We start from the raw sequence: 144179 nt of genomic DNA, 5'->3' as shown, positions 1-144179 counted from the left end.
CAGAATGAGTAAAGGGATTTTCCCCCCTAGGGTCTTATAAACAATTAAGAATAGAGAATTCTTTATCTTGCTAGATTATTGGTACACTAAATGTAAGTTTAGACACACTGGCTGAGCCTCAAAAAATGTACCTCCTGCACACTCTATGCTCCACCACAGAAGAGGAAACCAAGAAGGAAGAATCTAGGCTACAGAATATATTCTCTGGATAGGGACAAGAAATACCTAGGTAATAACTGAGGAATATACCTGGCAGAAAATGTTTCCACATGGGAGGTCAGAGAGCTGGCTCCAGAAGTATCACCAGGGGAAAGACATTACCTGATATTATGGTTTTTCCAGTAGTCATATATACACATTAGAGTTGGACCATAAAGAAGCTGAGCACCAAAGAACTACACCCATGGCGGATTCATGTTTATGTATGGCAAAACCAATACAATACTGTACTTAGCCTCTAACTTAAATAAATACATTTATATATTTTTTTAAAAGATACTTTCTAATCATGGTGCCGGAAAAGACTCTTCAGAGTCTGTTGGACTGCAAGGAGATCAAACCAGTCAATCCTAAAGGAAATCAACTCTGAATATTCATTGGAAGGACTGATGCTGAAGTTGAAGCTCCAATACTTTGGCCACCTGATGAGAAGAGCCAATTCACTGGAAAAGACCCTGACGCTGGGAAAGATCAAAGGCAAAAGGAGGGGGAGGCAGAGTGTGAGATGATCAGATAGCATCACGGACTCAATGGACACCAATTTGAGCAAATTCCAGGACATAGTGAAGGGCAGAAGAGCCTGGTGTACTGCAGTCCATGGGGTTGCAAAGAGTCAGACATGACTTAGCAACTGAACAACAACAATCATATAGAAAATTATGAGCTCCTTTCCAGAATTACTGAATATGGCAAGATCAAGTCAGATGCTAGAAGAAAATGAGCCCATTATTAACTTCTGAAACAACAAAAAAAGTAATATAAGAAATAAAGTCAACCACAGCATGCTACTTGGTTCAGTAGTAAATTAATTTGATAGGCTTCATAATGAAAATACTGAATTTGGGATGTAAAAATACTAAAATATTAATATATTAGAAAAATGGTGAAGTAAAATAAGCAAAATTTTCACTCTTTCCAGTAGAAAGTTAATAAATAATCAGCAGATCAAAAGATAGCAACATATTCATATTATTTGGAAACATAAAGGTAAACTCTACAACCACTATATAAGTTGCAAGAGTAAGTTTCTTCTGTGAACATGAAAGAAGGATGAGAAGGATTACCTCTTTTTTAGTCACAAGCATTTTGGTACTATAAGATATTTTTAAACCATCTCCACATAATGTTGGAGGGTGGGGGATAGCACTAAGACAGAAAAAGATTAACAGTTTTACATTAAAAAAAAAAAAAACCCTCTAAGGTCTGTAAGAAAAGTAAACATGATTACATCTAAATACATCCACTGGTTTTTAAAAAATAATTTTATAAAGGCTCAATATTCATTTATAAAAATAAGTACTTTCAGTTTCTAAAAGAAATTTATTTTCATATTTGAAAGTCTTTAAAAGTAACCAAAGGACTTATTACCCTTCTGCATTCTGCTTTTCAGAAAGTACTTTTGAGGTAGATCTGTTTCGGATTCTTTTTCTTTTCCTTTTCTTTTCCGAGGCAGATGAGTTCGTATCCTGTGTTTTTTTCTTTTTCTTCAAACAGCTAAGAGGATTGGGGCCACTTACTTTCTTGCGCTTTTTTCTTCTTCTCTGTTCTGGGTCTTTTACTAAACCCTGTTCCTCTTTGAGTTGCTTGATACTCTGTTTCTCATGCACTGAGACAAGCTGACCAGACTCTACTGCTTTAACAAATGCAATCGTTTTGGGAGAAGGTTTGTCCAAGACTATAGTGTTCTGAATAATAAACATGAGAGGAATTCCAGGCTTTTTCTTTACTTTCATAGACAAATTCTGATCCTATTAAAGAGAAAAATAGAATTATTTAGTTCAAATATAATAATTAGATACCTTAAATAGATTTCTAAGAACTTAAAGAAGACTATACTAAAAATAAAAGATCATTGGTTTTACTTTCCAAATCAGTATGCTTTACTAATGGTAGTATATTTTATGAGCAAGGAAGAAAAACATAAAAAGTGAGCACAGTTAAGCATCAACAATGTGAACTGGAATTATCAATGTTCTATACTGATCAATATTCTAAGACCACTAATTTTCTAGGACCTCAAAAAAAAAACTAATGGAAAGGTAAATATGTTAGGTGATATCCATTATTCCTACTCTGATACATGTTTCAAGAATGCTCACAGAGATTGCAAAAATAGAAATAAAGTAGGAGCTAGCTGACTCAGATTCTTCACTCAGCTCTGCTTCTGTGTAATTTTAATATTCCACAAGCATATTTAAGGAAATCTGTACATATGTGAACTTATTAATATTCACCCAGAGAGTCTCTCCTCCCCTGCATCCCAGTCTTTAAAAGCCTGAAAGAGTTCCATGCTGGTGGTATGGTCTCAAATAATATGAAATACAACTTTCTGAATATATGTATTCATATGTAATACATATGAAACATGAAAAAACATGTATAAACATAAAACGTAAAATCTTTGCTCTACTTACTTTCAAGAGCCCTAAAACATATCATCACATCTCTATGTCAGCAATTTTTTATTTAAAAAAAGGATATTTCAGTAATGAAGAAGAAAATCATTATGTTTAATCCATCTAATTTTTTCTAATGACAAACAGCTCCACATAAACAGGGATGATTAAAATTGACTCTGGTTTTAAAACTGGTGTCACCTGTGTTGCCAGGAAATAATGGTGAGGATTTCCATCTTCCACCATGGAAAGCAGACATTCTGATCCACTCACTGCATTCTTGAAATGGGCACAATTTCGAACCTGGCATTTTTGGGCAATCAGCTTTGCCCCATATAAGTCCTTTCCCAATGTTTCCAACTCTTTTAACACACATCTGGAAAGTAAAATGTTATTAGCAGCTCACAATTTTAACAGCTGCATATCAGTTATTCACATAAAGCAAATATAAAACAATCTCAGTTCTTTTTCAAAAACTACAAGCCATACAGTAACCATTTCACTCGCAAAAGACCTGGAAAAATGCATACACCAAGTAGAACGAACTTAATGAATAGCTGAAATGTACTGAGCATTTATCATGTGCAGGCAGCATGCTAACTGCTCTTGACATAAATTCTCCCTTATCTCAAAACAGCCCTGCAAAGTTGGGCAGCTTACTTTAAAATTATCCTTATTTTAGAAAAAGCTCATTCTGGGAGATTTCAAGTAACATGCCCAAATTCAAACAACTAAAAGTGGTAGAGTGAAATGTGAATCTAAGTAGTTTGACAATAGATGCCCCAACCAGAGTGCTATAGGCTTCTGTTTCAAGTACAAATCGATACACCTTTAAAGTATTTTCAGCTCAGAAAAGTAAACATTCTCAACTCACCAGCTTGTTTCAAGGCAATCACAACTTTCTTTCACTTTGCATTTTCATATTAAGGTACAGTTTTTCAAAGTATTACCAATGTGTGTGTGCTCAGGTACTCACAGTCGTGTCCAACTCTTTGAAACCCCGTGGACTATAGCTCACCAAGCTCCTGTGTCCATGGAATTTTCCAGGCAAAAATACTAGAGTGGGTTGCCATTTCCTACTTCAGAGGATCTTCCTGACCCAGGGATTGAACCTGCATCTCCTGCATTGGCAGACGGATTCTTTACAACTTTACCACCTGAGAAGCCTAATTTCTCATCCACAAATCTGAACCTCTTACAGAGGAGTCAAATATTAGCATTTTAATCAGATCCCCAGATACTTCCTCTATCCCACTTAAAAATTATGACAAATACTGAGTCAAAAGGTTCTTCAACCTGAGCCAACCCTTGCCTGTTTCTACCTTGCCTCATCCCCTTTATCATCCCATCAGTTTATTTGTTTGAAAAGATTTTGCTTTCTACAGTTACCCATTTTGAATGCTATTCTGAATTTCAGGACTAAACTGCCAAACATTTACTGAATATTTCCCAAGGATGGCCTGCCATCAGCTCTTCATCAAATTCACTATGTCCAAAATCAAACTACTTTCCTGTCTCCAAACTTATCCAGGGCTTGCTAATGCTTTGAATTTATTATCTTCTCAGATACCTTGTTTAGAAATCCAAAGTCCTATTTGATCTTTGTTTTCTCATTCCCACCTCTACCCTGCCCCATAGATGGGTAGTTCTATCTCAGCTTGGTATTTACTTCTGTGACATCTCCTTGTAAAATCCTGGGGTTCCTGCCTTTCCTCTCTCTCATTATTTGACTAGACAACCAAAAAATGGGTTTACCTGTCTTCATTCTCTTGCTTCTCTAACTCACCCCTTACACAGCTGCAGTTATCTTTTCTAGAAGATACTTATCATGTCTGATAGCATTTACCTCTTGACACACACCAAGAATTAACAGAACAATATGCTTTAAAATAACCTATCAGTAAGGTTAAGGGTGGGTGGGGGAAATAAATGAGTAAGAATAGTCATGTCAATAACTGCAAAAGCTGAGTGATAGATATTTTGTGATGCTATTCTATTTTTGTGCATGAAATATTCCAAAAGTTCAGAAGCTAAATTCTTTATGGGGAAAAACGCAGCAAAATATAATTTCACCCACTACTTCTCAAACATATGTATATTACAGACTGTAATTAAAAATGTTAGTATTTATGACAGACAGAGCTAAATGGACAAGGCTTGCAGACAGAAGAAATCAACTCTGGAGCACAGGCCATCAGGATCTGGCAGTCCTGAAGGTAAAGGGGATCAAAAATTAAGGATATCTATGTCCCATCTGAAGCTCTCTAACTGGATGAAATCTATATGAAGTTCTGAATACAGAAAGCTGTTTATGGAGTACTATTAGGTGAGAAAGGCAGGCCATTAATATCATATAGAGTAAGAGCCTATTCTTATGTGTGTGTGTGCAAAGAACTGGATGAATGACAGTAGTAGGTCATTGGTGTGGTCTTACGGTCATTTAAATTTTCCTTTTTCACTTTTTAAAGGAAATATTCTACGAAGAAAAAAAAAACTACTAAGTTTATGAATAGTAGTTCTTTGTTATGCAGCCTCTATCTATCTTCTTCCCAGCTTCTTTCCTGAGTATACACTGTGCTCTAACCTCTTTCCCTTGCATTTCACAACTCCACTCCTTCCTTCAAGAGTTCTACAAGGGATCTTTCACTCAAAAAATGTCCTTCCCTTCAGAACTGAACTGTGACTGAGCTCAAGTCACTTCCTCTATGAAACCTTCCTTGATTCCATCCTCCCTCTAAACAACCCCACATGGTTTCATCTTACATATTCCCACACTTTGAGGAAATGGGGAAACTACACTTGGAATCAAACATATCAATTAGCGGTTGATTTATGCAACTCACTCCAGTATTCTTGCCTGGAGAACCTCACGGACAGAGGAGCCTGGGAGGATACAGTCCATAGCGTTGCACAGAGTCAGACAGGATTGAACGACTAACATTTTATGCACATTGCTGGCCATTCGGTTTGGGAGATCATCCTGCTCATCCAGTTATCCTCTGGCTAGAGCAGTGCCTGGCATATGGTTGGTGTTCAAAAAAGGCAGCTGAATAAACAGAGGACCTTGCACAAAGTTCTTAACATCGAGTCTGGCCTTATCTTTCTGGGAATCGACGATCTTACAGCATGAGGCAGCTGTGAAGCTTGAAAAATTCTTAAACTGGGAAAAGCTTTGCAAACAACCAGCAACCACTTCAAGAAGATAGGTTTTGAGATACCAATAAACGATCCCCAAATACTATATCTCGTCAGACTTCTATAGCAAATTTATAAGTAGTTACGAGCTTTTTTTTTTACCAGATGAGTAATTCTAGGCTCGAGAGAGATTAAATAACTTGACGGAAACTGGTAGCACTGGGGGCGGAAGCCAGGTTGGACTGCAAAGGACATGCCCTTGTCCTCCAGACTAACGACAAGAAAATACCACCACGATAGTACCATCTGTCTACCCGGTAGATACTCGCCTACCCTCCTCCGCGGCCCGGCTGAACGGTCAACTCCTACTTGGGAGCGGGGGGGCACTCTGCCCCTCCACGGCTCGCACTGGATGCCTGCGAGCTGCCGCCCCCGCTGCCACCGCACCCGTGGGTCCCCCGCGCCTCCACCCGGACCGGCCAGGCCCACCTGGTGGTGCACAGCTGAGTCTCCGCCATGAGGTAGCGGGGCAACTGCTCTCGCAGCTGGATGCGGCCCCGTAGCGCCGCCTGACAGAAAGTGCCGTCCAGCAGTATCTGGTATGGCTCGCGGACTCCAAAATTATTGCGGAAGAAGCCAAGATGCTTCTTGGCATGTTTCTGCCTGGTGATCTTCATGCCTTGCTTCCCGGACCCACGCCACCCGACTAGAAGGCAGCTTCGAACCAATAAATATCCCACTACCGGCAATGTCTGTTTCCCCGGAAACAAACAGCCTTGGCCCCGGAAGCAAACGCCCCCATCTGTCGCCCCGATTTACGTCACACCCAGTCGGGCGCGCGCTTCACCGTGGTGCCCGCGCTCTAAGGGGCACGCCCTTGGAGGCGGAGCTTGAGCTTAAGCGGGAAAACAACTAGGCGTGTGATTAGGAGCGTGCATGCGCAGTCAAGGATCAGACTAAAACTACTACACGCTGGTGGCGCTAGTGTTAAAGAACGTGCCTGCCATGTAGGTGAATGCTAAGGGTCGTCGGTTCAATCCCTGGGTCGGGAAGATCCCCTGGAAGAGAACATGGCAACCCACTTCAGATTCTCAAGAATTTGCCTTGAGAATCCCATGGACAGAGGAGCCTGATGGTGGGCTACAGTCCATAGGGTCGCAAAGAGTGGATCACGACTGAAGCGATTTGGCGCGCGCGTGAAATCACACACACACACACACACACACACACACAGCCTCTTGCGTGTTACCTGGCACAGCAGCTGAAAAATTGGCGTTATAATAATCAGTGAAAGTGTTGAGAAGTAATATGCCCTAGGCACTGTTCTAGATAAGTTATCTTATATTTCCTCCTTTAATGTTTAGTTCAGTTCAGTCGCTCAGTTGTGTCCGACTCTTTGCGACCCCATGAATAGCAGCATGCCAGTCCTCCCTTCCATCACCAACTCCCAGAGTTCACCCAAACTTCTGTGCATCCAGTCGGTGATGCCATCCAGCCATCTCATCCTCTGTCATCCCCTTCTCCTCCTGCCCTCAATCTTTCCCAGTATCAGGATCTTTTCCAATGAGTCAGCTCTTCACATGAGGTGGCCAAAGTATTGGAGTTTCAGCCTCAGCATCAGTCCTTCTAATGAACACCCAGGACTGATCTCCTTTAGGATGGACTGGTTGGATCTCCTTGCAGTCCAGGGCCTCTCAAGAGTCTTCTCCAATACCACAGTTCAAAAGCATCAATTCTTCGGCGCTCGGCCTTCTTCACAGTCCAACTCTCACATCCATACATGGCCACTGGAAAAACCATAGCCTTGACTAGATGGACCTTTGTTGGCAAAGTAATGTCTCTGCTTTTGAATATGCTATCTAGGTTGGTCATAACTTTCCTTCCCAGGAGTAAGCGTCTTTTAAGTTCATGGCTGAAATCACCATCTGCAGTGATTTTGGAGCCCAGAAAAATAAAGTCTGACACTGTTTCCACTGTTTCCCTTTCTGTTTCCCATGAAGTGATGGGACCAGATGCCATGATCTTCGTTTTCTGAATGTTGAGCTTTAAGCCAACTTTTTCACTCTCCTCTTTCACTTACATCAAGAGGCTTTTTAGTTCCTCTTCACTTTCTGCCATAAGGGTGGTGTCATCTGCATATCTGAGGTTATTGATATTTCTCCGGGCAATCTTGATTCCAGCTTGTGCTTCCTCCAGCTCAGCGTTTCTCATGATGTACTCTGCATATAAGTTAAATAAGCAGGGTGACAATATACATCCTTGATATACTCCTTTTCTAATTTGGAACCAGTCTGTTGTTCCATGTCCAGTTCTAACTGCTGCTTCCTGACCTGCATATAGGTTTCTCAAGAAGCTAATAATTCTCAAATGAGGGAAGAAATGGACAAAAGTATATTGGATGACTGTGATTGGGCTGGTTTGTAATGGTTGCCTTCCTATAAAGAAGTTGAGCCTGAGTATTAAGGACACCTTGTTCTTTAGTGTCAGAACTACCAGTGGAACCCAGGTCTCCTGCCTGAAGTTCAAGTCTTCTGGCACCCCTCCACATCTCCCCCATAGGACCACTGTCTCTAAAGAGCCAAATGTCAGGGCAAAAAGTACTACCATTTTGCATTTCTTCTGGAGACCATCCTAAATGACTCACAAGGAGCGTTTCAGGAGGACTTCTCAAGAGCTTCCTTTTCCAAGAGTCAGTGTCCCTAAACTAGAGTTCTCATTCTTTCCCTAACCCAAATCATTTGACCTTGAGCAACTCCCCACAAAAGCTGGGTTCAACTTCCTCACTGTCAAATAGGTCCGCAGGACTAGATGACTTTTAAGAACCTCTTTATGTCTATAGTCTCTAAGGTAGGAAGATTACCTACTGGGCTACTAACAGAGAGGTACAAAGCAGACCAAAAGTTTAGAAATTATTTGGTCAACTTGATTAACGAAGAGGGTGAATCTGAAAATTTTGAGTTCCCCGATGACTAACTGCTACATATCTACTTCAATTCTAGGCAAAATAATTAGAGAGTGGGAGTATGGGATTTTGCATTTTTTTCTTTTGACTTGGATCTGTCCCAGATCTAGTTCTAGCTGAAGATTGAAAGAACCAATGCAGAAGAATAACTTACAAAGTGATAGAGACATATTATTTGCATTTGGGGTTTTATTTGAAGACACAGGTTTATGAAACTGGAATTGAAATCCATAATGCAAACCCTGTCTTGATTCCCAGTACAACATCATTTAAATGGCTGCATCTTTTAACCAAAAATAAATCTAGGGGTTGGCAGCCATGAAGAGTTACTGTAGAACTGGAATCGCAGTTCTTGAGTAGAATTTCTCATGACCTTTCAATCTGAATACTCTCTTTATCCCTGTGTGCCAACACCCCACTCTGACTATAATCCCACCACAGACAGAGAAAATATACTATCCCAGTCCTACAAAACAGTTAGTTTTAAAAACAGACTCACAGATTTATCTACAATCCTGTTGGCCGCATTTCACTAGTAAGAAATGTGTGGCTCAGGACTAGGGTTGAGTCATATTCTTTTTTTTTTTTTTCAATTTAGTAAACTGTAGCAATTTTTTTCAAGGTCTATGTATGTGACAGTGCTATTTACACAACCATCCTTTATTGCACAAGCAAGAAGACAGTAGATACTGGTGATTATCAAGTTTAAAACGGAATTTTCTGTTACATCAGTGTTTCTCAAAACCTGATCCTGGAACATGCAGAAAGGTTGCAAGTATGCTTGTTTAATAAGCCCATTTGATTCAGAACAAGTATTGAGGGAGAAGGATACTATTCAGAGAGGAGGTGACATTTATTACAATCTCCTGCAAGTCATTTATTATGCCTATTAGTGTTCCAGAAGGACTATCTGCAGTAAAGTGTCACTGTTTACCCAATGGGATGTTTTCATTAAGTGGTCTACTGAGTATGCTGCTGCTGCTGCTGCTAAGTCGCTTCAGTCATGTCCGATTCTGTGTGACCTCATAGACGGCAGCTCACCAGGCTCCCCTGTCCCTGAGATTCTCTAGGCAAGAACACTGGAGTGGGTTGCCATTTCCTTCTCCAATGCATGAACATGAAAAGGGAAAATGAAGTCACTCAGTCGTGTCCTAGAGGCCCCATGGACCACAGCCTACCAGGCTCCTCCATCCCTGGGATTTTCCAGGCAAGAGTACTGGAGTGGGGTGCCATTGCCTTCTCTGGGTCTACTGAGTATATCTTTGCCTGATACTAAATGACCTAGTATTGAAAAATCAACATTTGGCCACAACAAAGGCAGGAACCAAATATTGCCACTATTGGACAAACTATTTGGATATAAGTTTGAACCTGAAATTTTACTTTGAAAATTATTATAATATTATTAACTTTTAAAAATAATCATTGAAAATTCTCTTGACCTTAGAGTGCAGGAACAGTAATGTCTCAGCATTTCTAGCTGCTGTTTTTTTTTCCCCCTCAGGTCAAACACTGGATATTTTCCAGGCCAAATAGACATTCAGTTGCAGTAGGGAATTAATTTATTTTTCTTTATTTTTTTCATAGTCTTCATATTCTTTATTACACCTGGATCAAATATAATTTATATGTTGTTGTACACAATTGTGAAGCTCTTTCTTCATGAAATTTTGATGAAGCCAAGTTGACATGAATATGATTTATTCTTGCAAGGTATGACTAATTCCCAAACAAGACTTTTCATGAAAGATTCATGTCCTAAATGGAATTAAATAGGTAAATATTAAGTTCATAAAGCTTATTTTGTTTAATTTCATAAATGCTCATATTCCAATAATTCAGCAAAGATATCTGTCATGATATTATTCTTCCTTATATTCATATTTAAATATTTACAAACATTTGTTAACATCCATTAGCTCCAAAGGAATGCAATGTTTCCCTACTGTTACCCAGCTAACATATTCCTTAAATAAGTAATTTCCAAAAATAAATAAAGCAACTTAGGTAAACTGGTTTGCATTGAGAGCCTATTAGTTCTTCACTAAGATCCTCTAAACTTCATCTGGGACTTGCTTACTGTGAATTTTTATATATAAAGGAAGGTGTTAAAAGGTTGGTTCTGCTGCCATATTTAAAAAAACCATTTTATGGTTTTCAAATTATAAAAATAACACAGGCCTACTATAACAAGAGGAACAATAGAACAACACAAGACAGTCATCTCCTCTTCCTTGCCAAAATAATACATAATAATCTACTGGGTACCCTTCTGTGACTTTTTTCATATTCACATACTCATTTGCATGTACATCTGCATACATATTTAGAGATTTTTGTCACTTTGTTATTCAAAAATGAAATCATATTTTATCACTTCTGTCTATTTTAGTTTTCTCACCCAATGATCTTTGTAAAAATCCTCTCAGTGCATATTCCAAGTTAATTGGCATAGTACTTTTTCATTATTTTTAATGACTGCATGAAATTTCCCACAAAATCCCACATGTAACATAACGGATGTGACACAAACTGTGAATTGACAATATCTCTTCTCTTCTCTTTAGTAATAGGATCCTAATTTCATTCTGGACAGTAGTGTGCCCAGAAAAGAGAATCCGTGTCCCAGACTCTGTGCAGTTAAGTATAGTCATAGGATTAAGTTTTAGCCAAAGATGTGTTAAGTACAAGTGTTACAAGGGACTTCTGGGAAAGCTGCTTAAAGGAAATTGGTTTCATTTGGTGGTGGGCACTTCTGATTTTTTATTTCCCCCATCATCTTTCTAACCACTCCCAGGATTTGGATGTGATAAAGGGGATTTTGTAGCCTATTTTAGAGGAAGAGGTAAATGTGAGGATGGAGGCCATGTGCTAAGCTAGCAAAGTAGAAAAGAGAAAGAGCCTGGGCCATCAGTGACTATGAAACTACCTTTCCAAATCTAGCCTTTTTACCTCTGAGCTTATTTTACATAAGAAGAAAAATAAACTTCTATTGTACTAAAAATATTATTTTTGATTTACTTTCATTTTTGAAACTGTATTTTTTTTAGAGCAGTATTAGGTTTATAGCAAAATTTAAAGGAAAGTGCAGAGATTCCCCATGTAGCCCTTGCCTCCACACATGCAGAGCCTCCCCCAGTATCAATACCACTCACCAGAATGGTACAGCTTTTTCACCCAAGAAGGACCCTATATCGAAACATTTTTCTTTTATATACAGCCATACCCAAACATTGACAGACTAAGTTAAAACTTAGTTAAACTAAGTTAAACTTAGTTAAACCAAGTTAAAACTGTGTGTGTGAACTCAGTCCCTCAGTCGGAATAGACTCTTTGCCACCCCCTAGACTGTAGCCCACCAAGCTCTTCTGTCCCTGGGATCCTCCAGTAAAGAACACTGGAGTAGATTGCCATTTCCTTCTCCAATGCATGAAAGTGAAAAGTGAAAGTGAAGTCGCTCAGTTGTGTCCTACTTTAAGCAACCCCATGGACTGAAGCCTGCCAGGTTCCTCCATCCATGGGATTTTCCAGGCAAAAGAGTGCTGGAGTGGGGTGCCATTGCCTGCTCCGGTTGTAAGGGCATGAAAGTATGCTGTTGTTTGTTGTAGCTGTTGTTTAGTCACTAAGTTGTGTTTGACTGCTATGATTCCATTGACTGTAGCCCACCAGGCTCCTCTGTCCATGATATATCCTAGGCAAGAATACTGGAGTGGGTTGCCATTTCCTTTTTCTGGGGATCAAACTCCCATCTCCTGCATCACAGGCTGGTTCTTTTACTGCTGAGCCATCACAGAAGCCCAAGTTAAAACTATTTGCCAGAATTAGAGAATTTTATCTTGGCAGATGTCTTTGATGAAACTTTGATGTTGGTTAGTTTTTGCCAATATAATTACGCTTTCTTTGAACAGTTTCAAAATCCTAGTAAAAAAGTTGTTATTTTTTTGAAACGTAAAATCACTTCAGTCCAGTTGCTAAGTCATTTTTGACTTTGTGATCCAATGGACTACAGCACACCAGGCTTCCCTGTCCATCACCAACTCCTGGAACTAGCTCAAACTCCCGTCCATCGAGTTGGTGATGCCATCCAACCATCTCATCCTCTGTCGTCCCCTTCTCCTCCTGCCTTCAATTTTTCCCAGCATCAGGGTCTTTTCTAGTGAGTCAGTTCTTTAAATCAGGTGGCCAAAGTCTTGGAGTTTCAGCTTCAGCATCAGTCCTTCCAGTGAATATTCAGGACTGATTTCCTTTAGGATGGACTGGCTGGATCTCCTCGCTGTCCAAGGGACTCTCAGGAGTCTTCTTCAACACCACAGTTCAAAAGCATCAACTCTTTGATGCTCAGCTTTCTTTATGGTCCAACTCTCACATCTGTACATGACTACCGGAAAAACCATAGCTCTGACTAGATGGAACTTTGTTGGCAAAGTTCTCTGCTTTTTAATAAGCTGTCTAGGTTGGTCATAACTTTTCTTCCCAGCAGCAAGCATCTTTTAATTTCATGGCTGCAGTCACCATCTACAGTGATTCTGGAGTCCTAAAAAATAAACTCTGTCACTGTTTTCACTGTTTTCCCATCTATTTGCCATGAAGTGATGGGACTGGATGCCGTGATCTTAGTTTTCTGAATGTTGAGTTTTAAGCCAACTTTTTCACTCTTCTCTTTCGTTTTCATTAAGAAGCTCTTTAGTTTCTCTTCACTTTCTGCCATAAGGGGGATGTCATCTGCATATCTGAAGTTATTGATATTTCTCCCAGCAGTCTTGATTCCAGCTTGTGCTTCATCCAGCCTGGCATTTTGTAGGATGTACCCTGCATATAAGTTAATAAGCAGGGTGACAGTATATAGCCTTAACATACTCCTTTTCCTATTTGGAACCAGTCTGTTGTTCCACATCCAGTTCTAACTGTTGCTTCTTGACCTGCATACAGATTTCTCAGGAAGCAGATAAGGTGGTCTGGTATTCCCATCTCTTTCAGAATTTTCCACAGTTTGTTGTGATCCACACAGTCAAAGACTTTGGCATAGTCAATAAAGCAGAAGTAGATGTAAACGTAAAATACTTTTTCAAATAAAATAAACTAAATCTTTTGACATTCTACAGAAGCTATCTTGACATTTGTTTATTTTGAAAGTATAAACAATTTGATTTGAACTAAGAGTGTCAGTGAGATGTATCTCCTGTTTGGAAAAGTTAGCTAAATATGAAGACCCTTAGCTGCTTGGGCAAGAAACATCAAGGAAATATTTGTGTCACCCAGCTGTCAATTAAAGGAAGCAAGCAAAATTTCTGTCTGTTGGCCTATCTAGTACCATGGCCTCTTCCTGAAATAATGAAGGAGAAACTGTGTCTTAGAAAAAAAATCACAAGGGATTGCTCTTTGTCAAGGATATTTCTAAACCAGACAGTGATTAGCAAATAATTTACCATTGATTATCAGATGGCTGTTGTCAGGTGGCTGTAAAATTAGACTAGCAAATTTGCTTGCTAAATAATTTATTTGAATGAAATTATACAGAGAAAAAAATACTGCCATCTGAGGTAAGTTAAAAGGAATTAAATATTTCACAATAGATCTGAATAATGCTCTCCACTGGAGTTTCACTATCAAAGTGTTCAGTGGTATTAATTAAAGTAGTAAAAATACACATTGGGAGAGAAAAGCAAAAAGTTGAAAAGTGGTAGCAATGTGCAAAATGTTTTACTTTGATATATGCATAATAAATAAACCATCATTTGAAATTTAATGAAATCATAACTGAAACTGCCAGAGAAGTTCATGCTGTATGGGGTCATTTTTTTTTAACCTATCAAAGCAGTTTTAGAAGATTAATGAATCCTTATAAAATTACTCTAGGTAAGCAAATATTATTACTATTACCTAAAGGAGTTTAATAATTGAGAATTATGTCAAATATGGCATTAAAGGATTTTCTAAAAACAGTATTGATTTATATTAAACAAAATTTTGAAGACAACCCTTTCACTCATGGTTTAGTATATATTTTTAAGCAGCAGGGAGACTTCAGGGCAGAAACTGAATTTCTAGTGGCAAGAAATTAAACAGGTTTTCAATAATTCAGTAGAATATTATTTCAAAGTCTTGTATTTATAACTGAATTACACCAACACAAGGTATTAATTACATGATATTATACCAAATAAAAGTCACTCTTAGAATCTGTGCTAATGTTTTCAATGGGACTCATTTTCTTTTAATATTAGTTGGTAGGTCATACATCAAAATACTGGGATGAGAAGATCAAATATCATTTAAAAAACTATTATTATTTTAACAAACATATAGAAAATACCTACATGCTGATTCATAGGTAATATAATTCATAGTATTATTTTCTTTCCATTGGCTCTCTCCTTACCCTCTCTATTGTGACTTTTCATAATACTGAACAAACAAATCATTTGGTTCTTCAAAGTATAACCTCCCTTAGTCTCATTCCACGTAAGTATACAGAAAAAGGCATATGATTTAAATTGATCTCAGATTAAAGAGAAAGACTTTCCCCCATAGTTGGGGAATAGGTTTTCTTTTTCTTACAAGAATTATAAAAATGAAGTGTATTGTGTTCTTTGATACTAGCAGCTATTTTGAGGTTATGGGGTAGCTAGCCAATTCGTGTTGTTCAGTCGCTAAGTTGTGTCTGACTCTTTGAGACCCCATGGACTGCAGCACGCCAGGCTTCTCTGTGCTCTACTATCTCCTGGAGTTTGCCCAAACTCATGTCCATTGAGTTGGTGATGTTATCCAAACAACTGACCCTCTGTCATCCCCTTCTCCTCTTGCCTTCAATCTTTCCTAGCATCAGGGTCTTTTCCAGTGAGTTGGCTCTTCCCATCAGGTGGCCAGAGTATTGGAGCTTCAGCCAGGGTGTGGACAGAACCAAAACATGACCGAAGACAGACAAGAGATTCATAAAAATGTAGAGCTGGAGTCTCCATGCTGGTTCATTTGCAGTGTGGATACCTCTAGACATTTAATTGTGTGACAGAATACATTTCCTCCTTTTTTAATTAATTTATTTTTTAATTGAAGGATAATTGCTTTACAGAATTTTGTTGCTTTCTGTCAAACATCAGCATGAACCAGCCATAGGTATACATATGTCCTTCTTGTTTAAAATAAACTGTTTTTTGTTTACTTATTTATTTTTAGTTGCTCATAACCCAAACTGATGGGCTATACTAACTGATGGACTCTTTGTTAAATCTAGACAACAAAATCTATTTTTAAAGGAAAAATAATATTACCTGTATAATGCTTTACCTTAAAGACATTTAGGATGTTCTGTATATGTTCTTGTTTTATCCCAGATACCATCGTGAAGAGGCTGGAATGCAGAAGTAAGTGTTGCTACTAGCTGCTTTCAAGTATCTCCCAAAGGCATCTTTTTCCATTCCAGTTAAATATTAAGCAAAGTGTTTAGCATTTTAAGCCAAATGATTTTCTTTGATCAAGCAAATATTTGTGAACTTCTTAAGAGTGTGTGAATTTAATTCACAACTTCAGTTTTGCCTCACTTGTATGTTGTTTCTTCTGGCTTTGCTTATGTCTGATTTTTGTTCCCCAGGCTTTGGTCAATTGTGATGGCACTATATGTTCTTTTAGAGGGGAGGAGATGAGCCAACTCTTGCCCTTCCCTCTCATTTTCAGAGTAGCGTGTTTCCGATCCCTTCCTTATAACTGAGTAGTGTTAAAGTAGACTTCCTACTTCTCTCTATATCCTCTTACTGATGACACCCTAACAATGGAGTTAGGGGTAAAAAGCAGAGACATTACTCTGTCAACAAAGGTCCGTCTAGAGGCTTTGGTTTTTCCAATAGTCATGTATGGGTGTGAGAGTTGGACTATAAAGAAAATTGGGCACCGAAGAATTGATATTTTTGAACTGTGGTGTTGGAGAAGACTCTTGAGAGTCCCTTGGACTGCAAGGAGATCCAACCAGTCCATCCTAAAGGAGATCAGTCCTGGGTGTTCATTGGAAGGACTGATGTTGAAGCTGAAACTCCAATACTTTGGCCACCTGATGCAAGGAGCTGACTCATTTGAAAGACCCTGATGTTGGGAAAGATTGAGGGCAGGAGGAGAAAGGGACGACAGAGGATGAGATGGTTAGACGGCATCTCCGACTCAATGGACATGGGTTTGGGTGGACTCCAGGAGTTGGTGATGGACAGGGGGGCCTGGTGTGCTGCGGTTCATGGGGCCGCAAAGAGTCGGACACGACTGAGCGACTGAACTGAACTGAACAGTGGAGTGACTAATCTGATGTTTGGGGAGAACTTGTAACCATCCTGTAACAGTATCTCCTTTTCAAGAGAAAAGGACATTTTTTTTTCTGTTCCTTTCCTAGAAAATAATCTACACAGATGAGATAAAAGCATACACCCTTACAGCCTTCCACTGAAATTTTTATTAAAAATGGTGGTTTCTTTGTTCCAAATGGTTACCAAAGAAGAACCATCCTTCACTTGTATGTCATGAGCATATAGTTGCTTCCCAGAGGGACAGTAAATAGAAAGGTCAGAGGACTTTCTACCCTCTTCCTTCATACTGAGGCTGGAACCGATGCTAAGTTAGGCAACCCTATAGAGGTTGGCTAAAAGCCGTTGCTCAACTCAGACTGTCAAGATGTCCAAAGGAACCTTGCCTTCCATAGAGAGCTGGAAAAAGCCAACAACTTAACAGGAATAAATTGACATTCAAAAAAAAAAAAAAAAAACAAAAACCCTTGGCTCATCCTAATACTGAGTAGGAATAAAGTGACATTTTAAGAAATTCTTTGGCTCATCTTTGGCGTCTATTTTATTGCATTGAAGGGTATTTAGGTGAGTCTTAGCCAACTGAGAGGAAACAGCTCTAATACTGTGAGTATTAGAAACAGCTCTAATGCTGGGTCTAAGGCACGGACTGGTCACAGTCTGACATTCACTGGGCTGTGTTTTCTGAGTGGGTTGAGTTACCATGCCACAAAAGCAGACCCAGTCAGACTGTTTATTTTTTCATTTTTTCACTCAGGTATGGCAGGCTCTCCTTTGCTTCCTGTCCCCATGTGGTAATCAACCGTGGACAGGGCCCACAGCTTGCTTTGGAAGGTCCTTGCCATCCTCTCTCTGTACCTCTGACTAAATCTGAAATATTTCCAGCAAATATAGAACTTTGCTGAAAATTTTAGTTCCTTGGATAGCGAGAATGAAGAACATACTGTTGGAAATATAGGGTAAATTTGTCTTTTCCAGTATATGAATATCTATAGTGAAGTTAATAACCACAACATCAAAACTGCCTTTTGGAGGGCTGCTAAAGTACAACTGAATGGCTGTGAGCAACCTTCTTTGGATGATCACATTTGTTTAGGGTTGTTCAATTTCTTATGCATGTTGCAGGCTTGTTTTAGGATTTTGAAGAGGAAGATTAGGTTATTGATTTGGGATGTATCATCTTTTATAATGTATACATTTAGTTATAAACTTTCCTCTCAGTACCGTTGTAACCGTGTGCCATGAATTTTGACATTTTACATTTTTTCATATTCATTCAGCTTCCTCTGAATAAATTCAGTGTGTTTTAAAAGTTCCCTTAAGACTTCCTCTTTGATCCATGCGTTATTAAAAGCATGTTGTATACAATATTATAAAGCAGTTATCTTTCAATTAGAAATAAATTTTAAAAGAAGCATTTTGTATATTTTTTCAAGTATTTGGAAAATTTTCAGTTACCTTTGTATTTTGACTTCTAGTTTGAATCCATTCTGCTTGATGAACATGCTCTGAATGATTTTTTGAATAATTTTAATTTCTTTAAATTTGTTGAGGTTGGTTCCTCACTCAGGATATGATTTCTGTGTTCCATGGGGTTCTGACAAGAATGTGTATTCTGTTGCTGTTGAGTGGAATGTTTTATAAATGTTGATTGGATCCTTTGATTGATGATGTTGCTGAATTCCTTTATATCCTTGCTGATTTCCTCTGTAGTTGTTCTATCAATTGTTAAGAAAGGAGAGTTGACATCTCTAACTATGACTGTGAATGTGTCTATTCTTTGAGCTCTATGAGTTTTTTCTCAACACAGTAAGTTCAGCTTTGTTGCTAGAACATACACATTTAGAATTGCTGTGTTTTTGGTGATTGACCATTTTATCATTATATATTTTCCTCCATCTTTGCTGATTATCTTAGCTCAGAATTCTCTTTGTCTGATATTAATACAGCCAGTTCTGCTTTCTTTTGATAACTGATATATTTTTCCATCATTTTACTGTCAATGTGCTTATATCATTATATGAGTTTCTTTTAGACAGCCTATTAGGTTGTTTTTATCAAAGCAATTTTTCTTATTTATATTTGGCTGCTCTGGGTCTTTATTGCTTTGCAAGGGCTTTCTCTAGTTGTGGCGATCGGAGGCTACTCTTCATTGTGGTGCATGGGCTTCTCATTGCAGTAGCTTCTTTTGTTGGGGAGCATGAGCTCTAGGGCCCGCTGGCTTCAGCAGTTGTGGTGCACGGGCTTAGTTGTCCTGAGGCATATGGTATCTACCTGGACCAGGGATTGAACCAGTAGCTCCTGCACTGGTAGGTGGACTCCATCCACCGTGCCACCAGGGAAGTCCCATTCTATCAGTGTTTTTATCCATTCTTCCAATTCAGTTCAGTTCAGTTGCTCAGTTGAGTCCAACTCTTTGCGACCCCATGAACTGCAGCATGCCAGGCCTCCCTGTCCATCACCAACTCCTGGAGTTTACCCAAACTCATGTCCATTGAGTTTGTAATGCCATCTAACAATCTCATCCTCTGTTGTTTCCTTCTCTTCCTGCCTTCAATCTTTTGCCAACATCAGGGTCTTTCTGTTCAAATAAGTCAGCTCTTTGCAGCAGGTGGCCAAAGTATTGGTGTTTCAGCTTCAACATCAGTCCTTCCAATGAACACCCAGGACTGATCTCCTTTAGGATGGACTGGTTGGATCTCCTTGCAGTCCAAAGGACTCTCAAGAGTCTTCCCCAACACCACAGTTCAAAAGCATCAATTCTTCGGCGCTCAGCTTTCTTTATAGTCCAGCTCTCACATCCATACATGACCACTGGAAAAACCATAGCATTGACTAGATGGACCTTTGTGGACAAAGTAATGTCTCTGCTTTTTAATATGCTGTCTAGGTTGGTCATTACTTTCCTTCTAAGGAGTAGGCACCTTTTAATTTCATGGCTGTAATCACCATCTGCAGTGATTTTGGAGCCCAAGAAAATAAAGTCAGCCACTGTTTCCCTATCTATTTGCCAAAGCAGAGATATTACTTTGCCAACAAAGGTTCTTCTAGTCAAGGCAATGGTTTTTCCAATGGTTATTATGGATGTGAGAGTTGGACTTGTGAAGAAAGCTGAGCACCGAAGAATTGATGCTTTTGAACTGTGGTGTTGGAGAAGACTCTTGAGAGCCCCTTGGACTGCAAGGAGATCCAACCAGTCTATCCTAAAAGAGATCAGTCCTGGGTGTTCATTGGAAAGACTGATGCTGAAGCTGAAACTCTAATACTCTGGCCACCTGATGCAAAGAGTTGACTCATTGGAAAAGACTTTGATGCTGGGAGGGATTGAGGGCAGGAGGAGAAGGGGATGACAGAGGATGAGATGGCTGGATGGCATCACTGACTTGATGGATACAAGTTTGAGTGAAGTCCAGGAGTTGATGATGGACAGGAAGGCCTGGTGTGCTGTGATTCATGGGGTCGAAAAGAGTCGGAGATGACTCAGCGACTGAACTGAACTGAACTGAACTGATGGGACTGGATGCTATGATCTTAGTTTTCTGAATGTTGAGCTTTAAGCCAACTTTTTCACTCTCCTCTTTCACTTCCATCAAGAAGCTTTTAAGTTCTTCTTCACTTTCTGCCATAAGGGTGGTGTCATCTGCATACCGAGGCTATTGATATTTCTCTTGGCAATCTTGATTCCAGCTTGTGCTTCATCCAGCCCAGCATTTCTCTTGATGTACTCTGCATATAAATTAAATAAGCAGGGTGACAATATACAGCCTTGACGTTTTCCTTTTCCTATTTGGAACCAGTCTGTTGTTCCATGTCCAGTTCTAACTGTTGCTTCCTGACCTGCATATAGGTTTCTCAAGAGGCAGGTCAGGTGGTCTGGTATTCTCATCTCTTTCAGAATTTTCCACAGTTTATTGTGATCCACACAGTCAAAGGCTTTGGCATAGTCAATAAAGCAAAAATAGATGTTTTTTTGGAACTCTCTTGTTTTTTCGATGATCCAGTGAATGTTGGCAGTTTGATCTCTGGTTCCTCTGCCTTTTCTAAAACCAGCCTGAAATTCTTCCAATGGTTGTATTTTAATACAGAACATTTATATTAATCTAATTACCGATATGTTTAGGCTTAAGACTACTATTTCATTTAAAAAACAATTTGTTTATTAATTTTTGGTTGTGCTGAGTCTTCACTACTGCCTGGGCTTTCTATAGTTGCAGCGAGCAGAGGCTCCTCTCTAGTTGCCCTTTGAGGGCTTCTCATTGCGGTGGGTTCCCTTATCACGGAGCATGGGCTCTCGGGCACCTGGGCTTCAGTAGTTTCAACTCCCGGGCTCCAGAGCACAGGTTCAATAGTTGTGGCACACAGGCTTAGTTGTCCTGCAGCATGTGGGGTCTTCCTGGATCAGGGATGGAGCCAGCGTCCCTTGCATTGCAAGGTGGACTCTTAACCACTGGACCACCCAGGAAGCCCTTGAATATATTTTTAACATGGAGTTTACAGAAGCTTCCAATGAATCACTGGTTGAGTGTGAAGGATACAGAGGAGTCAACGATGCCCCAAAAGCTTTGTTCTTAAGAAAAGAACTGCCATCTAATGACTGGGGAAGATTGAGGAAAAACATTTTTTTCAAGAGGGGGAGGTATTTGGAGCTCAATTTTTGAAAGGTTAAGTTGGAGCAGGTGCTTGTGGGACATTTAAGTGAAGAGGTTGAATAGACAGACATGCCATTGTGGAGTTCAGTGGAGAGGTCTGGGTAAATATAAATTCAGGAATCATCGGCATTGCAGGAGGAGAATTGAGATACAGAGTAAAGATAAGGGAATGAAGATGTACAAGGGCTGAACATGCTCCTGTTCTTAAATTTAAAAATTTAATTAAAATTAGGCATTCAAGTGAAGGACATGTCATTCCTTCTGAAACCGTTAGGCGTCAGGGCTCCAGAAGAGCTCCAGTCTCACAGTCCTTTATGTCTCAACGCAGAAAGGAATTTATCAAGAAGCAATGTGATATATAAGAGGTGATTTATTTGAATAGGATGCTTGTAAGTTTCACAAGCATGCAGGCAAATGTTGCACTGCCCTGACTGCTCAGTGGGTTACATTTTTATAATCAGAGGAAGAAAGAGGAGGAGAATATCTTTGTTTTTCTTGAGTAGGCTTCATGTTTCGATATCAGTTCCTCCCCCGGTAGGGCAGGGAAGTTTATTTGTCCTTCCCCATACGGTCAAGCCAGGACTATCATAGCACTTTGGAAACATATTTTCAGGTTTCAGTACAATGGTGACTTTCATTTTAAGAAGTCATCTTCCCATAAATGATTTTGTGTGTGTGTGTGTGCAGATCCTGTTTTGGAAATCATTAACTTGATAGCACTGGGCAGATTGTAGTTATTTTCTACAATTGTTTTATTATTTGGGCGAAATGGCACAAAGAACATGTCTTCGGGGCCAAAGAGCATGTTTTGGGGGTTATTAATTCCCTTAGCTTACTGGGCAGGATGCAGGTCTCATGGCACCACTGTTTTATTGTTTTGGGGCATGTCTCCTGTTTTTGTTGCATGGCTTCGTTGCCATCAGGTTAGCTTGTTTTTATCGTTAAGCAAGCCAATCTGACTTTGATGCTAAGTGACTTGCTTTGCTTTATGATTCAAGTAGGCCCACATTGTTTCAGAAGTTTCCCATTATTTTCTTGAGCAATCATTAGTCTTACTGTGGTCTCCCAAATCCCCCTAAAGTTCCCTCTCTATCTACAACTCCTTAATGGGGTTTCTAAGCTAACTATTTGATCATCTTATTGGGCTTCCCTGGTAGGTCAGCTGGTAAAGAATCCACGTGAGATGTAGGAGACCCCAGTTCAATTCCTGGGTTCGGAAGATCTGCTGAAGAAGGGATAGGTTACCCACTCTAGTATTCTTGGGCTTCCCTGGTGACTTAACTGGTAGAGAATCCCCCTGCAGTGTGTAAGACCTGGGTTCGATCCCTGGGTTGGGGAGATCCCCTGGAGAAGGGAAAGGCTACCTACTCCAGTATCCTGGTCTGGAGAATTCCATGAACTATCTACTCCATGGGTTCACAAACAGTTGGACATGTCTGAGCGACTTTCACTTTCACATTCTGTCCCTGAGCTTCCCATGTGGCGCTAGCTATAAAGAACCTGCCTGCCAATGCAGGAGATATAAGAGATGTGGGTTGGATCCCTGGGTTAGGAAGATCCCCTGGAGGAGGGCATGGCAACCCACTCCAGTATTGCTACCTGGAGAATCTCATGGACAGAGGAGCCTGAGGCTACAGCCCACAAGGTTGCAGAGTTCAATAGGACTAAAGCAATTTAGAACACATGCACACATTCTGTCCCTATCACTTCTAGGTCATTTCCAGTTAGGGTTAGATTACAAGAACCCAGTGATAGGGACAGAATGACAGGATAAAATAGGTGACTAATTAGTTAATCCCACAAGGGATTTTCTATAAGTAGAAAACATGGGAGACCCCTGTAAGTTAATGATTACTTGAGAAAGCAGGTTTGCCTCACCACAAAACCAAGCAGGGTTGCTTAGCAACAAAACCGTGCAAGAGAAGCAAGGGACACACCAACAAACAATAAAACAATGGTAGCAAAAGACCCACATCCTGCCCGGTGATCCCTCCGAAATGCTCTCTGCATGCGTAAAAAACAGTAATTTGTGGACCTAGCTTGACCACACGGGGACAAGAAAACTCCCCTGCTCAGTCTGGAGGAGCTAATGATGAAAACATGATGTCTACTCAAGAAAGACAAAGGAGGTCTTCTCCTCTTTCCCCCTTTTCCTTTGATTATAAAGCTGTAGCCAACTAGTTCTTGGGGCATGGCATTTCTTGCCCACCTGCTTGTAAGTCTCACAAGCGTTCTATTCTAATGAATCACTGTTTATCTACCGCTTTGCTCTTGTTGAATTCTTCTGTGCACTGAGACATAAAGGACTATAGCACTGGAGCTCTTCAGAGTCCCCCTGAAATGACACCAATCAGTTTCACATGTAGTGTGATTAACATACATGACTGGAAAATCTTAGATATTGCCAAGGACAAAAATTGGAAAGAAATAAAAAAAAAAAAACCCTTCAATATAAGCTCGCCATTAATGAACAGAATGATGTTTGACAAATCATGTCTCAATTGCCAAATATGCTACTGAAGTAAGTACAGCTCTTCATATTTTGTCACATTGGGACTACCGATTAATTTAAAAAATTAGAAGTGAAAGCATTTTATACGAATGACGCGCTACATAAATGCTAGCTATAAAGCAATTCACTACCTAGTGCATATCGGTTAAACATAAAGGGAAAAACACTTTCAAAAATTTCTTTTTGCCTTTCTTAAAGCTTTCTATACGAAAGAAGCACCCCGCCCCCCCCCCCCCAAGCACAATGCACATGCGCAAGGCGTTTCCCTGCCGAAGGAACGCTGGAAAAGAGAAGGGAGGCGGAGCCTCCCCCGCCGGCCTTTCCTAACAGCTCCGCCCATCGAACGCCAGACTGCGCCTGACGTCAAGTGAAACTTTACTTCCGCTTCCGGCAACTCAGGTTTCTCTTTCCCTGTCCGGCTGGAAAGATGGCGTCCCGCAAGGAAGGCACCGGCTCATCGGCCACCTCTTCCAGCTCTACCACCGGCGCTGCAGGCAAAGGCAAAGGCAAAGGAGGATCCGGAGATTCAGCCGTGAAGCAAGTGCAGATAGATGGCTTGGTGAGTGGGGTTGCTTTTTTCCCAGCCCACGTGGGGAGCTCAGTTCCCAGCCGGGTCTTGCCAGGCGTGCTTTCCGGCAGTCTCCCCTCTGGGCTTGCTGAAGCTGGGCCAAGGTTTTCCCGTAAAACCTTCTTCCTTTATCTTCACTTTATGTTCGGAAGACGCGGCTACCTTCTCTGCCGTCTCATCAGGGAATTGAGGACTCAGAAAGTGGACCTGGGCTCGGGTGTGTGTGTGTGACAGATTCTTGGGGGGCTTGTTTTGAGATGCTTGGGACAGGGTTTTTGGAGAATGACTATTGTGGGAGGCAAGTAGGTGACGGAGGTGTCGAGAAGGATATAGGGCTTTTGGAAGGGGAGAGTAAACTTTGTTTCCCTGTTGGGATCTGACATCTGTAACTTTCCAAGTGGAGATTAGTTTGTAGCCACTTTTGAGCCTGTGGTTCAGCGGTTACGTGAAACCGCATTATTGGAATAAATACCTTATGTTGACTTCTTTCCCTCTCTGTGAATGTTGGAGTGCCTTGGGATTTGGGTTTAGGCGTCCTTCCACCTGGTCTCTGCTTCACAAAGCAGATGAAAGCGTAGCTCTGCTGTCAGACGGCTTGGCTTGAAATCCAGCGCTAAAATGAGCTGAATGACGTCGGGCATATTGGTAATCTCTTTGTGCTTGGTATGTTAAATGGTAAGAGGTGTTAACATGTACTTTTAGCTGCTGTTGTTACATTTGCAAAAGTTATAGTAGTAGACTTTCTTTAAGGCCGTCTTTTCAAGACTTTAAATATTATGTGTATTCTGATAACTCGTAGGTTTATGTTTCTTGTCAGGCGTCGTTCTTGAATGCCACTCTTATGCATCTTGCTTGTCACTGTTAGGATATCTCATAGGAACTTCAAACTTAATGTGTCCAAAATAAAATTTTTGACCCTTGCCCTGCTTCTCTCCCATCCATCGATCTTACCTCACTCTTTCTTATCATAGTAAATAGAACTGCTATTTACCTGTTTGAAAAGTCAAAACCTGAGCATTAATGTATGCTTGTTCTTATTTTACTCTTGGCGTCCAGCCTCTGAGCAAATTCTGTTGGTTCTACGTCCAAAATACATCAGATTTCCTTTGCTTTTCTTCTAGATTCCACTGACCACATTCACTTAAAATAAAATGTAGAATTCTTACTCAGTCTTCAAGGCCCTGCTATTATTGTCTCTTTCTTCAGACTCACCTCATACTTTCTCCTAGGCCTCAGTCACAGCTTTCAGTGTTTTATTTTCTCAGCCTGAAATACTGTCTGAAATATATCTTCCTACTCCGTGGCTTTTTTTGAGCCTCTAAGGTATTGGCTTAAGTGTCAGCATCTCAAGAGAGGCCTTGCCTAACTACCGTGTAAAACATAGCTTCCTTCCCGTTACTCTCCCTTACATCACCTTCATTTCCTTCATAGCATTTTCCACTACTTGCAGTTGTCTGGTTTGTTTTCTTGTTTTTCTCTCCCAGTAGAATGCAAACTACTGAGGGCAGACAGGTATTATGACTTTTCATCTGTTACATTCCAAAACTGAATCAGTTAATTGAGATAGGATAAATTGACGAAGTATTTTAGTTTCCTTTTGTAGTACTTCCATTTCACGTTCTGATACCTTTTTCTGTAGATTATTTTCATAGCATCTTGAATTGTTCTCTTAGCCTGCTTCAGTCCATCCTTCATACTTTTATTAAAACATGCACTTTAATGTGAAAGTTCAGACATGGTTAACTTCTCTCTTGAAATGTTTTTAGTGCCTTTGCAATGAGTTCAAGGCTGACCAAGATGTCCTTGGCATTTGTGTTCAGGTTAACTTGCCACTGTTTCCATGCTTCGTAGGAATGGCTCATTCCAGCCACACAGGACTGATTTGCTTAGTCTGATGTTTAATCACATTTGTTTCTGGCACCTTGGTGATAGCCGGGGCCAGATTTCCTTTTCTTCTTGAGCCTCTCTTTTCGAACCTTTAGTTTTGTTTCATCAATCTTTAATTTTACCTTTCTCTTAACACATGGTGATTGTCAGACTTTTCCATATTAAAATGTCCAACCCTGTCTCTTTTTACTTGGCACTTGGCGTTCATTCTTGGGCTTCCCTGATAGGTCAGTTGATAAAGAATCCACTGCAATTCAGGAGACCCTGGTTCAATTCCTGGGTTGCGAAGATCCGCTGGAGAACAGATAGGCTACCCACTCCAGTATTTTTGGGCTTCCATTGTGGCTTAGCGGGTAAAGAATCTTCCTGCAATGTAGAAGACCTGGGTTCGATCCCTTGGTTGGGGAGATTGCCTGGAGAAGGGAAAGTATGCCCACTCCAGTATTCTGGCTTGGAGAATTCCATAGTCCATCAGGTTGCAAAGAGTTGGACACGACTGAACGACTTTCATTTGTGTTGGTTCTTAGTCCCCACTTCTTTCCTTTGATGTCAGTGGTTAAACAATTCATCTGTATTTGTGGTCTTCCATTCCTTCTTCAACTCAGTGCTACTAGAATCTGCCATCACCAGTTTCTTGATTTAGTTTTTAAAAAGATGATTGATAACATTAGCAAAGAACTGTAAAACAACAGGATATACGTGTAAAATAATGTCTTTAATACATAATTTAAGTAACCACAGAATAAATATCCATTTACCTGCCTTTTAACTTGAGAAATAGAATTTTTAGTCTCTTTGAAGTCCTTTCCATTTCATCCTTTTCTCCCATCCCTTTTTTGTACCTGTAATCACTCTTGTGAGCTTTGTTTCAATAATTTCTTGGTTTTCTTTATAGCTGTACCACACAGAGTATTCCCAAACGATTTGTTTACTTTGGCGTGTTTATATTAATAAAAAGTAGGAAGTGTTAGTTAAATCATAGTGCATGTTCACCTGTGTCTTGAATCACATATATATGTATCTCATACCATGATCTTGAGATTATTCTGTTCTAGAGTGAGGAGCTCTAATTCATTCATTATCATTACTACTTAGCATTTCATTGCATGAGTAGAACATAATTTTCCTCTTCTACATGTTAATGGACAGTGAGATGACTTGCTTTCCTTGTGTGAAATGGTATCTCTTAATGAGGTTAACTGTCCATTCCAGTAGACTTGACAGCCAGTTTTTTATTGTATGTTGTGCAGTCGGTACTCAGTATATCCTTATAGAATGGATGAGTGAATTGTCATTGTAGTCAGGTGATCTCCTAATTCCTAGGTAAGATCAAGCTAATTCTTCCTATTGGACTTTTCACGTAAAAACCCTCTTTGATCCCCCTAAACCAGTCTGAATCTTAACCTTTCTTATGTATATTACACTTTTTATGCTCCAGGTCTGGTCCAAGGACCAGCAAGACAAGCAGAATTGGCCTTGCCTGGTAGCTTGTTAGAAAGACAGAAACACTGTATCTCAGAATTTCTCTTGATCTGTTGTTTCAGGTGATTTATAACATTTTAATGTTTGAGCAGTGCTGCTCTAGGCCACATCAATCTCTTCTTTTCTCTGAACTTTTTATTTTTATGGTGACAACTGTGTTACTCATCTTGGCATGTGATCATATGCTGTTAATGAATGGTCTACGTATATTAAGGAGAGTCAGGAAGAGTACTAGTTCAGCTTTCGTGTCCAACTCTTTGCGACCCCGTGGACTACATGGAGCACGTCAGGATTCCCTGTCCATCACCAACTCCCAGAGTCCACCCAAATCCATGTCCATTGAGTTGGTGATGCCATCCAACCATCTTAACCTCTGTTGTCCCCTTCTCCTCCTGCCTTCAGTCTTTCCCAGCATCAGGGTCTTTTCCTGTGAGTCAGTTCTTCACATCAGGTGGCCAAAGTATTGGAGTTTCAGCTTCAGCATCAGTCCTTGTAATGAATATTCAGAACTGATTTCCTTTATGTACTGGTTCGATCTCCTTGTAGTCAAAGGGACTCTCAAGAGTCTTCTCCAACACTGTTGTTCAAAAGCATCAATTCTTCAGTGCTCAGCTTTCTTTATAATTCAATGCTTGCATCCATACATGACTACTGGAAAAACCACAGCTTTGACTAGACTAACCTTTGTTGTCAATGTAACGTCTCTGCTTGTTAATATGCTGTCTAGGTGGGTCATAGCTTTTCTTCCAAGCGTCTTTTAATTTCATGGCTGCAATCACCATTTTGGAGCCCCCCCAAAATAAAGTCTGTCATTGTTTCCGCTTTCCCCATCTATTTGCCATGAAGTGATTGGACCAGATGCCAAGATTTTAGTTTTCTGAATGTTGAATTTTAAGCCAACTTTTTCACTCTCCTCTTTCACGTTCATCAAGAGGCACTTTAGTTCTTCTTCACTTTCTTTCTTTTTTTTTTTTTTTTAAATTGACATGAATCCGCCACGGGTGTACATGAGTTCCCAATCCTGAACCCCCTCCCACCACCCTCCCCATATCATCTCTCTGGGTCATCCCAGTGCACTAGCCCCAAGCATCCTGTATCCTGTATTGAACCTAGACTGGCAATTCATTTCTTACATGATAGTATACATGTTTCAATGCCATTCTCCCAAATCATCCCACCCTCTCCCTCTCCCACAGAATCCAAAAGTCTGTTCTATACATTTGTATCTCTCCATATGGGTGGTGTCATCTGCATACTGAGGTTATTGATATTTCTCCCGGCAGTCCTGATTCCAGTTTGTACTTCATCCTGCCCAGCATTTTGTGTGATGTACTCTGCATCTAAGTTAGATAAGCAGGGTGCCAATATGCAGCCTTGACGTACTCCTTTCCCAATTTGGAACCAGTCGGTTCTTCCATGTTGTTCCATGTTGCTTCTTAACCTGCATACAGATTTCTCAAGAGGCAGGTTAGGTGGTCTGGTATTCCCATCTCTTTAAGAATTTCCCACAGTTTGTTGTGATCCACACAGTCAAAGGCTTTGGCATAGTCAATAAAGCAGAAATAAATGTTTTTCTGGAACTCTCTTGCTTTTTCGATGATCCAGTGGATGTTGGCAATTACATCTCTGATTCCTTTGCCTTTTGTAAATCCAGCTTGAACATCTGAAAGTTCTTGGTTCGTGTACTGTTGAAGCTTGGCTTGGAGAATTTTGAGCATTACTTTGCTTGTGTAAGAGATGAGTACAGTTGTGTGGTTGTTTGAACTTTCTTTGGTATTGCTTTTCTTTGGGATTGGAATGAAAACTGACCTTTTCCAGTCCTGTGGCCACTGCTGAGTTTTCCAAATTTGCTGGCATATTGAGTGCAGCACTTTCACAGCATCATCTTTTACGATTTGAAATTGCTCAACTGGAATTCCATCACCTCCACTAGCTTTGTTCATAGTGATGCTTTCTAAGGCCCACTTGGCTTCGCATTCCAGGATGTCTGGCTCTAGGTGAGTGATCACACCATCGTGTTTACCTGGGTTGTGAAGATCTTTTTTGTACAGTTCTTCTGTGTATTCTTGCCTCTTCCTCTTAATATCTTCTGTTTCTGTTAGGTCCATACCATTTCTGTCCTTTATTGTTCTCATCTTTGCATGAAATGTTCCCTTGGTATCTCTAATTTTCTTGAAGAGATCTCTAGTTTTTCACATTCTATTGTTTTCCTCTGTTTCTTTTCACTGACCATCGAGGAAGGCTTTCTTACCTCTCTTTGTTATTCTTTGGAACTCTGCATTCAAATGGGTATGTCTTTCCTTTGCCTTTAGCTTCTCTTTACTCAGCTATTTGTAAGGCCTCGTGAGACAACCATTTTGCCTTTTTGCAGTCCTTTTCCATGGGGGTGGTCTTGATCCCTGCCTCCTGTACAGTGTTATGAACCTCCATCCATAGTTCTTCGTGCACTCTATCAGATCTAATCCCTTGAATCTATTTGTCATTCCCACTGTATAATGGTAAGGGATTTTATGTAGGTCATATCTGAATGGTCTAGCGGTTTTCCCTACTTTCTTCAATTTAAGTCTGAATTTGGCAATAAGGAGTTCATGATCTGAGCCACAGTCAGCTCCTGGTCTTGTTTTTGCTGACTGTATAGAGCTTCTCCCTCTGGCTGCAAAGAATATAGTCAATCTTGTTTTTGGTATCTACCATCTGGTGATGTCCATGTGTAGAGTCTTCTCTTGTGTTGTTGGAAGAGTGTTTGCTATGACCAGTGCATTCTCTTTGCAAAACTCAGTTAACCTTTGACCTGCTTCATTCTGTACTCCAAGGCCAAATTTGCCCATTACTCCAGGTGTTTCTTGACTTCCTACTTTTGCATTCCAGTCCCCTATAATGAAAAGGACACCTTTTTTGGGTGTTAGTTCTAAAAGGTCTTGTAGGTCTTCATAGAACCGTTCAACTTCAGCTTCTTCAGTATTACTGGTCAGGGCATAGACTTCGATCACTGTGATATTGAATGGTTTGCCTTGGAAATGAACAGAGAGCATTCTGTTGTTTTTGAGGTTGCATCCAAGTACTGCATTTTGGACTCTTCTTTTGACTGTGATGGCTACTCCATTTCTTCTAAGGGATTCTGGCCCACAGTAGTAGATATAATGGTCATCTGAGTTGAATTCACCCATTCCAGTCCATTTTAGTTCACTGATTCCTAAAATGTCAACATTCACTCTTGCCATCTCCTGTTTGACCACTTCCAATTTGCCTTGATTCATGGACCTAACATTCCAGGTTCCGGTGCAATATTGCTCTTTACGGCGTCGGATCTTGCTTCTATCACCAGTCACATCCACAACTAGGTGTTGATTTTGCTTTGGCTCCGTCTCTTCTCTCTTTCTGGAGTTATTTCTCCACTGATCTCCAGCAGCATATTGGGCACCTACCGTCTTGGGGAGTTCCTCTTTCAGTACTAGCAGGTATCCCTAAGTGAAGTTACCTGCCTCATGTAGGCAAACCTAAGTGCATCTGACTTTTTCATCTCAGGTTGCTTTCAAGACTTGGATGATCTGCAGACATCCTGGCCATAGTTTCTTGCCCTTGAGGTCAGAGAGCTTGTGAAATCCATTGCCTTTTTAAAAGGTTGCTTCTCTGTCTTGGCTGTTGTCAGTAGTGCTGCAGTGGATTTTTTTTTTTTTTTGGAGTATAGTTGCTTTACACCACTGTGTCAGTTTCTCCTGTATTGCATAGAATCAGCCATATGTATACATACACGTGTCCCCTCTTTTTTAGATTTCTTTTCCATTTAGGTCATCATGGAGCCCTAGTAGAGTTCCCTGTGCTATTCAGTGGATTCTCATTGGCTGTCTCTTTTATATATTCTAGTGTATATATGGGCTTCTCAGGTGGTGCTAGTGGTTAAGAATCCCACCTCAGTCTCTGGGTTGGGAAGATCCCCTGGAATAGGAAATGGCATGCCACTGCAGTATTCTTGGCTGGAAAACTCCTTGGTGCAGAGCACCCTGGTGGGCTGTAGCCCGTGGGATTGTAAAGAGTTGGACATAACTGAGGAACTAAACACAAAGCGCAAGTGTATATATGTCAGTCCTGATCTCCCAATTCATCCCACCCCCTCTTCTCCTTTGTTATTAATAAGTTTTTTCTCTACATCTGTATGTCTGTGTCTGCTTTGCAACTAAGATCATCTATACTACTTTTCTAGGTCCCACATATATGTGTTAATATATAATATTTGTTTTTTTCTCTCTGACTCTGCTCGTATGACAGTCTCTAGGTTCATCTGCTTCTTGGCAAGTGACCCAGTTTCGTTTCTTTTTATCACTGACATTCCACTGCATTTATGTGCCGCATTTTCTTTATCCATTCCTCTTGATGGATGTTTAGGTTGCTTCTGTGTCCTGACTGTTGTAAACAGTGCTGCAATAGACAGTGGGGTGCTTGTATTTTTTTTTTTAATAATTTTTTAAAAATTAGTTTTAATTGTAGGATAATTGCTTTAAGTGTTGTATTGGTTTTTGCCATACAACACTGTGAATCAGCCAGAAGTATACATACGTCCTCTCCCTCTTGAACCTCTCTCCCAGCACCTACCAGCCCCCAGCCATCTGACCCCCTAGGTTGTCACAGAGCATCAGGTTGAACTTACTGTGTTACACAGCAGTTTTTTCCAGTAGCTATTTGTTTTACATATTGTAATATGAAGCATTCTGTATAACAGACTTTAGGTTCATCCACCTCAGTTCAGCTGAGTCACATCCATTCCTTTTTATGGCTGAGTAATATTTCATTGTATATATCTACCATAGCATCTTTATCCATCTGTCAGTGGACAGCTATGTTGCATTTGTCCTGGTTGTTGGAAATAGTGCTGCAGTGAACGTTGGGGTTTATGTGTCGTCTTCTTAAATGTCTGTTCTGAATTATTATTTTCTCTGGGTATAATATGCCCAGTAGTGGGATTGCTGGGTTATGTGATAGTTCTGTTTTTAGTTCTCCATAGTGGCTGTATCAGTTTACATTGCCACCAACAGTGTAAGAAGGTTCACTTTTCTCCACACCCTTGATGGCATTTATTGTTCATAGAGTTTTTGATTGTGGCCATTCTGATTGGAGTGAGGTGATAGCTCATTATATTTTTGATTTGCATTTCACCTGTGATTAGTGATATTGAACACCTTTTCATGTGTTTGTTGCCATCTCTGTGTCTTTGGTGAAATCTCTGTTCAGATCTAAACATTTGATTGGGTTATTTGTTTTCTTTTGTATTGAGCTGCATGAGCTGTTTGTGTATTTTGGAGATTAATCCTTTGTTTGCAATGTTTTTTTTCCCGTTTTGAGGGGTTTCTTTTTGTCTTGTTTATGGTTTCCTTTGCTTTTTTTTTTTTTCCTCTGTGCAGTTCCTTTGCTTTTAAGTGCAAAAACTTTTAAGTTTAATTAGGTCCCATTTGTGTATTTTTTTTTTTTTAATTTTCATAACTAGAAGGTGGGTCAAAAAAAGGTCTTACTGTGATGTATGTCAAACAGTGTTCTGCCTATTTTATCCTTAAAGAATTTTATAGTGTCTGGCCTTACATTTAGATCTTTAATCTATTATAAGTTTATTTTTGTGTATGGTGTTCGGAGTGTTCTAATTTCATTCTTTTACATGTAGCTGTCCAGTTTTCCAGCCACCACTTATTGAGACTGTCTTTTCTTCATTCTTCTATTCTTACCTCCTTTGTTACAGATTAAGTGACCATAGGTGTGTGGCTTTATGGCTGAGCTTTCTAGCCTGCTCCACTGATCTTTCTCTTTTTTTGTGCCAGTACCACTGTGATGATGACTGTAGCTTTGTAGTATAGGGAGCCTGATCCCTCCAGCTCCATTTCTTTCTCAGAATGATTTTGCTGTTTGGCGTCTTTTGTGTTTCCATAAAAATTGTAAAATTTTTTGTTCCAGTTCTGTGGAAAATCCATTGTGGTTTGATAGGGATTGCATTGAATCTGTAGATTGCTTTGGGTAGTATAATCGTTTTCAGAATATGGTTCTTCCAGTCCAAGAAGATGGTATATCTTTGTCTGTGTCATCTTTGATTTCTTTCATAAGTATCTTAATAGTTTTCTGCATAGAGATCTTTTGACTCTTTAAATAGGTTTTTCCTAGGTATTTTGTTCTTTTTGTTGCAATGACAAATGGAATTGTTTCCTTAATTTCTGTTTCCAATCTTTCATTGTTAGTATAGGAATGCAAGAGATTTCTGCTTATTAATTTTGTATCCTGCAACTTTACTGAATTCATTCATTAGCTACAGTAGTTTTGTGGTAGCATTTTAGAATTTTCCGTGTATACTATCATGTCATCTACAAACAGTGACAGTTTTACTTCTTTTCCGGTTTGGATTCCTTTGATTTCCCTTTCGTCTTTGATTGCTGTGGTTGAGATTTCCAAAACTACGTTGAATAGTAGTGAATTTGGCACCCTTGTCTTGTTCCTCATCTTAGAGGAATGCTTTGTTTTTCACCATTGAGGATGATGTTTGCTCTGGGTTTGTAATATAATATATAGCCTTTATTTATGTTGAGGTAGGTTCTCTCTATGCCTATCTTGTGGAGAGTTTTTTATTATCATTAAATGGGTGTTGAATTTTGTTGAAAGCTTTTTATGCATCAGCTGAAATGAACATATGGTTTTTGTTCTTCAGTTTGTTAATATGGTGAATCACATTGATTGATTTGTATATATTGAAGAATGCTCACATCCCTAGGATAAATTCCACTTGATTATGGTATATGATCCTTTTAATGTGTTGTTGGATTCTGTTTTCTAGTGTTTTGTTGAGAATTTTCATGTCTGTGTTTATCAATAATATTTGGCCTATAATTTTCTTTTTTTATGATATCTTTGTCTGGTTTTGGTATCAAGGTGATGGTGGCCTCCTAGAATGAGCTTGGGAATGTTCCTCCCCCTCTGCAGTTTTTTGGAAGAGTTTGAGAAGGATGGATGTTAGCTCTTCTCTAAATATTTGATAGACTTTGCCTGTGAAGTCTTCTGGTCCTGGACATTTGTTTGTTGGAAGATTTTAATCACAGTTTTAGTTTTATTACTTGTGATTGATCTGCTCATATTTTATATTTCTTCTTGGTTCGGTCTTGGAAGGTTGTACCTTTCTAAGAATTTGTCCATATTTTCCAGGTTGTTCACATGTATTAGTCTCTTATGATCCTTTGTATTTCAGCCGTAACTTTATCCTTTTCACTTCTAATTTTATTGATTTGAGTCCTCTCCCTTTTTTTCTTGATGAGTCTGACTAAAGGTTTATTAATTTTGGTCCTCTTCTCAAAGAACCAGCTTTTAGTTTCACTGATCTTTGCTGTTGTCTTCTTTGTTTCTATTTCATCTATTTCTGCTCTGATCTTTATGGTTTCTCTCATTCTCCTAACTTTAAGTTTTATTTGTTCTTTCTCTAGTTGCTTTAGGTGTCAGGTTAGATTGTTTATTTGAGACTTTTCTTGTTTCTTGAGGTAGAATTGTATTGCTATTATATAAACTTTCCTTTTGGAACTGCTTTAGCTGCATCCCATAGGTTTTGGTTTGTTGTGTTTTTTTGGTCATTTGTTTCTAGGCTTTTTCACATTTCCTGTTTGATTTCTTCAGTGATCTCTGGGTGTGTGTGTGTGTGTGTGTGTGTGTGTGTGTGTGTGTGTGTGTGTGTTAGTCGCTTCGTTGCATCTGACTCTTTGCGACCCCATGGACTATAGCTGGCCAGGCTCTTTTGTCCATGGGATTCTCCAGACAAGAATACTGGAGTGGATTTAGTAGCATATTGTTTAACCTCCATGTGTTTGTGTTTTTTATGGTCTTTTTTCCCCTGTAATTGGTTTCTAATCTCATAGCAGGGTGGTCAGAAAGGATGCCCGATATGATTTCAGTTTTCTTAAATTTACTGAGGCTTGATTTGTGACCCAAGATGGGATCTGTCCTGGGGAATGTTCCATGTGCCCTTGACAAGAAAGTGTGTTTTGCTACTTTCAGATGGAATGTCCTCTAAATATCAATTAAGTGTATCTGGTCTAATGTGTCTTTTAAAGCTTGTGTTTCCTTATTATTTCTTCCTGAAGAATCTATACATTGGTATCAGTTCAGTCACTCAGTCGTGTCCAACTCTTTGTGACCCCATGGACTGCAGCACGCCTGGCTTCCTGGTCCATCATTAACTCCGGGAGCTTACTCAAACTCATGTCCATTGAGTCGATGATGCCATCCAACCATCTCATCCTCTGTCATCCCCTTCTCCCTCCTTCAGTCTTTCCCAGCATCAGGGTCTTTTCTAGTGAGTCAGTTCTTCTCATCAGATGGCCAAACTGTTGAAGTTTCAGCTTCAGCATCAGTCCTTCCAATGAATATTCAGGACTGATTTCCTTTAGGATTGACTGGTTGGATCTCCTTGCAGTCCAGGGGACTCTCTAGAGTCTTTTCCAACACCACAGTTCAAAAACATCAATTCTTCGGCGCTCAGCTTTCTTTATAGTCCCAACCCTCACATCCATACTTGACTACAGGAAAAACCATATAGCTTTGACTAGACAGACCTTTGTTGGCAAAGTAATGTCTCTGCTTTTTAATATGCTGTCTAGGTTGGTCATAGCTTTTCTTCCAAGGAGCAAGCATCTTTTAATTTCATGGCTGCAGTCACCATCTGCAGTGATTTTGGAGCCCTAAAAAATAAAGTCTGTTACTGTTTTCACTGTCTCCCCATCTATTTGCCATGAAGTGATGGGACTGGATGCCATGATCTTCGTTTTCTGAATGTTGAGCTTTAAGCCAACTTTTTCACTCTCCTCTTTCACTTTCATCAAGAGGCTCTTTAGTTCTTCACTTTCTGCCACAAGGGTGGTGTCATCTGCATACTGAGGTTATTGATATTTCTCCCAGCAATCTTGATTCCAGCTTGTGCTTCATCCAGCCCAGTGCTTCTCATGATGTACTCTGCATATAAGCTAAATAAGCAGGGTGACCATATACAGCCTTGATGTACTTCTTTCCCAATTTGGAATCAGTCTGTTGTTCTATGTCCAGTTCTAACTGTTGCTTTTTTACTTGCATACAGATTTCTCAGGGGACAGGTCAGGTGATCTGGTATTCCCATCTCTTTAAGAATTTCCCCCAGTTTGTTGTGATCCACATAGTTAAAGGCTTTGGCATAGTCTGTAAAGCAGAAGTAGATGTTTTTCTGGGACTCTTGCTTTTTCGAAGGTCCAGCAAATGTTGGCAATTTGATCTCTGGTTCCTCTGCCTTTTCTAAATCTAGCTTGAATATCTGAAAGTTCACGGTTCATGTACTGTTGAAGCCTGGCTTGGAGGATTTTGAGCATTACTTTGCTAGTGTGTGAGATGAGTGCAGTTGTATCCTTTGGTGTAAGTGGAGTGTTAGAATCTCCCAGGGTTACGGTGTTACTGTTGATTTCCCCTTTTATGGCTCTTACTAGCATTTGTCTTTTGTATTGAGGTGCTCCTGTGTTGGGTGCATCAATATTTATAGTTGTTTTATCTTTTTGGATTGATCTTTTTATCATCATATAGAGTCTTTCCTTGTCTCTTATAATAGTCTTTGTTTTAAAGTCTGTTTTGTCTGACATGAGTGTTGCTATTCCAGCGTTCTTTTGATTTACATTTGCATGAATTATCTTTTCCCATCCCCCTACTTCCAGTCTGTATGTGTCTCTAGGCCTGAAGTGGGTCTCTTGTAGACAGCGTTTATATGAGTCTTGTTTTTGCATCCATTCATCCAGCCTGTGCCTTTTGGTTGGAACATTTAACCCATTTACACTTAAGGTAGTTATCATTATGTATATTCCTGTTGTTGGAGAAGGAAGTGGCAACCCACTCCAGTTCTGTTCCCTGGAGAATTCCAGGAGCCTGGTGGACAGAGGAGCCTGGTGGGCTGCTGTCCATAGGGTCACACAGAGTCGGACATGACTGAAGCGACTTAACATGCAGGCATGCATTGGAGGAGGAAATGGCAACCCACTCCAGTGTTCTTGCCTGGAGAATCCCAGGGACAGAGGAGCCTGGTGGGCTGCCGTCTACGGGGTCACACAGAGTTGGACACGACTGAAGTGACTTAGCAGCAGCAGCATATTCCTATTATGATTTTATTAATTGTTTTGGGCTTGTTTTTGTAGGTCTTTTTTTTTTTTCCCTAGTGTTTCCCACCTAAAGAAGTTCCTTTAGCATTTGTTGTAGACTACTGATTTCTTATCTTTTGCTCTCTTGTCACCTTTGGCTTCAGCCAACTCTGTTATGATTAGAAGTTCTGATCTTAATGTACAGGATTTCACAAGTTTATTCAGCTATTTTCAGCCTTGGCAACCCTTTTCTGGGCCTTTAGCCCCAGTGTTGGGAAGAAAAGCCTCTATAAAGCATTAGGCTTTGAAGACCGTGTTTGTCAGTTCTTATTTTTTGTGGTCAGATTCTCTTACCTTACCAAGCTGACTTCAGATAGTCTTTTAGATAAAACTTTCTGATTTTGGCACTTACATGAAAACTTGGTTGCATTTGCTTTTTTTCTGGGTAATTAGTTCATAATTTTGTTGTAAAATATCATATTGGAGATGGTAAAAGCATCTGCTTGCAATGCGGGAGACCCGGGTTCCATCCCTGGATTGGGAAGATCCCCTGGAGAAGGAAATGGCAACCCACTCCAGTACTCTTGCTTGGAAAATTCCATGGATGGAGGAACCTCGTAGGCTACAATCCACGGGGTCGCAAAGACTCAGACACGACTGAGTGACTTCACTTTCACTTATCATGTATACCTATAGATGGCCGATTCATGTTGATGGATGACAAAATCCATCACAATATTTTAAAGTAATGATACTCCAATTAAAATCAATGAATTAAACTGTGTAAAGTGAAAATAAAAGAGAAAAAATAAACTGTGGTACTTGAATATTATTTCATTTGGCTCGACATGGGAAAATAGAGAATAGCTTTATTTTTTCTCTGCAAACTACTGTTTGTACAAGATCATTCTATAAAATGATTATCTCCTGTAAAGATTAGACTTGATAGCAAAGTACAATATAATTTACAAAGCCATCTATTTGATGAAAACTACTTGTTTCATCAAAACTGAAAGGGCTAAAGTGGTACTGGTATATACAAGCATCATATTCTGGAGTTTATTGATTCTGGTACCAAGCCCAAGCATACAAGAAAAAAAAAAATGAATTCAGTGAAATAGTGGTAGCTGAGTATTAACTTAATAAAAGTATAAAGCTTTTTCACTCTTTGAGTCTGAATATTGACTGTACTTTGACATAAAAATTTAAGGATTTATTTTTCTCTCAAGTACTTGAATGCTATAGATATTCATTGTATCCTGATGATTAATATGAAACTTTTTTTTTCTCAATACTGTTGTCTTCTATCCTTGTCTCCAACTAGTTTTCATTTCATATAAGTAGCAGATGTTTGTTGTATATATGGGATAGCAATAATTACTAACATTAGATGTTTTAGAAAACAAAAACATACATTCATAAAAATCTGGAGAAATATAAAAAACACAAAGGTAGTTAGTTTATAAGCTCATGACTTGAGGGTTATTACACCATTAAGAGTTTGTAATTTAATATTTCTGTTTTTCCAATGCTTTAATAAATTGGATAAAATACCTATAAAAATAATATTTTTGAAGTTAATGAGTTAAAGAAGGTTGTGCATGTTTTTAAGCACATTAAGCATGTTGCCAAACTGCTCTCTCAAATAGTTGTGTAGTTCAGTGTGCTTTCCCACTTACACAGTATCAAGTGCTGTTGCTTGGTACCACTGCCAACTGAAAGTTATGATTTCTTAATCTTTCTTTTTAAAATTAAATATGCCCGTTAGTATGCTTGTTACAGTGTGATTCAGCAGTTTGGTAAATATTTCCTGTCTGATAATGATAACACTCACATGTATGCCCAGATCACCCAGTCTTCTGGTGTTATCTTTGTCCCTTAGAGTTTCCCTTGAATTCTGTTAAGATCACTTACTTAGTAGCAAAAGCCCTTTGGAAAAAAGTCATTACACAAAATAAAATCAAAACTTCATAGCTTGACTTTGAAGATACTCTTTATCTTCTGTTCACAGCCTTCAAACAAGGACTTGTAGGTATACTGCTTTCAAGTTTGGTTTAAGAGTAACCGTGCAGAGGTTAAAAGCGTCTGCCTGCAATGTGGGAGACCTGGGTTCGATCCCTGGGTCGGGAAGATCCCCTGGAGAGGGAAATGGCAACCCACTCCAGTATTCTTGCCTGGAGAATCCCATGAATGGAGGAGCTTGGTGGGCTATAGTCCACGGGTCGCAAAGAGTCGGACACGACTGAGCGACTTTCACTTTAAAACAAGACCAGCATCTTTTCCTTTGGGATAGAAGAAAACCTCTTTTACATTTTGTACAGAAATGCATCATCTTCAGTTTTGTTCTGAAGGACCTTTTGAGGATAAAAAGCATGAATAACCACCTCCTCCTGGGGTTATTGTGGTATACTTTTTATGCTGGAAAATTGAAGTGTTTTTAATATATTAAACCTATTTCATTAAATAGCCATTTTGCTGGGTATGCATGGTTCACAAATCAAAAGGCAAAAAAGAATAGGTGGTGAAAAAAATTGTCACTTTCATTTCTATTTTCAACCACCCTCTTCCTAAGGGAAATCCTATTTGCTCTTTTTTAATGTTTCTTTCTGGACCTAGTTTAGCAAATATTGCATCCTGTTAAGGAAGCAGAAATAAACTGTAATAGAAGCACCTAAAAATCACCTTAAGGCTTGCTGATTAAGCAGTTGTTCATGCTTCTGAATATAATAAAATTAAACTGTATTAGGAAGCAGACTGCTTATGAGAACTTTGAAATTTTTTTTGTTTTGTATGAGAGGAAATTTTGTTCCATCTAAGCCTTTTACCTTAGGAACATTATCTGTTAGCTATATGTGGGGAAATTGGCTGATTAGTTATATATATTGAGTTGGTAAAGTAAAAACTTACTGTTATAAGTTAAACATCCTTATCAGTTAACATTTAATTGAAATTATATATTTGTATGTTAGTTGCATCATTGTACTTTTCTCATGACTCGTTTTTATGATGAGAGCAGAGCTGTTCTGTTGACTTTCTTGAGGTTGCATTGTCTTTCTTCCCCTTTGCCCAATAGTAATTAGTTGATTTAACTTTAAAACTGTGGGCCATCAATGAACATTGATACAGGAGAATAATTACAAAATGTTTTTTCAACTCTAGTATTATAGAAATGATATTGATTAAGTGTATTGTAACGAATCCCATATGTCAGGAGCAAAATATCTTTTTTTTCCCTTACTGAAGTTACTTGAATTTCTTTCACATCAAAACTTAACAGCAGTGATTTAAATCCTATTTATTATTTGACTCAGCCCTTTATGAAATAAAACCCCATCCCACTTGAGCCATAAAATGTGTTAAATTTAAGACTAATGCTGCTTTCTGCTTTTTGAATTTACATTTTGGCAGTAACTACCTTCTTTGTTCAGTGCTAGAAAAAAATGATCCAGGCTTAACCAAATAAGAAATCTGCCAAGTTCACAGATCAGTCAGTGAGAGAAGCCAGAATTAAATGAAAGTCTAGATATTGACTTTACCGAATATGCTAAGGGGAGATTCTGTGGCATTACGATTTCTCTGAGACTTAAATTCTTTTACTGTAATAGTTGTTCTTTGACGGTGATTGATGTGAGAAATTCAGGCTGTGGACCTTACCTCCCAGAATCTATACAACTGGAATAAAGCCAGCTAAGAATCATGCATCCTGTCTGACCTCTTCTGTCTGGCCAGCAATTGGAACAGTTTGGACTTTTTTTGTTTCAGACTTTTAAGAAACTCTAGTAGTGGATCTAGTATGTATTTTTAGTGGGGATAATAATGTTTTTAAAGAAACTTAACATCTGTTCATACACATACGTGCAATATTTTAAATAAATCAGTTTAATCAGACCATTGACTTTTTAATGCAGATTTTTAAAAATCTTGTCCTGAAACCCTGTGGTATTGATTATTATAAGAGATGGTTCCAGGTACATTGGACAGAGGAGCTTTTTAGTCGACAGTCCTTGGGATCACAAAAGAGTTGGATATGACTAAATAACAACAAAAAATAAAGCTCTAGGTACAAGTGCGTTATAAGTCTTAACAGAAAATGGAAGTTTGGTGTCGGGTGGCTGATTTTTAATAAGTCATATTTGTTTCTTATAAGGCTGAAAAAGATCTCTAAGGAATAGACCAAACATTCTGAGGAGACAAGTGTAAGCACCATGGGGATATTTGTCATATTGGAAAATCCCATGGACAGGGACCTGGTGGGCTGCAGTCCATGGGGTCGCTGAGTCGGACACGACTGAGTGGCTTCACTTTCACTTTTCACTTTCACGCATTGGAGAAGGAAATGGCAATCCATTCCAGTGTTCTTGCCTGGAGAATCCCGGGGACGGGGAAGCCTGGTGGGCTGCCATCCATGGGGTCCCACAGAGTCGGACACAAATGAAGTGACTTAGCAGCAGTAGCAGCAGTCACTCACTAAGTATTTGTGGGATAGATGACTGGATGAATGAATGAGATTGGTTGAAACATTTATTGTAATAATAGTAGTTGTAATAGTAGCTAGCATTTATTGAGCTTTAGTAGGCACAGTGCAACCCACTCCAGTACTCTTGCCTGGCCAAGAACCCCACCATGGGGGATCGGACGGAGGAGCCTTTCTGGGAAGGGCCTGGCCAGTCCCATGGGCCGGTCCGCTAGCAGGCAGTTTGGACAGCGACCCGCAGCCCTGGATTGGCGGAGCGACTTCACTTTCACGTTTCACTTTCATGCACTGGAGAAGGAAATGGCAACCCACTCCAGTGTTCTTGCCTGGAGAATCCCAGGGTCGGGGGAGCCTGGTGGGCTGCCATCTATGGGGTTGCACAGAGTCGGACACGACTGAAGTGACTTAGCAGCAGCAGCAGCAGCAGGCACAGTGTGCTAGGTATTTTGGCTGAATGATTTTTTTGGTCCTCATAAAGATACAGGGAGACCAAACCAGTTAATCCTAATGGAAATCAACCCTGAATATTAACTGGAAGGACTGATGGTGGAGCTGAAGCTCCAGTACTTTGGTCACCTGATGCGAAGAGCCGACTCATTGGAAAAGACCCTGATGCTGGGAAAGACTTGAGTGTGGGAGTAGAAGGGGGCAACAGAGGATGAAATAATTGGATAGCATCACCAACTTAATGGACATGAGTTTGAACGAACTCTGGGAGATAGTGAAGGACAGGGAAGCCTGGCTGGCTGCAGTTCATGGGGTCTCAGAATCAGACACAACTTAGCAGCGGAACAAGGGATGCTCTGAGATAGGTACTGAATGACTCATTTATCTTCACAGGAGAGGTGATAAATGAAAGTGAAAGTCGCTCAGTTGTGTCCGACTTTTTGTGACCCCATACCATGTGATTCTTTAGGCCAGAATACTGGAGTGGGTAGCCTTTCCTTTCTCCAGGGGATCTTCCCAACCCAGGAATCAACCAAGGTCTCCTGCATTGCAGGCAGATTCTTTACCATCTGACTATCAGGGAAGCCCAGGTAATAAGATAAGTGATATGATAACCTGCCTACGGCCCAGATCTGGCACTCAAACTTAATTTTGAATTCTAGTGCTCAGGCTTAACTATGCTGTATGAGTTTCCAGTTTGTACAGACCAGAAACTGACATTTGTGTGTCCTTATAAGAATTAAGTTTTAAGCTTTTACTAAAGTTTTCTCTCTCACTTGAGCATTATTTTTTTTCCTGACAAAAATAAAGATTAGTTCTAGAGTTATTGTGTACTAGACAATAAGTGGAAGACAGCAGATCAAGGTTTCCACTTTGGGGCTTCAGCTGGGCTTACTCAATAATTCACTGTCTCAACTCTGTCTTACAGAGCATGTGATTCAAAGTCAGCTTCTGCTGCTGAAATGAGTTTTTTTTTTGTTTTTTTTTGCCTTTCTTAAAAAATGCAATGTTCGGAATAGAATCAAAACTAATAGTAGTGGTCAGAACCCCAGCGGGAGCCTGTCTGCTTTGGTAGCAACCAAGGGTTGGGGAAAGCTATGGATTTGATAGCTACACAGTTTAGAGCTCACATCTGTTGAGGTGCTGTTATATTTTGAGAGACTTCATTATCAGTGACATAAATTAGGAAGTGTTTGGTTAGAAACCCTGAATGCTCCACTCCTGACGTTGGGAGAGAACTGTACCTGCCTAATGTTACAGGGTCTGTAAACCAGTGCTGTTGGAAGGTGTGAGGTGTGGTCCCTGACCTGTCTGTCCCTGGTCTGCCTGAGATAAGCGTGGGATTGAGACTCCGTCTTTAGAAGCTTTGACAGCAGTTTAATATTGCTATGTAGCCAGGCTTGTGATCCCTGGGCTTGTATTCTCTCATGTCTGTTAAATTTTTTTTTGCTTTCTAGTAAGTAATTTTTATTCTTTGACTGAAATTTTGGTCTGTGGTGGACTGGAGGAAAATGAATTCTTCACTTGTAGTTTGAGAAGCACAGTTATAAATTAGCAACTTTTATACCTATTCTGTATAATAGCATCTTCCTATAACCAGCATCTCAATAATATTGTAATCACTAAATAACACTAGATTTACTTTTTATGATTAGGTTTCATGGTAAACCATTTTAATGTCAGCATTTCTTGGTCAGTGAACTCTTTTATCAAGCTGAACAAGTGGATTCACTGTTTAGGTGCACAACACAGGTTGCAACTTCTGAGCATTCTTTATGAGCTCAGCTTTGTACGGAAGGTTAAAAATGATCGATGGTGTAGTTCTAACAATTTGAAACTAGTTTGGTCCCAAATCGTTTAAACTGGGCTTTCAACAGATCCTTTTTATGTGTATTACAAAGACAGTGGGAAACCTGCTGCTTTTCCTAGGGAAGATTTATGACGATAAGTTTGTGCAAAGTTTGAATTGATATTTTACTGATTTATAATTGGCTTAGGTTAGACTTCTCTTAAACAGATCTCTCTGCTTGTTGAAAACTGGTCTATATATCTAGGAGTTACCTCTTTCGCCTTGATAGTATGTACATAGGGGTATTTTCTGGTAATTTGTATATGTGTGTGCAGCAACATCTGTGAATTGAGTTGAAGAGTAACTGTATCAGCAAGAGATTAGAATTTAAAGTCAGCAGGTGCTCAGGCTTATAGTGTGTGGATTTTTTCTTTTTCTCCCTTTTTCAAAGCCACTTAACCATGCTTCATTCAGTTCATATATTTTTTTAATATACCCTAAAGAACATACTAAAATCAAGACATACCTTATGTCCATAGCATTCCATCAACTCAGTAGCACTGTCAAAAAAGGAAATTAAATTAGTTTGTTCTTTGTGCAACTCCATGCAGTAAATTGCAATGATTTCTATACATTAAAATCTTTTCCCTTGATTTTTTTCTTTATTCAGTGTTTTCTGAATTAAAAACAAATACATGCTTAGTACTAGGTAAGTAATTAAAGAACTAAATAAATAATACCAAGGTTAATAAAAGGTATGTCTTTCCACACCATTCTTGTTCATATAAACATAAATGCATATATATAATACATTTTTAGTACTATGTAATTTAAAAAACTCTTTCTAACTTTTTGTGTGTCTTGGGCCTCTGGGAATCTAGCAAATGCCATGGGTCTTTTTTTCCAAGAATGTGCCCTTAAGTGCATACACACAAAATATTGCATAAGATTTTAAGAACTTCTTAGATCTCTTTTAGTTATTTGCAACCTTCAGGTTTGAATGTTTGCTTTTAGGGTTTATACACTTGGAGAAGTATACTTGTTAATGTAGAATTTTGGATAGTGTGGATTTTAGATGTCTTTTTTTTTTTTTTGATGGGGCATGTATGCATGTTTGTAAACATTTAAACATCCGATTTGTGGTGAATTAGTTTTTCCTAAACAGATATTTTTGGGTAACTGAAATTATGTATTAATTACCTAATTAATCTTATTAAATTCTAAAATACTTCAAAGGAAAATGTCTAAATATTATACTTGGCTTCTAAGATAATACAGATTTAGTTTGATTATTTAGACTTATTATAAACTTGAGCTTATATTTTATATGTGTATATAGGTCAGAATGTAGCAGTGGTTCTTAATCTAATTTCTTGGACCTTCTTTAGGATCTTTGAACTGTGAAATTAAGAATAAAATTTGGAGTGGATACATACGAATTGTTTCTTCATCAAGTAGACTTTGTAAAAGTATGTCCATTTTTTTAAAGTTAAGGTTTATTTATATATGATAAAACTCACTCATTTTAAATTAGTTATGTATGTATTTACTTATGGCTTTGCTGGGTCTTTGATGCTGTGTGCAGGCTTTCTCTGGTTGTGGTGAACAGGGGCTGCTCTTGTTTGTAGTGTGCGGGCTTCTCACTGTGGTGGCTTCTCTTGTTGTGGAGCACGGGCTCTAGGTGAGCAGGCTTCCCTGGTTGTGGCGCGTGGGCTCATTAGTTGTGGTACATGGGCTTAGTTGCTCCCTGGCATGTGAAATCCTCCTGGACCAGGGATTGAACCCATGTCCCCTGCATTGGCAGTCAGATTCCTGTCACTGTGTCACCAGGGAAGTCCAAACCCACTTATTTTAAATGTAAAGTTTGATGAACTTTACTATTATTAGTTGTAAATGGATTGTATTATGGGCATCACAGTTATACACTTATTAGTGCCCCTTTGCTCTCAGAATCTTCCCACTCACCTTGGCCCCAAGGCAACCACTTGTCAGCTGTGGTTTTACCTTTTCTAGAGTTCCATATATGGAGAAGGCAGTGGCACCCCACTCCAGTACTCTTGCCTGGAAAATCCCCTGGACAGAGAAGCCTGGTAGGCTGCACTCTGTGAGGCCACTAAGAGTCAGACACGACTGAGCAGCTTCACTTTCACTTTTCACTTTCATGCATTGGAGAAGGAAATGGCTACCCACTCCAGTGTTCTTGCCTGGAGAAGCCCAGGGACGGGGGAGCCTGGTGGGCTGCCGTCTCTGGGGTTGCACAGAGTCAGACACGAGTGAAGCAACTTAGCAGCAGCAGAGTTCCACATAAAGGAAGTCATATACTATTGGGTTGGCCAAAAATTCGTTTGAGTTTTTCTGTAAGATGTTAATGAACTTTTTGGCCAACCCAGTAGTAATGTTTTGTTGACTTCTTAACACTCATACAATGTTTTTTGAGATGACCTGTTGTTGTATTGATCCTTTGTTCCTTTTTTATTGCTGAGTAGTATTCCACAGAATGGATATGCTGCTGTAGTTGTTTATCCATCTATGTTTGGTGGACCTCTGGTTTGCCTCCAGGTTTTGGCTATTACAAATAGTGCTGCTGTGAACATTTGTGAGCATATCTTTATGTGAATATTTTTTATTCTTCTTGGGTAAATTCTGAGGAGTCAGAATTTGGGTCATGTAGTAAATATGTATTTAATGTTAAGATACCTCAATTACTGTTTTCTGTCTTTCCACCAGCAGTTTTCAGGGAGCTCTCAGTTCAGTTCAGTTCAGTCGCTCAGTCGTGTCCGACTCTTTGCGACCCTATGAATCGCAGCACGCCAGGCCTCCCTGTCCATCACCAACTCCCGGATTTCACTCAGACTCATGTCCATTGATTCAGTGATGCCATCCAGCCATCTCATCCTCTGTCGTCCCCTTCTCCTCCTGCCCCCAATCCCTCCCAGCATCAGAGTCTTTTCCAGTGAGTCAGCTCTTCGCATGAGGTGGCCAAAGTATTGGAGTTTCAGCTTTAGCATCATTCCTTCCAAAGAAATCCCAGGGCTGATCTCCTTCAGAATGGACGGGTTGGATCTCCTTGCAGTCCAAGGGACTCGCAAGAGTCTTCTCCAACACCACAGTTCAAACGCATCAATTCTTCGGTGCTCAGCCTTCTTCACAGTCCAACTCTCACATCCATACATGACCACAGGAAAAACCATAGCCTTGACTGGATGGACCTTAGTTGGCAAAGTAATGTCTCTGCTATGGAATATACTGTCTAGGTTGGTCATAACTTTTCTTCCAAGGAATAAGCGTCTTTAAATTTCATGGCTGCAATCACCATCTGCAGTGATTTTGGAGCCCCCCAAAATAAAGTCTGACACTGTTTCCACTGTTTCCCCATCTATTTCCCATGAAGTGGTGGGACCGGATGCCATGATCTTCGTTTTCTGAATGTTGAGCTTTAAGCCAACTTTTTCACTCTCCTCTTTCACTTTCATCAAGAGGGTTTTGAGTTCCTCTTCACTTTCTGCCATAAGGGTAGTGTCCTCTGCATATCTAAGGTTATTGATATTTCTCCTGGCAATCTTGATTCCAGCTTGTGTTTCTTCCAGTCCAGTGTTTCTCATGATGTTCTCTGCATAGAAGTTAAATAAGCAGGGTGACAATATACAGCCTTGACGTACTCCTTTTCCTATTTGGAACCAATCTGTTGTTCCATGTCCAGTTCTAACTGTTGCTTCCTGACCTGCATACAGATTTCTCAAGAGGCAGGTCAGGTGGTGTGGTATTCCCATCTCCTTCAGAATTTTCCACAGTTGACTGTGATCCACACAGTCAAAGGCTTTGCATAGTCAATAAAGCAGAAATAGATGTTTTCTGGAGCTCTCTTGCTTCTTCCATGTTCCAGCGGATGTTGGCAATTTGATCTCTGGTTCCTCTGCCTTTTCTAAAACCAGCTTGAACATCAGGAAGATCACGGTTCACATATTGCTGAAGCCTGGCTTGGAGAGTTTTGAGCATTACTTTACTAGCATGTGAGATGAGTGCAATTGTGCTGTAGTTTGAGCATTCTTTGGCATTGCCTTTCTTTGGGATTGGAATGAAAACTGACCTTTTCCAGTCCTGTGGCCATTGCTGAGTTTTCCAAATTTGCTGGCATATTGAGTGCAGCACTTTCACAGCATCATCTTTCAGGATTTGAAAGAGCTCACCTGGAATTCCATCACCTCCACTAGCTTTGTTCGTAATGATGCTTTCTAAGGCCCACTTGACTTGACATTCCAGGATGTCTGGTTCTAGATGAGTGATCACACCATTGTGATTATCTGGGTCGTGAAGATCTTTTTTGTACAGTTCTTCTGTGTATTCTTGCCACCTCTTCTTAATATCTTCTGCTTCTGTTAGGTCCAGACCATATCTGTCCTTTATCGAGCCCATCTTTGCATGAAATGTTCCCTTGGTATTTCTAATTTTCTCTAGTCTTTCCCATTCTGTTGTTTTCCTCCATTTCTTTGCACTGATTGCTGAAGAAGGCTTTCTTATCTCTTCTTGCTATTCTCTGGAACTCTGCATTCAGATGCTTATATCTTTCCTTTTCTCCTTGGCTTTTCGCTTCTCTTCTTTTCACTGCTATTTGTAAGGCCTCCCCAGACAGCCATTTTGCTTTTTTGCATTTCTTTCCCGTGGGGATGGTCTTGATCCCTGTCTACTGTACAGTGTCAGGAACCTCATTCCATAGTTCATCAGGCACTCTGTCTATCAGATCTTGGCCCTTCAATCTATTTCTCACTTCCACTGTATAATCATAAGGGATTTGATTGAAGTCATACCTGAATGGTCTAGCAGTTTTCCTTACTTTCTTCAATTTGAGTCTGATTTTGGCAATAAGCTTTTTGGAAAGATCTCAGTTTCCACTTTTCTGAGTCAAACAAGGCCAATACCCCATTTGCTGACCCAGGACTGAGACTGGGCTGCAGCCCAGCTCCTTGCTCTTGGGGATTGTATCTGTGATGTACCTATGGATATTGCTGTATTAACTCAGAGAGTTAATGCTCTGGTTTGTGAGTTCTCTCTTCTAGCTTAGTTGGCTAGTTAAGCTTTTCCGAAACGCAGTTTATTTAACATTTCTACCTGCACACAGAACAGAGAAGGTTGAGGTACTTTATAGGCCTGAAAGTTCCAGAGACAGTTCTTAAATTGCTTCTTACCTGTGAACTTCAAATTGCCACTTTCATTAGAGGAATCTTGGATGGTAACTTCATAGACATATATCTACCAAGTAAAATAACCTTGACACTGCTCTTAGAAATATTGCTGATTATAAAAGTTATGGCAAACCTTTTCTAAAAGGATTTATATCAGCAAAAACGATGTGAAATTATTAGTCTTGACTTACGCAGTAGTGTCTGTGTCTGCAGATTGGGTTTCTTACTGGTGTATCAGTGCTTTTAGTAGAAGCCTGGGGGTGTATTCCTGCTGCCCTGCGTTCATCCATCTTTAGGCCCTGTTGTACCCTTAAAATACAACTTGTATATTTTATGCGAAGCAAATATTAGTATTCTTTGAAACTAGTAATTTTTTTAAATCTCAGTTTTATTTATTTATTTTACTTTACAATATTGTATTGGTTCTGCCATACACTGACATGAATCTGCCGTAGGTGTACCTGTGTTCCCCATCCTGAACTTCCCTCCCACCTCCCTCCCCATCCCATCCCTCTGAGTCATCCCAGTGCACCAGCCCTGAACTCCCTGTATCATGCATTGAACCTGGACTGGTGATTTCATTTCATATGTGATAATTTACATGTTTCAGTGCCATTCTCCCATATCGTCCCGCCCTCACCCTCCCACAGAGTCCAAAAGACTGTTCTATACATCTGTGTCTCTTTTGCTAAACTAGTATTTAAAATCATAGTTGGCACATACTCTCTTCCTTCACTCAGGTCTTCACAGGGCTGGGTGCTTGTTCATCAGCCCTCGGCGGAGGTGTCATCTGAGAGAAGCCTTTACCAGATCGCCCCAGCTTAACAGCACATTTCTCTGTCTTTTTCTTGGTGCTTTAAACAGTCTATAAGCACATTAACTTTATTAATTTTCATTTTAAAATAGCGGTTCTTAAAGTGTGGACTCCCAGCACTCTCTGAGGTTTAAACTATTTTTGTAATAATAAGTAAACGTTATTCATCTTTTTTACTCTCATTCTTTCATGAACGTCTAATGGAGGTTTTCAGATGCTCCATTATGTGTTATAGAAAAGATTGAATGCAGAAGCAGATATGAGAATCCAGTTGTCTTTTATTAAAGTAGACATTAATAGAATTTACAAAACTATGAACACTGTCACTCTTTTATCCTGATTAAAATTTCTTTTTGAAAAGGTAAATAGTTTACAGAAGTGTGAAAAATGTCGTAATTTAAATTAGTGTCGTGATTTAAATTTAAAATTTAAATTTTAAGCGAATAAAGTATTTTGAACATTTTTTGGTTTGAATTTCTGTGTGAAATATCAATGTAAAAGTTCTTTGAGGTCCACAATAATTTTTGAGTGTTAAAAGGGCCCTTTGACCAAAAAATTTGAGAACTGGTGTTCTTAAAAATAAAAGTCCCATGAAAGTAAAGACCTTATGTATTTGATTTGGTTTCATATTCGTAGGGCCTGGCAGAGGTAAAACTGGCCTGTGGAAATCACTGAATTATCTGGGTGAACAGATTATGAATGAATGAAAGAAAATGACAATTGTAGAATTCTGGTAATTCTCTACAGGGCTTTCAAGTTTTCCTATAGTAACCGGTTTTTGTGGACATCATATTTGATAGAAAATTACTCCAGTTCATCAGAAAGCATAATCTTTATTATGGCCAGGTTTAATTGTTCCCTGATATGGAACTGAAAGTTTTTGATGTGATTTTGGTTAGAGATTCTGTTAAATATTCCTTTCTAGGAATATTTTCCATGCTTATTAACTAACTCAAAGTTTAAGTTGATTTCTAGTATAATTTATTTGTATATTTTAGATTGTTATTTATATTTTACTTATAAAATACTTTGTGTATTTTATAATAAATACCGAATACTTTATAATAAAAAATATTTTCTGTCATGGAAGTTAAATCCTCTGTTGCTTTTAGCCTTTGGACAAAGTTAGGTTTTCTTTTTCTTTTTTTTAATGCCAGACACTTAAATAGTATTTTGTTCATTGTAGATTACAGATAGTCTGTTTTGCTTTTTCAGATTGCCCACACTGAATAATAAATGATAGTAAGGAAAAAAAATTTATTCCTCTCAGTTATTTTCAGCAGACAGGAAATCCGTTTACTGTCCTGCAAGTTGGAATTCTTTACTAAGATTTGCCCATCCTGAGAAGGTGCAAACTTAAGAAAGCTAGGAGATGGTTCTAGAGACTGCTCACCTATTCCAAGAACAATACTGATTGTGTAGGTCACATCAGGGAAGTTTTTTATAAGCATTTAGACCCAGCAGCGATTTAAGCAGCAGCAGCAGACCCAGAATATGACAGTGTTAGGGAGGTGTAGAAGAATTTGGTAATTTCAGATTCTGCTGGTTAGTTTGTTTCTGTCCCTTAGGGCATAATTTATAGAAGACTTTTCATTTACCCACTGATATATAGGATAAAGTAACCTGGCCGGCACAAATTCATAAGTAGTTGTAAATTAGGGGGTCAAGCTATAAAGAATAAATCTTAACTCTGATAGGGCACTTGAATGCTTCTCAGTTGGACTGCTCACTTTATCTTTCCTCTCATTTCTTTACTGTGGAGATCCTTCCAATTAGGGCTTAAGTTTCTCTTTATACTTTTGTAAATAAAAGGTTCATTCTTGGATCTGTATTCCTCAGTGTACCCAGTTTTTAGCAACACAAGGAGTCTTAAAGAAGGAGACTTATGGTTTAATCAGTTGAGTTCATTGCAGTCACCTGAGGTGTTAGAGAAGAAACAAAGGCTGGTCCATGCTACGTCATTAAAAATTAGAATGAAGTAGGATGTTAGGCGGAGAAGGCAATGGCAACCCACCCTGGTACTCTTGCCTGGCAAATCCCATGGATGGAGGAGCCTGGTAGGCTGCAGTCCATGGGGTCGCTAGGAGTCGGACACGACTGAGCGACTTCACATTCACTTTTCACTTTCATGCATTGGAGAAGGAAATGGCAACCCACTCCAGTATTCTTGCCTGGAGAATCCCAGGGATGGAGGAGCCTGGTGGGCTGCCGTCTCTGGGGTCGCACAGAGTCAGATATGACTGAAGCGACTTAGCAGCAGCAGCAGCAGGATGTTAGAATCAACTGGAGAATATAAAAATGAAAATAGAAACCACCCCCCCTCCCCAAAAGAGAAGAAATCCCACATCCCCCCAAACCCTAAAATACAGGATAGGAACCCCAGGCCAGGTTAATTACCTCTGATTGGGTTTCAGGCATCTGTATTTTTTAAAATACTAATGGCTGTAATATGTCACCAGAGTAAAGACCTCTCTTCAGTTATTTAAAAAAACTCCCCTGGTCATTTTGATAAGCTAGGAACAAATGATGTAGAGCTCCTGAGCATGTGGGATCATTTGTGACACTTATAAACAAAATATAATAGAGGAGTGTGCTTTTGTTTGGAGACCTATTAAATTCCCCGTGTATCTTGTTTTCAAGAGTAAGAATAGGGAGCGTGACATTAATAAGCAGGGTTAATTAAGAGTCTGTCAGCACTGTTTTGTGGACAGAAGCATATGAGTGGTTCGGGGGAGTGACCATGGAAGGCCCGTGAGCAGGAGAACAGGACTTGTGTGGTGGAACATTCCCATCTTGTGGCTTAGTGAGGACAGTGCTGCTAAAGATACAGAGCTGCACCTCTTTATCTTAGTTATGTACGAATTTACACAACTAGGGGCAGTTGTTCATGCTATTAGACTTCCCGTGATTAGGGCACAAAAAATGTGACCACCAGCACCATTCCCTCAGTCTTTTTGCCGCCTGTCCCTGTAAACCCTTCTCTGAACTTTTTTACTCTATGTAGTAACCCTGTTCCTACAACTTTGTTATGGAGACTTCTGGAGCTGTTGCCACCACATTCCGTTTCAGTTCTGTTAAAAAAAAACCTATTTGGAGCCTCAAATTACTCAGTTATTGTGAAGTAATTAAATACACCTTGGTGTCGGAAGTCAGATCTCACCTCCCTGCTGTAGTAAATCTATGTCAGATTATCTGTTTCCTCCTCTGTAAAATGGGAAAATAATATTACTGACTCTATAGAGTGATTGTGAGGATTTAATGAGTAACTGCATTTGAGGCACTTAGTGGAGTGCTCTTGACAAAAGTAATTGACCGGTATTTACCATTAATTCCTTTAGCAAATACATTTTGAGTATATAGACCATGAGCAGTACATGGATTCTGTCTTACTCATAAATACCGATAATCTACAGAATGTTTTTCTAGATATAGTAAGTTCTTCATTATTTGTATAGAATAGCAGAAGCCTATGTGTCAGTGGGTTGCTTCTGCTCAGGAATTTCCTTCTGACATCTAAGTGTCCTCGGAAGTTTGTAATGCAATTCCACTACATTTTTTTTTAACTAAAGAATTGAGATGTTAGTGTGTATGCGGGAAATAGGAAAGCTATAAAATGTCAAAATGGAGAATGAGTTTGCTTAGTTTTGTTAAAAGGTTTTTGTTTTCTGAATGCGTTATTATATTTGACTTTATTAAATTGGCAAGATCATAAATGTTAGAGTTGGAAATTATTTTAATGATCACCAGGCCTTTCCTAAAGTTTTCTGTTTTGTCAACCAAAAATGCTAGAGAGAATTCATCCTTAAAATGGATACCCTCTTTCCTGAAACTGTCACCTGTGGTGCGTCCTTTGCTTTTCAAAGTAAGACACATTCTCTACTGCCTCACTATTTGGACAGTGCTCTTTGTGATTGTCCCTAGCCTGTAGAGAGGTTTTAATTCATTGAACTGGTTCTCATCACAGGGTTTTAAACTTTCTCTCTTATAATTAGTCCTTTAGGGGGTACACCTATTCATGTTCATTGTCTTTAGCCAGTGAAGTTAAACCACTGCTTTTTCCATTACTCAGGTGAATACTGTTACTGGTAACTTTTCTCTTGGTCATTGTAGAGAACTGGCTGTAGCAGGTCAGTGATGCAGAAAAGAGCGAGATAATAATTTCTCTTCCTTGGAGGACTGTGCTTCTGTGGATACTGTATAAATTGCACTGATTCTTGGGGCGGGCATATCAGGCTGCCATGCTGTTCTGTTATGTTGCTCCCAGCCCCTTCACAGTTTACTTTGTTTAAAGTAAGACAGTCTATGCTAATTTGTTTTTAAAGATAATAATTGTTTTTTCTCACTTCTATTTTCTTTGTAAAGGGAAATAAGGTTATTTTGGTCTGGCTTCTGGTGAAACTATGCTGAGTCATCAATACTCCATTTCCCACATGTAGGAATCAGCTGTTAGGAATCAGTTGGTGCAAAGATACACACTAAGCTCAGTTACCTTCTAGCATCTCTCATTTACTTTGATTTCAGCTGTGGTTCATTAATAGAGTTCAGGAAACTAGGTGACCTGGGCAAGCTGATAGGTGTGTTTGTAACAACTCTTTATCAGTTTTGTATATTCCTTCTTAGTCACCGATGTTTCTTTTATTTTTTAATTGGGAAAATGGTTGTTGTTGGCAGAGTTAAGTTGAATGGGAATTAAACAGTTCTGTTTTCTTTTTATCGATAAAGTCAATAATATTGATTATTAAGCATTATTTCAGGGCAGATCCTGTGTGAAATATTAACTGTACATTTTCCTCATTTTTAATAGTCTTAAGTAATGCTGTGGGAAACGGTTCCATTTTGCAAGTCAGAAATCTAGGACTTGGGAAGATTAAATAGCTTTCCCAAGGTCACAGCTGATAAATGCTAGAGCTGGAAACCATTCTTCCTCTTCCTGCATGACCCCTCGAGCCTGTTTTTGTGCCTTTCAAGAAATGGAGAGGTCTTTTATACAGAAATGTGTGCGGCTTATGCACGTTCTCCACTTCACAGTGTTGAAGGTCTGCCAGTCTGGTTGGTGTCCTGCAGTAAGCTCTTCCCTGCTGACTGCTTGCTGTTCTTAGAAGGTCTGGATCTTAAACTGGTGTAAAGTCTTTCTGAGTCCATTCATCACAGAGTCTTTGCTTCATGTCTGTTCCTAATTCATGGTTTTAATAATTAAGCTGCTGATACGAGAATAATCTTCTTGTTAAAATATGCGCATAAGCTTTGGAGTTTAAATCTTGGTTCTGTCATTTCCTGGATGTATGACCTTTAGCCATTTACTCAACTTTTCTCTGCTTCAGCTTTCTTATTTGTAAAATGAGTATAATATAATGCTTTTTCCTGAGGTACTTATGAGGATTCCGTGATTGATAATACAGGTATAATAATTAGAATACTGCCTGGCACATGATGTTCAATAATTGTAACCTGTATTATTAACTGGTTACTGATGATTTATTTCTATCAATAATATACTTGTTTTAAATTGAACACTAATCAGTAAAACTCTAATTCCCATTTTGTTCTTAGACTTATTTTTCCCTCTGATAGCTTTCCATTGTATTTTAGACTATATTGCCCTTTAGTCTTCGGGCCACGTCCTTGTACTGAATAATACAGACTACTACTGTTAATAATACTATGTGCCAAGCACTGTTCAAAGCCCATTAATTTATTAACAGTCTCATGTTGTAGGAATTATTATTAATCATGACTGTTACTGTGAACTTTTAAAGTAATTGCCTGTTCAGTCATGCAGTGTACCTCTTCATTTTAATGGGAATATTAAAGGAGTGAGTAAATAGAAGAGCTGGCTGTTCCATTAGAGGTTATTTGGTATATCCTTATTGTTGAGAAAAATTAGGTAGTGTTGGTGACTGGGCTGTCATGTTCTCTGTTACCAAGCAAGTTCTTGGATACGTGTTCCTGTTGTTGCTTCCTCTGATTAATGAGATGCTCTGTCCAGGAACCATCTTGAGGTGTTGAGAGTTTGTCAGAGGGTTCTGTGTTTAGATGTTCAGATAATTGAGATCTTTATCTCTGTGTCTTACTGATATTTTTATCTTTTGTGGCAGGATATTGCTATTAACAAAGGTTAACAGGGTCACTTTCTCTGTAATAGTCGCAGGTTGAAGTGGTAATGTTAGATTCAACTGAAGGAATTCTTGGGTGCCAGACCTTTAAGCATCTTTGACTTAAAGGTTGTGAGTGTTCTACATGGACATTTTTTAGAATGTAATTTTATTTACTTATTTTTAATCTATTTTTGGCTGTGCTGGGTCTTTGTTGCTGCGTGGACTTTGCTCTGGTTGCGGTGAGCGGGGGTTACTCTCGTGCTGTGGGAGCGTCTCATCGCAGTGGCTCCTTTTGTCGCAGGGTACAGGCTTTAGGGCACGCAGGCTTCAGTAGCTGTGGCTCTTCAGCTTAGTTGTTCTATGGCATGTGGGATCTTTCTGGATCAGGGATTGAACCTGGATCTCCTGCATTGGCAGGCAGATTCTTCACCACTGAACCACCAGGGAAGCCCACATGGACATTTCTGACACGTCTTCAGATTCCAAGAGTTTCAGGTGTACATTGAGACTATGTAAGGTTTTTTTTTTTAATGTAAGGGTAAAGGAAATGGTTTGTAAGAAATTTGGTCAGTTCTGTCATATAACTATGGGTTCATCAATATAGTTTTATTTTTTCTTTGAAATAAAGGAAGTGTAAACTATAAGAGTGATATTTAAACTTTTATTTTTTTCTTATAGGTGGTATTAAAGATTATCAAACATTACCAGGAAGAAGGACAAGGAACTGAGGTGGTTCAAGGAGTGCTTTTGGGCCTTGTTGTAGAAGATCGACTTGAGATTACCAACTGCTTTCCTTTCCCTCAGCACACTGAAGATGATGCTGACTTTGATGAAGGTAAGGGTATTCACACAAATGGTTATTGATCCAGTGTTCACTGTAACCTTTGATAATTGTTACCGGGAGTTCATCAGAGTAACCTAGTTCTCCGTCTCTTGAAAAAGATTCTACAGATTCTCTGAAATGAAGTTATATTATCAAAAACTTGATTAGTTTGGCCTTTAGTTATTCGGGATTTGTGATTCTGATAATTTGGGTAGGAGCTGTGCTGATGTTAACTTTCTCATTGTGAAAGCAGCTTACCAATTACAGTGTGAAGGACAGAAATCGTTGCTATGTCCCACAACCATTTCCTTCCGTAGTTTTTTGACTTACTGTTTTAGAAGAGATGAGTTGTCTACTTGAGAAAGAAGATACTCCTTAAGCATTTCAGAATCTTTGTGTTGCAGGGGTAATTGCTTTGTTAGCGAAGGCCAGTAGTAAGATCCTACCAAAGGCCAAGGTCAGCATCCTAAAGGATTTTTTAAAAAATCTAGTTGAAACAGGTTGTCCGAATTCTCACATTCTTGTCAGCACTTATTTGTTGTCTTGTTGATGATGGCCATTCCGACAGGTGTGAGGCAGTCTCTCATTGTGGTTTTGATGTACATTTTCCTAATATTGGTGATTGAGCACCTCTTCATATGCTTATTGGCTGCTTTTATGTCTTCTTTAGAAGGTGAAATGTCTTTTCAAGTCTTTTGCTAATTTCTTAGGGCTTTGTTGAAGGAGTTCTTTATATATTCTGCATATTTACTCCTTTTTGTATATATAGTTTGCAGGTATTATCTTTCACACTTTTGGTGCTTCTTTTGTTGCACAGAAGCTTTAATACAATCCAGCTTGTCTATTTTTGTTTTTGTTTTGTTTTGTTTCCCCAAGAAATCATTGCCAAGACCAGTATTATGAAGGTTCCAGTATTACGAAGTTTCTTCCATATATTTTCTTCTAGGAATTACATGCTGGTGCTGTACTCTTTTGATTATTGTTGCTTTTATAATATGTTTTGGAATCAAGAAGTGTGAGGTCTCCAACTTTGGTTTTCTTTCTCAACATTATTTTGGCTATTTAGGGTCCTTTGATATTCCATAAGAATTTAGATAGATTTTTTTCCTATTTCTGCAAGAAAAAAAAAAAGAAAGAAATGTCATTGGTATTTTGCTAGGGATTGCATTGAATCTGTAGATCACATTGGGTGTTATGGACAGTGTAACGGTATTCAGTCTTCCAGTTCAGGAATACGAGATGGATGTCTTTTCCTTTTGTTTTGTCTTTCAGCAGTGTTTTGTAATTTCCAGCATATAAGTGTTTTGCTGCATTGGTTAAGTTTGTTCCTAAGTATGTTATTCTTTTTGATGCTATTGTAAATGTGATTGTTTTTTAAATTCCTTTCATTCATTTTATTGATCACTTTTAACTTTGGTAAAATGTTATCTCATTTGACTTCATGTCCTCATAGTACCTTGAACGTATAGTAACACAAAGTATATTCTTACTGAGGTTGATACCTTGATATTGTAGTTTGATCTGCACATCTTTTTTTAATTGAAGTAGTACTTTTAGAAACTAACCAAGGCTGTTTTATTCTAGGCACTCAAGTATTTGAATTTTTAAAAAACTTATTAAAGTTTTGAAATTTTTTATCTTAAGCCAGCCAGAATCTCCCTGTTTCATTTGAACGGCTATAACATGCCTATTAAATGTGTGTAAAACACAAGTTTATGGTTGGGATTTCACTTCAGTCTATTCTGGCAGTATGTGGATATCTCTATTCCCAAAGAGTCGGACACGACTGAGCGACTGAACTGAACTGAACTGATACAAAATTAGGCTTCTTTAGTTTTGAGAGATAATTTTTAATCCTTTATTAATAGATTTCAGGAACTAAAAAGCCTCTTGATGAAAGTGAAAGAGGAGAATGAAAAAGTTGGCTTAAAGCTCAACATTCAGAAAACTAAGATCATGGCATCTGGTCCCATCACAGTGTCAGACTTTATTTTTTGGGCTCCAAAATCACTGCAGATGGTGATTGCAGCCATGAAATTAAAAGACGCTTACTCCTTGGAAGGAAAGTTATGACCAACCTAGATAGCATATTCAAAAACAGAGATATTATTTTGCTAACAAAGGTCCATCTAGTCAAGGCTATGGTTTTTCCAGTGGTCATTATGGATGTGAGAATTGGACTGTGAAGAAAGCTGAGCGCTGAAGAATTGATGCTTTTGAACTGTGGTGTTGGAGAAGACTCTTGAGAGTCCCTTGGACTGCAAGGAGATCCAACCCGTCCATCCTAAAGGAGATCAGTCCTGGGTGTTCATTGGAAGGACGGATGCTGAGGCTGAAACTCCAGTTACTTTGGCCACCTCATGCGAAGAGTTGACTCACTGGAAAAGACTCTGATGCTGGGAGGGATTTGGGGCAGGAGGAGAAGGGGATGACAGAGGATGAGATGGCTGGATGGCGTCACCGACTTGATGCACATGAGTTTGAGTGAACTCCGGGAGATGATGGACAGGGAGGCCTGGCGTGCTGCGATTCATGAACTGAACTGAACTGATTCCCATATTCACCACCCTACCTGGAGATTCACAATTATAATTCAGTAATAACTATTTTAGATTTGGAAGACCATGACTTGCCAGCATACTTTCTTTGATTTATAAGTGAGCCTAAGAGGTTCATTTGAAGTGACTTATTCAGTTTCCCTGTTAGTGGCATAGTTGGGAGCAGAATCCATTCCTGAAGAGTTTACATTGTCTCGTGGTTTTCTCAAGTAGTTAATTTTGTTTTATAAAATCCTCAGTTTATTTGTTAATGAATTCTTTTTGGCTGCACTGGCTCTTCATTGCTGTGTGTGAGCTTTCTCTAGTTACACAGAGCGGGGGAGTCTGTGGTTGCAGTGCGCAGGCTACTTATTGTGGTGGCTTCTCTTGTTGCAGAGCATGGGTTCCAGAGCACAGGCTCAGTGGCTGTGACCCCGCGGCATGTGGAATGGTACCAGACCAGGGATCGTACCTGTGTTCCCTGCATTGGCAGGCAAATTCTTAACCCCTGGACCACTAGGGAAGTCCTAAAATTCTTTTTGAAATATGAGAAGGAATAATGTTTAGTGCAATTATGGTAGATGAACCAACCAAAGATCTTGATCATTGGATGCTTAACTTCTCTTATGAACTTGAGATAATTGGCCTGTGTGCCTTTCATTAACATATGCTTTAAGAAGCTCATTTGAAAATAACACTGAGGTAACAACAGACTTCAATTTAGCATTAAATAATAAAAATATTACAGGACATTGTTTGCTGTGTATTAAATGTGCATTTTCTATAATCATTTACTGTGCATAGTTGAAGGTTTTATTCATTCCATTTTCCAGATGAGGAAAGCTAATTTGGAAACTAGTAGGACTTGCCATTTTTCTTGTATATGTGAAAAATCTAAGACAGTACCCAGTATTTCTTCTTGAGTTTTAGATTCTTTCATTTAATCTGTTTATTTATCTTAATGGATATTAGTATGCAGTCACCATTAGATTTTTATCAAACTTGATAAAAGTGAATTTTTTGTTATAGTTCTGCATGTTTATTATTTTAAATCATGCTAAAGGCCTGTTGTTTTGCTTACTGCTTTTCTGTTGTTTTATGCTTGCTAAAACTAATATTTGTTCAGGGAAGGATCTTTTGCTCTGACTTTCACCCTAAGGACGTAAAACACTCACCAAACATTTAATAATTTTAGTGATTACGTATTGCGTTGTGTTTGTTTGTTTGTTTGTTTCGGTTTGTTATTGTGCCCAGTGTAAACTAGAGATTCTGTGATCTGTGGGCCTGCTTTTGCATATGAAAAATTTTTTTGAACTTTTTATTTTGTACTGGACTATAGCTGATTAACAATGTTGTAATAGTTTCAAGGGGACAGTAAATGGACTCAGCCATGCATATACATGTATCCATTCTCCCCCAAACTCCCCTCCCATCCGGGTTGTAATGTTTCTTTGGAACACTGTCATGCCATTCACTTGTGTATTTTCTGTGGCTGTGTTCCTGCTACAGTGGCTTAGTTGAGTAGTTGTGCCAGAGATCATATGGGTACCTGGCCTGAAATTGTTTTTTTTACTGTCTGGTTCTTTAAGAAAAACGGACCATTTCTTTTTTATATATATCTTTTTCTTATTCTTTTCCCACTCATGAAGTTAGATAGTTCTTTTTATCATGAATTGATGGCTTTTTGTTTATTTCTTTTAGATTTTGCCCTTGACTCTGACTCTCAGTCTAGACTGTTCGTGGGCACAATAATGAAAATGCTGGTATTATCAAGTGTTTGTTTCACTGGTGCACCTGAAAATATCAGAATGGTAGTTTTTGCTTTAATTTTACTGCATTTTTCCTTTTTTTTTTTTTTTTTAAAAAACCCCACACATTGAATTACTGATGTTTGGGAGAACTGTTTGTAGATAATGGACTTCCCTGATGGCTCAATGGTGAAGAATTTGCATGCAGTGCAGGAGATGCAGGAAACGCTGTTCTGATCCCTGCATAGGGAAGATCCCCTGGAGCAGGAGGTGGGAACCCACTTCAGTGTTCTTGCCTAAAAAATCCCCTGGACAGAGGAGGCTGGCGGGTTACAGTCCGTGGGGTTGCAAAGAGTCAGGCACAACTGAGTTGACTGAGCTCACGACACGCATTTGTAGATAGTAGGAAAGGAAGGCTTTCGATTATGGTTGTAGGTTTGTGACCAGGTATTGTGGAAAGAGAGTGGTATGAGGCCAGAAAACTCAGGTGGAAATCTCAGCTCTATAGTTAGGATCTGTGTGACTCTGGATAACTCACTTCTGAACCAGTTTTTATCTGACTGGTTGATCAAGCACGTATTAGTTGCTCACTTACTGAATACTCGGAACATAGCTGAAGGAGAATTTCCTTACGAGGTTAACATTTTGAGTAGTGCTACAGTGGATTTATGTTACAATAAGGTGATTCAGAAAATAAGAAACTGTTGGCGTGAAGTTTCACTTTTTTTTTTTTTGGCATATGTGATAACTCATTTGAGTGGTTTAAATCTTGATACACTTTCATGTTACAGAATTTACTTTCTAGAGAGATAATGTGCTCCTATTAGAGAATATATGATTTTTTAAAAATTAAGTAGAAAAACTCATATTAAAATTCCCATTAGGGGGCACTATTATCAAGCTTAGGAGAACTAGAGACTAATTTGTTTTCTCAGACACGCAACCCGAGGCTTGCTAAAAGGGAAAAATATTTTCATCTGATAAGATTCAGATACTTTTTATACAATCAAATTCCTTAAATACGGTTATAAAGTGCAGTAAATTAAACACAGATCCAATAACTCACTGTCTTGTTTTTCAGTCAACTAAATCAATATAATATTGCAGGTGATATAAGAAGCTTACTTTATTCTGAATCAGAGCCAAATCCATAATTTTCCTATTTAGAATAGACAATTTTGAAAATTTTGCTCCTATTAAGTCAGTCACAAAGGATGATCCTTGGCCTTCAAATAAGTTTCTTAGAGAAATGAAGCATGAAGACTACTGTGCTACCAAAATGGAGTCGGGAATGAGATGATGCCTAACTGAGACTGTATTGACTGTAATTACTGAAGTAATTTCACACAGTGAAGCAGTACGCACACACCCATAGCTCTTAACCTTTCTGTTTATTTTCAGGTACTTGAAAATTATTTTCTTTTTTATTACTTAAGGTTAGTGTTAGAGCAAGAAACACTACTTAACACTGTGCCGTACGCTATCACTTTATCATCAAGCTTCCAAAAGAAAGGTAGCAGTGTAGCCTTCAACAGACTTTTTAAAGACTAAAGTATAGATTGGCCAAAATGTAATTAAAATGAAATGTAATCACAGTGATTTTTCATGGCATAGGTGTTATTTTGGTATCACTGGATTCAGAGAGAGTGGGTTTGTATGGTTACATTATTTTCCTTACTTTCTGCCTTGCTAAGCCACAGTTTACATTGGAGAAAGTCTCTGCTTAATTGCTTGCTTCCTGAAGTCTCACCTTCTCCTTTGCTTGCAGCCCACACGGTGAGGGCAAAATGGCTTTAAACCTGGCCGGTGGTTACTGCTTCAGCTGTGTGTTGCCTCTGAGTTCAGGGAAGCACCGAGTCAGAATAGAGAAAGCTTTTCATACTTTCTCAGGCCGATGGGGACATTCTGTGAAAAGACATGATGTTTAGTTATTATTTTGTATTATCTTCTATCTGTATGAACAGTCAGCGATCACTGTGATCTGTTAGACAAATTCAGTTTTTTTAAAAAAAACCATTTCTTTTCTTGCTTTATTTTTTCTCCCAAAGAACTTTTCTTGGTAGAAATATTGAAAGTTTATGTAGACCGTATTGGAGTGTGTTTTGAAACTTATTGGAGAAGTAGGAGCAAGTTTACTTTGTGCCGTCAAATTATTAAGTGGAGGAGGTATGATAAAAATGTTTCCGATATCTTAGGAAAAAATTTCTTTTCAGCTTTTATCCAGCAAATTACATTGAGTGGGTGGTGAAAAAGATACAGATACAAAATCTAGTTACTGCTTTGAAAGATTTTAGGTGGGAGAGATAAGTGTGTAAAGAATTGTGAAATAGAATTGATGTAAGTTTAGAGTGAGGAAAAAATGATGGCAACGCTCAGATAGGAGCTACTCATTCCTTTTGGGCGATGACTTTACAGCTACAGGGGAGGTAAAGTTGATTATCAGTTGCATTTTAAGTAATTTTTAAGAAAGTTATGTCTTGTGAGTCTGTTTAAATTATTCGCATTTTTGGGCCCTCATCCATAACACAAGCATCTCTAGAAACAAAGAACAAACTATTTAATATATATTCAATTTGGCATCTTTATTATTCAGAGCTGACTATGTCCCTTGATAGTATTTTTCAAATTTTGTTGCTGATTTTCTATCAGGTAGTGAAGTTGTCTTTGACATCTGGGTTCTTTTGATACATAAAACGATGCCCGATGGTAATTGAGTGCTTTGTTTATAGAAACTCAGGACCCTTGCTTCATTTAGCTCTATTTAAAATATTTAATAGGTATTTAAATAGAATGCTTAATAAATCTTAAATATTTGATAAACTATTTCATATATGTTTCTTTTTCAGTGAAATACTGTATGGTCAGATAACTAGAGAGAATCTGCACTCTGACTTACGCTGCAGTTCTCCAGGGTACTGATCCTTGGTGGTTATTCACGGTAGTGTTTTGAAAATGTTAAATCCTTCACACTGAGTGATTTATTGCTGAATATTCAGGGTAATGAACTTTAGATTATTGCTTACTTAAATTATTTTGATCACTCATAAAGCTATGGTTTGTGATTTGAAACGAACTTAATAACCTTAACCATATTTTATATGTTTAGTTTTTTGGCTTATTAAGGTGATTAGAATAAGAGAAGTAAAATCCAGATATAAAGCCTCAATCCTGATATTTGTATGCCTTTTTTGTTCTTCCAGTTTGGGTGTCTGAAGATTTTAAAATACAAGAGTAGGAGCAAAGTCTACTCCTTTTTAAAAGCTTGAAAAATACTTTTTGTGTTTACTTCATGTTTTAAAATTTAGGATTTTCCCCTCGCTTTTTAAGTGAATTGAGAGACTCCTGTGCATGGAAGGATATACTATTGAAAGTGTGGTCAAGGTAAAAGATTTTTCTGCTTTAAGAAATTAAAGCGCTTTACACTGTACCCTCCCTTGGTCCCTGAAGCGTAAGTGCTATGGTTTGGAAAGAAGCCAAGTAAAACCTGTTCAAATTTTGTGCAGACTTAAAGTAATACTTTAAGATTTGAAAATTACAGGTGGATACAATACTTAAATAGTATTTAAAATTCCTGTTTCCCAAGTCTAAAAATGTAATCCTTAAATTACTATTCCCAGTGGTTTAAATTTTAATTAAATAAAAATAGCCTTACTTTTGGACCACAGTGACATTAGGTATAGATATTTGAATTTATTACTGAACTTTAAGATAATAACCATTAAAAATGAACTGTTTGGGCACTAATTAAAATGTCAAAAAGTCACAGTTAGTGTGTAACCAAAGATCCTTGCTATTTCTGTTTTACTAAAAATTGTCCTAATCATCATAGTTAAAGCTAGCTTTCTATCTTACCCAGGAGGTGTTAACCTGGCTTCACCCCTCCCCCCCAATTCAATACATTATCTGACCTGAAAGTTTTATAGATTGATAGATTAATTATAGTTAGGTTTGATGTTTTGGTGCTAATAATTGTGTTTTGCAGACTGCCCTTTATATTAAGAGTGAAGTGTTCTGTTTGTTTTGTATTCGTCTCTCTAGGTGAAATTTTCGTAGCTCTTGAAACTTTTATCTGTTTGAGATTACTCTCCAAGACTTACCTATTATCAGTTTTAGACTGATCTTTTCATACCTTTATCCCGTTTCAACATGAGGATTATTTGCTGGCTTTTTTTTTAATCAGTAATTTTTACTCAGTACATTTTAGATGCTTTCTAATATTTCTGAAAACAAAGGCGATATTTATTTTGACTTAAGTAACAATATAATGGCATGAGTTTATAATGCAACCCTGCATCGCCCCTCTTTTCACCCTCTACACATTCACCCTTTGTTTTCTCTAATATTTAACCTACAGACTTTTTAATATACAATCTTTCTTTCCTCCTTGAATGGTGAGAGGATTACAGCTATTTCAGTGGTCTTTGCAGAAATATATCTGTCTTGTTTCTGTTTTGTAGAATTGGATGGGTAAGGACCTTGAGTGGGTGGCAGGCTACTTACTAGTCCCACAAGCAGCAGTAGTGGTTGTAAGAGTCCCGCAGCAGAGTCCTCATGGGGGCTTTGGACTTGGGGCACATGTTAATGACCCCAGCAAGCAGTAAAGGCGGCTGCAGCAGTCCCTCCACAAATAGCATTTGTCCTCAAGTGACTGTAGCTTCCAGGTAGCTCTGTTCTCACTTTACCTTCTCCTTTTCTTTTCTTTCTTTATCCCTGTGTTATTCACTCATCAAGTCAGTATTTCAGGGGGAACTATGTGCCAGGCATTTCCAGTGGCCATTTCGTGTCTATACCTGCTAAGGATGTTTTCTGAGGTGTTCATTATTTCAAGAACCTAGCTGTTCTGAGCAATGTTTGTGACTTGAAGCGTGGGGAGATTTGTTAGCACATTATGTTAGTGAAATCAGATTGTTAGTATACCAAGTGAAGATTATGTTGCTATTCAGGTGGAAGTCTCTGGAAAGTTTTTGTGTGGTTGAATGATTTAGGATTATAAATATGTGTCTGTAAATCTACACATCTGTGGATTTTCGATTCAGGATAATTCCATTATTTTGTAAAATAACATGGTTCCTCAAGATTTGTAAATTACCATGTTTTTCATTTTTGTCTTAGAAATATTTATATTTATTTTTTGATATCACTTGGGTGGGGTTCCCAAATCTTTAGGTAAAACTTCCTCTGTCAATAATTTAATCTGTAAACAAATATACTCAGTTTTAAAAGTCTGTGAGCAAGACTCTTGCTAAGGTGAATTATTTCTCCTTAATTTAGAAATTTCTTCTTTCCCTCCTCATACCACTCTTACCACCGTTCCTACTTTGAAACACAGAGAAACATTGCAAAGATTCATTATCAGAAGAGAGTGAAGCGTTATATGAAGAGTGGTGACGTAACACCTTTATGGGTACTAGCCATTTTTTCTGGTAAATGAATGAGGAATGGGATGGTATTAGACATACTGTGAAATGTTAAAATCACCGTAAGCATGTCTGGGTTACTTCCCGGCTCCTTCAGATGTTTGACATGATTAACCGTGAGACTGATGTGTTGCTAGAATCCAGATTTATATTTCTTTGTTTCTTGTCTCCTCATCCTACAGGCAGCTTGATAAAAAATAAGTTGCAGCCAGTTACACATGTGTGGAAATGGTGTGTACACATTTACCGTTATAGCTCTTGGTTGAGAAAAATTTTTGAATCATTTATATACAGATCTTGTAAACGTTCTGAAAGACATAAATTTAGATGGAGTTCTGGTAAGGTTCTGGTTTATTACTAATTGTAATCGTGAGTCTCTAAGTCTCAGCTTTCGCATTTGCAGAGTGGATCACAAGAGGAACTTTTGTAATTGTTTTTGTACACATGGGAAGCTGAAGCCTAGAGAGGCCCAAGTTTAAACTAAGTGGCTAATCCGGAACTAGAAATTCCACTCTGCTCATCTATTAATTCACCACAGTTTAGGAGGGTTTTCCATATTCCCAGTGTTTTGTTGAAATCGATGTGAGTGAGGGCTATAGATACATGTAGTTGTGACATGTAGGCATGATGTATTTACTTAAAGGCGACTTTTTGGTGTTATCATTGCCATCAGCACAGCTGGATTGTTGAATTTAACACTAGATTCACAAAGTTTCTTAAGTCTGTGCCGGTATATGAGGTATTAAGTCAAAATGAAGGGCAATTCTAACCTTCAGGTCAAAAGAAAATTAGTGATAGTTGAATATATACAGTCAGCTCAGGCACTCTTAAGCCCATTTCAATGCTAAAAGGACCTAATTGAAAGTATAAATTGATCTGGTTAAGTTAAGGGAGGAAAAATACGTTCTTATTAAATGCTGTCGAAAGAGGTTACAAACAATAGGTTGAATAGATGGTTTAATTTAACTCTGGAGATCAGTCTGGGACTGATGACACAGGAAGACTTTCTAGAATACATTGCTTTGCAGATGACTTAAACAGACAATACTGATAAAGCCTGTCATGTGAATTTCCTTCTTTACTGAGTACACAGTATGCTTAAGTGGTGTGCTGTGCAGTGCTTCCAGTCTGCTGTGCCTGCCATCTGCGCAAGCAGAGTGAAAGAGAAGAGAGTGTGGAAAGGAAATAGATGTGTTAGTTGTAAGGAATCTGTGTGAACACTGGGTGCCACTCATGACACACTGAGCGGTGAGTGGTTTTTCTTTGTACCCAGTTCAGCCAGCTGTCTGTAAACTGGAGGCTTGAAATGCATTCAGCTCTCAGCTTCACCTTGTGGATATTGTGGTACCTATGCTTGAGACCAAGTAGAAAATCCAAAGATAGTAACCATGATCTTGTCACCCTGTTATATTTTTCTCAAATTTTTTTTTTTGGGGGGTGGGGATAGAATCTTTATGCTGCTTTAGGGTTTGACACCATTGTTGAGGTAGATGTAATAATGCTGGCATTTTTACTTTGCCTAAATGGAATCTTTTTGGAAAGAAATTATACTATAAAACATGTTTCCTGAGAAACATTTAAATACTTTTTTAAAAGGTCAGTAAGACCTATAAATGAGAAAATTGCTTCAAAATCTTATAAGTTGTAACCATGTGAATGATGGAGAAGTTGTATATGGGTAAAAGGAATTGACTGGCAGAATCTAACCTATATAGCTTTGTCAGTAGGTAAACCTCTTGTTTGAATCTGAGGCTTATAACTTGTAAAGCCCTTCTTTGTGTATGCATATGGTTATCTTTTTGATGTAAACATAGGAGCCCTTATAAAACTGTGTTAATCATGAGTCATCTGGTACCTCCTTAGGAATTAACATAACCTTATATAGATGACTAATAATACAAAGCCACTGTGGTTTCTGTGGTTTTTACCAGCCATGGCTCTAGTTCTGAAACATTTAAAATGAGACTCGCTCCCTCTTTTAAAAATTTTTTTTGGACAAAGAGCTGTCTTATCAGAAAACTGCAGTAACTTAAGCAGATCCATAACTGGAGGGAATTAATAACAGAAAGTTTTTGTTGACACCAGGAAGTAGATTAAATAGTGCAATTGTGGTAATGAGTACCATATATGATAAGCTTGAGCCACCTGGGTTTTATTAGGCTGCTTGATACTTTGATCACAATATTATTTCAAGGCTTGTCTATTTAAATTGCTAAGGTTTCTTGTCATCTTTGTGATTTAGACCATAATTTCTTTCACTGCAGAGAGATTTTTGAAAAGAAAGGCCCTGGCCAAGCTGAAATTCTGGGGAGGTGCAAGTTCAACAGCTCAGCAATCCTTAGAACGAGAAAAGCTTTTAAACAAAATTAAAAGCTTGAAAGTACAGCAGTTGAGTATCGAGTTCATCTGACTTTGCTTCTCTTTAGATTTTTACTTGGATCGTAATTACACTTTTGTTGATCATATAGTAGTGGGGCACTATAATGCTATTTGGCATAATTCAATTAATTATTGTTTGATATAAATACATGCACTTAAAATATATATTCATGTTTTGAGAATGTGGTGCTGCTATTGGTTTCCCTTCAGCTGGTTTTAAGTGGTTTTGATGAGCATCTTTGAGAATTTATGGAAAGATTTTTTAACTACTTCACCCATAATGAATAAATTATACTAATCACAGAATTTGATAAATTGTCTTGCTTTTTGTCTTTGAACTTGAAATGCTAAACTTTAGTTAGCCTGTTGATATAGATGAATGAAATTTTTAGTCATTAAAATCAATAGATATTCCTTCTACTAATTTTAGAAATAGTCTTTCACAAGTACCTAATAGTATCTTTGTTAAGTATGATACTTGAGCAAATGTTTTGGCCTAGGGACAATGTTTTGGCCTAGGGACATAAATATTCATTTTGATTAGTAAAGAGAGGACAGGGAAGATTTAATAATTTAAGATGTTATTGTCCCTAGCATATTAAAAGTGCTGTTTTGAAAATTTACATGTAAAATGCTTTGTACATTTATTGATGTGCTTATTAATTTTCACTGTCTTGAGTTTTGAGTACTCTTACAACTGTTGTTAGTTTGGCTTGAAGTTTCCATGTCTCAGTATAACTTTTAAGCCTTAAGTGGTTAAAGGCACTTAAGACTATAATGGTCTTCTTTTAATATACCTGATTTGCCCTTGGTATTGAAAGAAGCATATGGAAGTGTTAGTCAATCAACAGCCTTTTTGTTTTCCATGATAAGACAAAGGAAAAACTATTAAAAATAGGAAAATATTTGATCATTGGAAAAATTGCTGAGCAAGAGCTTTGTAACATTCTTATTTTAGAAAGTAGGTAGTGCTTTTAAGTTTTAGAGGTTTGTAACCCATTGATTGAGGAAAGGTGAACTCATATAAAATGCAGAGGCATAGATTTAGGAACAAGCAGGTGATACAAGCAGAGAAAAATGAGGCCTGTCACTTAGTTTGGGGGAATGGTCTGAAATAATAATAGAGTCAGATTATGGAAGACAGAATGCTTGAAAACAAGAGGCTTAAACTTGAAGCAGTTGTGTGTCATTCATTCTAGGTGCCCCAGCAGAGGTATGAGGGTATAAAATTTATCTGTCTGACTTGGTCTAGAAGCAGGAAAAACAAAATGGATAATGGGGGTTTGAATGAAATGTGGGCAGTAGCAATAAGAGTGAAAAGGTGATACTAAAGAGTTGGAAGAAATGGCAAAAGGTTGAGTTCAGGTTTATACACACATTTTGAGGGCTTGACCTCATGTATCAAATAGCTTTAGTATCTGACATATTCCAGAAGAATTAAATCCTGTTTGTCATCCCTTTTCCTCTCGCATAATTTGTGAAAAGCATCTGTTCTGAGATACTGGTGTGTATGACAGAGCAGGTGGGTAAGGTAAATGTGAGCTATTGATAACCACCAGGGCACAATACAAGCTTTACTAAAATATTAAATATTTTTCAATTCAGGGAGCTTTGGGGGGCATTTTGAAAAGTACATGTGTTGTTTGGAAGAGTCAGTGTGATATAGCTATGGATTGATATTTTTAGGGCTGTCTTAAGAAGAGAGGATTAAAGCTCCAAAGGACAGAACTGAGATGTACTAAAAATAGAAATAAAGAGTAAAGAAGATTTACTTCACTCTTCTGACAGAACTGTCCATTCATGGGATGGAATTCTTTAGACAGTCATGTCCTGTCTTGAGAATAGTTTTTACAAGTTGGTAGATTCATCCATTCATTCAAAAGATATTTACTGAGTCCAGCTATTTCAGGAACTTTGCCAGATATTTAGAGACAATCTAGTGAACACCTAGAGGAGAGAAACATAAGATAGTTAACCAGGTGAAATAATTATAAATTGTGTTAAGTAGTGTGGAAGAAATAAACAGATACTGTAGCAGGTGGTACCCCACCTTAAATGGGTCCCTTCCGAGTCCCTGGTACTGAGGTGCATTCAGCTGTTCGAGAGCCAGGAGTAGAAGAAAACCAAGTGCAAAGGCCATCTCTGAGGTGGGAATGAGCTTGCCGTTTGTCTAGCAACTCTCGGAAAGCTTGGCTATCTGAATAAATCCTGCTGAGTGAGAAACAAGGGGCTCTGTCATTTAGAGCCTTATAGGAATTTGGGTTTTGTTTAGTAAGTAGCAAGAAGTTACTGAACTGAAGAGTCTTAAGTTAATGTAATTGAGTTAATGACTGTCGTGTTCTTTATAATACTGTGACTCAATCTCAGATTTTTCTTCTTGGTGGTGTATTTGAAATATTTATGAAACTTAGCTTGGTGATTGAATGCATTAGTGATAATGTTCATTTCAAGAAGGTTTATCTGTGGCTACTGGATAACTTTTTTTTTTTTTAACTTTTTGTTCTGTATAGGAGTATAACCAATTAACAAATGTTGTGATAGTTACAGGTGAACAGGGAAGGGGCTCAGCCATACATGCATGTATCTGTTCTCCGTCAGACTCCCCTCCTGTCCAGGCTGCCACATAACATTGAGCAGAGTTCCATATGCTATACAGGAGGTCCTTGTTGGTTATCCATTTAAATATAGCATTGTTTACATGCCCATCCACAATTCCTTAACTGTCCCTTCCCCCCCAGCCCCCACACCCCTGGCAGCCATAATTTTGTTCCTAGATAACTTTTATAAACAAGTTTTTCTGGAGTTTTTATTTTTTTATTACATTTTTTATTTTGAAATAATGTTGGGTGTACTGAAAACTTGCAGAGATAGTTTAGAGAGGTTTCTGTAGTCCTCAGCCAAGCTTCCTCTAATGTTATCATCTTAACATTCCTGTGGTACATAAGTCTAAGAAACCAACATTGGTACGTTACTGTTAACTAAACTCCAGACCTTATCCAGATTTCACCAGTTTTTCCATTAGTGTCCTTTGCTTTTCTGGGATGCAGTCCAGGATTCCACGTTACTTTTAGTCGCCGTGTCTCCCATAGTCCTCTCTGGTCTATTGCCATTCCTCGGTCTTCCCTTGTTTTCCTTCATCTTGGTAGTTTTGAGGAGTACCAATTAAGTGTTTTGTAAAATGTCCCTCAGTTTAGGTCTGTCAGATATTTTTTCATGATTAGAGTTTTGAGGAGAAAACCCACAATGGTGAGTGCTCTTTTTACTACGTCCTATTGGATGGTAGAGTGTAATCCACATGACATCACTGGTGATGTTAACTTTGGTCACTTGGATAAGGTGGTGTCTAGTATCCTTTTTGAATTATCACTCTATCTTGGAAATCTCTATAATTTACAGAAACATTAGAACATTGATATTTCAGTTGAAAAAGAGTTTCTCTCTTGGAAGAAACAACTCAGATAACTTTGCAACTTTACTGTTTACTTCTAATAGTTTAATATCTAAACAACATGGGCAGAGTTGTATATTAATGTGCTGTAACTTTTCACATAAGTTAGATTAATTTTTTTTTTTTTTTTTACTTTTACACTGTGCCATCTCAGACATACTATTGAGTATCTAAATTTATTCTGGCTGATTCAGGTTCATCTCTTACAGAATATGAACTGGATGTTGGAGAACATTCATTATAGCTCACCAGAACTTCAATATCAGGAATATTTGATGCAGGAATTAACATTTTCCCATGTGTGGTCCTACACAGTATTATTGGCAATAGTTTGTATACACTGCAAAATATCTTATGTACAAAGAACCTCTTCAAACTTTCACATTTGGTGTCAACACAACTTTGACTGCCAGCATAGCGTATACTACCACTGTGAGAGCATCACATGGACATACAGTTGGTGAAATTAAGAGATGAAGAAAAAATGCTTGAAATAATTGAAAACCAAATAGCTTGTTTTTTCCTTTGGGATGTTTGAAACATTTCAGATATTTAACTTCCCAGTTAAGAAAATAAGAAAGGATGTACGGCTGTCCCTTGGTACCCAAGGGGGATTGCTGCTAGGGCCCCTGCAGTCAGTGAAGACCAGAATCCACAGATGCTCGTGTTCCTATCTTTTATATTCTTATTTTGGAACTTTCTGGAAGTTTTGTTTTCCCTTCCTTGAATGCTATCAATCTGCAGTTGATCATATGTGAAACATGGGAGATTTGGAAGCTTGATTATTTTGAAATTTCAGGGACATCCCTTTGATTTCCCCGTTTTGCAATTCTTTAACTTCTATTTGATTGTTGACTCCAAGTATCTCTTCATATCTGTTGACTAACCTTATTATGGCTCTTTGTGTGGGGAAAAAAGCAAGTGTACATAAAAATTTTGCTATTATTAGTAAAATAGGTATTTTTCCTAGCTATTAGTAAGAACATAGCAAGAAGTTTTCATTTTTCTCTTTTTAACTGGGAAAGATCACTAAAAAGTAGAAGTCTTGAAAACTAGCCATGAGGAGGCAGTAATCTTTGAATATTGTCATTATCATCGTCATTGTCGTCATTATTATTGTATTGGTGATGATAACATTACAGCCTCAGTCGTAATGGTTAACATTTATTGAGCACTGAAATGGCAACCCAGTCCGGTATTCTTGCCTGGAGAATCCCATCGACGGAGGAGCCTGGTAGGCTGCAGTCCATGAGGTTGCAAAGAGTTGGACACAACGGAGCGACTTCACTTTCACTATTGTGTTGAGCACTTGGCATGCATTAAATATAATCCCCATGGCTACTTTATGAACTTAAGTTCTGTACTGTTCCCAGGTGGTACTTGGTTATGTACAGTTGACTGTATAGGAAGTGATTTCAGAAGAGGAAGCCACTTATGCACTAGTTTGGAACTAGTGGAATTTGAGCTAAATCTTGAGGATACGTGGTTCCTGCTTTTCTCTCTTGCAACATTACCCTCAATTCCCGCCTCTCCCCCGCTTTATGCCAGCTGTACTAAACCACTTGTTTTCTGCCCAAACCGAAATCTGCCTTGTTCCTGGATAGTGGATTATTCTGTTCTCTTAATTTGAAATAATTTTAGATTTATAGAAATTGCAAAGAGTCCTTGTATAACCTCCACCTAGGTTCCCTTATTATTAATATCTTTTATAACCACGGTGCCTTTGTCAAAACTAAGAATTGGCACACCACCATTAGGTAAACTACAGATTTCATCTGTATTTCTCTAGTTTTCCTGCTTACATTCTTTCTGTGTTCAGAGGTCAGGTCGGGATGCCTGTTGCATTTAGTTGTCACGTTTCTTTAGTCCCCTGCAGTCTGCCTTTCCTTGTTTCTCCTGACTGGCATTTTGGGAAGCACTGCCAGGTCTGTTCTCCACTGTCTGTTGGTTTGGTTTGTGTGTTGCTTTCTCATGGTTCGATTGACGTTATGGAATTTGGGGAAGGATACAGGAGAAATGCCTTTCTAATCACATCATACTGGGAAGGCCATCATCTCAGCATGTCTTAGTACTGGTGAGACTAACCTTGGCCACTCAGTTTAGGGGGTGACGGCCAGGTTTCTCCACCGAATAGTTACTATTTGTCCCTAGAAGTAAGTTACTGCTTAAGGGGAGAGTTAAGTTCCGCCTCCTGGTGGGAAAAGCAGCAAAGAATTTTTAGAGATAAATGAAAACGCTTCAGTAACTAGTAAATATTATGAGGACTGTCAGACTTAATCTTAATTACCTTTTTCTTTTATTCACTTTTATTAGACTGGATGTTTACTGAGCTCAGGAGCTAAGATGTATTGTTTCATATGTAGAACAGTGACATAGGGTAAATGTGCAATAAAATGTTGAATGGCTAGAACCAAAAAAGGGAGATTGTAAGTTACATACAAAGCTAAATTAGTTTAAGTTGATCCTTTAGGTAGTGGAATAGTATTAACAGTGTTTGACTAATGTAACAAAAATTTTTAGTGTTCTAGTTTTCTTAGTTTTAATTCTGTTTGTGATTAAAGAATATATTCTTCCCTGATTTGAGCATATTTAGAAAAAGTATTTTTTCCTGTTAGCTTTGAAGGACAACTGATTAGAATAAAGAAATTTAACAAAATAAATTTAGACCAGAAGTCTTATTATATGATTAAAGGTAGCTGGTTGAATGTTTTGAGCATACTCTGTATTTAGAAGGGTGGATTTAACTTGGGAAAGCATGTAATTTCTAAGTAAATTAGCAGTGATAGAAAAATCCCATCCCATTTCTCAAAAAAGGTGTTTAAAAGTACCAGTGTTAAGTTTAACCTAACTTTTCCTAACTTTTACCTTATAAATGGACTCTCTGAACTCCAAGCATGCTAAATTTAACTTCCATATTAGATTCCAGTTTTACTTATGGATGCTCTGCCTTCCCTTCAGACTGTATAAATCTTTTTTTTTTTTTTTAAGAATGTTGGTTGATTCACTAAAAACAGGAACAATGAACTATACTTGCTTTTGGCCATTGATGGCTTTGCTAAGTAGTGACTAAAAAGTGAAGAGGAGTTTTCTTTAAGGAGTTGAAGGCTTAAGGAAATTGATAGTTGGTTTTAGTCTTTTGTTTCCACTGCTGTTGCCACCATCCTACTGAGGATGAGTTTTGTTACCTTCTAGACAGTTAAGCAGTCTTGCACCAATGCCAAATAATCATTGTCTACTTGAGACTGTTAAAATGCTGTCTTCTCTTTCATTATTTTCATTAAGAAAACAAACTGCATTGTCATTTGCCATTGATCTTACTGGCCCTTGCTCTTAGAAGAAAATACTGATAGCACATATGTGCTCATTTAAATTAACCATTTTGGTGAAATATAAGGGAAAAGTTTGTTGAACTTAGAGGAGTCAAACGTCAAGTGTTTTACTGATGACAAAAATTGTTGGGAAGTAAAATTATGAAATGGATGGAAACGTAAACAAATGTTACCAAATCAATTTTAATTAGTAAAATGGAACGTATAGCTCAGTGACTTTAGACATACACACCCAAATAAATGTATGTATGTCTGTATGTAAAATATGTGTAAATTCTTAACAGCCCCACTGCTGTCCTTTGCTAAGATGAGCCACAGGTACTGACAATGTCTTGCATCTCTTGGTAGAAAAAAATTATAATGAAATTTAGGGATTGGCAGCATTAAAGAATTGGAGTTCACATGAGAGATTAGAATTTCTCAAAATGAGGAAGGAGGGTGATTGTGGGAAGAGGTTTTGAAATAGAGGCTGTTGCATGACCAGTGTACTGATAGATAGATGTGGAATATGGAAAAAAATTAGTCCTTCGGCTTTAGTTTCTGCCTCTGTAAAATGGAGACAATTGATATCTACAACATAGGGTATATTAGTTTTTGATCATTTTGTCGAAGTTTGACCTTTGTACCACTGACAGTGGGCAGCTGTATAAGCTTTTTGTATTTTAACAATGTTCAGATCTGGTTTAAGAAAAAATGTTAAACTGCAAGAAAACCAGTTTGAGCATTGGTGGTGGCAGTGACCAGAGGGGTAGAGATGAGAAATTTGATGTCTTCTGGGTAATTTGCATTAGTGAGTGACAACTAAGTCTAGACTTGTAGACTAGACTTACATGATCTAGAAAATTGCACCTTAAACTCAATTTTGAATTAAATGTGTAGGAAATGTATAGGTTTACTTTTTTGAATAACCAGCCATGTCAAATTTATTTTATATCACATCGATCAACATGTTAAAGCTATGGTAATAATAACTGTTCTTAGAATTATTTTGCATGTGAAACCTTAGATACCTAATAGCATGATCATACCTCTCTAGTATGGTGGTTCAGGGATAGGATCTTGCTACAGTCGAATGTGATCCGCTCTTGATAGATAGATACCATCTACCTTTAGGGTTGTTCTGGGGGTTAAGTAAGAATGCATGTAAAACATTAAGACAGTACCTGATTTATAGTAAACACTTAATGAGTGGTAGATACCGTATTTTTCACAAAAGCATAACTCTGGGTACATTTAGGGTACAGTTTTGAGTTCATTATAGCTTGGAAGCATATGAAATATGTAAAGTCTACCTTCTGTGGTAGCATAATTTAACTTAATCAGTTGCGATTATGTTTATTGCATTTTAAGATCAAGCCTTGTTGAGAGGTCTAATTTGCATTGTATAATTGAGACTAATCAGGGCAAGTTGAAATTTAGGAGATTTTTAAACAGTGTGATATTTAATAGGAACAAATAAAGATTTAGGCCCTGAGGGAAGAAACGTAAACCATTAGTACTAATTCAGTGTGAGGAGGATAGGCTCAGAAAGAGGTTCCTAATAAAGGGGGCAAAAAAATGTTTGTAACCTAATGCAGAAGAAGCCCCACCTGTTTGAAGTGTAAGGCGTAGGGAGAGTGGCTTGTGTATAGACAATAGAGGGCTGTGGGCATTCTTTGTACGTGCCTGTGCTGCGTGCTTAGTCAAGTCCAACTTTGTGATCCCATGGACTGTAGCCTGCCAGGCTCCTCTGTCTATGGAATTTCCAGGCAAGAATACTGGAGTAGATTGCCATTTCCTTCTCCAGGGGCTCTTCCCAGCCCCAGGGATCTAACCCATGTCTCTTGCATCTCCTGCATTAGCAGGCCAATTCTTTACCACTGCATCACCTAGGAACCATCCTAATTCCAGTTTAATTCATAAAGCTCACTGGTAGAGCGAAGCCCCATATTGTTCCCAGTTTGTAGCAAGGTATTTATTGGTTCTAGAACAAAGGAGGCGAGTGAGCAAATGTGCCAGCCTTAAGGTTGGTGAAGGCAGCAATCGATCTGCAGTACCCAGATGTCTTCAGTATCCACCAGGGCTCCCAGGTGGCTCAGTCGGTAGTCTGCCTGCAGTCCGGGAGACCTCGGTTCAATTCCTGGGTCAGAAAAATCCCCTGGAGAAGGGAGTGGCAACTCACCCCAGTATTCTTGCCTAGAGAATTCCATGGACAAAGAAACCTGGTGGGCTACAGGCCATCATGAGGTTACTAGAAGTCGGACACGACTAACACACACATCCAGATGTATATAAATAGGCATGCATTTTTAAAATGCTTTTCTAAAATCTTAAAATTCTATCCTTTTTTAATTATTTCTTATAAAAAATTTTCATCCAGGCGAAGTATTTCCCTAGGGATGATCTGGAACTCCTTGGAAAAGCCACAGTGAGACCACTGTGTCTGTGCCCTTATTGTAACACAGGCAGGCTTGGTGTCCTAGCCTGTTTTGTTTGACTGCATATGCTGCCTTAGCTGTCTCTGTTTTATTTCATTTGCTTTGTTTTCTTTAAAAAGGTTTTTTTTTGTTTGTTTGTTTTTGGCTTTTCATTCTAGTTTTGGATCAAGGGTGTTCTGCCTCACATATTTTATAGTCAGATTTATACTTCATTAATTTTACTCTTGAATTATATGGATTTTTTTTTGTCAAGAAGACTAAGCAAGATACAAGGATTAAGCATGTAGTAGAAATTTGATATCATGTTAATATCACCCCATCCCTCTCCATTGTAAGTATTCTGAAGCCCTAGTCATTGGACCCTATATTTCAGGCAGAAATAATAAACTATTTCAGAAACAGTTTGTGTAGTGCTTTGGGATCTCCTTGATGTATTTATGAAATATGCTGATCTTTTATCAAGTCTTAATTATTTATTATATTAAGTCTTTATTATTATTATTCATGACTGTTGCTTATTGGGCTTCACTGATAGCTCAGTTGGTAAAGAATTCGTCTGCAGTGCAGGAGACCCCGGTTGATTCCTGGGTCAGGAAGATCTGCTGGAGAAGGAATAGGGTACCCACACCAGTATTCTTTGGCTTGCCTTATGGCTCAGCTGGTAAAGAATCTGCTTGCAATGCGGGAAACCTGGGTTTGATCTCTGGCTTGAGAAGATCCCCTGGAGAAAGGAAAGTCTACCCACTCCAGTATTCTGGCCTGGAGAATTCCATATGCATATATGACATGTATATGCTATTCAATACATGAATATGGAATTCTGAGGAGAATTCCATGGACTGTATAGTCCATGCGGTAGTAAAGAGTCGGACATGGCTGAGCGACTTTCATTTTCAGAAACCAGGAAGAGTGGTGATGTCAGAGGTCATAGGAGTGAGAGGTACTCATTAAGGTCTCAGAGCTAGTATATAAGATATAGATTCAGTGAGGGTATCAGATAAAGGATTTTTGAAAAACAGATAGTACTTTTCCTGAGACTCCCTTAATTGTGGTGTGGTCTTGATTCTTAGTCATTTATTATACCAATACATTCTCTAAATGTTTTGCCTAAGTTCCACTTCGGTTAGATTTTAAAGCAATATTTACTTTTAGTACAAGATAATAAGTGAGGTGGTCTTTTCTGTAAATGAGAAATTTAATTGGTCCTTACTGCATTGATGCCCTATATATAATTGAGGCCCTGAAAAAGGACATAGTTTGTATGTTTGCACATCTAACAGTCTTTTCAAATGCACTGAGAATTTGCCATTAAGAGGAATCTTAGGTAAGTTTTATGAAGGGAATGGTTCTTTTCTCCAGTTTCTATTTGTTTGTTTCATATTATTGACATCATTGTAAACTTTTATTGGATTTTGAGAGCCTTTCAAAGTGCTTGCAAAATTATGTGTTTATCTTTCTGTGCTTTTATCCCTCTAGTCCTTTAGATTTAGTTCAGTCCTATAAGTAAAAAGGATGGTGTTAGAGTGGGATGCTAGGAGGATTTCTTCAGTTCAGTTCAGTCACTCAGTCGTATCCCACTCTTTGCGACCCCATGAATCACAGCACGCCAGGCCTCCCTGTTCATCACCAACTCCCGGAGTTCACCCAAACTCATGTCCATCGAGTCGATGACGCCATCAGCTATCTCATCCTGTCATCCCCTTCTCCTCCTGCTCCCAATCCCTCCCAGCATCAGAGTCTTTTCCAGTGAATCAACTCTTCGCATGAGGCGTCCAAAGTATTGGAGTTTCAGCTTTAGCATCAGTCCTTCCAATGAACACCCAGGACTGATCTCCTTTAGGATGGACTGGTTGGATCTCCTTGCAGTCCAAGGGACTCTCAAGAGTCTTCTCCAACACCACAGTTCAAAAGCATCAATTCTTCGGCACTCAGCTTTCTTCACAGTCCAACTCTCACATCCATACATGACCACTGGAAAAACCATAACCTTGACTAGATGGACCTTTGTTGGCAAAGTAATGTCTCTGCTTTTCAATGTCTCTGCTGTCTAGGTTGGTCCTAACTTTCCTTCCAAGGAGTAAGCATCTTTTAATTTCATGGCTGCAATCAACATCTGCAGTGATTATCGAGCCCCCCAAAATAAAGTCTGACACTGGTTCCACTGCTTCTCCATCTACTTCCCATGAAGTGATGGGACCAGATGCCATGATCTTAGTTTACTGAGTGTTGAGCTTTAAGCCAACTTTTTCACTCTCCTCTTTCACTTTCATCAAGAGGCTCTTTAGCTCCTCTTAACTTTCTTCCATAAGGGTTGTGTCATTTGCATATCTGAGGTTATTGATATTTCTCCCAGCAATCTTGATTCCAGCTTGTACTTCTTCCAGCTTAGCGTTTCTCATGATGTACTCTGCATAGAGGCAGGTTTTAGAAAGCGTTACTATGAACAAAGCTAGTAGAGGTGATGGAATTCTAGTGGAGGTACTTCACATCCTGAAAGATGATGCTGTGAAAGTGCTGCACTCAGTATGCCAGCAAATTTGGAAAACTCAGCAGTGGCTACAGGACTGGCAAAGGTCAGTTTTCATTCCAATCCCAAAGAAAGGCAATGCCAAAGAATGTTCAGACTACCGCACAGTTGTACTAATCTCACACGCTAGAAAAGTAATGCTCAAGATTCTCCAAGCCAGGCTTCAGCAATACGTGAACCGTGAACTTTCAGATGTTCAAGCTGGTTTTAGAAAAGGCAGGGGAACCAGAGATCAAATTACCAACATCCTCTGGATTATCAAAAAAGCAAGAGAGTTCCAGAAAAATATCTATTTCTGCTTTATTGACTGTGGAGGATTTCTTAGCAGGTTGTTAATTTAGAAAACAGGACCTTATCTGCTGTGTTAAGAAGTGAGCACTGAGAAAAGGGAATTTTCTATTGGTGATTTCACTAGCTGTGAGCAACCTCTGTTCCAAGAGGAATAATACAAAAAGTGAAGTCACTCAGATGTGTCTGACTCTTTGCGACCCCATGCACTGTAGCCTACCAGGCTTCTCCATTCATGGGATTCTCCAGGCAAGAATACTGGAGTGGGTTACCATTTCCTTCTCCAGGGAATCTTCCCGACCCAGGGATCAAACCTAGGTCTCTCGTATTCCAGGCAGACGCTTTAACCTCTGAGCCACCAGGGAAGCCGTTGTGTCTAATCTCCCAAACCTTAAAATTGAAAATAGAAACTTGTACATCCCCCTCCTCATTTTTTATTTTTAATGGAAGGGCATTTCTTTTGTAGCCTTTAAAATGTTTATTTCTTTTATTTAATAAAAGTTCCTGGTAGTAGTGTTCTGAAGCAAAATTAAAATTTAAATAACTGAAAGGTGCATAGAGTGTGGCAGGCAAGAAATGCAAGATGATTTAGTACATGTTAAACAACCAAAAGAAAGAACACTTGAATACATTATTCGGAGTGTCCTTGGGGCTTTTTAAGCATGTGTCTCCCTTCTCCCTCCCCCTGCCCTCCCCCACCGCCCCCCACCCCGCTGACTGCCCATGCCGGGTCTGCAGGGAGTGGAGGGGGAGTGATGGTCAAAACCAAAAGGTGGCATTTGGTCTGAACTGGAGTCTGCTCTGCGCACTGTTACCAGCATTTCCTTCAAAGTGTGGTATGTATGTGTATTGTGGATGCAATTGTTGTTTAAAATAGAAAATGAAAGTTTTTCTTATATCTCCTAACGTAAATGTTTGCTCTCATTAGAAGCTGCCATCAAGCTTATTATGTAATAAGTCATGCTTCCACTAAGATTGTTTATTAAATGCCTCTTGGGCATTACTTTTCCAACAAAGGTCCATCTAGTCAAGGCTGTGGTTTTTCCAGTAGTCATGTATGGATGTGAGAGTTGGACTGTGAAGAAAGCTGAGCGCCAAAGAATTGATGCTTTTGAACTGTGGTGTTGGAGAAGACTCTTGAGAGTCCCTTGGACTGCAAGGAGATCCAACCAGTCCATCCTAAAGGAAATCAATCCTGAATATTCATTGGAAGGACTGATGTTGAAGCTGAAACCTCAGTACTTTGGCCACCTGATGCGAAGAGCTGACTCATTTGAAAAGACCCCGATGCTGGGAAAGATTAAGGGCGGGAGGTGAAGGGGACTACAGAGGATGAGATGGTTGGGTGGCATCACCGACTGAATGGACATAAGTTTGGGTGAACTCCGGGAGTTGGTGATGGACAGGGAGGCCTGGCGTGCTGCAGTCCATGGGGTCCCAAAGAGTCGGACAAGACTGAACGATGATGGCACTGAACTGGATCTATGAATACTGGGAAACAGTGTTTACCTGAAGAGTGAGCCTTGGGGTTGAGGGTATTCTCAAAGATACAACACGGTCACTAATTTTGGTGTAAATGCTTTGCCTTAGATATGATACTTGTTCATATCATTCTCACATTTGTCAGAGCCGTTAATATGTTGAGAATAGTGGCTTTCTTCTTAGTCACTTGCTTAATTTAGCAGATATACTTAAAGCATTTTCTACCTGTATTTTAAATCTTCTTTAACGTGAATACATGCAACAGAACTAATCTTCGAATATTTGCTGTATCTATTATGTTAAGACATTTTTCTTTTACACGCTGAGAATGATAAGAAAAGTAGGTTATAATTAGACCCTAATGTAAGTTAACCTAGAAATGGTAGTCAGAATCAAAAGTAATGTTGTCAGCAGTCGAAATACACCCTTTCCTGGGCTTCAGTGTCTGCAATCTTAGTTCAGTGTCTGCAATACTTAGCAAGCAAAGTAAGTTGCCTCTGCTCAGTTAGAACTTCTTTTAAAATTTCTGGTCCCCCCCACCAACCATTTTATATTTTAAAGTGCTGTTGCGGTGGAGTTGAGGAATAAAGAAAGAGATGAGCTGTTTTTCTTTTTAGTTATATTGCCCTCCATCTGATTGTTTCAGGTTGCTGTGTATTCAGAAAATAGACAAGTGACTCAGTAGTTAGTGATGTGTCAGAGAATTGTCAGCTCCAGGTTTCTAAGCTGACTTTTTGCTTCTAGGAAACAACAACAGAAAGGAGTGGGGGCCAGTAAGAAGGGGTCCTGGGCTTAGTATTTTCTAAGAACTAGTAAGACTGACTTTTAGTAGTAATTGTGAAAATAGAAATGCTTTTCAACAGTTGTTAAAGTGATAGTGATTATTTTGGGTAGAAATATATTATCATATGTGGGAGGAGTAGATTGGGCATTAAGATGTCAGACCCACCTGGATTTTCTGAGATATGTTCATGTTATATATACTTTCCTACTGATGTGATTCATTTTACCTGTAATAGTTTTAATTAAAATACAGAGAATCTTACTTTTTAATGTGATAGGGCCTCTGACTGTATTTGAGTTTTTAAGAATATGTACAGTTTTAAAAAGCCTGTAAAAAGGCCCTAGATTAAAGAAATCTCTCCTGGCCATTCTAATGTTAAAACAACAACAACAACAACAACAACAACCCACAATTAAGAGCCAAGTAGAAAATACTTCATAAAACTGATCAAATGGCTGGGTCAGTTTCTCTTGAATTCCTACATCTATTTGCAGGAGAAGTACAGAAAACAAACACAATTTGATAAACAATTATAGAGCAAATATCCATGGAACTGCTACTTTGGTTAAGAAATATAACACATCCCCTCAAATCTCCCTGATCATACCTAGTATTCTGACTTTTCATGAAGCTTTATCTTGTATAGTTTTTACTAGCTGTGTTTTAATGTATTATTAATTTGATTTTATTTATCTTTGAACTTTTTGTTTTGCTTCTTTTAGTCAGCCTTATATTTCTGAGGTTCAACCTCTGTATTTCATTCATTTTTTAATTGCTATATCCTATTGTGTGAATCAGAGAAGGCAATGGCAACCCACTCCAGGACTCTTGCCTGGAGAATTCCATGGACGGAGGAGCCTGGTAGGCTGCACTCCATGGGGTGGCTAAGATTGGACACAACTGAGCGACTTCACTTTCACTTTTCACTTTCATGCATTGGAGAAGGAAATGGCAACCCACTCCAGTGTTCTTGCCTGGAGAATCACAGGAACGGGGGAGCCTGGTGGGCTGCCGTCTCTGGGGTCGCACAGAGTCGGACACGACTGAAGCGACTTAGCAGCAGCAGCCTTGTGTGAATATCACATTTTATTTACTCATTCTGTCCTCAGTGGGCTATTGAATTGTTTCCAATTTTTATGTAAAATGTCTTGGTTTTTAAAAGCACTGTATATGTCAAAATGTTTTGTATGCTGAAGTTGGCCATATAGGACCTTTCCTTAAGATATGAATACCAGAGAGATTAGACACCATTCTGTGTTTAGAGCTAGTACTTGAGCTTATTCAGAGAAAGGCATTTCCCTACTCTCTAATATATTTGTGGTGAGTTTGATGTTGCTTCTTTCAGAATTTTTGAAACTTTTCCCTTGATATTCAAATGTTTCTTTAGTTTTTCCAAGTTATGTGACTATCATACAGATAAAAGTGAGGAAAATTATGGGTTAAATTGGGCTGACTAAATATAGTATTTATTTATCTATTTATTTATTGCTTTGCATTGACAGTAACATTTTCTTGTGTTACATTTAAGCTGTGTTCAGAAGGTGTCTCTTCACTTTCTGAAGCACTATATTTTAAACTAACCTTAACTTGTGTTATCCTCGTAGCTCAGTTGTAGAGACTCTATCTGCAGTGCAGGAGACCTGGGTTCGATTCTTGGGTCGGGAAGGTCTTATACCTTGGAGAAAGAAATGGCAGCCCACTCCAGTATTCTTGCCTGGAGAAGGCCACAGACAGAGGAGCCTGGCAGGCTACAATCCATGGGGTTGCAAGGGTCGAACACGACTTAGCGACAAAAGAGAGAGAGAACTTGTAGTATAAGTATATGTAGGCAGTAGTCAGACCTGATTCATGCGAGGTTAGTGTCTTGGGCATTTTAGGTTTCTTACTTGAATGAATGATTGATTGCTTTTGTGACCAAGTTTTTATTACAGGTATCTTTAAAAGGAATCATACAGTACATAAATAACTTTGCAGTCCTCATTGTTAGAGATTTTTGTAAATTTAGGTGATTTTCAGTATATTTGAAAATCATTCCAGGAATGAAAGCAGTCATGGGAAAAGCAGTTTGGAAATGATGCTGTTTTAAAACCCTGTAAAAATGCACCAGATTAAACAAAGTTCTCCTGGCCCTTCTCACTTGGGAAAAAAAAGATTGAGCCAAGTAAAAAATACTTCATAAAACGCATCAAATGGCTGAAACAGTTTCTCTTGAATTTCTACATCTATTTTTTTTCTAGGTAGTATAGTGTAGTAACAAATAATATAATTATAAATTATAGCAGTTATTAATTTGGAATATTTTAGGCTGCACTGTTGATTAATGCATTTTGTCATAACACTTGGTAAGTTGTGTCTTTTACTGGAATGCCGAGGTTGGAAAAGGCACCATGTGTATTTCTAGTCCTTTCTTGAATGTGTAAACTTTGATTCTTACTAATTAAATTGTTTTGCAGTATTACTTTAATGCAGTACACAGCCTAAAATGCCTTTTGGAATTTTGATGTTTTCTTGGTGGCTCCTTTAAATTTTTTGCACAAGCCCCTTTTAAAGTTAACATGTAAAGTTGTTGAGCATATTCCGTTTTTCATATTAACTACTCTGTCTACATTACTACCTAACTTCAGGCTTTCATTATCATCTCTTGCTGAAATTATTGTGGTAGCCTTTTAACAGGTTTCTTGCCCAAGTCTTTCCTTTTTAGTCCATTTTTCCCTCCAAAGTGATACCTTAAAAAAAAAAAAAAAACTTGAAGTCTCAGAGTGTCACTTTCCTACTTTAAAACCCTTGTCTGGCACCTCTGTACCCGCAGAGTAAAGCCCGTGTCTCCCTGGCCTGTGACACTTTGAGATTTGGCTCAGGTGTGTGGTTTCCACCTTATTTCTTCTTCCTTTCCCTGTGCATATTATATAGTATGAGATTGTTTATAGAGCTCCTTAAAAATTTGGAGTCTTTTACACTCTATACCTTGCATGGTGGTTTCCTCAGGCTCAGCTGTAGCTCTTAACTTTTTCTGCCTGGCAAGCTCTTACCCATCCTTCAAAACAGCACAGGTTTTGAACCTCTGTAAAGCCTTTTCTTTGCCCGTCCCGGTAGTCCCCTTTGTATTAACTCTGCAACCCACACACCTTCAATTTATCGTGTGTATTGCTAATGGGATTTCCAGGTGGCGCTGGGGGCAAAGAATCCCACTTGCAATACAGGAGATCTGGGTTCAGTCCTTGGGTCGGGAAGATCCCCTGGAGAAGGCTTGGCAACCCACTTCAGTATTCTTGCCTGGAGAATTCTGTGGACACAGGAGCCTGGCAGGCTGCAGTGTATGGGGTTCCAGTGAGTCGGACACGACTGAGCGACTAACACACACATTCCTAATGTGGCTTTCTTACCCACTCTGAGCTGCTTTAAGTCAAGGACTATGTCCTGATTTAAAGCTGGCTGTCAACTTTTACTTTTGTGTCTGGAAGTTGAGATAGGTGCTCAAGAAATAACAGGCGGAAGTCATCTGAAACTGGAGAGTTGGGATTCACTCTGTCGTGATGTTTGAATATCTTTTCACATCGTTCTATTTTTAGTGTATTTTGGATGATTTGAGCCCATTTGGTCACTCATCTTTTATTTTCCAGGATCTGTAGACTGTGTTATCCTTTCTGATTAGTAGGTAGTCAAGATATTTACAGAACCATCACAATAATGTGAAATTCCCTCCATAGGGCTTTATCATCGGCTTTGAACTTGATGTAAAATCAGTTCCTGATGTGATGCTAAATGTCTTATATTTTAAGTAATATGTTTTTAATTCAGAATACGGAACTCCAAATAAGCTTCATAAATAACACTTGTAAACTCTTCCCTAAGGCTTTTGTGATTCGTTGTTTAGTCCAGTAGAGAAGCGGCTGAAATGGGAAGTTTAGTATTCATTTTCTTCATTGATGACTTCCTGTGTTTAATAGTAGGATTAGTCTGTAATTGTGTTCTCTTTTCTACTGTCAGTAAAGTTTATTGTATTAAAATGTTGAGTAAAATCCGTGTCCCTTTCCTGGATACTAATGGAAGTAGCTGATAGTGTGAGGTGATGGAAACATTTTATTTCTAAACACTTTTCAGTTTGCATTTGATTTCTGTTACCCGAGGGGACTGATCCTTCACAGCTGTTAGAAAATGTAAGTGGGTTCCTCTCCTGCTGTGCAGATCTTTCCTTGTTTGGGAACCTTTGATGGCACAGTAGGGGCTTTTAAAAGTGTCACAAATGTAAGGCAATTTATACTGCGGTAAGTGTAGAATTTTGTTGTTGCTGTTTATGGCAGAAAATTGAAAGTTAAAAGTAAATGGAGGAGGAAGGCTACTGAGCATGGTGTGCTCGTGAAAGCGGCTCTTTTTCGAATTAATAATGCCATTTCTCCTGGTCACCTGGACTTTCTCTCAGTTTTCTTCTTCCATTTCTTCTCTGGATTCTCTTATTGGTGAATTGAAAAATAAAAGAATAGATTGATGGATCACAGACAAGAAGTAGCACACATTTTGACTTGATTAATGCTGAGGTTAAAATATGTGGGAGAGGGATGCAATCAGCAACCCCATGGTGAAAGCAGTCTATTGAATGGTCTGTGTTTTGAACTGAAGGGTGTACTTATTACAGAAATAGTTCTCTGAGTACTCTGTGAGGCCCAGTTGTTAGCACATTGCTGAGAAAAAGAACGCACTCTGCGGTTGAAGAAGATGCCTCTTCAGTACGTGAGGCTTTTACCACTTAGCGTGGAGATGACAGCCATCACATTGGAATACTAACCTTAGCAGCAGATGAGGTCCTGAAGCATATACACATTTCACCAGATGTTCCATTTCTCTTTAGGGCAAACTTCTGGTTAGTTTCTTATATCAGTCACTCTTTAAGAAATCAGAATTTGAAGTTCATTTTATGCAGACTGTGGCTGTTTATAAATAAGAGAAGAGGCACAGGCATTTATAACCTGAAAGACTGGGTGATTTGCATAATATCAAATAAATTGTCCTACAGCCACACTTTATACCTTTGTCATTGATACTGTGTGTGTATATTCTGCACGAAAAGGTTTGGGAAAATACATATTTCAAGAATATATTTCTTATGAAATGAACAGTAAAGTAGTGTTCTTTGTTGGTTGTGCAACGACTATTTATGATTTACATATTCCTTCCCAAAAAGTATTTGAAGCAAATGTGAGTTTCTTGCTAATTTGACAATTTAAAACATTTTATAATTGAACAAATTGTGGATATTCTTAATCATAACATCTGCAGGATGTTGATTTATAAACACTATAAAATGTTTTCATGCTATGCATACTTCCTGTAGTGTATGCTTACAGTTCAAAAGAATTATTTTCTTATCTGTTTCCTTCAATCTTTGAATTTTACCACTGGTCATAATTCTGAGTCTGGAAAAGATTTCATGATATTCCAGATTTCTGTGTTTTTCCTTCCCATCCATAATGGTTTAGCAGTTTTATGTTAATGTTACGAGTGTTAACTTTGTAAAAGTAGTGATCTTGTTGAAGAATGCATCATCTTGTTTCTTTGGAATAATATGAATATAATAGCTGCAAGGTAATTAAAAATGAGTATTAATTGAAGAAAGGGAGGAATCTGGCGTCTTCTCTTTTGGAAGCTTTGCTTTATTCGTGTTCATTCTGCATCTTCACTTTAGTGGGGGATCCAGCAAGGACAGTTTTATAGTGCATTTAAGAAGATACACTCTGTTTCTTCCTACTTTCAATCAAATATTTTGGAAAAAGCCCTCGTGTCTGCAGGACTTCCATCTGGTGAAAACTTGATCTTTTCTGCCCAGTTTCATCTTGGCTCTCTCCAGTGGTTGTAGCATAATAGCTTCTCTTTGAGATTAAAACACAGAACAAAGACAGGCTCTTTTTATTAATATAAAAGTGAAAGGCTACAGATTTGTGAATAGTCCTTTTTCCAGATGGAGAATTATTAGAGACAGGTCTAATTTTCTTCTTTAAAACTCTACATTCTAAAGTTGTGCTACCGTAATGGACGGTTCTTAAACTTTCCTTGTCTGTAAAATGGAGATAATAATACCTATACCATAGAACTGTTGGGATGGCTACTGATAAATGTAGACTATTATTATTCATCTTGTGGCTTTGAAAAAATAAAGATGGCAAAAGTTAAAAGAATTCAATGTATGTAACCTGCTTGGGTTGTATAATCATTGAGCACTGTTTTGATCAGAGCATTTACAGAACAGCATCTTTGTGATAACCAGAGATTTTATCTTTTGCTTCTGCCCAATTTTGGTATTGTTTCCTTACAGTTCTTTTTATGAATATTAATGTCAGTCTTTTTAAATAAAAATTTTTTATGATTTAAATAAACGTTTTTGCTTTTGTCATACACCCTTGTCCACACACAGCATTTCCAAATTGAGAAATTTAAATAGACCTTGTTATGCACTGAATGTCTGTGTGCCTCCAGAGTCCATATGTTGAAACCCTAACCCCCGTTGGTACTTAGAGATGGGGCCTTGGGAGGTAATGGGTTAGATGAAACCATGAGGGTGGGGCTCCGGTCTGATAGGATTAGAGTCCCTCTAGGAGCTTGCTCTCCTTCTCTCTTTACCATGTGAAGGCCCAGGGAGAAGGCTGGCAAGCCAGGAAGAGAGCCCTCACAAGGAATTGAATGAGCCAACACTTTGTCTTGGGTCCCCCAGCTTTCAGAGCCATGAGTAAGTAAACTTCTCCAGTATTTTGTTATGGCAGCCCAAACAGGTTAGTACACAAGGAACACTCAGAATTGCAGAAGTTATGTAAAGAAGTAGGCTGATCTCTGATACTAAAGAGAGAAATTCGGTATTGAGGACATTGTGACAATGTCTGGAGTATGGCCCTATCTGTTCTTATTCCTGATAGGAGAGCAGATGTGTTTTGGAATTTTTGTTTTATGACACCATCTGTAAGATGTTACTGTTTGTGGATGGTAGGTGTTCTGAGATGTTTTTGACCTTCAACAGTCATGTGAGTGTAGCTGATTTTCTCTGGACAGGCACTTAGTGTACTAGTCATAATTCAGTGTCAGATGATTATCAGCTAAGCAGAGGTCCTGGGAAAAGCTGGTGCATCACAGCCATAGCAAACAGCATATCAACATTTCGTTTTTATATATTCTCTTGATGAGGTTGTTGAATCGAAGTAACTGGCAATTGGAAGCTAAGACTTATTTCCAGGAAATCAAACATTTCCTGCTGAAGTGGCCTCATGCCACCCTGCAGGTCTTTAATAAGATTCCATTTTAATTTTGTAGGGAAGGTAAATTTATTAGATATAGACCAAGCACTTAGAATAATGTTTGCTGTTTACTTACTGCAGGTAATTTAGTCAGAGTATGCATCGTCTGCCCTCTTAAATGTGACCTGTAAAGTTGGACATTTGATCCATGGTGCTTCTGAAGACAAGGATGTCTGTTTTAAAAGAGTTTTTTCATTTGGTTTTGAGAAGTCCTGGAGAAAGGACTGTAATATTACTTGATCTATAGAACAGTAAAGTAGAAGAGAGATGCTTAGGGAGAAAGAAGTAAAGTAAAGCTTCTACTGTTTTTGTGGCAGTAAAAACAAATAAAATGAATATTTGCTAATTACTGTTGGTAACTAAGTTTTTTTATGGCCTCAAATGAGACACTTCTGACTTCTGTGCTTTGACCCCATTGCGGGGCTTCCTTTTCCCAGTGACATGTTTGAGAAGCAGTCTTCTCATCTTTCCATTGCTTTCCTACTCAACAGCCTTCAGCTGATTTTGAGTTTTGCTGAGAGCTTAGTGTGACTTGATCCCTTCAGTGTCGTGGACAATTCTGTAGCAAATGGACCCTATTTTTATGCTCTTTGATCTGAATATAGCCTTTGACATTATGAATTTGTCTCATAGACCCTCTGCTGAAGTTCCATAGTAGGAACATCTGGTTTACTTCTTGAAATGCTTCTGTTACTGAACTCAAAATCTTGCATCTCTTTTTTGCCTTTTCTCTTCCTTTCTTATCTATATCTTTAAACTTAACTATCACTTTTGTGAGCATGCAAATTTTGTTATGAATTAGAGAACAGAATGTACTCTATTTGAACTTTCAGCCCTTGCTAAGTTTTTCTCATTTTAAGTACACTCTTTGAATTATAAAAAATTAATAGAACAGTATTTCAGAGAATTTGGAAAAGGGGAAAAATTATCCGTCTTATATCTTTAACACAGTGATGGTTAATAATTTGGTATATTTCCTTCTAAGGTTTTAAAATGTGTTTAACATTTTTAATTTTAGAGTGTCTTTACCTTTTTTATCTTTCATATTATATTACGTTAATTTCCTAACCCAGGGATTGAACCTAGGTCTCCTGCATTGCAGGTGGATTCTTTACCAGCTGAGCTACCAGGAACGCCCTTTTTATCTTTCATATTATATTACATTAAATTACTGTATTATTGAATGATTTTCCTCATTGTTGTTTAAGCAGTATTACTTTCCAAAGAATTATTTCCAAATATAATGAGTCTTGTTGCTAACGATGGACGAGAGTCCCATCTATCAGAGCAGCGTTCAAAGTAGCACTTCTTTTTTCTTTTAAGTAACACAAGGAGAAGTCAACACTGTTGCAGAGAACCTTGTGAAGTGGCTGCAAAGTTAATGAGGAATGCTGTGTTTGGAGAGAAGGTGGAGTACCTATATCCTCCCCTTTACAAAATGACTACTAGTTACATTGTGTGCTTTCAATTGTATAGAATGTGCAGAAGGACTTCCTGTTACATGTGCATGTTACTAGATACTCAGCCTCACTATTGATGTGCACAAAAGCATTCAGTCTTAGCATATATATTACTCTTGTATGAAGGTGCCAGGTGATTTTATTGTTTATCATGGGAAATCCATGATTAAAGAGAAGAGAGTTTTTACTTAACCATTTTGTGAGTTATATAGCCCAGAAAAAGTATATTATACTGATAGAATACAATTGTATTTTTGACAAGAAAAGAGCATTGCTGCCACGGTGCTTGCCCACACACTGCTTTATTTACAGGTAACAGGTTCATTGGCTTTGCATCTGAACTTCTATGAAATTAGGTGTCTTAATCCATGGTGTCTTGGAATTAAAATTGCCAGCTCTCTTTTTTATGCTTAGTTTTAGACTTGATAAAATAATGCTATTATGCTTTCTAGCCTTAATTTAGTATGGAAGGAAATAATGAAAATAATGAAATTAAAATCTCAGTCTTTCAATATTTATCTTTATATTTAATGAAAAATGTGGGACAGGAGATTAACTCTGACCCTGCTTTTCTAACCTGCATGTAAGGAGAAAGATGCCTGCTGGAGTCTTTGCATAGATGCCTTCTCTATGACTGTAGTAAGTGCCAATAAAAACTATTTCCATTTCTTCCTTCAAATAATTTGCTAAACAGCATATTTTAGCTAAACATACAATACCATGAGAAGCTTTACAGTATTAATTTTGAGTAAAAATATCACACTTTTAAACATTGAGATTATGATACTGGGATGAGTAAAGTGTTCCTACTTTACTGAGCCTTGATAGTTCTAGTTTATTAGAGGAAGAAATTGAAGAGATAGCTAGGCCTGTTTTAAAAACTTCATCTATAGCTCTGGAACTCGGTGAAATCAAGGATTAGAATCTAGTCTGTGACATTCATTCATAAATGTAGGATCATCTGACAGTAAAAATGCTGGCTGCTTTTCCTCATGACCTGCAAGTCTGATTAAGGAGCTGCTAATTTAGTAGATGCTAAAGCTAAAACTCCAGTACTTTGGCCACCTCATGAGAAGAGCTGACTCATTGGAAAAGACTCTGATGCTGGGAGGGATTGTGGGAAGGAGGAGAAGGGGATGACAGAGGATGAGATGGCTGGATGGCATTACTGACTCGATGGACTTGACTCTGAGTAAACTCTGGGAGTTGGTGATGGACAGGGAGGCCTGGTGTGCTGCGATTCATGGGGTCGCAAAAGAGTCGGACATGACTGAGCGACTGAACTGCACTGCTGAATTTAGTAGAAACAGAATGAGAAAAGAAACTTCTTAGATATATAACCTATACTCCAAGTCATCCATCTCCAGGCTGTATATTTAAGCCCTGGAGGTCAATGCAGATCATCTCTGTCACTGATATACACCAGTTTTGTTTTGTTTTTAATTTTATTTAAACTTTTATTTATGTAATTAAAATTAAGATGTTTTAAAAACTCAAAATTGGTGGTTTTTCTGAGTGCCAATGTCCGTTTAAATGTTCTACAAATGATTCAAGTGTGAGATTGTTTCATTGCTTCTTAGTATGAACTGAAATTGTGTTGGGAGGAAAATCTAATGTTTTTCGACCCTCTCCTTCCTTCAGAGATCAGCCTGAGGCCTGTTTTCTTTGTGAGCAACCCACATATCCTCCGTAGTCTAGCACTCTTGTCACGTCTTAAACTCTGATTCTTGTTACTTCTCCCTTTCTTCTGGCCATTCTTGTTAGGGTTTCGTGATTATATTTTTAGTGAAACTGACCCCCCCCCCCCCATTTACCTCTGGAATATTAGCACCCAAAGGTACATTAGAGATAATTGATTCCACTTTAAAAAGCTGGAAAAGGAACACATGAAATTTTATTCATGGAGGATTTTTAGCTGGTCCATGCCTTAACTCTTAAAATGTCAGATTTCTCACATGGGTAATCATTGCCTTTTTGCCACTGTTTACTGTGATTACTGTTACCATGTGATAAGCATTAATCCAAATCATCTTTTTCATTTGAGGTAAATTAAAAATTAGATGATTTTTAAACTGTATTTTTAAGGGCAGTTTGGTTATTTGGAGGTTTTCCTCTGCCTCATTTTATTGTATATAATGGCAGAGCAATTCAAGTCTGCTGTTTTCTCAGTCTGCAACTATTCTTTCGCACTGTATTATTTTGCAAGGTAAGTAGCCAGACCTTTGAGTCCCAACCACCAGTTTCTGGTGGTTATTAACAGAGCTAGTTTGTTGATTTTAAAGGCCCAGAGAACTGTATGGGATTACCCAGTTACTCTCTTTAGGGAACATTGAGCATTTGAGTAGACCCAGGAATGCTAGCTGTCCCCTCGTGTCATATCCGCTCCTCTGAATGTCAGCTGTGGGGACCTTTTCTGTCTTTTTCGCCCTGTTTCTGGACAAGCACATTATAGATTGATACATACACTTGCAGTGTGAATATATGAAGGGATGAATTTGCTGTTCAAGATTTTTCTTCCCCTAAATAGAAGAAGGAAGCATCTGTAAGCTGTTTGTATTGCCTTTATCTGACTATAGTCTTTTCTGCAAGGAATAGATACATATCCATTGGGGATAAAAGAGGGCTTTTGTTGTTAAGGTGATATTACCTGGTTTGAAAATGCTTTGAAACATTGCAAATGCTCTGATTAAACTTATTAGCTTTGTAAGTAGGTATTGTTTGATCTTCCTTTGGCACGCTTTCTAAAGCCTCGGCACAAGCTGCTGGCTCTATATCTGGATACTGCAGTGAGGGACAGTTTTTTGTGTTGTGTGTGTGTGTGTGTGTGTGTGTGTGTGTGTGTGTGTGTGTGTGTGTGTGTGTGTGTGTGTGTGTGTGTGTGTGTGGTTTGAGTGAGGGTTGAACAATCAAGTTCAGGGAAAGTAAAACAAAGATAGCCTTTCCCTAGGTAGTTACTTATGCTTCCCTAGGTATTTATTTATTTATAGTTGTGTGGTTTATTTCTATCAGTGTAGCCCGTAGAGGTTAATTCTATTTCAAACATCTGGCAGGATCTTGCCTGCCAATTGTGCAAGAGAATTATTTGGTCTGTTTTGTAGCCTTCCAGCGTCTTTCTGTAATAATTTTTTTTTTCCCCTTTCAAAGATTTTTACTTCTCACCTGTACTCTCTGTTTCATCTTCTGTCTAATCTGAGAGGCCCACCATAGAAAACCATCTTCAGGAGCCTCAGATTACATAGTGGCCTATGATTGGAGCAGCCTCAGTAATGGCTTCTGGAGGTTTCCTTGTGAAAGCTGCCAAAGACAACAGGATCACTGGGTTGCTTGAGGAAGGTTTTTAGTGTGTGTGACTCTAGAACTGTATTCCAAGGGACGTTTGTAACATAGCAGAACACAGTCTGTGCTGTTTATTTTTAGAATGTAACATTTTTGCTAGAGACCAGCTTTCCCCAGAGTGTGTATTCATCTCAAATGAAGAAGGGTTGCCTCTGTGTTGGGATCACCACTCCTTGCCTTTATTATTATTATTATTTTTTTCACTTCTTACCTTTAGACCAGTCTTAGCTTTCTATTAATAGCTCTGGTCATATCACCTGGTGGGTAAACGCGAGTATTTTCTCATGTCCACCCTGAGAATTAATCTAAATTGCAGAGTAGTTTGGATAAAGCCTCTGTCCACCTTTTCCCATGATGGACTTCCTGGTCTTGGTAGGACAGGGGTAAGAGTGACCATCTGTTGCATGTCCTGCTGAAAACTGGTGTTTTCTTAGGAACTTTGGCCTGTCATTTCTACTTTTTCTGATGGTGTGTCTTTGGTGATCTGTTTGGCTGCCCCTGAACCGAACCGATTGCTACTTCTCGTCTTGTCTCTCCCCGTTGCCCCCTACCACCACCCCCGTCCCACCTCATCCCCCTCCACTGCATGCTTAAGAGGAATGGAAGTTCTCTGAGAGCCAGGATCGTGTTTGGCTCATTCTCCACTGTATCTCAGTGCTTGTTACTCTTTGTTGGATCTTAGCCCCTTTGAGAATTTAGTGAAAGCTTTACACCCTCTCTCCACAAAAGTGTATATTCATATGGTTTTGGGAAAAGGAGATTGTAACAGGGAAGTAACATGGCCTCATTGAAAACAAACCATGAGAATCAAACCTCAGATTTATTGTTGTGGCTATGAGGGTTTCTGCTTGGTCATGTTCTCAGCATACACCTCATTATTCCTTACCTTGTGAAAATAAGTTTGGATGAAGCTGGGCGTGTAGAGAGTTGGTGATAGACAGGGAAGCCTGGCGTGCTGCAGTTCATGGGGTTGCAAAGAGTCGGACACGACTAAGCGCCTGAACTGAACTGAACTGAGCATGTAGGCAAAGAGATGGGCAAGAAAGGGTTGGATAGAGGCTATGGTTATAAGTACTTCTGTTTTGTTGATGTAACTAATCTGTAGAAAATTATTTCCTCTTCGTAACCTTTGCTTTTTTTGTAACTCCTGTCACTTGCCATTCTTGCCAGCTTTCCCTTCTTTGGGTTGTAGTTAAGGACACTTTTACAAGATTGTATCCTTCAAGCTTTAGGCCTCATGGACTGTAGCCCACCAGGCTCCTCTGTCCCTGGAATTCTCCAGGCAAGAATACTGGGGTGGGTTGCCGTGCCTTCCTGCAGGGAATCTTCCTGACACAAGGGTCAAACCCAGGTCTCCTGTGTTGCAAGCATGTTCTTTGCCATTGGAGCCACCAGGGAAGCCCCTTTCTTCTGAGAACATCTTTAATACGAATGTTCTAATCCACTTGTCCTGACCTTTGAAGGTAAAGGAGTGGATCACCCCAGTAAGCAATAGATGGCACATGAGGGAGGTGTGTGCTGTATTGAAATTGAGTCTAGCCCCGTCACTTGGGTGGGCAGTGTGCTTAGTCAGTGTTTGTGTACGGGGCACGCTGCTGCTCAGTCTCCTTCCCATTTCCACCCCTGTTCTCAGTGCAGTTTGTAAAGTCACCTGTTGCAGGGTGGGGGAGGAAGCTGATTTCCTTCCTTCCTTCCGAAGAGTTACAAATGGAATCAGGAGATAGAAACTTATATAGTACAATGCAATTATATTGTTATATACACAGTAATAATAGAACACCCAAGATTACCTTTTCTCAAAATCTAATTTCTGTAGCTTGTCTCTTTCTTTATTGAATCTGTTCTTTATTGTACTGAATATAATTAGCTTATAGTTTTAGTATCTAAGAAGTATTTTTTTCCTTTTGTAATCCTTTTTCATGGTAGGTTGTTTTTTGATCATATTCATATTTGCACATGTGACTTCTTTTTCATGAAGTTGATGTTACAAATTCATGGATACTACCTCTGATTCTCTTCCCCAGTTTCCTAATTTCTCTGTCCTCCCAAAATGCAGATGAAAATGGGGAATTTACTCAGTACTTGGGGACCAAGTTAACCAAACCCAATTCTCAAAAACTTGCGGTTCAGATAAGTTCCATAGGCTCTAGATTATAAATAACATTTCTGAATAATAGGTGACAGTGCATACCTGTTGAACTCTTCTTGAGGATATTCAAGTCTTCAGAAGGCCTTTGCTTTGTTGCGAAGGCTTTCATTTAATCCTCTTTATGACTTCACGAGGTTGATACTGATTTATTCTCATTTTACAAGAGCAGACACCTTGGCTGAGATAATTTGTCATAGGTCACACAACTAATGTGTGTAAATTTAGACAGTGTCTTATTGGGCTTGGGCTGCCATGACAGAATACTGTAGACTGGATGGTTTGAACAGCAGGAATTTATTTTCCAATTTAAGCTTTGAAAGTCCAAGGTCAGGGTGCTGTCAGGGTTGGTGTCTAGTGAACACTGTCTCCTTGGATTGTAGCCAGCTTCTTACTGTGTCTTCACACAGCCTCATTACTGAGTACTGCCCATGGATGGAGAGAAAGGAAAGAAGCTCTAAGGTATCTCTTCTGATAAGGGCACTTACTCCCTTATTATGAAGGCTTCACTCTGATGACCTCAGCTAAAACCATTTCCTTCCCAAAGGCCCTGTCCCCACATACCATCACATTGCAACCTTTAACCTACAAATTTGGGTGGCCACACTTCAGTCCATAGCAGAGAACATTCAGACCAGGTTGGCCACTTGAGATTCTGAATAATCTTGTGCCGAATTCTCTGCTCCCGCAGTTTAGGAGCTTTGGTATCCAGACTATTTGGTGACTCTGTTAAATGTAGTAAGTTGGCCAGCAAAAGAAAACTCTATTAATACGTGTGTGTGCTCCTTTAATACAGCCCAAGTGGCATAGTGGTAAAGAATCCGCCTGCCAAGCAGGAAACATGGGTTTGACCCCTGGGTCGGGAAGATGCCCTGGAGAAGGAAATGGGAACCCACTCCAGTGTTCTTGCCTGAGCAATCCCATGGACAGAGGAGCCTGGTGGGGTACAGTCCATGGGGTTCGGAGAGTCAGACACAACTGATTGACTAAACAGCAGCAGCAACTCCTTTAATATCGTACGTATTTTACACTTCTTTTGCTAAAAACCAAGGAAAATAAAGGTAAGAATAAATAAGAAAACAGAAATCATCTATGATCCCACACCCTGGAGAACTGTTGCCATTACCATTTCAGCGTATTTCTTTACCATTTCAGCATATTTCTTTCTAGTATTTCTCTTTAGGAGGAGGGAGCAACTTTCACATGTTGTGCTTTTTTGAATTTTTTCTTCTTGGCCTCTCATAAGCAGTTTCCCAGTTAAAATTCTAGAAAACTTCTAAGTGATTTTTGCCTTGGAGAAAACAGATTTGAGAGCTACTGAGAAAGTAGAGTGTTATCTGAGCTGAGTATGGGAGAAGGTGGTCAAGACTGATGACTCAGGACCTCTCAGGGAGGGAGCAAACAGAATTAGTAGGTGTGTGTGGAGGGTGGGATTGATTAAAGTCAGTGCATGCCTTTACAGAGCGCATTACCTGTGGAACTCCCCCCTTGAAAATGCTCGTTACAAGCAAGCAGTTGTCCAAACTGGAGGTACGTTTTTAAAACTGCCATCATCAGATGGTTGGAAGTTGAAACCACTGTTTTCTAGGTGAGGAAATGAAGGTTTAGAGAGATAAATGCATATTTAACCAACAGCTTGTATTGAAGGAGGGACTGTCTTTAAAGATCGTGTCACCGTAACTTCGTCAAGCTCCCAGCACAGGTGATGCTCAGTAAATGGTTTCAGAATGAACAGTTTTGCTCCTACACTGCAAACAATACTTCCAGAAAGGATCGTTTGTTCTTTATTTGAAGTATTTAGTGCTTACTCCTGATGCATCCCAGTCTGTTTTTTTTAACAGTGGTTCAATAGGTAGTTGAACTACTGCTAGTAGTGGGTTAGGTAGTTTTTTACAGGATGAGACTGTTGATTCATTTCAGTAGCCATTTCTTCTTTTCTTCCTCTGCTCCTGCTTGTTCTTCTTCTGTTGCTAAGTTGTACAAACTGTTACCTGTTTTATGAAAAAATAATCATGAGACAGTCTCTCCTTGTTTTATTTTAAAAACCTAGATTTTTTTTAAAGGTAAATCAGTTGTAATTGTTTTATTAGAAAAATGTTTTTGCGTCTCAAAAAGCTGCATAATAGTTTTCCTTTAAAACCCCACCTGAAAATTTTATTTTAGGGTTAAGAAGTAGAGTAAATCTACTTTGAGATCTTGGTTTTCTACCCCATTTTGCTTTGATTGCCAGTTGTTTGTCTAGTCACCCACTAAGTTGTGTCTGACTCTTTGCCACCCCGTGGACTGTAGTCGGCGAGGCTTCCCTGTCTGTGGGATTTCTCAGGCAAAAATACTGAAACAGATTGCCATTTCCTTCTCCACTGATTGCCAGTGCTCAGAGCTAAATTTGTGTATTTTAACCAAAATATCTGTGGCTTGCTTCACTTTGTTCAGGTCTCTGCCTCACCTTTAATTTCTACCTTGTTTAATTTTACTTTCCTTAGATGTGATTTCACTGATTACATTTTAATGCAAGCTACTTTCTGTGCTTCATGAACATGCTAAGATGGAGATATATCGATTTTTATCTGCCTACCTATCTGGGGCTTCCCTGGTGGCTCAGTGGTAAAGAACCCGCTTGCTAGTGCAGCAGGCTCAGGTTTGATCCGTGGGTCAGGAGGATCCCCTAGAGAAGGAAATGACAACCCACTCCTGTGTTCTTGCCTGGAAAATCGCATGGACAGAGCAGCCTGGCAGGTTGCAGTGCATGAGGTCACAAAAGACTCAGACACGACTTAGTAACCAGCAACATCTACCTATATATGTATAATTTCTTAATGATTGTGACCATTCCCTAGTACATTAACAACAATCACAATTTTGAAATATTTCTGTTAGCACCTTACTTTGTGCCAACATTAAACAAGAACATGGTATATATATCTGTAAATATATTGGAGCGTTATTTGTCCTCATGAAAAGAGCATGAAATATTTATTTTTCTAAATCCAGAGATTCTCATTTGGTCTTCTAACATTTGTGCTCTTCATTGTAACAAGTCATATTCATAACAGTATGAATTTGTTGTGTATATACATAGTATTTTCTGTGAAGAATCCTGTTTATTTCATAGGTGACTTCTTCCCTGGTGGCGCTAGGGATAAAGAACCTGCCAACTAATGCAGGAGGCATAAGAGATTCAGGTTTGATCCCTGGGTTGTGCAGATCCCCTGGAGGAGGGCATGGCAACCCACTCTGCTATTCTTGCCTGAAGAACCCCTGTGGACAAATTCATAACTATATCAATTTGTTGCAATATATACACAGTATTTTCTGTGAAGAATCCAGATTGTTTCATAGGATACTTCCTGAGTTACATTAAAACCTCTTAAAAAACCCTCTGGCTTCCAATAGTTTTCTAAGCACTTGCTGGTTTTAAAAGGTAGAGTAGCACACACATCCTCTTCCCCCCATTCCCAGATTGGCATACAGAAGAAGTTTCATGTCAAAATTCATAAATACTTTAAAGAAGGAATTAAACCACCCAGGACAAATGAACAATTTAAAGGATATTTCTGGTAAGATTAAGAAAGTACTTTGGTTATTTCATTTTAAATAGAATAGGTTCATGTCTAGAGGACAATTTATATTGGACACTTTATTGTGAGAAACTGAGCTCTTACCATAATTCTTAAGCAATCCCAGAGTGACCTTAATAACAGGTATATTAACTGAGGGGAAAACAGATGATTACATAAATGCAGACTTGGTGGAGAGAGTATGGAAGTTTTCAGAAACGTGTACTCCACCCAGAGTAGCTGCTGCTGCTGCTGCTAAGTCGCTTCAGTCGTGTCCAACTCTTCGTGACCCCATAGATGGCAGCCCACCAGCCTCCCCTGTCCCTGGGATTCTCCAGGCAAGAACACTGGAGTGGGTTGCCATTTCCTTCTCCAAAGCACGAAAGTGAAAAGTGAAAGTGAAGTCACACAGTCGTGTCCGACTCTTAGCGACTCCATGGACTACAGCCCACCAGGCTCCTCTGTCTATGGGATTTTCCAGGCAAAAGAGTACTGGAGCGGGGTGCCATTACCTTCTCCTACCCAAAGTAGACTCTTATTTAATTCTTTTTTTCAAATGCACATTCTGTTTGCTTAAATCTACATCTGCTCCTAGCTTTGAACACTGCCTGAAACGTATGTGTGGCTTGGCAGGAAAGCACCGAGTAGTTGGGGTAGAGCCTCACAGTTGATAACCCTTTTGCGCTCGTTTCAGCCTGTGGCGCTGCTGGGAGGGAAGCTTGTGATAATTTTCTTATAAGCCCTCCTTAGGACAGCCCTAATGCCAGGACAGATAGGAGATTTTGATGTATTCCATATCCCTGTGATGCTTGTGGTAATCATGGATTTGTTTCAGACTTGTGGGGTTTTGTTTGTTTGCTTTTAAAGCTATTTGCATCTCTTGCCTGAGCTTAGTTTGTTCTTTGCTGCAAAGAGCATGTATACTACATCTGGTCTCTCTCTGTTCCTTTCCTTGATGTGTTTGTGCATCTTTGATCTGAGCCAGTGCTTGGTTACAAAGTGATCTTGGCAGAAGTTTCAAATGCTAACATAGAATGCAGTGTCTTAGGAGGTTGATTATATATTTGTGATAATTCTCAACTTTGACATTTAAAAACCCTTGATGGTAGTTTTACCACTTAAAATCTTACTGATAGTGCTAAATTGTTGGTTAATTTAGTGATCAAACATGCACACGCTGTGGTTTCTGAAAACCTAGAAATTGTGTATTTCTGCTCTATCTCTGTTATGCTTTATTGATTCAGAAATAATTTTCTCGACTTTACTAATAAGAGATGAGATCCTGTAAATGGGTGGTTGCCTGGCTTCGGAGTCAGAAAGTCTGAAGTCCAGTGAGTCCTGCCCCTTCACAAGCTGCAATACACAACTTTTTAAAAAAGATGTCAATAATCATGCTTGTCTCGTTAGAGGCATCCTGAGGAATAAAGTCAAATACCATGTGTAGACCTCTTAACAGGAAGGCTGACTTAGTAAGTGCTCACTAAGTGCTAGTTCCTTTCCTGTTGCCGAGCTCTCTCCCTTTTTCTCCACACTATGTCAGTGCATGTGCACATTTTAAAATGTGTTTTTTTTGTAGTTTTTTTAATGATTTAGATTTATTTGCTACAATGTTAAGTAGGCAAATAATAGGTCTGTCGAATTGTTTTTAATTTTTAAAATTTAAATTAGATTATTCCTTAGTTCCTTAATTGTTCTCTAATAAGACATCTGTAAGCTCTCCCCAGTGCATCCCCTCACCCCCAAATCTGCCAGACAGATCGTTTTAGAGTATGTTTCAGTTTCCTTCTTTCAGCTCATCCCCATCTGGCCAACTGTGTTAATTCCTTGTTCCTGTGTTTTTGATGATAAATTGCATTCATGAGAGTTCACTGAAAATAATAAAGATGGTTTTTAAAATGGTGAGAAATTGGAGGTGAAAAAAATACTAATTGATTATTCTGCTGAACTGAAAATCTTCTAAGCCACCATCCTTCCCAGTGGTCTTAAGGAGAACTCAAAGTCTTATTTGGTTGTGTGCCAGTGTGAGTCCCAGCATAGCATTTAAATAGAAGACTGCATATTATTTTCAGTGTTTTCACATTTGGAGATAAAAACAAGGGAAAGCCCTACAAATGTGGTGGATTTGTGAAAGGAATAGTTAACTATTGGGCAGCCTGCCTCAGTTAAGACAGTTTTAGCTCTAGGCAATTTAAAATTGCCTGTTTCGCAAAGAAGATATCTGGAAAAAGTGAATATGAATATACTGGTGCCAAACTGAACAGTTATTCAGTATTGTAAACCATGCTGTCCTTTGCTTGGGAGAGGCTTAACCAATTAAGATGATTGTAGAGGTTGAAGAGATTTATAAAACTTCACCTCGTTTTTATAACCTTCCAAGTTCTGTAGCACCACCTCAGTTGCATCTGAGTGTAGTTTGTGTATTAGTAATTTGAGTTGGCTTAGCAGTAACTTCCAGTTTGTCTTTGAAATTCATTTGCTGTGCACTGTTTCTCCTCAGTCGGGAGGGTGTGTTTGCTTTTTAAATGAACAATGTTTAAAATGTTCTTTCATAAACTTTTCACTACACAATTCTGAGCCTTTCTGTTGAGTATTATAATAAATTCTGAAGTATTTCCCTCTCCCAAAAGGTTTTTCCTTGCTATTCATCTTTGGGAAGTTCTCCAGAAATATTTAGCCATTAACTCAGAAGTGAGTGTCATTGGTTGAAGTTGCTGCCTGGGCTTCTGTTAAATCCGAGAACTTGAGAACAAAAATGAAAGTGTCTGTAACCCTGAACCAACTCGGCAAAGTTGCCAGTAAAGGCTTGTTTATTATTTCATTAATCCGCATTAACTCCACAGTAGGGAGCTGTGGCACTTTGTATCAAGGAGCTTCTGGTCTTCTTTTCCTGCTCCTGTGTTTCTTCTTGCTGATTCTCTTCCTCCGGAGGTGTGAGGCCATCCCTGCCTGGGAGTGAACCTATCTCCCTGTGTAGTTGCATCTTTTCTACCCCTCTTTTAAAACCAGCGGGGGGTGAGGGGGTGTTAAGTGAGGATGGCTGGGAACAAGAAGGAAATAGCAGCAGTCCCCACTCGCCAAAGCCTTTGGGCTGGGACACTGTCCTCACAGTCCCTTCCAGGTAACATGAGCCCCTCTCATCCCAGTTCATCCAGTATCCTAGCTAAACTTGGTGCCTTTTCATCCCTCACCTGCCCACCTCCAGTATCTCTCCCTTTCACCTCCAGCATAACTCCTGGGGGGCGTCAGCAAAGCCACTAAAGCAGTGGCATTTGCCTGGAAGATTAGAATCTGGAATGACCATCCCTTATTTCCTGTGTGAAGTTTGCTGCCGTGTCAGAGGGATAAATGCGTGTCAGCTGGTGTGGCAGCTCAGCTACGTTGATTGGTGGGAGTGTTGGGAGCACAGTTTTGAGACAGTTTAGCTTTTGTAGGGTTTGATTTTGTACTTTTTGAGAACCTGGGTTGGAGGAGGAGGGGAAAAACTGAGAAAGGAGCCAACGGTCATATGTCTTATGTGAACGTTAGAACAAGGACACAGACCTAAAAGGCTGCAGAGATAAAAATTGCCTTGGCTGTTTTTGAGTTGTCTCTTGCTTGCATATAATAGGATAAATATGACTTCTTTAAAATTTTTTTAAATTAAATCAAAGTAGCTTCTTTAAGCTTTGCTTCCCTGGTACCTCAGTGATAAAGAATGTATCTGCCAATGCAGGAGACACATTGGTTGGATCAAACCCAAGGTTTGATCCTTGGCTCAGGAAGATTCCCTGGAAAAGGAATGGTAGCCCACTCCAGTATTCTTGCCTGGGAAATCCCATGAATGGAGAACCTTGGCGGGCTACAGTCCATGGGGTTGCAAAGAGTCAGACACGACTGAGTGACTGACCACCACTTCTTTAAACTGTGCATTTATTGGAGCCTCATGTGTGTAGTTCCAGCAAGGACTGGGCCTCAGTGCACCCCAGGTTCACTTCAGAGCTCTGGCACCCCTAGCCTCACCTTTTCAAGGATCACTTGCAGTCTTTTTAGATCCTTTCTTTCCCTGTGATACCTCCAGGAAGACATTCATTTTTTTTAATGTGTTTTTTAATTTAAAAAATGAATGGTTTAAAGTCTAAGCCAAGATGAAGAATGACCTGCAACTTCACATATTTTTTGTGTAATAGTGAAATTTCAGTTCATTGTAGATTTTTCAAGAGCAGTTTTATTAACTCCCCTGTCATTGTTCTTAACCCTTAAATTTGTTTTTTCATCATATGAAAGCTCTTGTGACCTTAAAAATAAATTTTTATTACAATGGCAAATCCATAAGGCAACAGGCTTTACTCATATCTCTTAGTCCCTTTTCTAGCTGAGAGAAATACTTCATTTTCCTTCTTATCCTTATTCAGGGGGCTTTGAGGTAGGTAAGACTGTATGAAGAAGGAATCTGGATGTTTGCTACCAATTGTAAGATGTTTTACTTCATGCTTCCTGAAAATGCTATTATTAAACCTGTTGTATTCAGGCTGTTTGACTCAGTAAGATTAAAGAATATTTCTTAGAGATGGCATTTTTTATTTTAATTGTTAATGCCTGCTAGAGGCCCAGCTTTAGTTTATAGAAAAATCATTACTTACAAGTAGCATATCCAGTGAGCAGTGTGGAGTCAGAGCGTTTTGACTGGGATGAGCTCTCAGATCTTTTTGGAGATGGGAAAACTGAGCATCAGAGAAGGACAGCAAGATTCCCCATGAGAGAAATCCCAGCACCAACATGAGAACCTAGATTGCTAGATTCCAAGTCTTTTCTTTATTACTATTGCAAGTTGGTAGAAATTTGTGCTTATTTTATCTAAATTGTACATTAACAGATGTTTAAGAAGTTCCTGTTTCTAAAAAAAGCTCATCCTGTACAATCGTGTTTGCACTGTCAGTTGCTTGTAATTGATCCCTATCTGTTTAGAATAAATACTAAATTTAGTAGCTCTGGCTCCTGTTTTACTGGTAATGTTAGAATTTTTCGTTCATAAATTACATTTGATTAAATTTTACTAGCCAAATCAGTGATTTTACTTTAGAAGAGTTGTGAAATTTTAAAATAGAGATCACAGTAGTGGTTCTATCCTAGTTTTATGTGGTTGATAGAAATCTCTTAACTGGCTAGGAAGGGAATCTCTTATATGCTTGAGAGTGAAAAAATTAAGAGATAATTGACACAGGATCACCTGTTAATTTTATACTGCTGCTTCTTGAGACCATCATGCTGTATATAAAAAGAAAAATTCAAAAAGCACTTAGTTCTGAATAGTTGATGAGTTGGCTGCCATCTTTTATCATGAGAAATACAACTTTCTTTGGAATAAGCAGATTTATAATTTCTTTATCTAGTAACAGGTCTTGAAAAGACCATGTCCATCTGAGGAAGTTTCTTTTATATTCTTTGATCCTGAATTTTGTTTGATTTGTAAAACCATAGCACTGTGACCAAGGAAATGACATTTAACCCACTTTTGCTGAAACCTGATTAAAAACTTAAAAAATGAAATGGTAGGATTTTGAGTTAAACAATTATGTTTAAGTGCATTTATTATACAGAAATAGCTTGACTATTACACTAACTATAAAATTTTCTCCTGTTTTACATATTTGCTACTCATTATTGGGCTATATTGCTTTTTAAAATACATTATTTATTGTGTTGTCAGTTTGCACTGATTTTCCTAGTAATACAGCTTTGAGTTAATAATATACATTATAGTCATTAACAATAAAAGTTAATTCAACTGTTCTGTTCCATACATGGTGATTAGCATATGACTTACCTAATAAATATTGATTACTTAACGTAAAGGAACTCTTAGACAAGAAAAAAATTCTTTTTAAAGTTTAGCACATGCAGCAGGGGGCACCAGACGAAGGCAAAAATGAATTCTTATATTTTTAATCAGCTGCAGCTTGTGTCCCATTCATACTTAAATTGTATAGTAGTTAACTGTTTCCCCGTTAGTTTTCTTGATTGTTTTATCTTCTTAGTTCTAAAAGCTTTGTTGAAAACAGTGATAACTGCTCTTAACTTATTCTTTCAAACAAAACTTCTTACAGCCAACCAATTTAGTAATTCATAAATTTCTTCTTAAAAGAGACCACATAATTACTTGTTTGCAATAAAGCATTATTATTACTTGTTACTATTAGTATTAATATTATAATATAGTATATATTATAGTATAATTACTATTATACTATAATATATACTATATTGTATTACTACTTAAATACTATTATTACTATTAATATTATTTTTAATACTGTTTCTACAGAATGTTTTTTGGTTAATGAGAAAAGAAATGCCCTAATGATTTGAAGGCTTAATTTGTTTTCTTTATGTGTAAAGTGAATGAATTTAAAAATCTGGAAAAATGTTCCCTTTAGATAAGAAATAGCTGTATAGAAATTTGTTTCCGAAAAGGCTTGTTTTTTCATATGGGTGATGTCATTAAACAGTTGTTCTTCTGTCCCTCTCATGCCCATCATCTAGTCCAGTATCAGATGGAGATGATGCGGAGCCTTCGCCATGTAAATATCGACCACCTCCACGTGGGCTGGTACCAGTCCACATACTACGGCTCGTTCGTCACCCGGGCCCTTCTGGATTCTCAGTTCAGTTACCAGCATGCCATTGAAGAATCTGTCGTTCTCATTTACGGTTAGTAGGAGTTTCCTTTATTATTCTTTTCTTCCCTTAATATTATTGCTACTACTATTTTTGCTTTCTGTCTTTTTGCCTCTAAGAGCAGCCTGGCAGGCCTTCCCAAGTAAATACCAACCCTGTTTCTGCAGCAGCCTCAGCAGCAGCTAAGTCTAGACAGGGTTTCCTTCTTTCTGTTTATTTTTCTTGCTATCAGAGCCCTGATGTGTACATTTTGGAATGCTGGAGTAGCTGCTTCATTTTTATTCCTCCATCTCCCCTCCCTCATTTGAAGGGGCTGGTGGAACTAGACCAGATGTCTAACAAACCCCGATTGCTAGAGTGTCTGGCTCTGTACGTGACTGACCAATCATAACACAGTGTGCCAAGTTTTTTTTTTTTTTATACCTCTGACAGCAGCGTACAAAACCTGGACTGTTTCTTAGCACAAAGATTTTTTTCTTTTCGGCCTATTTAATGGTGTTTCCTCAAGCTCTCCAGACCAGATGTTCTGTGCTGTATCAGAACTGTAGGCAATTTAACAGCTTTATAGCCTTCCCCCTCCCCAAACACTCACAGTTTGCCATATCTGGCAGACTTGCATATAGTTTCCAGCTGAGAAGTAAATGTAACGTCCTGAGTATCTGTCAGAAAAAATACTAATGAATACGATCAATCTTATGAGCTGCCCCCAAATTGTTTCAGTATGTTAACAATTGGATTACAGTAAAGAACAAGTTGTTAAAGTGTACTTATATTGGCTGGAAACATTGCATCATCAGACCTTGATGAATTTTCCACTTGTTTCAATCTATTTTGGTTTTCATTTTATCACCTATTGCTAAAAGTTTCACTGTGTTAAGTTTCAGGCAACATGAATGTTAACACAGGTTTTAGGCGAATATTGGCATGCTGGAGCCGTTATCATGCAGCAAGTGCTAAGCTCCCTTACTCTTGGAGTGTTTAAGCAGTTAGTTTTGACAAAATTAGTTTCTCTAAAACTAAAAAGACACTTGTGATTGCACCTTGACTTTAATGGTTTTGTTTTTAGAATTTACTTTAACTAAAAAAATGTGAACAGTGATTATTCGGATGGATAAATTGTTTGCAGGGCCATTCATTTAAATTAGGGACAAAGGAAATACACAAGTGCATCCAGTGAGTTTTCATGTTTAATATTAGTATTTTTCTTTTAATTATGCAAGATATATATAAGATGTATGGAACATATGCTGTATTTAATCTTTGTCAAGATTGCTGGTTCCAGCTGAGTAGATTTGAAAATAACTGTATTTTGTATCTTATATTTATACTTTCAGGAGGAAGTTATTCTGCCTAGTATAAGTAGGATGATAGTTTTTTGCCTTTTCACTTACCGTTTGCTATATTGCTTTGAATCTGCTTCAGATTGTGCTCTGATCTTCATTTATTTTTATTTTATTCTTCACTTATGTTTATTTTGATCTTCATTTTGCCAAGATTGTACAATAATTAACAGAATGTGCTCAGAACCAGTGTCATTTGAGCACTGGTAGTGACAAGATTCGTAATAACTTCTTTCTCTTTTCTTCATTTGAGATCCCATAAAAACTGCCCAAGGGTCTCTCTCACTAAAGGCATACAGACTGACTCCTAAATTGATGGAAGTTTGTAAAGAAAAGGATTTTTCTCCCGAAGCGTAAGTGTTTGGGGGCCTATAAGGCATATGTTAAGGACTGGTGTTTTTCTTTTAAGATACTAGTTTGCCACATGTATTGAGTCCTTGGCGGTGGTGCGGTAATGCTTCTGCCATGTGGACGGTAGAAGTGTCTGCATGGCTGAGTGCCCCTTGATCTCTCCCTTTCCATGTTTAAACTGTTCTTTATGGAATGTCTCATCTGTTGTTCTCACCATGGGTGAATGCAGTTAGAATGAGAATTAATTAGCTACTGGATTTGAAGAAATGCATGATTAAATAAAAGGAGATGGGATGAGTGTTCAGCGGCTGTCAGATTGTAAGCTCTGCGTCAGAACGGTTGTGAGCAGTTTGTCTTATTTTCTGACCTCCTGTTTCATTGTGGGGGACGGGGTGTGGAAAGATTCAACATTTTAAGGGTTTAGTAAGGAGTGTGGCTTTTGGGAAATTTCATGGATGACAGGAATGCAGAGAACTAATTATTAAAGCTGTTTTGTGATCCTGCATAATGGCACTGGGATATTTATATTAAAATTTTCTAAAATTCAGAATTCTTTAATTTTCTGTTAATTATAAGAATATGTATTTCTTAATAAATTAAAGTTAGTGGCTTTGACTTCATTTGGGACAGGCAGTTCATGACTGATTTCCCATTTGGCTCCTAAAGAAATTAAGATACAAAGAATTTTAAAAGAAAAGCTAACTCCTGAAGGTCTCCTGGGTATGGTAATTATAATTAAACTGTGAGAAGTTGCATTCTTCCTGTGTTTTCAACCATTGTGTGTGGAATAGCCTGTGAGTGTCCTGCTCATTGTTAATCTCTTTGAGTTCAGTTGGCTTTTAAAGTGAACTTTCCAAGAATGAGAGTATTTCTCTTTTCTAGCTGTTTATTTTAAATATTTTAGATATAGATTATATAGCATAATTTCTTACGACATTTGCATTTTTTAGTATGTGAAATTTCAAAGATAGCTGATTATGAAGAAAGATTTGTTTCTTTGGCTAAGAGTCTTATTTTCTGGTCTTACAGCTCCAACTCACATCATTGTCCGAATTGTTCAAATCACTCAACTTGTGCTTGATTCTGTAGATCTCTAGTTTTTCTCCCTTTTTTAAAGATTGCTAATGAAACAAACAAAAACCCTGAAGAGGGCCTGTAATTAGGAATAATGTAAAATGTATGAAATAGTCACTTTAACACTTACTTCTGACCACCAGACTATAAAGTATTTTTAACATGCTTTGCAGATTGAAAAAGGGAAATATCACCTTTGAGCACATGTTTGAAGAAGTGCCGATTGTAATTAAAAATTCACATCTGATCAACGTTCTAATGTGGGAGCTAGAGAAGAAGTCAGCTGTAGCAGACAAACATGAATTGCTCAGTCTTGCTAGCAGGTAAGCAACCCTGTCTCATGAAAAGTAGCCCCCCCCCTTTTTAATTTTTTTAAATCACTTTCTGCAAAAGATTTTTTAACTTAGACTTTACCTGTGAAACAAGGGGGTAAAAATGACTTAAGCATGTTGGGAGGTTCTTAAGCCATAGTAACAGCACGTAGTACTTGTCCAGCTCTGCTCAAATCCCAGGAAGAACACCATGAAAGTGAAAGTGTTAGTCTCTTAATTGTGTCGGACTCTTGGCGACCCCATGGACTGTAGCTCCCATGCTCCTCAGTCCATGGGATTCTCCAGGCAAGAATACTGTAGTGGGTTGCCATGCCCTCCTCCAGGGGATCTTCCCGACTAAGGGATTGAACCCAGGTCTCTGGCATTGCAGGCATACTCTTTACTGTTTGAGCCATGAGGGAAGCCTGGAAGAGCACCATGGTTATTGATAAAGTGAGATGAGGTTTGAATACTAATTACCTCTTGTCATTGTAGCTGACAGCTCCCTTGCCGTGTCATTTTTGCTTTGAGATGGTAAATGCCCATGGAGGAGGGGTTTTTTGATGTGGCTCGGCCTTATTTATTGTATACCGACATTAGAGGCTATGGTGTTATGTCTGGATACTTAATAATGCTTAGGAGAAAACCAGAAATGCTTGTTTGTTTTACTGTGGCACTTGCCCTTGTTCAGATGTAGGCTCTGTTTAGCAGTAAACTTTCAACTTGAATTTTCAACCAAAATTAGAATTTTCTGAACCTGACACTGGTTTTTGCTTAGACAGTGGTGACATAATTTGCCCCATCCTGACTGCCTTAGCTATCTAGTTGCTAGGATACTATTTATTATATTGGTAAAATGCTGACTGAGGTGTGCCAAAACAGGGTATTTCCTTTATGGAATTAATGTTTCATTTCCCCTCATTTATTGCTTTTAACAGAAATATGAACAGAGTCAACTATATGTACGTAATATATAGCTCCTCCTAAATGCTCTTTAAGCTTGATGCTAGTGATTGTTCTCTGTGTCGGAAGGAAACTATCAGCAGGTAGGTGTAGGTAAACTATGAATATGCAGTTGCTGAATGGCTGAGAAAAGCAAGGTGTGTTTTCTTAAAGCAACCAGCTTGGAACAGAAGCTCAGGTATTCATCAGATTTTTAGTTATCCCAGATAGAAGCTTTACAAAAGAATATACAGGCTTTGTGCTTCCTCAGTGTAAGACAAGTGAGGATAAACCCGGAAGCACAGTGTGCCCAGTGCTCTTGTCCACGCACCAGGACGGGTGCGGCTGTGGTTGAAGAACCACCTTCCCATTGCATGAACTCATCACAGAGACCATTAGAAAGTCTTTACGGGGGAAGGAGATGGAAACTGGATGGTAAACGGAGTGCTAAGTAACACAGCCAGGTTGCAAGGCTCATTTGGCACTAAAGAGTGTACTGTTGGACTGCAAACATACATTCATAATAGTCCTTTAATTTGTCTCTTTTAGAAGGTCATATTTTTCTTCATTGCTTTCACAAACACACTCGGCACACCTGTATTTAAAGCACTGAGCTAAGAACCTTTTTCAACATGCAAGGTTACAATTTGATGTATTAAGTATATAGTTATATAATAATTTTGAATTTACTATGTGAAAGCTTTTGCTTATATAATTTATGTCTTCACCTTTTCCCAAGCTTCCTTCATTGATCATACAAAACAAATACGGCCCTTCTCTGCTTTCCCATTACCAGTGAGCTGGTCTGCAGTGTCTGTCTGTCCAGAGTAGCGTTTATAATAGCCAAGAAACTGTTCATAGTTCCCATAGCAACTAAGATCAGGACAAATATTTATTTTATTATAGTTTTTATCTTCTGTATTTTATGTGAAATAGGAAAAGGCCTTAGCTTTCCATGTGAAGCTATTTAAAACAGTAAATTGGTATTCCTTTGGGGAGAAAAAAAGAAGCTGTGCTTATATTAATGGACTGCTACATTGACCCGAATTGATAATACTAATTTAAAACACTGAAATAAATGTAACCTTCATGCCTCTCAAATTTTAATTTCTAACATTAGTAGCACAATGATGTTAATCATCATTTGCCATACAAATTTTTTCTAAGAAACTGCCTCAGAAATCATTCTGAAGCAGCTCCTTAAACACTGTGCTTGGTCTTGCTTTTCACAACCCATATGTGTGTATCAGTTTTTTGATTTACCTGATAAATTTGCTCTATGCTATGAATAAAACATACTACATTCCCTTTCATTGGAAAAATTCTGATTCTCAATTTTATTAGATGGACGTTTTGGTATTTCATAACAGCCTTTATTAATTTTTTAAAATGTGTTACCCAAGCCTTCAGTTTTTCACACATGAAAAAAAATTCTGCTTTTATTTCCTCTTTAAAAAAGTAAACTAAGTGTGGGCATCACAGATGAAGGGTAGTAAGGACAAACTGACACTGCAGCCGGAGCAGGCTTGTCACTGTGCGTCCTGGCTCACAGCTGCTTGAGTTCTCTGCTTCCAGTTCTTTGTTTCCTGAGCAATAAAAGAAAAGACTATATTATTGAGACTCTGAACCGTAGCTCTGTTTCAGTATTCTGGTTGCACTGGTACTGAAAAGATCCCCATAAAGTTGCTCTTGGTAATGTACCTGATTCCCTGTGAACGTTATCTGTGAAACAGTTCTGTATTATTGTTAATTCCTTTTGCCCTTCGAGACCTGAACTGTGCAGATTTTCAGGTATTTCTTGCTGGCTAGATTTCTTAAGAGCACTGTGGTAATAGAATGCTATGATATGTTCACAGTCCACATACCTGTGCTCACGGTCTTCCACTATAACATGTACCTGTATAACATGTGATGTTAGTACTTTACAGGAAAGACAGTTTTTGGTGGTGAGGGAAGGTCTGTTCTGGTAGTACCTTTCTTGTTGCTGAAATCGGTGCAGTCAGACTCCCGGATACGAGATCTGGAAACAAATACTCGATCTTTCTCTGCAGTGGCAGTAATTCTCAGTAGCTTTTTCCTGTGTCTCTACTCTCTCTTCCATCACCCAGTCAAGGATTGGGGCTGACCTTTCCCTTCTCTGAATTTCTTTGCACTTCAGGATATAAATGTCTTATATGACAAATAATCCTGTAGTGAATTTCAGTATTTCATATTTCTTGGGGCCTCAGTTCTTTCACTGGTGAACATGAGAGTTCACGGTCTCTATGAGGTCTCATCCGGTCTCTCTTTTTCTGCACCCTTTTTCCTGAGTATCTCCAGTTCCTCTCTGTGCTGGTTCTTTTCTGTTACATTTGTTGACTGGCCTTCCCCATTAAAAAAAAAAAAAAATTTGTTTTTTTTTAATGCTCGACTCTTGAGAAAAATTGAAAGAATGATAAATGATACAGTAAACACGCATAAACCTTTACTTGTATACCTTTGCACCCACTCTCTTTGTAGACATAAATGGGTTCTTCCCTGAACCATTTAAAAGTAAATTACAGACCTGATACTTAACCCCTAAATACTTGAACGTGCATCCTAAGAATAAGCAAGGACATTTAAACTTGTTTAAGCTTCTCTCATCTTAAAAGACGAAGTTCCAAAAAGAACACCTTTTGACCTTATATCAGTTTATCCATTTCCTTTCATCATTTACTTGATTTTTTCCTTTACAAACTTTTTAATAGGATTTTCTGCATGTTGCTCTCTGTATTTACTCATTTTCCACATATCCTAAACACTCAGTGTTCCATCTGTTCTGTGATAGAGTTTTTGCTCAAGCCATACAAGATGACTTTATCACTGTATTGCTGGACCTGGTAGACTCTTATGCATTTAATGTGTTGATAACAGCTTCTTCCTGAAATATTTTGAGTCTAGGATTCTACTACTGGCTTACTTGTCTTTCTCCACAGTTAGCCTTCCTCTGCTCATCCCTAAATATGTGTTTCTTGGGGTCTGTCTTCCTGTAAGTGATTCCTGGGGTAATCTCATCTACATCCTTGTCTGTGGCTGCCTTCGGTCAGGGCCTCATTATTTCTTTTCCTGATTACTTTCACAGTCTCTTAATTTCCTGCTTCTGACCTTTTCCCGTTTCATTGCAGTTATCTTGCTAAAACTAAAGTGTATGATCACATTACTCCTTTGCTTAGAATTTTGGCTGAGTCCCCTTTGTCCTTAGAATAGAATCCAGACTTCTAGCCCTGGCTTCCAAGAGTCTCTGCTGTGTGACTGTTTGCCTCTTCAGCTCGTTGCTCCCCTTCTGCCCACATCTTGCCCTTCTTCCGCGCTTCTGATGGACTGAGGTAATTGTGGTTCTGCAGATGGGTCACACTTCTCACGCCAGTGTCTCTGAACAGGCTTCCTACACACAGTAGCTGAAGCGTCCCTCCCCCTGTTGCTTGTCTTCAACTCCCATCTTCAGCTCCTTCAAAAACTCAGAATTCAACTGTCACATCATCTGATCCTATCAAACTATCTTTTATGCTTCTCTTCTGTCATAGAGTCTCCCCCCACTGTGTTGTACTTCTCTCTTTGTGCTCCCTTCTTCTCAGTAGAATGTTTTGAGTGTGACTGGGAAAGTAAGTATATACTTAGTAATGTATGTTGAAAGAATGCATGCTAGAGGACACAGTGTTGTTAAATTTCAGAAGTTATTTGGAAAGCAGTGTAAATAATCAGTTGATCTGGACATTTGATTAGATATTGGGAAAAAAATTTTTTTAATCCTCATCTTGCACTATCAGCTCAAATTACAGATGAATTAAAATCAGACTATTAAGAAATTTGAAAAAAAAAAAAAAAAACAGAGTGAATGAATACTTAATCTGATTCCAAGGAAGAAGAAATGTCTGAAAGTTAAAGGTGATTCACAAAATTATAATAAGATAAGTATGAAATAAGATTTAATTTGCCAAAAGCACTTCATTTTTAGGTTAAGTCATTAGGCCAAGCTACTATATCAAGGTAAGGTAGGTAGTGTCAGACCTAAAATTAAAAGATTAATTTACACACACCCACAGAGACCAGATCTATGCTCTTTCTGCTATTTAAGATGAAGAGTCAACGCTTTCTTTTTTTTTGAGGTTACAGATGGAATCCATATAGAATTCGTATTTTAGCTGGATTTAGTTTTACTCATTCCCAGGATTCCCATTCTGTTTCTTCCTCAGTCTCTTTTCTCTCTTAAGTGCTATAACCAACCATTCAGCTGCTCAGGCCAAGAAGCAGGGAGTCAGCCTTGATGCCGCGCTCAGTTCTGCCCACTTTCCTCCATGCTGACTGCCACTGGCTAGTCCATGCCACTACTGCTGCTGTCGAATACCACGGTGTATTTCGTGCATGTATGTATGCAGTTTTAAGAGTAGAGATAAAATTCACAGAAGATGAAGGCACCATTTTAACCATTTTTAAGGAACACATTTTTAATATATTTGCAGCATTGTGCAATCAATACCAATTCACTTCCCCACCCCCTTCCAGTCACTTGTTGCTTTCTGTCTCTGTGGATTTGCCTCTTCTGGACATTTCATATAAATAGAACCATATTATAAGTAGCCTTTTGTGTCTGGTTTCTTTCACTTAGTGTAATGCCTTTAAGTTTCATTCATGGATCAATACTTTATTCTCTTTATCATGCAGTAGTATTCCATTATATGGATGTATCACAATTCATTTATCCTTTTCTTGTTCCCACTTTCTGGCTGTTTTGAATAATGCAGGTATTAACATACACATATGAGTTTTTGTACGAGCATGATTTTTCAGTTCTTTTGATTCTATATATATAGATTTTTCAGTTCTTTTGATTCTATGTATATACACACATATATATATACACACACCCCCCTAGGAATAGAATTGCTGAGTCATATGATAACTTTGCGTTTAACTCTTCGAGGTACCACCAAACTGATTTCCATAGTGGCAGCACCATTTTACATTCTCACCACAAATGTATGAGCATTTTAATTTTTCTTCATCCTTTCCAGCACTTCCATCACTTCAGTTCAGTCGCTCAGTCCTGTCCAACTCTTCATGACCGCATGGACTACAGCACACCAGGCCTCCCTATCCATCACCAACTCCCGGAGTTTACTCAAACTCATGTCCATTAAGTTGGTGATGCCATCCAATCGTCTCATCCTCTCTTGTCCCCTTCTCCTCCCACCTTCAATCTTTCCCAGCATCAGGGTCTTTTCCAGTGAGTCAGTTCTTTGCATCAGGTGGCCAAAGTATTGGAATTTTAGCTTCAGCATCAGTTCTTCCAATGAATATTCAGGACTGATTTCCTTTAGGATGGACTGGTTAGATCTCCTTGCAGTCCAAGAGACTCTCAGGAGTCTTCTCCAACACTATAGTTCAAAAGCATCAATTCTTTAGCGCTCAACTTTCTTTATAGTCCAACTCTCACATCCATACATGACTACTAGAAAAACCAAAGCTTTGACTAGATGGGCCTTTGTTGGCAAAGTAATGTCTCTGCTTTTTATATGCTGTCTAGGTTGGTCATAACTTTTCTTCCAAGGAGCAAGCATCTTTTCATTTCATGGCTGCAGTCACCATCTGCAGTGATTTTGGAGCCCCAAAAAATAGTCTGTCACTGTTTCCTTTGTTTCCCCATCTATTTGCCATGAAGTGATGGGACCAGATGCCATGATCTTAGTTTTCTGACTCTATCATCTTCTGGTTTCTACTCTCCAGTGTAGTCTCTGTATAGCAGCCATGGTGGTCATTTTAAAATTTAAGGCAAAACATGTCACCAGGGCACCATTCATGTTAGAGTCACAGGGTCTCATTCACACTATGTTTTTGGAGTGTTGCATGGACAGCCAACAGTTCCTCATACATGCTTGTCTGACCTCCCTAACCTGTCTCTGTGTTCCTCCCATGCCAGGCCCCCATATTTTAAAATCTGTCTAGTTGTTGCCCATCTCAGGCCTTCAGCACTTGTGCTGTCTTCCACCTAGAATACTTTTGCATGGCTGATGCCTTCTAATCCTTTGCTTTCAACCTGTCATCTTTTAAAAGAAATATTCTGACCATACTATGTAAGTGTCTATCTCATCTCTTCCCTTCTTCCTGTCAACTGCAAGCTAGTGAAGACCAAGACTAGGAACGTCTCATTCACTGTTGTCTCCTTATTTGTTAACAACACTGAGGCTGGAACATAATAGTAATTTAGTAAATAGTCTTTTGGAATGAATAAATGAATCCTATTTGTCAGCTAGTTATTTTTAGATTACATCTCTGTGTAAGAGGGCCTTACCATGGTAGGAGATGGTTGCAGGAGGAAATCAGTGAATATGATGGGCACTGTATAAACCGTTAGCATCACTTTGTAAGATTTTGGTAAGTAAGCTACAGTCGAAATTTCTGGAGAAGAAAAGATGAAAAATGACTGTATTTCAGATTCTAGGAAGGATAGAGGGAAAGGAGCCCTCTTCATTTGGCCTTGCAGAATAATGCTTTTGTTACTCTTTCAGAATCAGTTAGGTAGAGAAATCATGTGCCAGAAGTCTCAAGTCTCTTTGCCTGGTTCTTCCTTTCTGTGACTTCTGATCCGAATGTCGAGCACAGTTTGGGAGGGCCGTGGTGGGGTTAAGGAAGTGCATTCAGGAGTACTGAGCTTAGGTTAAACTTGGTTGTTCCAAAAGTACACATTTTAGATAACCCGCTGCTGCTACGTTTAACTGCTTACTGCTCTGACGTGTGTATGCTCTGACAGTAAGAAACTGAACTATTTCAAATACCGTTGTAGTTATAGTTGTGGGTTTGATACGAAAAGTTTAATAACATGCTGACTCACATTCTTTCCTCCACCTTGCTTTCTTGTATGTGTGTGCTTTTGTTTTTTTTTTTTTTTTTAAGCAAATGGCAGATCACATTAGAGCAGTGGCCGGGCTTTAACTTTAAAAGTTCGACATGTCAGTATCTGTACTTTATATTTCAGCAATCACTTGGGGAAGACACTCCAGCTGCTGATGGACAGAGTGGATGAAATGAGCCAAGATATAGTTAAATATAACACATACATGAGGAACACGAGTAAACAGCAGCAGCAGAAACATCAGGTTGGTATTTGGGAAAATTCAGCTAACATAGAATTCATTTCTAAGTGTGATGCTTGAAGAGTCATCTTCAAAATGATCCAAATTAATAAATCATTGACTCTTAGCTGGGAACTCTGTATCATATTTTAAAAGATTATTCTTTATATAGTATGTTCCTAATAGATTATTTGCAAGTTGTACTTAAAAATACCTGTCTTGAAGAGAGCTAATATTTTAAGCTCAGATGGTAATGCCAAGGTTATGCAAATAAGGGCAACATTTATTGAGAAAATCAGGCAGAGAGATTTTGGAGGGTCACAGCTCATTTCTTTAGTAACAATTAGGTCTGCTAGTGGCTTATTGCAGTACAGTTAGCAATCTTCAGTTCAGTTAAAAAACTGAGCAATTGTGATTAAGAGCAGGCAATTTTGATAGGAAATAATAGACTAACTGCTGTGAAATAGATAGTATAACACAGAAAAAACCCTAGGATTACCTGGATGTTCTCATATGCACATCCATAGTGCTCTGGCCAATCATACTTTTCTTTGTCAGTGTTGCCTGAAGGCCACATGATTGATTCTCACAGTTTGTGGAATACTGTTTTGGACTATATTGCTCCAGAATATTCTTAGCATTCGGTTCATAGATAGTTGATTCCAGGATGTATATCCATGCGAGTGTTTGACTAGTCTGTTCATTACAATGTACTTTAGGTGTTGGTAACTATAGAATTCTAAGCACAACTAAATGGTTCTGAGAGTATTTTATTTAAAAATTAATTTCAGTGTTCATATATTTACTGAAATTTAAAATACATTGTTTCAGCATACATAAAATTTTAAAAAGCACATATATGTCTATAAAATACGTTTTTGTTTTTTTTTTTTTAACTGAAAAGATGGTGATGAAGATGGTAATGGTGAATGTCTCTGGGGAGAGTAAAACCATTTTGATCCTTTCTCCTACTGGCCCTTCCTATAGTCCAGGCTCAACTGGAAGATCAAGTTGTGAGAATCTGTCACCAATGAGACAGTTGATTCTGGGAACCAATTTTAAGAGAGTTTTTTTTTTTTTTAATTCTGTCATAAATTTTTACACTTGACATTTGTTCTTATCACCATTCATAACCCTTTTTAGATTTGTCTAACTTCTAGTCTCATGCCTCATACTAAATAGAAATCTTCTCCAGGCAAGTTACTTCCCTTCTTTAGGAACCTAAGAACTTAAAATTTTTACCAGCCTACCCTGGTTTGCCATTGCCTGACCTTCTAAGGCTATGCATGGACTTACTCCATTTGCTGTTTTAAGCAGCATGTTGATTGTAATTAGAAATGTAAGTTTATAGTTGGTCTATATCTTTATATATACTCCCGCGTTTTCTGCGTTAAATCATAGAATCCAGAGTTTGAAAGTTTTTGAAGTGTTATCTGAGTTAATATTCATTCTCAGCTGTGGTGCTAAAGCACAGATGATTATCTGTTGTTAAGAATAATAATAGTATTTACTATTATAATAATAGTATGTTGTTATAGTGATGTTATAATAGTAACATCATCAGTATTTTTGTTCTTTTGGTCAATAGAGATAAAGTTGAAAACCTTCTACACTGTGGTATTTCGTTACTAGTTCTGTAAGTTAGGATGAATCGTACTTGTGCTGTTATTACCCTGTTGTCATAAATGGTCAAGTTCCTCCCTTTTTGTTCACTCATCTTGAGCTTCTTTGCCTTTGAAGCCCCCTCACATAACCAGTTTTGCTTTTCCAAATCATTAGTTAGATTAGACCCTTAGAACTCAGAATGACGCTAGAGTTTATAACAAAGTTTTCTTTGACCGTCACGACCGTCGCCATATTTAACCTCTTAGAGGCAAGGATTAGGAAGCGTTGCGTTTATAAAACCAAGATTGGAATCCAAAGCAGTGGAACTTTTGCTGATCGCACAAGTGAGGGAGGTGTTACTTTTCTCCTCGGGTAGAGAATAGTAACCCAGCCGTCCCCCGTCTGAACTTTAGTACCAGCAGCGTCGCCAGCAGGAGAACATGCAGCGGCAGAGCCGAGGAGAACCGCCGCTCCCTGAGGAGGACCTGTCCAAACTCTTCAAACCGCACCAGCCCCCTGCCAGGATGGATTCTCTGCTCATTGCAGGTACTGCCGGCCCGTGCAGAGCATGGCTGGTTTTCTTTATTCTTTAGGAAGCAGAAGACGGTGGGAGGTTCACTAACAGTAAGATAGTGTATTTCAAATGGTGGAATGATGAACTTGAATCTGGCACCTGTAACTTCTGAAATTTAAGAATTTGTCAGTCTTTGTTATTTCTAAGGTCCTTTCAGTGCTCCCCTCGGTGAGGTGGGATTATATAAACTTTCTAAAATGAGAAAGTTTTTATTGTGGATCATCTAACATGGAAACCAAGAAAAAGTGCTTATTGTCCCATAATGGAAAAGACCATTTAGCTGGAACCCCTTTCTTTAGGTGCCATGGCCTGATTGAGCCTGGCCTGACTGAGGGTGTCTGAAATGAACTGTAGTTTTGACTCGAAGAAGCGTCTCCCTTACTGTGACTCGTCTTGTAGCAACGTGAGTGTAACTCTGGATGGAGTTTCTCCGGGGATACCTAACATTTAACACTGCCTTAAGGTAGTGGAGGCCTTGTGTCCTGTGCTAGGACCTGATGTTGAATGTATAACATTCATGCTCTTACTTAGCTGTATAACTTGTTTGTGTGTAAATGTGGTTGAATACTGTTTGTTTCAGTCAGCCAGTTGTCCAAGAGATTTGTAGTGTGAAAATCCAACTCACAGAAAAGCTGATCCTCTACAGTTTCTCATTTCTGTTGACATATTTTAGAGCAGGAGAAAATTCCAATTCCTTAAAGCTTTCTGGTACACGTATAAATTAAATTTGGAAAACTGAGACACATTTCTTACCTAAGGTCCAGTTTAAGCGAAATTGTATTTCTTAGGCTTCTAAGAAATGTGTTACTGTCGCATCAGATCAGATCACTCATTTGAGGGCTCGGGGCAGTAATGGAGCCCTCCCCTCACGTGGACTCCCCGCTCTGGCTCTGTCTTGGCTCTGGGGTTGCAGCAGGAGGCTGTTAATATTTCCAGAGCATGGACTGAAAACTCCTGCAGTTGTTAACATCTGGGGCAGGGGGATCTGGTCAGTTTACCGTGCTTTGATTGGTGTCTCCTATCTACCTGACTGAGAAGAGCTAGTGCTGTTTTCTCACTTCTCTTAGTTACAGTGTTGGTCTGATCTGCACTGTCAGTACATTTTGATTGACAACTAACATGTGCTAGTAACTGCTGATTATCTTTTAAAAAGTTGTCATTTTTCTTCTTTCTCCATGTAACCAAGAATGGAAGTTAGCTTATCTTCAAAACAACTGACATTGTTTATTATCCCTTATGAGTGAATAGAATTATTAACTCTTTTAAAACAATTTTTATTGATGTATAGTTGCTGTACGATATTATGTAAGTAACAGGTATGCAATCTAGTGATTCAGTTTTTTTTTAAGTTTATACTCCATTTGTAGTTGTTATAAAATATTGGCTATATCCCTGTGTTGTATAGCCTTGTAGCTTATTTTATACCTAATAGTTTGTACCTCTTATTCCCCTACCTCTGTATTACCGCTCCCTTCTTCCCTCTCTCCACTGCTAGTGCGTTATCTATATCTTTGAGTCTGCTTCTTTTTTGTTATTGATTCAAAACATAATAAAATTCCGATGATTCTGTATTATGCTGAGTTTATCATGTGACTAGTATTCTAGGTCGTTTTGCAGTTTGTGGAACATTATGACTCTTTCTCCCTTTCCTGAATGCACAGGCCAGATTAACACTTACTGCCAGAACATCAAGGAGTTCACTGCCCAGAACTTAGGCAAGCTGTTCATGGCCCAGGCTCTTCAAGAATACAACAACTAAGAAGAGAAAATTTCCAGAAAAAGAAGTTAACATAGACTCTTAAGATCACACTGGGGAAACTCCTAGAAGAAGCACATTTGAATATTGGAAAGTCTTTCTAGCAATTAATAAAGTAAAAATAAACCAATCTTGACTGCTTGCTCATTTGGTTTTAGACAATATGTATGTGTGTATATATATATGTATATATTATATTAAGCTTCTTATTTTTGTTTTGCTCTCACCTGTGTATTTCCGAAGATAAAGCAGGCCCGACCAAAAGTTTCACCAGTTCACACCTACAGGCTTCATCACATTTGTTACCTTTTCGGTGCCACATTTCAACCGCCCAGCCCAGTGCTGCTTGTCCCGACGCCTGCCCTGGAGGCCCTGGCACCTACTGTGAATTCTCAGACTTCTTTGCTCACCAGTGAGCGCACGTGGAGCCCAGGCTTCCTGCTCCTGCTCCTACCCTGGCACCCCTTGTTCTCAGGCCTGGGATCGCTTGGTGTACTCTCGATGGCTGGCTTTTCATTTCTTCAGATGATGATTGGCCAGTCCCCATGCTTATAGGCCATTCACTGGGGGCAAGAATTAAAAAAAAAAAAAAAACATTTTGCTAAAGGACCATGTTTTGTGTGAAAATGAAATTCATTCTGTGTGTGTGTTTGAATTGAGGATTTCATGTTTATTTTTTATACCATGAAATGTATTAATAATTCTGCTAATAGCAAGTTTTATGAGTGAAGAAAGAGGAATTGAGAAATAAGTACTACATTAGGAAGGAAAGGACTGTTGTAATAATTTTTCGTTTGAAAGAAAATTTTTAAAAATCCTGCCATTTGTATACCACAATCAGTGAGTCACCAAGATGGTGGAGGTATGCCTGTGAGACTCTTGCTGTGATTTTCCCTTTGAAGACATGGCCTCTAGAAAGATAGTCAAAAGGAATGGGTAACAGATAAGAAGGGACATTTTTTTTTTTTTTTTAACACTATTTTGGAGGCAGCACTGGGACCCTGGGATCAATCAGCTGGGTTCCACCCTGGCTCTTTTCCCTTTAGTGTGCCCTTAGGCAGATTGGCCACTTGATACGAAGAGCTGACTCATTGGAAAAGGCCCTGATGCTGGGAAAGACTGAAGGCAAAAGGAGAAGACGGCAGCAGAGGATGAGATGGTTGGATGGCATCACCGACTCAATGAACATGAGTTTGAACAAACTCCGGGAGGTGGTGAAGGACAGGGAAGCCTGCAGTCTATAGGGTTGCAAAGAGTTGGATACTGCCTAGTGACAGGTTGTGCCTGACTCTGCTTGTCCAGAGGAGATGAGAGGAAGAGGCAGGTGTATTACTTGCAGAGTGGTGTGAGCACCGGAGGATTTGTAGGGGGCCGTGGTGGGTGCGGAGCAGCCTCAGTGGGAGCTGTGACAAGGCTGTGCTCCGTGGCTCTCCACTGAGGATATTGGTTTTTGCTCACATGTAATTTGTTTTCCTAGGATAAATTCCTAGAAGCAGACTTACTGGTCAGAGGGTATATACAATTCTGAGGCTTTTTATTGCCATGTCACCTTCAGGAACATTATACTGCTTTTCAGTTCCTCCATGGTGGTTCCTTATTTGAGTGAGCATGTATTTGAATTTGACTGTTAGGCAGAGGGGATTATTGATAGAGCCAGTCCCTGCCTTTGTGGGTGGTAGACTGTTGGTTCATTTCCCAAATTCTTGTTGCCTAGATTTAGAATTTCCTTGTGAATAAAAACAAAGCGGCCTTAAAGTATCAGAGAGCAAACTAAAAAGAAGGAAAGTTGGTTCAAACTTAGTCTTATGTAATGTTTCCCTCGTGGCATATGGTTAACAGATTCATTCATTCATTATTGTATTTTTTAAAGATGGGAATCTTTCTGAAATTCTGTATGACTATTTAGGTGCCCATAACTCAGTAATACGTGAGCATAGACTTAACAGGCGATTTCAGTAGTTTTTGAGTTAGGAATTACTGTAGTGGGAAAAACTGTTCAGGAAAACATGTCAATGGAAATTAAATCTCCACAGTATGTAGTGTTAGGGAATAGCTTCTGTTCAGCATTTGATTTGAGTGCTATATTCTGACATTTTTCAGGAACAGATACATGTGGTTCATCTTCTATAAATATTTGCAGTTTCTTCAAGTTGAAATGAGAAAAGCTCATAAACTGAGTACCAGGTCTAATAAATCATTTACTTACCCAAGAACAAAAAAGAACAGAAAAAGCTAGCATGTTAATCAATGGAAAATTAAATGTTATAAGCCAAGAAAAGCAAAAGCTGTTTGATATTAACCCCATAATCATAGATAATGTTTTATAAGGCTCTAGAAAAAGTGGCATTTTTCTTAAAAAATGCCCAAGAGAAAGAATCTTTTAGCCTGCCCAAAATACCTTGTCCTTTTTAAATGGGGGTAAAACTAAAAGAACTTTCGTCTTTGTTTTTTGAAGCTCGGAAATGGAGATGTGGTTGGTTATCTAATGTTAACCTCATTAATGGAGCTCATGTACAGTAATTTCTCATGTACAACATCTAAATATTTAAATTCTAATGTCTTCTAAAATGTTACTACACTATTCACAGTATGTTTTTATAACATTCTTCGGAAAACCTATGTCAACTTTACTTTCAGACCATGCTGGCATTAAACTCTGGTGTGGATATGAGAATGTCATGAAAGAATTTTTTACTTAAGCTGTAAATTCCATCTTACAGTAAACATTTCTCATTCAAATTAAATATGAATATACCATTCATCAATTTTCTCATTAGGCATCTCTTTCTACCATAATTCTATCAGAGATGGGGCTGATAATACCCAAATTGGGTCAAGATGAGGCTTCCCTGGTGGCTCAACTGGTAAAGAATCCACCTGCAATGTGGGAGACCTGGGTTTGATCTCTGAGTTTGGAAGATCCCCTGGAGAAGAGAACGGCTACCCACTCCATTATTCTGGCTTGGAGAATTCCATGGACTGTATAGTCAGTGGGCTTCCCTGATAACTCAGTTGGTAAAAGAATCTGCCTGCAATGAAAAAGACCCCAGTTCGATTCCTGGGTCAGGAATATCCACTGGGGAAAGGATGAGCTATTCATTCCAGTATTCCTGGGCTTCCCTTGTGGCTCAGCTGATTAAGAATCCGCCTGCAATGCGGGAGACCTGGATTCGATCCCTGGGTTATGAGGATGCCCTGGAGAAGGGAAAGGCTACCCACTCCAGTATTCTGGCCTGGAGAATTCCATGGACTACCTTCCGTGGGGTTGCAAAGAGTCAGACATGGACTGTGTGACTTTTAACTTTTCAAATGGCTGCTAGGGCTTATTTTAGTAAATAAGTGTCCATCTATAGAGGGTGTGACTGAGTCATCTTTGCGAGCAGAGGATTCCTTTATTTGGCATGTATGGAAGGGGTGGTTAATAGGTACATAATGAAGGGGAGGCTAAAGATCTGAGTCTGTCAGTATTAATAAAGACAGGAAAAGCAATGAATGGATTCTGCTTCCTGTAGCCTGAGAATGTGCTGTGGAGAAGTTCGAACCTGCTTATCTGGCAGTGACTCCCAGACTGGAGTGAGCCTCTTCAGACCAATTGGGACAGGGATTGATGTGGCCCATTGAGGTAGAAAAGGAGGCCTGGGGAGCCAGAGCTGTTGGGAAATTGCTGATTGTGGAAGCAAACAGGTGTGGCCTAATACCCGTTGCCTTGAGCTTTCTTATTACATAGATGCATACTCCCTATGTGGGTGTATGCCAAGTCACTTCAGTTGTGTCTGACTCTTTGTGACCATATGGACTGTTTCTTGCCAGGCTCCTCTGTCCATGGGATTCTCCAGGCAAGAATACAGGAGTGGATTGCCATGCCCTCCTCCAGGGGATCTTCCCGACCCAGGGATCAAACCCAGGTCCCTTAAGTCTCCTGCATTAGCAAGCGGGTTCTTTACCACTAGCGCCACCTGGGAAGTCCCCAGACGCATCCTAAGCCTGCTTCGCTCTGCAGTGTAACCCACAATGGCTATACTGAAACCTCATCATGATTTTAGGAATACAGTCCCTCTATGTGGAATGGTTTCAAAGAGCCTCCACCCCTAACTTGCAGAGTTTGGGCCTTTCTATGGGGATTTGGTCTGTCCCAGATAATTCTTTAAATACCTACATCCTCCTTGTTCTCAGAGGCTGTTAAGCTGTCACATGAACTCATGTGATCAGTTTAATAGAACTGCCGTTTGATTTGATGGGCTTGATTTTGAAGTCAATTGCTTTTTTTTTTTTTTTTACAACTATGAGGTAGGCAGCCCATTTTCAATCTTTTCATTAAATCAATGGCCAGCAGACTGCCAAAGACTGGGTGCAGCCTCAGAACCTCACTGACTTAAGTAGTGCAAGGAACCTTTGTGAGTTGAGGGGATGGCAGTGGGATGCTGAATCCATGCTTACTCTAGGACTTGTACTCCATCAGCTCAGTTGCTTAGTCGTGTCCAGCTTTTAGCGAACCCATGGACTTGAACTAGATGCAACCTATGAACAGATAAAGTGTCTTTCCATGTGCCTTCTCCCCTACCAACCCCTCTAATTCCCCTGTATAAAGAAATTGTAGTACACGGATGCTGTACTGTGAAGAAAGGTAAAAATGATTTTTCTCCTGTTTTAATCCAAAAATTGCTGTTTTTACATTTGGACAAAGGTAAAGGACCGCTTCATCAGACCCTTAACAATGCAGGGTGTCCGATTTCCAAGAGGGCTTCTTTACAGTTGATTGCAGTAGGAAAATATTCTTATTGCTTCTAGCATTTGTGTCAACCTCAAGGCATAAACCCAGATGTCACTTTTATTTCCTTCAGTAATATTTTTTTTCATTGACCCTTTTCCAGGGCACAGCCATTTCTGGCATCTTCCATCTTCCTTTGTAGACCTGAAGGCAAAGGATTTGTTTAACTTTCAGCAGTGTTTACTGCTCCTGACAGTAAATGGTCCTTGCCTTTTCTTCTTGGGCTGGAGTCGTCTTCTTGCCAACGTTTTACTTTGTATGTATTGGAAACTGTTCTTATTTTGTCAGATCCCCTGAGTAATCTTTCCCCACCTTTGTTTATCTTGTCATTTGGCTTTCACTTTCTTAACCCATTCCTAAACTCAATCTGCTTGTAATTCTTTGATTTTGATTTTTGCCCTTCTCTGTTTTGAGGCTTTTAAAATTGCACTTCATTCTTAAAGATTTTAATTTCTTTTTTTTCCCCTGATGGAATCATGCATCTCTGAATGTCATAATTCTCCAGTCGGCAAGTGTTCCAGTAACCTCATCTCCTAGATCAAAATGGTGAGGGTCTATTTTTCTCGTCGATTCATGCAGCCACCATTACTGCTAATGAAAGGTCTTCATGTGCATTAAGGGGAAACTAGGCCTCTAACGAGATACAAAGAGAATTACAGCTGATGATTCCCACTTCTTGCCCACTGTACTATAACAGAAATGCACTCTCAGGAGGCAGTGGGCTTAAGAAATACGAAAATGCATGTGCTACTACACAAGATACCTAGTCTGGTCTTAATCGTTGGGTGGTGGTGTTTTGGCTTGTGGTCCCTCTGATATTCTATGCCTGCCTGTCTGGAGGCGAAAGCTCCAGACACGTGGAAAAGAAAGTGAATAGACTAATGACGTTGCATTTGAAACAGCTTTTAAAACAATTTCTTACATTAATAAATGTTTTACAGTTTGCAAAGTACTTGTTCGTGTGTTTTCTTACTTGGGATAGGAAAGGTATACAAATGTGTTATGAAGCCAATGTATCTGGTACTTGGTAGTTTTTGCTCAGCTTGATGAAATCAAGCTTGAAAAAGGTGTGATTAGTTAAAGCTCACATACTTCTAGGTGGCAGGACCAAGACTGGAGCTCAGGTCTTAAGTTCTCTCGTGAGTACGTGGCACAACCTCTTTGCTCAACACAACACTAGGAAAATCGTTCTCAACGCACACAGCTTTCCGCTTGTATGATATCTTCACTTCTGCTGTGGTAAGCCATTCTCTCCCCTTCTTCCACCAATTTTGGGGAACTGTTTTCCCCCTAATTTACCCCACCCCCTAAATTCGTAGGATCCCACTGGTGAACCCCCAACATCCTTATAATTAGACCAGGGTGGACACCTCATCCAATTAGTGATCCTTTTCTGGTACATAGTAACTGAGATGAAAGGATTCTTATGTCCATTTGGGCTCATTTCTTCACAAGACTATCTAACCTCTTGTTAAACATTTTGTAGTATAGGTTACAAAATGGTGAGTAGCAGAGAGGAGCTTAGGAGGCAGAAGCAGAAAGGTACAAAGGTGGGAAAGAGCTTCCAAGTTCCTAACACTTAGATTTTCTATTTCCAGTCCTTTTCTGAAGCCTGTTTGTATTCCTGCCTTTGGGTCTTAGAAAAACACTTTTGAATCTTCTTAATAACACTGCCTTTTTTCCCCCTTCAAATTTGAGTTGGTTTCTGTTCCTTTTAACCTCAAAATACCTAATCCAACTCGTGTATATACCAAGGCTTATTCACTATTAGGTCTTAGTGGGTTTGAGAATGCCTGCAAGGTAATAGAGGAATCAAAGTTCCTTTGCAGATACATTAATAATATTCTAGAACAGGAGGGAACCCAGCCTGAGCTGTTGGCCACCTCACACACTCTTATTTACTGATGAGGAAACAGGCTCCAAGAGCTTTAAATACTGTTTCCAAAATAGCCTAGATCATTCATTCTTCTCTTGTATTATTCTGTGTCTTGACATTTTTAAAAGAGCTTGAGTGTTAATTGTTGTCCCTTCATGTTCCCACCTTTCTGTTTGTGAGATGCTCTCTGATGCCCCGTGGAGTTGAGGTGTGTCCTCTGAAGCATTTGGAGCACTATGGTCACACATTCTTGAGAAAGAGCAAGATGTTAGGGGCTAATTCACAACCTTTGATAACTATCTCTCCCCCAACCTGACTCTTCCAGCTCGGAAGAGGATGGCAGAGGTGAGCTTTTGCCGCTTTGCTGGAGATGAGCGGTGTAAACAGGTGGCTGGGGATTCTAAATTTGGTCTGAAATGAAAACACTTCAAGCAAACAAAATTAAGTTAGATTCTTTTGACAGTGAAATATTTCTTTAGAGATGCAGACGTCAGTCTTATTAAAAGTACAAATCAACAGTAGAAAAGGATACTTGACAGGGCGCGCGTGTGTGTGTGTCTGTGTTTTAAACACACAGACGTTGGAATGCCACAACTTACCTTTGCTTTTGCCTTCAGATCTTAGGGTGAAATGGCCTGTGGAGATCACTCCCTCTTCCTCCTATACTTAGGGGAGAGCAGTGAACTGGAGCAGTTTGTTAGAAACAAAGACATTTGCATTTGTGATGTTCATGTCATTCTGCTGCTGCTGCTGTGAATTCACAAATGTACAGAAATTCAGAAATCATCTGGGGTAAGGGAAGGAGAAAGGGAAGGTGTTATCTTGCATTTTGACGAAGCCCTGCTCACACATCTCAGATGACAGTCTCCCATCTTGTGTGCACAGACTGCGGCAACTGTGGGCTGCTCTGCTAAAGGGGATCAGAGGCTGGCTATGCACATCCTCCATAGCTTCCAAATATATTTAGCGTGAGCAGTAAATTACTGCTCCCCATTTAAACACACTCGGACAAAATGATTTTTTTCTCCCGATGCTCTTATGTCCTGGATGCCTGCTTCATTACCCTTTGGAAGAAAAGTCAACCAGCCAACCAATTAAGATTGGCATTTTCCTTTAAAAGAATTGAGTGCTGCTTACTCCATCAGTTCAGCTCTTCTGCATCCCTCTTTGTGTCTAACTTTGTTGTTCAGTTGCTCAGTCATGTCTGCAAAACGCCAGGCTTCCCTGTCCTGAACTGTCTCCTGGAGCTTGCTCAAACTCATGTCCATTGAGTCGGTGATGCCACCCACCCAACCATCTCATCATCTGTCATCCCCTTCTGCCTTCAGTCTTTCCCAGCATCAGGGTCTTTTCCAATGAGTTGGCTCTTCACATCAGTTGGCTAAAGTATTGGAGCCTTAGCTTCAACATCAGTCCTTCCAGTAAACATTCAGTGTTGATTTCCTTTAAGATGACTGGTTTGATCTTGCAGTCCAAGGGACTCTCAAGAGTCTTGCAGCACCACAGGCAAGTAGGTTTTAGCGTTATCACTGGAACATCACTGTGGGATGAAAGTAGAATCACAAACTTACACTTTCCACATGGTGACTGTTGTGTGTTTTCCTCCGTACTGTACATATGAATGTTGGAGCACTTTCTGGTGGTCATTCAGCAGACAGGTGTAGCACTTGGTGCTCGACCCTGGGGCTGGAATTACAGGCAGTCCTGACCCTAAGGGACTTAGCCATGGGCAATAGTTCTCTAAAGTGTAGTCCCTGGAGGAACATCACCTGTGAGGTTGTCAGAAATGCAAATTTGCAGGCCTCCCGCCAGATTTAGGAATCTGGAGTTCTGAGGGTGGAGCTGAACTGGTGTTTTAACAAGCATCCAGGGGTTTCAGAGCCTTGTGAAAGATTCCTGTGGAACAGTGGGGGCTGAATCTGGCTGTGTGTCATTATCACCTGGGGAGTTTAAGTTCAGGTCTGAAATACGTGCGGGGAACTTTTTTAAAGATGATTTTGGGAAGAAATAATGCAATAAATTTAGAGTAGCCACCTTTTTTAGAGGTTAAGAGTAATAGTGGTGTCAGGTCCTGGAGAAGGATTCTGAACAGAGCAGAGAGAAGCCAAGCCTGCAGGCATGCTTGGCCAGAACCAGCAGAGGAGAAGGTGGGAGAGAAGGGGAAGGAGGTGGTGGGGGAAAAGGAGGAAGAGGGATGGAAGACAAAGGCAGGTGAGATGCACAGGGAGCTCAGAGGGTAGCAATAGCAGGGCTTGTTTACCTGACTCCCTACGGCAGCGGCCACCTAGAGGCAGTGGTATTAACACTTCAGAGAAACGAAACAAGCCTGTGCCACCTAACATCCTGTAACTGAGTGAAGGCTGGGTGACTGAATTTTGGTTTTAATCCCAGCAGGAGGAAGGAAAAGAATCGTGATAATCTATTTTCTACCTTCATCCCCAACTCCCCCTAATTAGGGTCAAGGAGTCAGATTTTTTTTAAAAAAATGTGATTCAAATATATTTTTCTAGCAAAAATATAATTGCTGAACAGTGACCCTATAGTTGGTGATGAAAAGCATATTGATGTTGGGGAAAAAAATAACCACCTTGTATACTCTCTCCATGGTCAATTGAATTCATGCATGATTCTGTTTGAGCTAATAGCTCCGAAATGTGACCCGTTATATCTTTTGAGAGTTGATGATATAATGGGTCATATATAAGTGTTACACCAGAGTATGAGAAAGATTTAGCGTTTGGTGATGGGATTTCTTCAGCACCTTTATAAAATTAGCCAGCAGAGTGCATTTTTAGCAACTGCAAATTGTAGGATGCAAAGAATCTTTTCTGGATGGAGACTGCATGGCCAGCGTGGGGAAGGCATATCTACATGCCTTGGGGCCATCGAAGCAACTCATTGGAGACATTGAAAGTAGATTTCTCATCTTGCTTGCTGCCAATATCCCTTTCTTCCTCTCTCTTTCAACTTTTTTGTGTGTGCAGTGTTTTCTGAAATTGTCTTTTTTTTTTTTTTTTTTTTACGAAAAGCATATCGAAATTTAATTTGTCACAGCTTGCATTTAAAACTCTGGAAAAATGAGAAGTAACTGGAAGATAACAGTAGCATCTGCCTAACCAGTTGTTTCAAAATATGGCAATAAAATATTATACTCGAGCCTTGCTATTTTTGTGCCCTGATGCCTGTCATTGGTTATGATAGATTTCTAACCTCCTCATCAAATTAATATTTTAAGAGGGGACAGGGGAGGAATGCATGTCATAATTATGGACTTATAGTATTCCTGAAGAAAATTTGTAATGAGGCCCTGACTGTAAACTTTATACTATCCATTTTTTTCTTTTAAAAAGCAGAAAGGAAAACTCCACTGAGTATATATACAATACCACATTGTTTGATTGACCTGGACTAAAAGGCAGTCTCAGATTTTGGATTCTGCCTTTGGAAAAAAGCCTGCAACTGATTCGGCACATAAATCCTATAAAGAATTTGGATTTAGAGGGAGAGCAAGCAGTTTTAATGGAAGATGCAGTTTATTTGCATTACAAATAGGAGGTATGGGATGATGAAAGTGTATTAAATTAACATCCAAAGTCACCCAAGGATGGAGCGTCACTGTTCCTGCAAATGGAATTAGCAGGAAAGAACTATTCCTGCAACAGCAAGAACTATTCAGATTATTTTAGTGAAAATGAAGTTCCATTTGCCTGTGGAGCAAGGTACAGCATGTCTTAAATTGGGCATGCCCAGAGCAGTTGTGTGGGCATTCTGGAGAGGCAGGAGGTAGCTACAGCCAGAATACTGAGGAGGGCAATGCCTGTGAGGTGTTGCGGGCTCTTGATAAGGATGGAGGGAGTGGAGGTGTTTCCTAAAATGTGTTTTGCCAAGAAAGACTAGTTTTGTGGGATGTTTATAGGTGATACTTGGCGGCAGGGGGAAAGGGTGTAAGATCCCAGAGCTTTTCTGGTCAAATAAATCTGAAAAAAGCTGTGTTTAAATAGCCTTAGACTAATTCTTTACTTCAGTATTAGCACAACCTTTGGTACACAAAGTGTAGTTTTAAGAAGAAGCAGTATAGCCAGTGGCTGCTCTAGCCAAAGAGCTGGTTAGTATCTGAACACTTGCCTGAGTGCCAATGGGCCAGCTGCGCCTGTGTTCTCATTTTTAAAATGGAGAGTATTGACTTGATCGACCTACATGAAATTGCCAACATTTGACCTACAAAAAACTGGCAGTTTCATTTTGCTCAGTCCAGTGGTATTAGCATCATATGTCTTTATATGACTATGCATGTGGCGCCAGTGGTGAAGAACCTGCCTGCCAATGCAGGAGGCAGAAGAGACACAAGTTCAATCCCAGGGTCGGGAGATCCCCTGGAGGAGGTCCTGGCAACCCACCCCAGTACTCTTGCCTGGAGAATCCCGTGGACAGAGGAGCCTGGTGGGCTACATACAGTCCACAGGGTCACACAGAGTTGGACATGACTGAAGTGACTTAGCATGCACACATGCATACCTCATAGTAGTTGGGAGAATTAAATAAGATAATGTGTAAAAAATAAATGGAACCCTCAGTTAGAGTCAGGAGGTCAGAAGAGGGGCTGTCACCTCCTAGGATCATGGTCAAGCCTTCTCATAGAGCAACAGGAAGAAGAGGGACTTTCTCTTCTTGCCTGGCAAGAGTTCAGCCAATAAGACTGTCAAAACTCAGCCAGTGAAAAGCCACTATACTTTGAACTTTAACTTGCTCCAGTGGCTCTGTTCACTACAGCCGTTCCAACTTCCTTTCCCCCTCTGTAAAAGAGTTTTCTCTTTGCTCTGTGGAGACTTGCCTACAGCTTTCTGTGGTTGCAGCATTGCAATTCTTTGTTGATCCCAAATAAACCTATTTTTGCTGGACAAATAACTGGTCGTCTGTTTTAAATCAACGTGGGTAAAGCTTCTTGCACTCCCAGGAGCAAGCATTCCTGAAGGGTGGATTGACTGTGTGGGCTGTGTGACTAGAATCATGTGATCCCAGAGGCCTTGTCTCTACCAGTAACTCCATGTTGATCAGCCGCTCAGTTGTGTCCAACTCTTTGTGACCCCATGGACTGCAGCATGACAGGCTTCCCTGTTCTTCACTATCTCCTGGAGTTTGCTCAAACTCATGTCTGTTGAATTGGTGATGCCATCCAACCATCTCATCCTTTGTTGCCCTCTTCTTCTGCCTTCAGTTTTCCCCAGCATCAGGGTCTTTTCCAATGAGTCAGTTCTTCGCATCAGGTGATCAAATTATTGGAACTTCAGCTTCAGCATCAGTCCTTCCACTGAATATTCAGGGTTGATTTCCTTCAGGATTGGCTGGTTTGATCTCCTTGCTGTCCAAGGGGTCCTCAAGAATCTTCTCCAGCACCACAGTTTAAAAGCATCAGTTCTTTGGCACTCAGCCTTCTTTATAGTCCAACGCTCATACCCATACATGACTACTGGAAAAACCATAGCTTTAACTGTCCAGAGTTTTGTTGGCAAAGTGATGTCTCTGCTTTTTAATATGCTGTCTAGCAGCAGCTGTCTACCAGCACCTTGAGGATGGATGGGATTCCAAGCAAAGGTCATTAGAGAGCAGAGGTCAGCAAGTTTTTGTATGTAAAGGGCCAGATAGCAGATATTTTAGGCTTTGTGGGCCATGTGGTCTCTGTAGCGGGAAAACAGCCTTAGACCGTATGTAAAGGAATGGGTGTGTCCGTGCCCCAATAAAACTTTATTTACAAAAAAATCAGGCAATGGCCTGGATTGGGCTCCAGGGCTATCGTTTTCTGATCATTACTTTAGACAAAAGAAAGCAATGATTTCTAAAGGCAAGAAGACTGAATTGGGTATTTGGAGACCTGATCCGCCGCTGGCTGTGTCTAGTTGACTTTGTTGAGCCTTCACTGGTTTATCAAGTATTTTCTGCCCTAACAAGTCATAAACAGAAGACAGCATGGAAGGAGATGCCATGAAAGTGAGTGTTAGCCGCTCAGTCTTGTCCAACTCTTTGTGACCCCGTGGAGCGTAGCCCGTCAGGTTCCTCTGTCCGTGGGATTCTTCAGGCCAGAATACTGAAGTGGGTCGCCATTTCCCTTTCCAGGGGGTCTTCCCAGCACAGGAATTGAACCCATGTCTCATATGTCTCCTGTAGCACCACCTGGGAAGCCCAGTCTAATTCCCATGCAAACATGTATAGTATTCGTTTTCTAGGGCTATTATCTATGCATTTATTTGTTCAAATAGTCCTTTTTTGTATCCTCTGTGAATCAATACTCTGCAGATTTCATGGTGAATAAGACAGATATTCTTCATGTCCTTGGAACACACATTCTCCTGGGGATATTTATTTCTGGAGTATCATTATATGACATTATATGATTTAAATGGAGAGTGGTGCAGTAAGTATGACTGGTTCCTCTATTTTTTACTGAAAACCCTTTGTCCTGAGTCTAAGAGAGTGAGCTAAATGAGAAGGTGAGTTCTTCAAATATAACCTAGTCCAGAGGAGAAGAGATTGACTTTTCCCGAGAGGCTCACTAAATAGGACTAAGGATGAAGTCAGGCTTAGTTGGTATTTGAGCTTTAGCTCCAGTTCTGTGTATAAGAATACTATATTCTGTTTATACAGCAGACTCTGCTTTCAGCCACAGATGTTTCCGGCACCTGGTTAATTTATCCAGGAAGGGCCAATGCTCATTAAGACTCCCAAGTCCCAGAGCTGCATTTTATGAGTGGGGAAACTGAGGTACTGAAACTGGTTATGGGATTGGCTCACCTCACTGGTCATAGGATCCTGGCCAACACAACTGGCGAATCCTAGGAATGGGACCAAGGTCTCCCTCCCTGGGACTACCTGACTCTCCACTGCGGCTGAGACATCTCAGACCCCCGACTCCAATTAGGCTTAAGAAGCATTAGAAGGACCTGAGACCCTGCTGGGAGAGAAACCCTTTCTGACAAAGGAGAGACTTGAATCAGGAAACCAGATGTGGTTTCAGGGCGAAAGAAGTCTGGCAGTCTCAGAGCTCTGAGTCGGAAGGCTGCAGTCTGTCAAAGACCAGCGGGACAATGTGGGAACAGGGTCTCTTTTCTTTCTTTCGTGAGCTGGTTTCTCCCATCTCTTGAGTGGCTCGTATTGAGGTGGTCTCACAGGGGCAAAATAAGCCTGGAACCAGATGGATTCCCACTAGTGCGTGTGGGTGCTAAGTCACTTCAGTCGTGTCCAGCTCTTTGCACTCCCATGGACTGTAGCCCACCAGGCTTCTCTGTCCATGGGATTTTCCAGGCACGAAGACTGGAGTAAGTTGCCATTTCCTACTCCAAGGGATCTTCCCAACCCAGGGATGGAACCTGCATCTCTTGTCTCCTGCGCTGGCAGGCAGGTTCTTTACCACTAACGTCACCTGGGAATTCCCATCTGGAGGGCTGTGATATCACTTGTCACTGGCAGTTTTACTAAGGAGTGGGAACCAACTGGGTGGGCACAGCAGGATTTCCAGCAGTATCCACAGTGGGGTTTGAGAATTGGGAGTGTTAGATTTTGTTTGAATACACTTTTTAATATTATGGTTTAGTTTTGTATTGGGGGAAATTAAATAAAAGGGAATCTATTGGTTTTGTAACTTGCCCATCTCAATATTTGCTGAAAGGGCAGCTCAACCAAATTTTCTTGGTCACTTGTGATAACTAGTCAGTCTAAAAATTGTCAGGAGATAGAGAGATTTTCATGTTTATTAGTTTTAAAAGAAAAGGAAGGCTGAAATAAAAATAGACTCTTTCCTAGTTGCCTGGCTAAAACAGTAAGCTCAGAGTAAGGGGATTCTGGATGCAGTCACAGAGATAATGTGAAGACTAAAAATAATAAAATGCCTCATCTTAGAAAGGGCTGATGCCAGCTTTTATCAGGGACAAGAAAGGTTAGCAAGTGGGCTTTGTACTGTGGGAAAGACAACTGAATTAGTTTTCCTGGAACTGGTAAGAACTGGAGTGTCTGTGTTAGAGCATGTCTGTTGCTACGACCTGGGGTCCCTGAAGCCCAACTTCATCAAGAAAGTCATGGGTATTCCTGGTTGATGCGAGGTCCAAGCTAAGTAGGAACTCAGATGCAGAAGTCAGACTCAGCACCTAATACTGTTCAAAAGGTTTATCAGCTCCTCTGAAAGCTAGAAGGAGGCGTGGAGTGTCAGGAATAGCACTTGTATTTACATACAATAATTTTAAGCCAAAAATAGTTTTCAACTTTTTTTTTAAACCATATCCTGATTTACTAAGCTTCAGTTTTCTTATCTGTAAAATGGGAGTAAAGTTGTACCACTATCATGAGAATTCAGTAAATCTATGCTTATAAATTGTGTGGTCAATGCCTAACACACATGAGATGCTCAGTGAAATGTAGTTATGTTGGTGCTTATGCAGTGTTAAGAACAGCTTTCTTTCTCTAGCCATTGATATGGTCAGTCTCAATACAAAGGCTCTGAGGAAAGCATGATGATTGGAGCTTGCATGGCGCATGATGAACGGCTCAGGAATAATGGGGCGCTAGTATCAATTCTTTAGGGTGTATTCCTGGTGTCATTTTCCCAGAGAATGAGTTCAATCCATGCTGACTCATCCACACACTTTTGGCTGATCTTCCCCTGTTCTGAGAGCATGTATTCATTTTACGCATAGTAATTGAGTGCCTGTTGTACACCAGACCTTGTTCCAGGCCTTGGGGAAAAAGCAGAAATTACTGCCAGTGTCAGCGCGAGTCCTCCAGGTCCTTAGGACGAGAGAGGAAAGAGAAGGGGAGGAAAAGAGAGAAAAAAGGGTGGGGGAGAGCCTTCCGATGAGCTGTTGAAGGAGAGGGAAGGAAGGAGTCTGGGTAGCAAGTCTCAGACTGCAGCCCATTTCTGAGAAAGTTTTGGCCGAGTGAACAGGGAACCCTTGAAGTCACCTGTCAGAGGAGTCCCACACCTGGCAGGAATGGCCTGCCTTCCGAGCTGACGTTGGTCAGTGGCTGGAAACAGCCCACGGGAAGGAAGGAGGTCTTGTCCTACCTTGTCCACCCGCCATGGTGGATGCAGATGAGCGTGGCTGCTGGGGCCTGCGGTCACTCACCTTTCCTGCAGCAGGAGACCTGAGGGGCCGTCACTGCCTTCCTGGGGTTGACAGTCTGGAGGGGGAGACAGGCGTTAAACATAGTCACAAAAGCAATCAGTGACTTGCAGTTGTAATGAGAGCCATGGAGAAATACAGTAGGCCGCAGGGTGACATTGCAAGAGCCGGTTGTTGTGAAAGTCAGGAAGACTCACTGGAGGAAGGGATTTCCTGGGGCTCAGGTTGGAAAGACAAGCAGTAGTTGCCAGGGAAAGAGGGGCTAGAAGAGTATTTGAGAGAGAGAGAGAGAATCTGGGGCTATGGACCTTCCAGAGAGAGAGAGGGAGAGAGGTGGTGGAAATGTCTGAAAAATTCATAGAAATTCTAGGGGTTTAAAAAAGAATTATTCCTGTTCATTCTTCATGTTCTGTCCTTTGGGAATGAATGTTTCTATCCTTTTTTCCAGGAAAAAGACCCCCACTCCTATCCCAAGCATACATTCTAAGGAGACCCAACTGAAACCTTGTATTGCGTTGGCTAAAAAATTCAAGTTTTCTATAGATAGTCTAGAAAAACCTGAATGAACATTTGGCCAACCCAATGTGAAATGAAAGTTGCTCAGTCGTGTCTGGCTTTTTGCAACTTCATGGACTGTAGTCCATGGAATTCTTCAGGCCAGAATACTGGAGTGGATAGCCTTTCCCTTCTCCAGGGGATCTTCCCAACCCAGGGATCGAACCTAAGTCTCCCACATTGCAGGTGGATTCTTTACCAGCTGAGCCACCAGGGAAGCCCAACCCAATGTATAAAGTATCAAGGAAGCCTGAGTCTATCTGCTCCTTAGGGGGAGCATTGGGACTTGCAGGTACTATTGATGAGATTTTATCAAGTCCTTGATATCAAGGGCCTCTCAGTATTGGGAGAGGTCCCAGTCACCTCTCCTGTATTAAAACTAATGAAATACCAAAACAGGTTATGAAGTTAGTCCTGTGAGTGTGTCTCAGGGACACTCTGTGACACTCTAATATTTGGAAACTGACAGCAGGAGTCCCAGCATTAGACCAATGATGTCTTATCCACCCAAGCCTGCTGTCTCCCAGCCACGGGCCCTGCTGAGTCCTTGGTATGCGAGTGACCCTGTGTAGACAATGGAGGATGCCTCTTGTGCTCTGACAAACAGATTTGTGAGATCAGTGTTGAGGGAGAAGGACCAGGAGATTTTCCAAATTTCCTTTGAACCTCTTCCTGAAATCCATGGCTTTTCTTAAACTCTACAAAGCTTAGCTGATTTCTAAATAGGCCAATGTCCTTAAAACCTGTTTCCCTTCACCTGTTCACCCCAGCTGGACCCTCTGACCTTGATAATCAAGGACATCTGTCATTAGAGCTTCTCGGCTGATTCCTGGCCTCTGGGGGTAGGAGGCCCCACCTTGAGCTCCGACACTGTCTGTTTCCATTTAGTTCCTGTGCCCCTGGTGGAGGCTGTTGTCTTGTCCTCTTCTGCCTCAAATATATTAGCAACGCATAGCAATCTCAGCAGCTTTCTCTTGGAGGAAAATAACGTTTCTAATATTACAAGAAATCAGTTCTGCCTGATGAAGCGTTCAGTTCCGTTGTCTGCCTGTCCGCGCACCTGAAGAATGAGTCTTACTAGATTAGAATGCGTTTGGGGCTGGGTTAGCGTCTAGCGTTTTATCTGCCCTTTCTCGCAAGGAGGACGGCCTCCCACGCACTCCCCGTGGCTCATCTCCAAGTCGGTCCATCGCATTGTGCATCTGCTGTTGCTTTCCCCGGGCCTGAGTAGCTGCTGACAGTGATTGGCAGAGAAGAGTTTCCAAGAATACTCAAAAACAAACAAACAAACAAACAAAAAGTAAGGAAGAGAGAGTTGAGGGAAGAGAGGGAGAAAAGCTGGAGAACTTTTGCTGAAGGATGATCGCGAACAACCAGGCCTCTGCTTGCTTCGTATGATTGATTGAGCAGATCAAGATGTTGGCCCTTGAGTTACAGCTACCAGCTGGTATGTGCTGTATCACCCATATGACCCCCTTACTTGGAATCGATAAATCCTGTATTCAAAGTGCTGACTGGGGAGTTTCTGACTTGCATGTCTCAGCCCCTACTGTTCTTGGCTTTTAAGCATAAGAATTTGGGGTTTGCAAAGTGCGGAAGGGTGTATATGGGGACACAAGAGTTTCCACAGCATGCTCTACTGTGTCAGCTGTGGTTCAGGCAAGATTTAGGAGTTAGACACAATTTACGAGTCAGATGCCTAGTCCAGAGCCAGTGGGAGGGCCAGCTGTCACCTTCGGAACAATATGTTGTCTCTTTTCTCCTTCTCGCTGTCATTCCTTTTGGAAGAGAAATCTTAGGTAGTGTCTATGCAGTGCTAGAGAAACCATGTGGAACATGTAAGCCACAGAGAATAATTCTCCAGGTGCAGGAGTAGATGCCTTTTGTAATGTGATCTTTCTAAAATGGAGCCCTGAAAATGGCCCTCCTCTTCCTGCAAATGAGTCTGTGTTGGCTCCCACTGCTCCCTGGCTATGCCCCACCTTGAGCTCTGACACTGCCCCCTGCAATTTGATGGTCAAGGGGTGAACCGGCCCCCACGTGCCCTCTAACATCCTCTGAGCTGCTCCCTTCTATGCCATAAGAGATGTCAAGCAGGGTCCCACCAGGGAGATAGGAAACCTTGTGCATTCTTAAACAGAGGGGACTCAATGCAGGGAACTGATCAGACAGGTAAAGAAGAGCTAAAAAGTCAACACTGATGATGTGGCCACCCAGAGGTTAGCAGAGAGTCATAAGTATAGGGACAAAGGCCACAGATGGGACCTCAGTCACCTGAGACGCAGGGGCCATGTGGGCCTGTCCAGTTGGAACCACTGATGAGACAAAGCTGCCTGGGTCAGGGCAGGAGGGAGAGCAATGCCCTGGCTTTTTCTTTCTCTTTCCCTCCTGTCTTAGTCAGCTCAGGCTGCCATAATGGAAATGTCACAGCCCGAGTGACTTAAACCACAGACATTTATTTTCATGGTCCTGGAGACTAAAAGTCCAAGATCAAGATGCTGTCAAGATTAGTTCCTAGTGAGGCCTCTCTTTCTGGCTTGCCAACTGTTGCCTTCTTGCAATGTCTTCACATGGTCTTTCCCCTGTGTGTGCAGAGAGAGGGCTTGCACTCTGGTGTCTCTTCCTTTCTTATAAAGACCCCAGTCCTATCAAATTAGGGCCCCTACTATTTTGATCTCATTTCACCATAATTATCTCCTGAAAGGCCCCACCTCTAAATACAGCCACTCTGGGAGTAAGGGCTTTAACATACGAATTTTGAAGGGACATAATTTAATCCATTACACTTCCTATCTCCTACCAGCACGTCCATGGGTCAAGTCAATGGCTGATGTGGAAGCTGGGAAATGCAGCTCCCTGGGGCCAGGGGCTGTGTGACAAAGAGCAAAGCATCACGTCAGTGTGTACGGGGTATGTGTACCTGAATAGTGGGTTATGCTCAAAACTGTGGTTCCATCTGAAGGGAAATGGAAGAATGGATTATTATTTGGGCAACCATCAGTGTCCAGCTTCCCAGGTGGTGCTCGTTGTAAAGAATCTGCCTGCCAATGCAGGAGATGCAAGAGACACTGGTTCTATCCCTGGGTCAGGAAGATCCCCTAGAGTAGGAAATGGCAACCCACTCCAGTATTCTTGCCTGGAAAATTCCATGGACAGAGGAATCATGGGCTACTGTCCATTGGGAGGCAAAGAGTCAGACATGACTGAGCAGCTGAGCACAGCAGTGTCCACTTCAGAGTGATGTTTCTGGAGTTAACCGAGCGTCTTGCCTGGTTCATGTTTTCTCTTACCCCCGGTTTCTCTTTACTACCCTTTTGTCTGGCTGACGTCTCATTATCAGTGTTATCTCTTCTGTAGGTTACTGTCTTTCATTTATTTGACATATTGAGTACCAGCCACTGTTCTAGGCTCTGGTGACGTCAGGGTCAACAAGGTTCCTGCCTTCATGCAGCTTATATTTTAGTGGTGATGGTGGTGATGGGGGGCAATAAATAATAAATGAGTAAAGACATAGTATTTCAGATGGGGATAAATAAAGAGGAAAAATCAATTAGGGTAAAGAAGATAGGGAGTGCCATAGGTACAGGTAGTATGTCTATTTGATGCTAGATTGGCCAAGAAACCCTCAAAAGTAAATAGTGTCTAAGCAGAGAATTTAAGAACAGGAGTCATGAGGGTTGCAAAAGACTGAATAATGGCTTCACAATTATGTCCACACCCTGTTCCCCAGAACCTGGGACTGTGCTGCCTTAGCTGGTGGAACAGACTCTGCAAACATGGTTAAGGATTTGGGATGGGGAGATTATCTTGAGGCTATTATTTTTGTTTGTTTTTCAGTGAATTCAAGATCATCACAAGGATTTTTATAAAGGGAAGCAAAAAGGTCAGAGTCACCTGTAGGAGATATGATCTTACCAAAGTAAGATGCTGGAAAGATGTGCAGAGGGGCCAGGAATGCAGATAAAGGTAAGGAGGCAGGTTCTCTTCTGAAGCTTCCAGAAGGAATGCAACTTTGATGGTTCCTTGATTTTATGTATTTTCTTAAAAAATATTTACTTTTAAACGATTTTTGATTTTATTTTCTAGGCTGTGTCGGGTCTTTGCTGTGGTTTGTGGGCTTCTCGGTGCAGTGGGTTCTCTCCCTGTGGAGCACAGACTCTAGAGCGTGGGCTCAGCAGTCGTGGCATGCAAGCTTAATGGCCCCATGGCATGTGGGGTCTTCCCAGACC

The 144179-nt window shown here is 39.3% G+C and overlaps 2 protein-coding genes across 2 annotated transcripts in view; one reads left to right on the top strand and one right to left on the bottom strand.

Annotated features, from left to right (window-relative positions):
- The window catches only part of UTP23 (UTP23, small subunit processome component), a 6922-nt gene extending 403 nt beyond the window's left edge, over positions 1-6519 (bottom strand). Inside the window, exons 1-3 of the mRNA XM_005689140.2 lie at positions 6240-6519; positions 2817-2991; positions 1-1967 (exon numbers count right to left, since the gene is read on the bottom strand). The exon at positions 1-1967 is cut by the window's left edge and continues 403 nt beyond it. Coding sequence (XP_005689197.1) covers positions 1584-1967; positions 2817-2991; positions 6240-6427 — 747 coding nt within the window. The 5' untranslated portion in view covers positions 6428-6519 and the 3' untranslated portion in view covers positions 1-1583. The remainder of the gene's footprint in view (positions 1968-2816; positions 2992-6239) is intronic.
- Positions 24540-123780, top strand: EIF3H (eukaryotic translation initiation factor 3 subunit H). The gene is made up of 8 exons (XM_018058369.1): positions 24540-24711; positions 57670-57826; positions 108466-108633; positions 110194-110293; positions 111539-111688; positions 119613-119733; positions 121728-121860; positions 123550-123780. Exons 1-8 carry the CDS (start codon positions 24580-24582, stop codon positions 123645-123647), a joined length of 1059 nt encoding a protein of 352 aa, XP_017913858.1. The 5' UTR covers positions 24540-24579; the 3' UTR covers positions 123648-123780.

This window comes from Capra hircus, chromosome 14, assembly GCF_001704415.2.
Source record: "Capra hircus breed San Clemente chromosome 14, ASM170441v1, whole genome shotgun sequence".
Lineage (NCBI taxonomy): Eukaryota > Metazoa > Chordata > Mammalia > Artiodactyla > Bovidae > Capra > Capra hircus.
Note: the sequence above shows the minus strand (reverse complement) of the source record. Positions and strands in the feature narration are given on the sequence as shown.

Excerpts from the sequence above, each read along its gene's own strand:
- EIF3H (XM_018058369.1), top strand. The coding sequence starts at position 24,580 with ATGGCGTCCCGCAAGGAAGGCACCGGCTCATCGGCCACCTCTTCCAGC. Across the intron at positions 110,294-111,538 it reads AAGGATTTTTCTCCCGAAGC|ATTGAAAAAGGGAAATATCA; the intron begins GTAAGTGTTTGG and ends CATGCTTTGCAG. Across the intron at positions 111,689-119,612 it reads TTGCTCAGTCTTGCTAGCAG|CAATCACTTGGGGAAGACAC; the intron begins GTAAGCAACCCT and ends TTTATATTTCAG.